Genomic DNA, 118,901 nt, shown 5'->3' on the forward strand with positions numbered 1-118,901 from the left:
GACATAACTTTAGTTTGGATACCAACCACTTTGAGCCTTTGACCTTCACATAGGAGTTTGACCTACTTTTGAAAAACTTTAACCTTGGCCATAACTTTTGAATGATTGGAGCTAGGGCTTTCATACTTCACATATGTAATCCTTGTGACAAGACCTTTTTTTGGATACCAACCACTTTGACCTTTTGACCTTGACCTAAGAGTTTGACCTACTTTTGAAAAACTTTAACCTTGGCCATAACTTTTGAATGGTTGATGCTAGGGATTTCATACTTCACGTATGTAATCCTTGTGACATAACCTTCCTTTGGATACCAACCACTTTGACCTTGACGTTTTACTTTTAACTTTAAAAACTTTAACCTTCGCCCTAACTTTTGAACAGCTGCAGCTAGGTCTTTCAAATTTCACAGGTATATTCCACGAGACAAGACCTTTCTTTGGGTACCAACATTTTTTTTTATCTTTTGGCCTGGATTTTGACTTGCATTTGAGAAACTTTAACCTTTGCCATAAGATGCCATACGGGGGCATCAGTGTTTCACAAACACATCTTGTTCTTACAAGGAAGAGTCTGTAAAATTAAAAAAAAAATTCGTTAAAGACCAAGCACTACCACTTTACACCCCCCCTTTTTTTTTTTAATAATTCTTGATCTAGTTTTACATAAAAGTTATATTCTGCTGGGTCACATTAAAGTATGCATAAACATATAAACATAAATCCCCCCCCCCCCAATAAAATAAAATAAAAAATAATTAAATATAATAAATTAAAAAAAATAACTAACGTTTATTTAATCTGGACACTAAATGTTTACGGGCACCTTTCCATTGTTTAAAATTATGATGCATTAATATGTACCCTATACTAAAAATATTTCATCTAGACTTATAGTACGGTGAGAGACATGTTAAATTATATGTCTCTGGGTATTTATAAAGATCTATAGCATGTACCATGTGTATAGGGTATACATTCAAGATTTATAGAAGGGGGCGTCTGTGTGTCTTAGAAAAGATGACAGACGGGGACGCGTTACTTGAAAATATTTTGAGGCATTTAAAACGGACTACCCAAAATGATAAGTGAAGACATTCGACACTTTTTATATCAGGTTTTAAAGGTAAAATATGTGTATGTAAATGGCATTATCTTATTCAAAGGGAAATACAGGAAACAAATATTTGACAAACCTCATTTGTATAAAACAACAATGCAGCATTAGATAGCGAGTCTTTTAACAGTTAAGCGCCGATCGGTTCCGAAGTGATCAATCGAGTGTCAGGTGTATGTGTCCTATATATAATCTAATGTGACACAGATCTAGCTGTACTGTAGCTTCGCGATCGCCATGATGCTGTTGCCAAAGCTAAGATGAAGCATCTTTGGATCTTCAGCATTCTTCTTAAGTTATGCATTATTCTGTGGAATTTACAGACACGTGCTTGTTACAGGTACAACTTCGAGCGATGTCGGAACTGCACAACTAGGGTAAGAAATCAGTTCACTGTCAACCATTGATAAACAAACACTTGTACACAGGGTGGTAATATCGGCACACGTGTTCTTCACTATGAAAAAAAAGTCTCTTTCATTCATTTTGTTAAGATGTTGGATAATAGATTTGTTTACCTTTTTTTTTTAAAAATCCTTCTGTGCGTAGGTCCCCTATTTCACTCATTTTTTTTTTTGGGGGGGGGGGGAGAGGGGGATGGGGTGGGGAGGGGGTGCTGGAATAAGATCCGGAAAAGGGGTTGGGGTGGGTGGAGGCCCTCTCGATTGAACTTTTAATGTTTTTTTTTTCTTTTTCATCATCATTATTTTTTTTTCACTAATTAGTATTATTATTTCAAATATGATTTTTCTTCTTTAGTAGTCATGGTTATGATATTATCAGAATTTCATAAAGGAGCAGTATACAGTTGAATACTTCGTGTAGCTCCTTCAGATCTGTCTCTCTAGTTATGATGAAAGAGAGATAGATCTAGCAATTACAGTGGGTCTACAGATTTCTTATATATAATTATTTTTACAGCAGCAGATTCAGTTTTTATAATGAAAGAAAATGGCAATGTCAAAAGTTATGTATGTAAAAAAGGAAAAGATTTTTTTTCATAATTACACATATGAAATCATTTAATGAACCCTATAATTATGATGAATATTGCAAACCTTATGATAAAAAATTATCTTTTTCTGAATTTCATATAAACAAAACAGTAAAAATTATAACTATCCATGTTAAAACTTTATGTAATTTTATATGGAAAATTCCAAAATAGGTTTTTGCTATATGATATAGTTTTGTTTTTATGTCGTTCATATAATGTACGGGAAAAAATTTCATAATGAAATCACACTTGGATCTCAACATAAAACAGTCATTCAAAATCAATAAGGAGATCTTTAACTTAAAGCTTGAAACACAAATGAAATAGATAAAGGCATTTTAAGATAAATCTTCATGAATTTGTAAATCGAGTAACTCTAAATATCTTTGAGGAATTTTTCCCAATTAATTGTCATATAATCGGCCATTTCACTTATATAAGGTAGAAAAATTAACCTGAACCTATCTTTTGACTTGAAGAATGTTGTGACAATATAGTTATGGCTGTATTGATTTTTCTTGTAGATGACAAGAAAGCCATTCTTGTTAGGAAAGGAATGATATTTAAGGCTTTCTTCAGGCACATATGATTATTAGAGAGAAATGTTAATTATACTATTTATTATGAAGCTCATCATCACTAAGCTAACCATCTTAAAAATGATTAATATTAACGTGTTTTCTATCTCTTAGTCCATGTGTATCTGCAATAATGTAGCCCTGTCCATTAGTTTAAAATTTTGTTGGGTATGTTTCTGTTTTTTTATTTGACCCCTCCCAATCCCCCAAAACAGATTAAAAAAAATGGAGAGGGCTATATTATTCCAGCCACTTAATGCTTTACATGCTGAGAAAGGTTTAGGAGTGACAGCTAGTCCTCCTCTTCACCCCCACCCTCCCCCAGTAAATTAAGGTCATTTACACAATAAGGGGAGATTACAAAGAGATGAAGTCTAAGTTGCAATAATTGGTGGTGTATTGATTGATTGAATGTTATTTTAATATATGTCCCTTGTGAGAATTTTTCACTCATATGACATGTATGAGATATCTCCATACTGTATACTGGTGAAGGGCTTCAAATTTAGATCTTTACTCATGATCAGCACTCGGGGCTATTGAGCAGTAAGGGTTCTTTATTGTGTCCCGTAAACTCCTACCATGACTTGGGACCTTGGTTTTTAAGGTTTCATCCAAAAGAGCTTTGACTTTCACTTTTTATGCCGGCACTTGGTGAAGAAACAGTCACTCTAAATGTTAAGCATCTTGGGTTTTACACGGTTTTAGGAAAGAGAATTGAAGCCAATACCTCCAGATCATGAAGCGAGCACCCTACCATTAGGCCACCTTGAGTGGTGGTGTTGGTGTGTAACAGGAGAGGAGAAAGATGTGACAGACCAGACCGGGGTTCCAACCCGGGACTCCTGAATCTCCAGTCAGGTGCTCTACCAACTGAGCTATCTGGCCACCGGCGAATGAACCCGTCTGACCTCCACATTCCTCCCTCCTTAAAGGTCTTTGGCCCCCGAAGACACCAACCCAGGCTCCTCCCTGGCAGGTATTTCACCTGTCACTTCCAGCTAGGGCATGGCACGGCACCAAATGTAACGGGAGAGGAGAAAAATGCAGCGGACCAGACCGGGATTCGAACCCAGGCCCCCTGAATCTCAAGTCAGGTGCTCTACCAACTCAGCTATCTGGCCACCGGCGATCAAACCCGTCTGACCACCACAGGTGAATGTGAATGATTCTCCAGAGGACCTAGGCACAGTAATTGTAGAAAAAGGAAAGAATCACTATACACAATCACCTCCATCAGAGATGATATGTATCATCATATTATTTTATTGCCAACATTATAAAATTATTGACTTTTGGTCTCACTGGTGACAATATAAACAGCCCTGGGTATTCAGCCTTTTGCCTATAGGTCAATCATCTGTATATATATATATATATATATATATATATATATATATATATATATATATATATATATATATATATATATAGTCATGACTCATAAGTAGACTGAAAACTGCTGAAAATTAACATGATTAATATTTATAATGACAATATTTTTACTGTTTTCACAGTATAGTTTTGTTTTCTTTCTTCAAAAAATTAAATTCAACAGCTAGAGCAATGATTTTTATTGTTAAACAATAAACAAATTACTCGATCTATGAAATGCGATAGGGATAATTGTCCTTCTATTAACCTATATTTCCTTAATTACATTGAAGTTTAAGGTGGCTTCTCTGATTTTTGGCAAAGCCTTTCAAAGACATTATATATTTGAAGTAGTTATGTTCCCCAAACGAAGTTGGGGAACATATTGTTTTTACTCTGTTTCTTATTATTATTATTATTTTTCTTCTTCTTCTTCTTCCTGGGTACTTTTTTGTCCGCGAGTGATCTCGTCAACTACTCATCCGATTGAGGTGAAACCTTTTTAGGGTTAATAGGCATGTTATGTAGATTTGCGAAATCAAGGTCATTTTGCGCGCACGTGCATGCACGTGCGTGCGCGTGCAATGCGTAAAATGACTAATATACTTGATATAGCTGTAACTTTTATATATTTAGATGAAATGCTTTGATACTCAAAATATAAGGATATATTAAAAGTGTAAACAAGATGACATGGTCAACATGCACATGCATGCACGTGTGCGCACGCGCAAAGCGTAAAATGACAAATATACTTGATATATTCGTAACTTTTATACTTTTTGATGAAATGCTTTGATACTCAAAATATTTATATATATTAAAAGTGTAGACAAGATGACATGGTCATCATGCACATGCATGCATGCATATGCATGCACGTGCGCGCGCGTGCAATGTGTTAAATGACCAATATACTTAATATAGCCGTAATTTTTATATTTTTTTATGAAAAGTTTTTATATTAAGAATATACAGATATATTAAAAGTGTAGACAAGATGATGTGGACATCATGCTCATGAATGCACATGCGCGCGCGTGCAATGTGTTAAATGACCAATATACTTAATATAGCCATAACTTTTATATTTTTTTATGAAAAGCTTTGATACTAAGAATAAACAGACAAATTATAAGTGTAGACAAAATGGCATGGTCATTAGGAACATGCATGCAGGTGCGCATGCATGCAATGCTAAGATGACCAATATACTTGATATAGCCGGAACTTATTTATTTTTTGACGAAATGTTTTGATACTGAGAATATAAAGATGCATTAATAGTATAGATGAGATGACATGGTCATCCTGCACATGCATGCACGTGCGCGCGCGTGAAATGCAAAAAACGATCAATATACTTCATTGCCTTATTTAATGAAGCTTACAGGAAATAAGACACCAAGAGGGTGTTGGGGAGCGTTTGGGGAACATCTGTAACGGTCCCCGTTACAATTAATACTAGTTATTTTTATATTGAGTGACTTTAAAACTGACATGCTGTTTTAATTACTTGAATGATCTAGTTACTTGTTTTGGCATTCTTTTTCATCATTTAGAGAATAAGTTTGCAAAAGTTGAAATTTTAGTTAAAATTGGGGTGAATGCTCTCTAAGGAATGTTGCCCCATTCACCGCTGGTCAATATAACTTTAAATGGGGGATGATTTTACTGTAGAGTACACCCTGGGAGAGATTGTCTCAACCAATCAGAGAGCATCAATGCTCATGATTATTTAAAAGTATTGCAACCACAACTTTTACAATGTATTTGTTATGGGCTGTTGACGTTTGATTTACTTAATGTCGTGACATAATATACCAAGGGGCTTAAATTGTAACAAGATCCAGAAAAACTTCCCTATGAGCAAGTTTTCCAGTAATTAATTGCATGCTGTTAGATCACCAATACTTAAATGTAATCAACAGGAATCAGGACCCCCCCCCCCTCCCCCCCAATCTCTGATGCAGATGCAATTGCCATAGGAATCACTGTGTTTGTCTGTCTTGTCATTTTAATATTGTGTATCTGCAACAATATGTTTATGGACACAATAACTTGACTACTTCTTCTCATACTTATAAATGCATATACTAGCTTTCAGGAAATGGCCAAAGGAAGACACCTACAGATTTTGGGCATACTTGGTCAAAGGTCAAGGTCAAAGCTGAAGATCATGTTTATTAACAAAATTATTTTATATATTAACTCAGGTACTATTTGAGGGAGGGGGATGGGGGTCATCATATACATCTCCTTAAAGTGAGACTTTGGATACCAGATAAGATTCTTTGCACATGCAGGTTCAGGTGGATAAAGACAATCCGTTTTTAAAAAAAGGTTACATTGGAGGCATTATAGCAGAAATAAAAAAAGGCCCTTCTTTCTATTGTCAATATATTTTTATATATATTGACAAAATATTTTTATTCTGATTTCAAGGGCATGCAGATCGAAATCTAATAGGTACCCACCAGAATATGAAGTAACCAGAAGTCTCTGACGAGACTGTAGCTCCACTGGTTGTACTTATAAAGGAAGATAAAAGTAGCACTTGGACTTGAAACTTTGCAACAGCAATAAATAGAATAAAGATCCTTGGTTTAGTCTCTTTTTGTGGCAAGATGTATTGCAATCAGACTAAAACTGTAGGAGGAGTAGCCTTTTAAAACAATTTTACAGAAAAGCATGGCAGCATCATTAAAAATCAAAGTACTGTGAGTACTGATAGACGGTGGCATGAATGATTTTGTTTGATTGTTTGTTTGTTTTAATTAAAACGTCCCTCTCGGGAATTTTTCACTCATAATGAGACGCCACCATTGCCATTGGTGGGCTGCAAATTTTATATCTACACTCAACACTCAGGGCCATTGTGCAGTGAGGGATCTTTTTTCTGGCCAGCACTTACTGCGACACGGGATCCCAGTTTAACGGTCTCATCTGAAGGACCGGTCTCCACGTCCCGCAGTGGGATTCAAACTCGCGACCTAAGGATCGACTCCTTACTCCTTTACTCTAGAGCAAACGCTCTAATTACTGGCCACTGGCATGAATGAATTAAATTAAATAAATTAATATGAGAATCTGTAAAATGATATGGAAATTATGAACGTTTGTTGCAATTTTTTACAATACATGTATTTGATGAGTTATTTTATATTTGCGTTAGTATGATGAGGACATGTATTAATTGAAGTTGTTAAACAGAAATTGTGATTTTATAATTTAAATTCTTATACTCAGTGGTTAATTATCAAATTTTGCTAATCTGGAGTTAAATTGAACTCACAATATTAAAAAAAAAAAACCTAATTTTTTGAAAAATATATGGTAAAAAGGGAAATGATGAATCACTTTTGGCGATGTACTGTAGATTGTGCGACATAAATCATATGCTGAAAGATAATGAAATAGACTTTATCTTTGGATCCCCTAAATTAAGTCAACTGAATTCGCAAGAAAATCCTAATATTTCATGTACATGCATTTGTGTAGTTTTTTTCTTACACTTTTTAAAGGGTAAATTTTATTCGAGTCACCATAGAATTTTCAAATACAAATGAAATATATGGGTAACTTTTGTTCGTCACAGTCTTATAATTATAGCTTTGATAAATTAGCATCCTTTCAGTAGTTTTTAGACAGAATCGAAATTAACTTTGCAAAATGGCATCGTATCTGCCTTCAAAACTCTCTTTTTATGTAAACTTTAAGAGGACATGATTTTTTTCCATTCCGAAAATATATCTTTTTCTAATATAGTATCGTCAACAGATACTAGAAATTCCATTCATCAAAAGACACCGTAAAATTTCAATAAACTGTATAAGTATTATTGTATAAAAATTTCACAAAACGTCTCAAATAAAACATGCAGTTCTGCAACAAGGAATACGCAGTCCTCGAATCATGTTAACTGAATTTTCGGAAATGGAGAAATTTGGGGATTGACGCTTTCCAAGAATGGAGTATCTCGTAATTAGGGAATACCAAATTGGGAACATCTCGTATAATAAGTGTTTGTCACACATCCAACAGCAAAGAAACCGCTGAGAGTGTGTTGATTTAACAATAATTATTTTATTTCCTAAGATGGTAAGGTGTAATGTGAAACCATTATCCATAAATATTTTTCCCCCAGTTTTTTTTTTTTTTACTTTTAATAAATTTTATTGAAATTTTACATTTACACAACGTAAAAAAGGACGTGTATACGAACTAACTTTTTGCATTTGTTTCATACTCAACAAACTTTATGTATGAATTGACTTATATACGAATCAGTTTTTGTACGAATTATTATTAAGTCGGTGTAGTTTAATGAATATTCATGAGGCGAGAAATATTAAAACGGGAAATATCAGGAATTAAACTTTGCGCCCATCAACGAAATGTCATTGAAATAACTTGAGAACCATGTACATTTTATTTTCGAACAACGAAACGACTCCACTTTCATTGTTTTGTCTCTGCAAAAATCGCCGCTAGGGTCCCTGTGTTTTTACACTGTTGTTTATTCATCGCCCAGACCAGCAGCAATAGCCTGTGGCTATAAATAGCCACCGTCTAAAAATCAAAAACAATAATGACAATTACGTATCTCAGTGTATTCTACTTGTAATTGCCAAGTTATACTGAAATCAGACAAAAGAGTAGGAGGAGGAGTAGCATTTTGAACAAATTTCACAGAAATTTCTATTTTTAGTAACCATGGCAACGCAGTTCATTGAAATCAAAAACCAATACACAGAATTATGTATCTTATTATTGTCTACTTTTGTGCCAAGTTATAATGATATCAGACCAAAACTGTAGGAGGAGTAGCATTTTGAAAGTATTTCCCAGAAATCTCTATTTTTAGTAACCATGGCAACACCGTTCATTGAAATCAAAATCTGGTATACAGAATTATATATCTTAGTGTAGTCTACTTTTGTGCCAAGTTATACTGAAATCAAATCAAAACTGTAGGAGGAGTAGCATTTTGAAAAATTGTTTACAGACGGACGGACAGACAGACAGACAGACGGACGGACGACGGACACCTTACCACCGCATAAGCTCTTCTGGTCTCTGACCAGTAGAGCTAAAAATGAAGAGATGAGACAAGGTTTTTAAAAATGTAACAACTGGGAGTTGTGTTTAAAAATGTTACAACTAGGATTATATCAGCTGATGTACTTAGTGATTTGTTCGTGGGACACAATGCATTAAATTACTTTCCTTGGGGAATATAAAACAATTTTATATATATATGCATGTTCTCATCTGGCAACAGAATCAAGATAGACTAGACATTCGATCCACATTTAAGTTGTTTATAAAAATACTTGCATCATTTTATACACTAGACAAAATTGCTAACACACTACTTATTATTCTTATTTGTGAATTGATCATTTTCCTGATTGGTAATAATATATAAAATATGCCATCTTTTCCATAACAGTTGGATTGACAAATGTCTTGGTGTCATGACAAGACCCTTAAAGGACCTTCTTGTCTGAAAACCAATTTCCCGATGTGCACTGTGCATCGTTTTTGCCAAGATATGAAGTCGGTGATTACTGATAGGAGTGAAACAGTTCACCGCGGTATTTTTTCTCTGTTTGATACACGGTGCAAAATCTCTAATTTTCGGTTCGGTTCATTTTTCAGTCGGGATTGTTATTCAGTCAGGTTTGGCATAAGGTAAAACACGTTACTCACTATAAATAAGTATAGAAAACATAAATTTTTGATGACTGATAGTTTGTAAAATAGTTTTTGACAGTCAAATAATTCTAATCAATTTCTTCTAGTCAGTTTGCAAAATAAAAATTCGTAAATTAAGTGACTAGATTTAGTAAAAGAAAGCATAAAACAAGGTTGAATTTGTTTCCTTCTATCAAAATGTATTGTATCGAAAATAACCGTACAGAGACAAAATTATACAATACTTATCGAACCATGAAGGAGGTGTATTGTTTCACTCTTAATTACAGAAGGTAGTCCATGAGGTTGCGACGGGAGCAGTCTCCCACTAAAAAATCAAACGATATACACTGATTGACTACCATATCACTTAGTAGTCATCCAGTTTCTTGGTGTCTCTACCAAATCCATCCAACTTCTGGTTGCCCCAATTTCGTGAAACAATCTTGAAGTTATTGTGTGGTGCTTACTTAATGCCATCACTATCTATTGTAAACAATTTTATGATTGTTTATTCATTTTCAACAATTTTTCATCAGAGAAATGCATAATCTTTTAATTGTTTTAATTTTTCACAAATTTCTTCAAAAGAACCCCCTGCAGACACCACACTGGCTGCCTTAGCACGCTCTTCTAGAGTCAAACGCCACATATGGTGTAACTTTTTTCTGAGTTTTTTAAAATTATAGCACAAACATAAAGAACACAACCACAAAGAAAAATATAGAAATTTATTCCACCAAAAATGTATGGACATGATTTTAATTTTTTCTATGAAGTGGTTAAGCTTCAGTAAACATTGTTGTTATTTATCAGTTAAAACATTTAAATGTCTCAATTTTTATTAAAGTGACATAATTATATATCAAAAACATCATAAACAAGTTTTGAAAAGAAAAATGTTAGTTTATTTAGGTGGAGCATTAGCAATTTTGTCTAGTGTATATATACAGTTAAACTTCGGTATCTCGAACACTGATATCTCAAATACCATGGATATGTCAAAGTGATTTGGAAGTCCCAACCCCTTTTTCTTTTAGTATTTTACCCCTCAAAGTTTTTTCTTGATCTCATTGAGTTTGAGATAATGAGGTTTGACTGTATACATGGTATATATATATATATATATATATATATATATATATATATATATATATATATATATATATATATATATATATATATGACAATTTGGAATCAGTTCTCTATACAAACATTAATATTGCAAATTGTCTCAAAATTTCTTATTTGTTGTCAAAGTTTGGAACTGATTTTTTTCTCCAGACATATATTGTAGAGGTTTGAGATAATTCAGCAAGGGAAGTGCCATAGTAGACATGGCAGAGCTTAGGCTTTTTCTGAAAGAAGAGTATTGATTTTTGCTAGAGGTCTCTGAAAGATGATCTACCTGGCTAGTATGGATGGCTTCTGTACTTAGCAGCAGTCCTTAAAAAAACAAAATTAACTACAGAGAAAACTTAAAAGGGTTGAGCAGAAAAAGGGGAGGCATGGAGAAATATGGGAAGGTAGAAGGAGAGAGAAAAAAGGAAGAAGGGGAAAAAGTAGGGGTGAGGGAAGGGATTGAGGGAGTACCCCACTGTCCACTTGCATGTTTTTATTCCCCAGTAGACTAAAACAGTGTAACTGATCATTAAGAGCATATGTTGAAAGCATGCATATATAGTATTATATTGGAACATTTTCATGAAAGGAATTAAGACAAGTTTCATTTTAGTATCATCATGATCATAGTTAAACTTGTATGTTTCTTTTTATTCACCACAAATAAAATGATCTTTGTGATATGCTTCAAGTACATGCTCCATGATTTAAAAATATGCTTCACTTAATACACCTAATGAGGAGAAATATTGAAAACATGTAATGCACTGTAGCATTCACTGCCTGGTTAACTCAGGCATGCTGAATCAGCTACCTCTCTGAGCAGAAGACCTCCCTGGTATAAATTCAGCTGATAAAACACCCACTTATATCAAAGTCAGATTAAAATAGGACATTTAAAAGGTTAAATTAAAATAGGTCTCTTCATTTTCTTCTTTCTTTACATTAAGATTAATTTTGTTATAATGAACCTAAAAATGCTTCCCATTGAACTAACAAACAAAAATTGCAAAAGGGAAGAATTTTGGTCTATGTCTTGAAAATTGCATGAGGTTAAGACATTTTTATGCCCCAGTAATCAAAGATTTGGTGGCATACAGTTTTTGGTCTGTTCATCTGTCTAGCTGTTTGTCTGTTTTTCCCCCATAATTGAAGAAAGGCATATAGATTTGGTATGTCTGTCTCTCTGTTGTCTGCAAAAACCTTAAATCTTTTCCATAACTTTTGAATGGTTCGTGCTGTGGCTTTTATATTTCACAGGTGTATTCCTTGTAACAAGACTGTTCCTTGAATATCAACTTATTTGACCCTTTTGCCCTTGACTTTGGAGTTTGACCTTCTGCAAAATGTAATGTAATGATTGGCCAGTTCTTTTGCCAAAGCATTCAGGGTAGCTAAGTTTGTACAGCGTCTATACATGTTGATTAAATTGTTCAACATGTCAAAGAGTAGAGGAATCCATCTGCAGTCACAAACATTTTGAATCAAATTTTGCATTAGTCATGATGGATTCCAATTTCTCATTGACTATATATTAATCCACATGAACATGATAAATAAGTAGAGTCAAGGTTCACTCGTTCAAATCTGGAGTCAGGTTTTTGCATGTTCTTTCTACTGGCTACAGGCATTTGATGCACCAGTTGCCAGCCCAATTAACCCAAAATAATCTTGCAAGGGGATAGTGATCAGTGTCTTGCTGGAGACTAGTTGGTTGATTGCAGTGAAGGTTAGGTTTGATAGCTATCATCAGAGATCCTGAAGCTCAAAAAAGGATATCTGCATGACACTGGAGCAGATCAGGTCCATGGTTCAAATCCTGGTCAGATTTCAACCATTCCCCCCTTTTTGAAACCTCAAACTTTTTATGTATATAGTAATTATATATTAATGTGGGGAGAGAAGTAAACAGTATAGCAGTTACAGTATTTCTTGGTGTCTGAAAGTAAAAGTTAGTATATAACCTTTGTGACTGTTCAGTCTTGAATGCATTTAATTAAGACCATTTATTAAATTCTCGTCTATATTAGATATCACTCATTTGAAAAAAAATTTTCATATACTGTTACCACACTCTGTATTCTATCCTTACCAAAATCTCATTGATGGAAAACATACAACTTATTGAATTAAAATCATATCCAATCACATTTACCATGGGGTCCCGGTTTCTAATTTATATTTGAACTTCAAACAAGGAAATTTTGATATCATAATTGTTAATCATATAAAGCCAATATGGGAAAAACTTTAAAGCTTAAACACCGAGGTTATTTTATTATTCACTTTTCAACAATTATTTCAACAATTATTCACTTGCAAGAAATATCTTAGATTCACCAGAATATATCTTGCCATGCACAATTAATTTATGCCAAATTTAATGTATACAGTAAAATTAACTTGGTTATAGCAAAGTCCTGGGGACCTGCGAATTTACTTTGCTATACCTGTAATTCATTATATCCATATAACGAATTCATATAAGTTTATATAGCGAATTCGCAATATACACGTTTTCCTTCAAGTATTACTACTGAATATGTTAGAGAAGCAATTATATAACAAAACATACCTTGGATAACTAAGGTTTTATTATGAATTGAATTGATATACAAATACTTAACTAAATTAAAGTCAGTTCAATATATCAGTTTTTAAGATCTTTGAAAATTTGTTATAAAAGATGCAAATAATATTATTTTTAACCTCTACAGGACTCAAAATCAGTTTGCTTGTAAATTTGTTATATCAGAGTTCATTATAACCGTAAAATTTTACAAAGAATTGTTAAGAATTTTGCTGGGGACTCCAAAAAACTTCACTTTTATATCCATGTTCGTACTAAATATACAGAGTTTTACTGTACTTAGTTTTGAAAGATTAGACAGTAGTCTTAGAGATGTATTTCAAAGTGACATATTGCAAATTTAAGTTGTCAACTTGTAAAGTTGTATATTGTGAACATGGTGAATAATGTTTTGATTATATAACAAATCAAAATTGTTCATGACCCTTGCACTTTGCTATAAATGTGTTTGACTAGTAGTAGTATTTCACAGAGGTATTCAATGCAGAGTAGTGTTCTCTTATACAATAAAATGCTTTCTTTGGTTGTTAGTATGGGAATTAATGTTGCAGCTGTTGCAGAAAAAAATTAATGCATAAGCGGGTTATGTAATTTTTTTCTCTCTCCGATAGCTGCAATGTTAATTTCCATACTAAGAAACAAAGAAGGACATTCTATTGATTATATTTATGTCTGTATAAATAATCATATAAAGAAGGATCAGGATTATGTACATTAACTGTTCTATTATAAATATATAAATATAGACTGTATAGTTTGTATGTTTCATTCATGGAAGAGCCATTTAATTGATTATATTAATTTATGTCTGTAAAAATAATCATACAAAGTAGGATTAGGATTAAGCTGTACATTAAATATTGTTTTATAGATATCAATCAATCAATATATTTATTAGAGTATTATACTCTAAAACACTAAAGTATTATAGATGTATATAATATGAACATTATTGTAGGTTTCATTGATGGAAGAGTCACTGCTCAAAAAATCTCTACAGGTGGCTTGCTTAGCAGCATTTAAGTATTAATAAATGACCATGGTTTTTCATAAGAAATAAAGGAGATAATATTCAGTGGATCTAAATATAGGATTTATTTAAGCAAGAAAGTTAATCCTTCCCATGTAAATCTTCTAAATTATCATCACACTTTTGCATAAATACTGGAAGTTTTTAAAGGATTTTATAAGAAAAAAAAAGATTAGTATAGCTGTTTCTTTCCTGTCAAGGGAATGTTTGAATGATTTCTTTTTTATATAAATTTGCCATTTCTTTGCAGAAGGATGTTATGTGTCACATACAGCAGATGCCACCGAACTGTTTCCCTGGTTACGACAAAGATATTTGTAAGTTAATAATTAACACTCAGATTAATTTAGGGGCTAAACTCAGCATGCAAGGACTTACAGGATCAAAATTGGTATGTTTTGGTGACAATATAATTATACTGATGTTTCTGCATTTAGAAAGCAGTTAGAGAGCTGACTGAGCTCCTATGAACACTTTTGAGTACATATATAGTTATAATTATTGGCTTGTCAGATCCATATGTTAATGTCCACCCACTTAATTCTGTTTTGTTAGTCTTTTTTTCTAAATAAAAGAAGTGTTTATTTCTATCAACCTTATCAATATTAGGGCCCTTCATCATTTAATGGTAAAAGGATAACACACCTTAACATTTTGAGTTCATTCATATATTTATGAAAAATGTAAAACCAAAAATGTTTTAAGTCCAGGTGCTACATTTCTTTTCTTTTATTATAAATATAACCAGTAGAGCTACAGTCTCCCCAGAGACTTCCAGTTTTTTTTTATCCCTCAAAAAATGGTAATAAATTGAACCATATACTACAGTACCTTGGTTTTGAGGGGTTTGATGACATCTCATGGGGTGCAAATCATCAGATCAACTTCAAGGATGGCATCTCATTTCATCTGAAAATTGATCTGTATGCATGTAATTGTCAACTGGATACCATTCAATACTTCAGATCAAATTACTGTAATTTGCTTCTTTTCTCATGCACTCTGAGTTTTATTGACCATACTTTATGATGAAACTTTCCTATAGATTTCGAAGTAGCACCTGAGAAGAATCACAGTTCCCTTAGAGCTATTATTTCTTTTATCTGTAATTTATTTTGGTACTAGACGTACATTATGTTGACCTGGATTTCTAAAAAAAGATAATTATAACTATATATGTACTCAAAAGTGTTTATAGGAGCTCAGTCAGCTCTCTAACTGCTTTCTAAATGCAGAAACATTAGTATAACTATATTGTCACCAAAACATCTTTGTAATGACAGATTAAAATTCTGATTCCAAGACAAATCTTTTCACTTCTGAATTCCCAGAGTTTACTTGTCTTTGAAGTTAGATTCCATCTGCAATTTTGAAATCCAGACTGATCAGAACAATTGGTCACAAACAATTTAAGAACCATTAAAAAATGATTTTTTTGAATTTCAATGAATTGTAGAAATTTAAAAGCAAAAAATTCTGAAGAATATTGTACAATTATCAAAATGGTTCTTTCAATCCATTTAAAAAATAAATGGAAACACTTTATCATGTTTACAAAATGGTATTTGGACTGATGTTTAGGGAAGGACGAACGAAAATGGCCAGGAGCAGCTCGGGACATGAGGGTTAGTGTGGACCGCCAGGAAAATGGAAACCTGATGGTGGCCAACTTCAAATGGAAGCCTCCATATGATTGTAAGTAAAAGTTATTAATACACATTAGGATGATTTTAATCAGGAGTAGGTTTATATATTTATCAGATGTAAATTGACAGTTGGAATCGGCTGGATGAGGGCTCCATGATTTTTTGGTCAGATGAATTGCTCAGATGACCTTTTGTTTGTGGATTTTAGTCATCAACTGAAGGTGAAAATTTACCCTTCAATATTTTCAGTTTCTCTGAAGAGCCAGTTTCAAACAGTTTTGGTACATTTTTAGGTGTAAAGGATTTGGACCACCCCACCCCTAAAAATATAAAGACAAATATATAAATATATATATATATATATATATCCAAACTTGAAACATTCACAGTGTCCGGTTTTTATATAGATAAAATTAAAAAAAGAAAGGCAACACAGGTTAAAACGTTAGCGCTTTCATTATTATCTTCAGACGTTTTACAAATACATAATAATGTTTTCCTGACTGTAATGTCTAACAAAACTATTAATACTTTAAAAATCATTATCTATAATTGAATCTGACAGCTAGCTATAAAATGCTTGCAGTAGGTTCACACTTCTGAAACCAAATCCAACATGTGTTTATATTACTAATTGAGAACATGGGAAGGTTATACTCTGTGTGAAAGTTTTGTCAGAAATCAAATTAAATCAAACTGTTAAGACTGGGTTTAAATTTTTGAATGAAATGTTTTTCTTTTTCTCTTCTTTCAATTACATTGTCTCTAAAAAGTTTATAAAATGGAAATACTTTAAATTGTCCGTGTCCGCATATATCTATATGTTCACTGAGTTTCATCTTGCGGTACTCGGGGACTTGAATGTGTTGTTTATGCACCCGGATTCTGGTTCTCAATGTGGTCCCCGTTTCACCGATGTAGAATTGGTTACATCCTCCGCAAGTAATAACATATATTAAATTTTTGGACTCACATGTCATGTCCGAATTATTAGAAAGAACTTGTCTAAAAGAGAGGAGAAAGCTTTAAGATCATTAGCAAGTGATGAAACTATCATCATTAAAGAAGCTGATAAAGGTGGAGCCGTGGTTATCATGGACGCTGACTTCTATGAAACAAAGATAATACAGATGCTTTCCAATACAGAATTCTACACAGAAGTTACTGAAACCCAGGATAAAAAAACCATGCAAAAAATTAAGAAATTGTTACATGAACACCCCTCAGCATTAACAGAGAATGAGGAAGATTTTGTAACTGACTTTGACTATAAGGAAAGTTGTTTCTATGGACTACCTAAAATTCACAAATCAAAATTAATCAAAGAAGCTATACAAAAACAAAATACGGAATACATTGTTTGTGAAAATCCACAGAATTTAACATTCCGACCAATTGTTGGAGGACCCGCAGCACCTACCCAACGTCTCAGCAATCTACTAGATATAGTGTTAAAACATCTCTGCCAACACGTTAAAAGTTTTGTCCGAGATGATTTAGATTTTTTACGACATCTACCTAACCAAGTCGATTATGACACAAAACTCGTTACTTTAGATGTAGTGAATTTATACACCAATATAACCAGTACCCTGGGAATCAAGGCTTTAAAATTCTGGATTGAAAATTACAGAAATGAAATTGACAACCGATTTACAAAGGAGTTTTTATTAGAAGCTACAGAATTAGTTTTAAAGAACAATGTGTTTACTTTCAATGAAAAATATTTTCATCAAGTGAAAGGCACAGCTATGGGTACCAAAATGGCCCCTACATACGCAACTCTCACCCTTGGATATCTAGAAGAAACACTTTATGAAAAAGCCAGTGAACAATTTGATGAAGAATTTGGCGAATATCTTAAGAAAAACTGGAAAAGATATCTAGATGATTGTTTTATTATATGGAAAAAAGGTGATTCAGATTTGAGCATTTTAAATGATATCTTGAATGAATTAGACCCAGATATTAAATTTACAATGGAAAAAAGTTCCACTCAACTGCCATTTTTAGATGTGTTAATCTGTAAGGAAAACAACAAAATTTCTACAGATATATTTTACAAAAATACTGACATTCATCAGTATTTGCATTTTGGTTCTTCCCACCCACGACACATTAAAAGAGCAATCCCATACAACCTAGCCCGAAGAATATGCACAATAGTCAGTGAGGAAGAAACCAGAAATCAACGTCTGGAGGAATTGAAAATATATCTCACATACCAACATTATCCTTTAAACTTAATTAACGACGGCATCAAGAAAGCAAAGGAACTAGATAGGCAAGAATTAATTAACCCAACTGCTAAGGATGTGGAGGAAATTAAAATATTACCACTAGTCACAACTTACAACCCTAACAACCAAAATATTACTCCTATCGTTCAAAATCTCCATGGTATCCTCAAAACAGATGAAGAAATGTCAAGTGTTTTATCAAAATTTAAATTTATAAACAGTAAAAGGCAGCCAAAAAACCTCAGAAGAATGCTCTGTCCTTCCAAAATAAGGAAATCTACAAAATCCGTGACGAAGTGTAAAAACCCGCGATGTGGCACATGTCCTTTTCTAAGACATGGAACGTCATTTAATTTCAGAGGAAATGATTTTTTTTATTAATTCGGACATGACATGTGAGTCCAAAAATTTAATATATGTTATTACTTGCGGAGGATGTAACCAATTCTACATCGGTGAAACGAGGACCACATTGAGAGCCAGAATCCGGGTGCATAAACAACACATTCAAATCCCCGAGTACCGCAAGATGAAACTCAGCGAACATATAGATATATGCGGACACGGACAATTTAAAGTATTTCCATTTTATAAACTTTTTAGAGACAATGTAATTGAAAGAAGAGGAAAAGAAAAACATTTCATTCAAAAATTTAAACCCAGTCTTAACAGTTTGATTTAATTTGATTTCTGACAAAACTTTCACACAGAGTATAACCTTCCCATGTTCTCAATTAGTAATATAAACACATGTTGGATTTGGTTTCAGAAGTGTGAACCTACTGCAAGCATTTTATAGCTAGCTGTCAGATTCAATTATAGATAATGATTTTTAAAGTATTAATAGTTTTGTTAGACATTACAGTCAAGAAAACGTTATTATGTATTTGTAAAACGTCTGAAGATAATAATGAAAGCGCTAATGTTTTAACCTGTGTTGCCTTTCTTTTTTTAATTTTCTCTCTCTCTCTCTCTCTCTCTCTATATATATATATATATATAGGATCTCCCATGATTTGTAGTTGGATATGATTTTTATCCAACGAGTTGTGTGTTTTTTATCCCCGAGCCTTGGCGAGGGGATAAAAACACACAACGAGTTGGATAAAAGTCATATCCAACTACAAATCATGGGAGATTCTTTTTATCCCATGTTTAATACTTCACAACCAATGTTTTACACTGTTTTATATAGGACTCCACTTTATTTTACTTCATCGCGCTAACGCAAAAACCATTGTGACGACACAACTGTGGATTATGAAAAAATTATCTATATATATATATATATATATAAGTTTAAGAGTTGTTGTAAAATGTGCTTTATAAATAAAAATTAATTTCATTACAACGTGTATTGGTAACAATCCTCTAATAAAACTAATGTCCAAATAACTGTATCTCACTTCCATTCTCAATGACCGTGTAGTGTAGGACAGCGCCGCGAGAATTCCATCGGCATCGAAAGCAAGTTTTTTGACTTGCCTAGATAGCCGAGCGGTCTAGCGCGCTGTTCCTGTACTGCTAGGAGACAGATTCCGAAGGTCGAGAGTTCAACCCCGGGCTGGGGCGGAAGTGGGTATACCTATAAAAGTGAATTTCTTTGTGCTTTCTATATATATATATATATATATATATATATATATATATATATATATATATATATATATATATGAGAGCTAAAGCAAAAAAATAAAAATTTACTGCAATCCTCAAAAGATACCAGCCATCATCTATATTTTATCTTAAACATCAGAATGAGTATTACACAAAATGTGTAAATGCATAGTGTCTGTGAGCTCTCTACCAAAATCACTAATTAACCCAGGGGTCCAGGGTAAGTCATTTCATTCAAACCACTAAGACACCGAAATCGGTGGACCACAATTTTTTGAATTTGCTTGTTGACCTTTCCTTTGACCTTGACTTCACTTTTCTTAAATTTAATTTGTGTTTAGCTAAGTTTCAAAGAAAGTATTCAAGTATTTTTTTTTATCAAACTTCATATGTTGATACATATTGGTGAAAGCTATTCAACTGCATCAACATTGTTTAACCTGTACCTTTCCTTTGACCTTGACCTCACTTTCTTAAATTTGTGATTATCTGAATTTCATAGAAACTTAGGATATTTTTTATCAAACCTCTATGCTTATATATATTGAGCTGTTCAAAAGCATCATCATTTTTTGATCTAGCCTTTCATTTGACCTAAACTCACTTTTCTTAAAATAATATAAAGCTCAGTTTCAAAGAAACTAATCAATATATTTTAATCAAACCTAATATGCTGATACATATTGGCGAGAGCTTTCAACTTCTTCAACATTTTTAACCTTGACCTTTCCTTTTAACCTTGACTTAAAGTATTTCTACCTAATTTTCAAAGAAAGTATTCACAAAATATTTTATCAAACTTTATATACCTAACATATTAATGAAAGAAATTCAATGAATGGCATCAACATTTTTTACCTCAACCTTTCCTTTGTCCTTGACTTCAAATTTGTGTTTAGCTAAATTTCAAAGAAAGTATTCAAGATATTTTTATCAAACACTATATGTTTATACATATTGATGAGAGCTATTCAATGGCACCAACATTTTTTACCTTGACCTTTCCTTTGACCCTGACTTCAAATTTGTGTGTAGCTTAACTTCAAAGAAAGTATCCAAGATATTTTTATGCCCCGCCATGAATATGGCCGGGGCATATAGTGTTTGTCATGTCTGTCTTCCGTCCTTCTGTCCTTCCGTCCTTACGTCTGTCCTTCCGTCACACTTTGCGTTTAGCTCTGTTCAAAGCTCAGTTTCAAAGAAACTATCCAAGATATTTTTATCAAACTTCATATGCTGATAGATATTGATGAGGGCTATGCAACTGCATCAACATTTTTTGACCTTGACCTTTCCTTTGACCTTGACCTCACTTTTCTTAAATTAGTGTTTAGCTCAGTTTTAAAGATACCATTCAAGATAGTGTAATGAAACTTCATATGTTGATACCTACTGACGTAAGCTATTCAACTGCATCAACATTTTTTGACCTTGACCTTTCTTTTGACCTTGACCTCACTTTTCTTAAATTGGTGTTTAGCTCAGTTTTAAAGATACCATTCAAGATAGTGTAATCAAACTTCATATGTAGATACATACTGATGTATGCTATTCAATTGCATCAACATTTTTTTAACCTTGACCTTTCTTTTGACCTTGACCTCACTTTTCTTAAATTAGTGTTAAGCTCAGTTTTAAAGAAACCATTCAAGATATTTTTAACAAACTTCATATCCTGATACATACTGATGTAACCTTTTCAACTGCATCAACATTTTTTGACCTTGACCTTTCCTCTGACCTTGACCTCACTTTTCTTAAATTAGTGTCAAACTCCATATGCTGATACGTACCGATGAGAGCTATTCAACTGCATCAATGTTTTTTGACCTTTACCTTTCCTTTGACCTTGACTTCACTTTTCTCAATTTGTGTTAAAATGTTGCATTACTAATATACCCTCGGCGGGGCATTCATGTCCTATGGACATATTTCTAGTTTATCAAACTTTACATGCTTATACATATTGATGAGAGCTGTTCAATGGCATCAACATTTTTTACCTTTGACCTCATCATTTACCTTTGACCTCAATTTTCTCAAAATTGTGTTTAGCTAAGTTCAAAGAAACTATTCCAGATATTTTTTATGAAGGTTTATGCACCGATACATTATTTAGTGAGAATTTATCAAATGTTCCAATTTACCTTGACCTTCTCAATAACCTTTGACTTTACTATTTATTGTGTATTAAACTAAGTCTTAAAAAACTTTTCAAGGTATTTTCATCTAACTTCATACACTTATAAAAATGTTCGTGTTGCATGAACCCTGGGCAGGACATTCATGTCCTATGGACATATTTCTAGTTATGCAAGACTATTTGCTCACTAAAATTTCATTCTAACATATATTTGTGTTATTAAGGTTTATATACAGTCCCTGAAACAGTCTACTTTTCCACTTGAATGGTAAGCGAATGGTGAAAGAATGATGAACTAACGGTGAACAAATGCAGAGTGAACGGAAAAACGGGAAAGTAGAACGTTTCAGGGACTGTAGTATATTACATCAATATCAAATTTTTTTTTTTGCATTTATAAATGCCAAATGTGAGCATCTTGCAAATTTAAGATGTCTTGGAAATTTTGGTGATCTACAGTTTTAACTAAGATCGGACTTGACTAGTAAATTCCTGAAGATATTATATTTTATTTTTTTAGAAGCACAACTCATGAAATAAAATTCTTCGCTTTTATTCTTTATATATTTAAAATGCATGATTTGTGTAAACTTTTTATCAAAAGCCAACTTATTCATGTTCTCACAATTTGATGCCTATGAGTCATTAATATTAAAAACTATTTTTTATCGTGGCAGATGTACATCTCTTATTAGATTGACAATTTTTGAGACCACCTGTAGTAGGTGATTTAAGTCCAGCTTTGATGTTGATGCATAAAAAGCAATGTGATTTTATATATGGAAATAGTAATTATTTTTGGTGATTGATTATATTTATAATAATGGATTTATTTATATATAATTATATACATTAACAGAAGGCAGATTGGAGTTTAATATGGAAATTGGAATCATTAAGTACATTCAATTAAATCCATGACAGTCCATTTCCAAAGTAACTGGATGTACAATTTCAGAGTGTTTATACTAGATATATAATTTCAGAGTGTTTATATTAGAAATATAATTTCAGAGTGTTTATAAATATAGGGAATCTGTAAAATACAGTATAAGCAAAAATTTTAGCGAGGGTTCAATTTTGGCATTTTTGCGAGGGTGTCGAAATCGCTAAAATTTAATATCACTAACAATTCATTCCGCATTAGAGGTTACTGGTATCATTCTATGCACCATAAAATCACTAAAATTACTTCTCGCTAAAATTAAACACTGATTTTTAAAGACAAATTGCTAAATTTGTGTCTCGCTAAAAATTCCACTCATAATTGGTAATATTTGACCCAAAATGTAATTATGCCAATTGGAAATTTGTATTGTACTTATTGTCTTCATTTCATCTGCAGTTTGTAATTTAGGTGATTTTAGAAATACCAGACATATAAGGCTTGAAAAGGATTTACTTTGGCTTGTAGTGTCTTTTTCATCCAGCTTGAAGTGAAAATGTCAAAAATCTGTTCTTATTTTAAGATGTATTGAAAAAACCCCAAAATTTAAATTACATTGAAAAATGTCTTGTATCATGTGTATGTTATTAACAAAAAACCCCATAAAGGATATCAATGCGCAAGCACTAATGAATGGGAAAAGGAAAAAAATCTTTTAAGCCTGCTTAAATGGTGGTCTGCAATCCATTTTAGGAACCCGTTTGATTATGGATAAGCCTTGTGCTTTGCAATGTTAATTGAGGCGGTGATGGATTTCAAGGAGTCTGAACAAATGCTGGGGAAAAACACTACAAAGAATCCCTCTATCAGGTCTATTGATCAGGGTGTCTAATGAGTACAAAAGGAAGTGTTAAATGACGGCTTTTAAAGAATTTTTGGAAATACAACCTTAACCGTCAGAATCCATCCTTCTAATCAATCAAGAGAGAATGGAGAATAAAAATGTTAGTTTTAGATTTTCCATTAATATGTCATGTAAAATGTACTTAATGAACTAAGAAAAGAACATGGTAGACTAATGAATCCTTGCCACCACCACCCTCCCCCCAAACCAAAAAAAACAAAAAAATTAATGAGAAAAGATATGTTAAGAGATAATTAAAACACAATTGTTCATTTTTTTTAAAATTTCCATTTTCTACTGATCAGAGTGGCTTACATCGGTGTATGCCATTGTATAAGTGTTGACCAGTATAGGTCAGTCTGTTTAACTGTCTGTCTGTTCTTCATTGATGTATGTATACCGTTCATGGTAGCTCAGTCCGTAGAGGGCTCGCTCCATGATCGGAAGGTCGTGAGTTCGAATCTTGGCCACGACTTACCTAGTCAATAAAAAATAGGTAGCAACTGTTCCTTTGCCATGTGCTTGGCACTTTGAAGTGAAAGTTGTGGGTCCTTTGGATGAGACCTTAAAAACCGAGGCCCCCATTGTCACGGCAGGCATTGGCACGATAAAGATCCCTCACTGCTCAATGGCCCTGAGTGCAGGGTAAAAGTCAAAATTTGAAGCCCTTCACAGGTATATGGTGATGTCTCTATATTAGTGAAAAATTCTTGAATGGGACGTAAAACAACATACAATCAATCAATCATTGATGTATTCCATTGTATCAGTGTTGACATTATAGGTCAGTCTGTTTGACTGTCTGTTTGTTCTTACGTTAACAGTTTTTTTTTAGAAAATTTTTTTTTACTCATCTTACACTTTCAATCTGCATGATTTCAAGTCTTAAGTTAAAACAAGTAAATTGCACCAAGATGCTATTATTTTGTCATTCAGTTCTTGGATTTAGATGTACAGTGTTTCCAGGGTTTCTACTGTCTAATAGAATACTATATACAGGGTTATTTTTCACCCAGTGTTATTTTTGCCCTTTCACACTTGCAAACAATTTTGCCCGTTTAAAATTCGCCCAGTCACAGATTTGTTTAAGAAATTAAACTGTACTCTTTGAATTTGCCCCATTTTAAATTGGCCCACCCATGTGTAAGGCGAAAGGGGTGAAAATAAAATAAGGGCAAAAATTTCCCTGTATACAGTAATCATGCAGTGGGCAGTTATATTTTTGATCTGATTTCATTTAAACTTGATTATCAACTATCAACTGCTTTATATGTACCCCATGTACCTATATTTTGGTTTGGATGAATAAACTGAATTTGAACCTGAATATATCAAGATACACATTGTCAATTCTTTCTTTTTACTTCCTCTCTTTCTTTTTGATTTCTGAGTGAACAGCATCAGGTTACTAAAAATACAGTTTTCTGTGAAATTCTTTCACTGACCTCCAACAGTTTGACTTTTTTACATATTTTTTTTCTCAAGATATAAAAATCAAGATATATAATTACTAAACAATTCTGTGAATATAAAACTCAAAAATAAAGAAGTGTTAAAAATCCTAGTTAATTTTTTTGTAAATGGTTATCAAGTTCAAAGAAGTAGCATCAGTCTTATCAAAGACCTTTTAAGTTTTGAATATATCCTTATAAAGTTTTATATATCCTGTAACAAACTTGAAGGAGGAAAGGGGGAGGGGTTAGTATTATTAGAAATATGACTATTTAGCTGTCCATATCCATGTCCATAGATGATGCCAAAAGCTTAATGTTAAAGTTGTTTTTTTAAAATTTATTTCTGTGGGTATCTAAAACCAACAATGGAGTTAAAGTGCATAGATGTATATGGATAGCTCCAGATGCTGGATCTGCAGACCCTCATATTATACTGTGACTCCAGTTAAGAGCCAGATTTATACACTTAGCAATCATAGGTCCATTTTGAGCTCTTCTTAGGGATATCCAGACTTGATATGGAGCATAAGCTCCCCTGCTACAGATGCTGCATCTGATTTAGATTTTTTGCACCTAGGATGAGACACCATCAAAATCTGAATAATTTACTGGATATTCGGTCTGGTAATATGAAAAATTTTACCAACCCAAAAGGAGTTTTACAATTAAGACCAATATATTTTTTTAAGTTAAAAGAATAACTCAAATAGAAAAAAAGACATGTACATATTTGTCTGATATCTGTTAACCTGTACGTATTATCATTTCTTTTTTATGTTAGGGGAATTCCCCTTTAAAACGAACCGCCATATATATTGAATGATTTGAATTAGAAATAATGGAGTCCACATATATAATCGTAAGAATTGCATATTAAAAATGCATGTCTAAGAGTTTATAATCTTTCCAAATTCTGAAATATGACCTAGTTGTTTAATGAATAAAGGAAACTAATTTCTGTTATATGTAAAAGACCGTATCACAATTAAACAAAAATATCGATCAATTCATCCATATCCAAACTGAACCAAATTTAACCGACAAAAGCCAATGGTATGATGGCTTGGCAATGTCTGTGCTAGCTGCAGTGACTGAATTTAAGTTAGTGCAAGCTAAATTCAATTTTTAGGTCACCTTTGAACTTAACTCAAAGGATAAAAACCAAACTTTAAGAAATCATGCATCCTTAAAGGGATGATAAATATGATATATAATTGCTTCAGCTGTTGTATTTGGTCACAAACGGACTCACATTTCACGCTCGAAGGAATTAGGTTTATCTTGTTGTGTATGGCCAAACATATAGGTTATACTTCTTCTAATCTTAAAGGATATATCCAAATACAATTTGCTGATATGGTGCATCTATAAATTATCAATGAAGTGCATGCTTCAGCTGCTGCATCTGTCCTACATTTTATGCTCTATTAACTCTGCATGGTTATATATCTATAAGTTCTGCATATTAGGTCTTTTCCCAGGTTATCACAATTGGTAGCAAAACTAAACTAGCACATATTGTATTATACATCATTAATTATAATATTGATTGTGTATTAATCTCTAAGAGAAATCCAAATCACAAATATATTTTATTGAAAGTATGAATATATTTTCATTACAAAAATGATATGTAGGCCTAATATATTTATTTTTGAAGTTTATTAATAGAAGTTTGACCTTTTTACACTAAGACTCAACTTTTTGAAAGAATGCCATCTCCAAGTATAAAGATCTGGGAAAAAAAATCATCTTTTTTGAAATAGTCAATTTTTAAATACTTTTTTTATTCATGTTCACAAAACCTGGCAAGCCTTTCCAAGATTTGAGCATAACAAGACAAAAAACCCTTTTACACACAAACTTATTTATCAGGTACATCTGTTTCTGTACAACTTGGCCATTTTCTTCACCCATTTTAAAAAAAGTCTTTACATAGAAATCATAAAAACAATTTGGAAAATATCAAATTTGTGGAAAAAGTGAACTGCACACTGACTATAGCAATTCAGGTTTATGCTACGACATCAAATGAGTACGATTCGTTGGCAGCCTATCATAATGACACTCATCAGTCAGCATCCTCTGTCAGTGCAATAATGTCAGTTGATTGTAACCAAGGATGACATCAATACGTATAGGTCAATTAACTCTTGTTTCCATTTCTTAGTTATTACACATTCTAATAATATTGACCAAAATAGCATAGAGGGAGTGATCTGTAGATGTACATTTTGTATATAATACCAATACCTGTGGATGTTTGATTAATCATATCTGGAAGGGGACAGTCAATTTGATTTTCCCATTCTAAAGATATCTGTTAATCCCATACTTATAAATATTAAAAAATTCATAATTATGAAAGAGAAAATAGGAGGAAATAAAATAAAAGAGAAATGAAGCAAAAATTCTGTGGGGACTACCTGTAAACTTTAGACACCCTTTTTATTGTACAAGGGCCATTCAGAACTGACTTGTTGCACAAAAAAAATTATTTGACGGATTTCTCAAACAAAAAGTCTTACATAATATAAAAGAATTTTTACTTATGGTCATCAAAATTTCATTCCAAAATGTCATAAACGGATATCAGTTTTAGATGATGTAATAACAGACATATCATGAAGCCAGTAAAATCTTCAGCGTCACATGGAATTATAAAAAATTGTGAGCTTTCATTTTCTCGACGTTTCCCTTATTTGATACTGCTGATAAATAGGGTAAAAAATCTCGCTAGAGAGTTGTATCCAAAATTATAAATTCAGTCCTCCGTAAAATTCCTGGAGGTAAATGAAGTTCAAAGGAGACTATCTATCACAATTAAGCTTCCTTATGTTTTCTTTAATTAGCTCGCTAGAAGGCACTTAGTCAAGAATGCTCAGAGTGTAAGAACATAAAAAATACCTAATATCCCAATATGTTATTGTCTGCAGCTATGATATATGCTAAAAAAAACCCAACAAAAAAGCCAATTATAGCAAATTTAATCACCCCATAAGAAACATATAATATACATACTTACGGTTTATTGCACTATATTCTAAGGTTGCTTTCAATTAAAGCATTAACTTTTTAGCGAGTTATTATAATGCATATTCTGCAGTTTAGTACCCCCCCCCCCCCCCACACACACACACCTTTTATGTAAGAACAGACCAACAAACACACATATTACTACACTGAGATGAAAACACAATCTGAATCATTAACTAATCATTAACTGTTAACATGGCTGAAAAAGTGACAAAGTTTTTGTCATTCTGAGATCAAGGACACAGCTGTCTTCAACATATCCCCAGATTAATAAATAGCAGAATATTGATTTCTTGACTGTCTCAGGATTTTGAAAAACATGAATTTGGGGCTGTCATTAAATGTAACATTTATGACCTAAGCAGCACTTTATTGGTCTATTATGAAACATCAATGATCTAGAAGGCAGATAGTGCAGCAAAGCATCATGCTTGTAATTGACTGCAAATTTCTTCCATGATATGGTATATGTTATTGAAACATTAAAAGGTCTGTTGTCATGATAAAATTTTTAATGAACATCTCAAGTCATATAACACAAGGTTGTTAACATTAGCATCAGTTCATCTACTCCATATTACTAAAAAACTGTTACAGTAGGAGATAACATATGTATTTATGGGTAATTTCTGAGTCTTTGAGATTTATAGCTCACCTGAGCCAATGTTGTCTATATAGAGCTTTTTTTTTTAAATCAAATTTTGTCTGGCAGTCTATTTGGTTGCGTTTCGTTTAGGGCAATCTGACAGTATAAACTTTGATGACTGTAAAGTGGATGAAATTCTTATCACACATCTCTGCATGTTTCTCAAGGTTAAATTGCCCCCCCCCCCCCCCATACACACATAAAATCTGAATTGGTATATGTGAAAAAAAGCATTACAGGGAAAACTTTTAAATTAATACTTGAAAATAAAATTAAAATTATTCATTTAGCAATTATAAATTTATTTTTGGTTTGCATTTTTTGTATTTAGTATTTGCTGCTTTTCAAAAATAAATATAAGATGTCGGTGTTTTGAGATACTGAAGTTAAACAGTGTATGCTAGCTATTTAATATAAAAAAAAAACTGATTATTGGTATCATATATTATTTTTAAGCCCAGATTCTCATTTCTTTGCTTATTAGTTTTTCTTGCTGAATTTAAATCAGTTAATTGGGAACAAGTTGGTGCCACTTGCTCACATGACTCGTATTAATTCTGAAAAATGTTTTTCTCTGATATAGTGTTTAGCTGTGATCATTCTAAAACAAGGGTCTGTGTCCTGGACAATTTTACACAGAAACAACAATATAAGAATATACAGGGATACAAAAGTCCACATAGAAATCAAGACCTTAGGAAGGGATTCTTTTCTCTCCTTATACAACATAGTTTTTCCTCATACACAGATAATTTTTTTTGCTGCTGAAAAAAGAGCTTTTTTCATTTCAGAAGCGAGTAAAGTTTGTACTATGCTCATTTAAAACACAGCCTCAGAAATCCGTATGTACATGTAGCATTGTCACAAGGTATACATGTATATATTGAAAAATTCTCTTGGATACATTCAGCAGGATTAAAATGATTTCAAAAGACTTACAGGAACCTCACCATAACAGATGCAGGTAAAAAAAAAAATGTAATGTTTATTAATTTATAAAGATTCAGCCTACTGTATATTGTGAAGACAATTTCTGGTGTGCTGTTGGATAAGTACCTAGCATTTTTTGTTTAAGAGATGCATTTCATTTAAAAAAAATTAAAAAAAAAATGATCAGTGATTGATATATGACATTTTGAGATGTGATTTTTTTTCACATCTTTTCACCCTCTTACTATAAATACTGTATACAGGAAAATTTTTGCCCCCATTTTATTTTCTGCCCCTTTCACCCTTGTTGCAAGTGGGCATTAATTTAAAAGGGGGCGAATTGAAGGAGAACAGCATTAATCTCTTTAATACAACTGTTTCTGCATGTTCTAGGCAAATTTTAAACAGGACAAAATTGTTTGCAAGCATGAAAGAGTGAAAAATAACATAGGTGAAAATAATCCTGTATACAGAACATAATTTGTCTTCATAGCAGATCTTGGAAAACTAGCAACATTCAAAATTAAGCTTTCAAGCTTTATATTATGAACTGGATTTAAGGGTATTATTACATATATTGAGAGTATTATATAAACAAGCCTAAAGTCTTCTATCAGTATGCTTAGTCTAGTGATCCCCTTAAAGAGCTGTCATTCCATAACAAAAAAAAAATCATTGGAATAATATGGAAAAAAATATACAACTTTATGTGTTAATCCATCAAGATCAAGACTCATGAACTGAAAATCAGCTAAATAATCTGCAAGTGTCCTGAAAAAAAAATCTGGAAAAGTGTATATATGCTAGATTTGTAAGTCCAGAGGCCATATAATTCTTTGAAGCAGATGGAAATTCCATCTTCATCTGTAACTCATCAAGAGAAAAATCAGCTTCAGTGTATTGCAAGTCTATAAAATGTCGAGAAAACCAAGTACTGGGCCACGCTGAGTTGAACAAACAGAGGGACAGACAAATGGATGGGAAACTTATCATTCCCTTTGGTTTCACTGATGGGTAATTAAAAAAAAGTGTATTTAATTACTCCACATAAATCAGCATTTTCACTATCAAAGCTATATAATTATATAATATGTTACAAAGTGCTACCCTATCTTTTTTTCATCAAGTATCTGTCTGACAATTCTAATAATAAGAGATTAAAAAAAAAAATTAGAAATACAAGGTCAGCGTTATAGCCTTACATAAAGGATTATACACTTAAACACCTTAATACACTAACTATATATGGTGAAGAACCATTTGTGCCTTATTGCTGCTGCTTTTTTCTCTTCTTATTTTGTTTACAGGGGTCATCGTAAAATAGGTGATTTTTTTTTTTATGTGGCTGTATGCCCTGAATCTTCAGAAAGCATTTGCTTTTATCAAAGGACTATATTAAAGGGATTTACAGATTCTTCTAGCAATATTGTCTCCCGGAAGTGATTTATACCTTGTGCACTTTAGAATATGTGTGATACCAATGTCATCAGAAGTAGTGTAAATTCCTCAGTCGATTTTCTCAGATGTTGGTAAAATCAGGCCACATAAAAAATGTCAACCATTCTGAGAGTATTGCATAATTCAGTATGTACTAATCCCCTCCTGATCCCCCTTAAAAATTAAGGTTCTTTGTCCAAAAACCATAATTACTTAATATTGAAGTGTAAGGAAATACGTAAATTGATCAATCCGTTACTCATCAAGGTTGACTCACATACCAAAATTCAGCTCAATCATCAGCATGTAGAAAAAAGTATGAAAACCAAGCAGGACAGATTGACTGCACAGACAAATTAACATACCTTTATAGTCCCCTATTGTTTCACCAGTGAGGGACTAATATAATTTTCACTGCTGGTCTCGAATCTTGCCACCAGAATCTGATTTTGATGGTCAAGTAATTGTTACTTAAAGAATTAGTACTACAAGTTATAATTACAACAACCATGAAAATTCGTGAAAACAAGTACTGTACCAAATTCATATCTCTTGAAAAAAAAGGCCATCACAAAAAATTGTTGATCTACAGTAGCAATTTTCAAACATCAGAATTTACTTTGCTGATAAAAGTCAACAGGGTGCTTTATAATCTCTCAATCGTGAAAAAAGTTAAAAATGAAATGTTTAAATGTTTGAAACATTTCTTGCACAAGCACTTGACTGATTTTTGAGTACATGCACAAGATCATTTCTCAGATTGACTTAAACAAACTTGAGCACCACATGAAGCAAAATCCGCATCTATAATAATGCTAGCATGATCGAGCCAGCATAAATCAGTATAGCAAATGAGTAGTCAGCATTGACCAAAAGCATGATTTGTTAACTGCATGAGGCATTACTATTTAGAAAAACATTCAAATCAGCATTATGAGTGTAACCCAGAAATTTGATCATTGAAGGCACTAAGCTGTTTTTAAGTTTGAGTTATTTTAGAACAAACTGAACATTTTGTGTCCTATTGTACTCTTAAACTATTTTCAAATGCACATCTGTACAATATCAATTTTAAACGCCAATTATAAAATTTAGTTTCTCAAATTGCTATGCTGATATTCAATATATCTGCTCCCTCCAGCATTAGTAGCAGTCACTGGTACTTTTGCTAGCATGTCACCTACTTAAATTGACTCGGCAGAATCAAATCATCTAGGATATGGTAAGCCTCAAGCAATTAATATGAAACATTTAATTCTTAATATAAATGACAATGTCAAGCTTTTCTAGTAGGTTTAGGGTTGAAATTTTATTTACATTAAGAAAGTTTTAGCTCTAGAAGATCATGTGTCTGTGTGGCTAACATACATGTACTGTACATGTAGTTTCTCAGCAAGGAACTTGGCAAATATTCAAATAATAGGCAAGCTTAGAATCTTTTTCTCTTATAAAATAACATTAATTCTTTAACAGAAATTCTTTTCACTGTATGAAAGGAATGTTTGACTTGATATTACTCACAATAATAACATTGTCTGTGAATCCTTTTTACCAACATTTCATTTATTATTCACAAAAAAAAAAAAAAAAAAAAAAAAAAAAAAAAAAAAAAAAAAAAAAAACTTTAAATCCTAAGAACATCAACTCCATATTAAAATAAAGAAGTATTAAATATATTGAGGTTAAAATACATAAGAAAAAGTGTTGGAACTTCCAACCACTTTGACACAACCATGGTGATCATGAAATTGATGTTCAAGATACCAAAGTTTAACTATATGTGCTTTTCATCGATCTGAAAACTTAGGGCTTACATACAACAATGAATACAAAAATTTATTGAAATTTTGGGAGAAAAATCATAGTTTTATTTCAGTCTAATTGCTAATTTTTTAATACACATTTGGAATTATAATATTAATATATATATCTACATTTAAGTTATCACAATATTGAATAGCTTCAAATGCTGTTTCCAAACATTTCACCATTAAAAGTCAGTGAGTGTAATGTTCTTAATGAATAAGTTGTCTTCTTAAATGGCTCAGAAACTTACTTCTTAGATAAACTGCTATATGGCCACCAGGGATTCTGACATGAAATGAAAATCTGCACACAAAGAGCAAGGTTCAATTAGGGCTTTTTTTTTTTGCATATCAGACCTCATTATCTCAAACTCTATGGGACCGAGATTAAACTTTGAGATATCCAGTGATCTGAGATAACCAGGGTAAAAAACATGAAGAATAAGTGATTGGGACTACCAACTCACTTTGACACATTCCTGGTACTCGAGCAACATATCCCTGTTATTCAAGATATTGGTGTTTAAGGTAATGAAGTTCAACTGTATCTTATGAAATCTTGTTTGTTTCAGCCTCTGTGGATGAGTTGACGGGTTTCAAGATTCAGGTCACTGTGCAAGAGGAAGCGTCCATGTCTCACCCTGTCTGCCTATTTGCCAACCTCAGTGGCACAGACTGGAGTCAAATAAGGAACATATTTGTAAGTTTAGCAATATCAGGATTTGTGTCTTAAATGGCTTATATTGTAAAATAGCATTAATATGGCCTATTCTGTTAAACTCTTAGACAGTTTAAGTCTCAGGGGTGCCATATCTGGTGGTGTTTGATTTCTCAGAAATCGATGACAGAATCTAGGAAATTAGCACCACAGAAGACATGAATAAACACAGACCTTAATCACTTTATAACCTCTAGTGTAAACCAGAGCTTTTTTCCCCATCAGACAAAGTGTCTTTAGCTAAATATTGTAGACAGGTTCCCTCCTTGAAGAACAGAATAACAAAGTGATCGATAAATTACAAAAGAAGATTTTCTGTTAATATAAATCTAAACTCTCTGAAGAAAGAAACTTGAGATTTTGCTAGCAGTAAGAAGTAATATCTTGTGACTATATATTTTTTTTAGGATATTGATTTCATCTTTAACTGTGTAGAAACAACAAAGTTGGCCAAGGTCATGGTATATGTCATCAGTGTCCCTATGCCAAGCAGAGAGCATAAGAGGATTGCGAAGAATATTGTCATGGTGCCAGGTATAGTACATGTATAGCACTAATAGCAGTAATCAGAAAGGAGCATGTGTCAACTTCAGCTGACTAAGATGGAATTGCTTGCTTAATTTATGATAAAATTTCTGTCGGGGGCTGGAGATAAACAAGATATGTGTGTGAAACACTGATGCTCCCATATTGCAGCTCATAAACAGGTTTATGTCTTTCCAAAGTACATAAAACTCTAAGATTAAGGTCATGAGGTCAAAAATGTTGGTACCGAAAGAAATATCTTGTCAGAAGGAATTCACAAGTCATGTGAAATATGCAGATGTTATGGCCAGGGGTAAAGTCTTTTAAAATTGGTCAAACTACAAGGTCAAGGTCAGGAGGTCAAAAATGTTGGTACCCAAAGAAAGGTTTTGTCACAAGGAATAAACATGTAAATTATAAAAGCTTAGCACCAACTGTTCAAAAGTTAAGGCCATGTTAAAGTTTGGTAACAGTTTCCAAAAAGTGTCAAATTCCAAGGTCAAGGTCAAAAGGTCAAAATGTTTGTTCCCAAAGAAAGGTCTTGACACTAGAAATACACCTGTGAATTATGAAACCATAGCATCAATCCTTCAGAAAATTATGTGCAAGGTGAAAATTTGTCAGAAGTTGGTCAAAATCTAAGGTCAAGGTCATGAGGTCAAAAATATTGGTACCCCCAAAAGTCTTGTGAAATATGAAAGCTTTATATTGCCAACCATTCAGATGTTAGGGCCAAGGTTAAAATTTTTCAGATATGGGTCAAGTTTCAAGGTAAAGGCCATTAGGTCAAAAATGTTGGTACTATGTGAAAGGTCTTGTAACAAGGAATACCTGTGATATATGAAAGCCTAGCACCATTCATTCAAAAGTTATGGCCAAGGTTAATGTTTGTTTAAGTTTTTAAAAGTAAATCAAACTCCAAGGTCATGCGGTCAAAAGTTCTGGTGCCCCCAAAAAAGGTCTTGTTTTAAAGAATACACATGAAATACAAAAACCTTAGCACTGTTCAAAAGTTATGACCAAGGTTAATGTTTTTGCAGACAAACAGACTGAGAGACATACCAAAAACTCTTTGATCACTAGGACAGAAAAAAATGAGTCAATTATTTTCAGTACACTCAAACCTTGTTGTCTTGCACTCATTTGAGTCAATAGAAAATGATAGATATCCAAGGAATGGAGATATTGAGGTTAAAATGCACAAAGAAAAATTTGACTACCAGCACACCTCAACACATCCATGGAATTAAATCTATATTTAAGATACTCCAAATACAACTGAGTGTATATCATACAGAGCAAAACTTAAAAATGAAAGAGATAATTGCTGAAGATGAAAAAATTAATAAACTTTCAGGAAGCAAAGTGATTTAAGAGTTATTTCCCTTAGACAAGGGATATTGATCCTTAAATGTTTTTGACTTGTATTTAATATTTATTGAGCAAACAATGATTAATAAGATGAACAAAGATAATGATTTGTCTGTTCGTGCTTCATAGGAGCAATATTCCTTTTTCATGGTATTGTGGGAGTGAATTTGGTTAAATTCCCATTAATATCAGAATATATTGCGAGTTTATGTCCTTCATTAAAAGTAATATGTGAATAAAAGGGCAGATTTGCTTTAAAAATGTGTGGGTGGTATAGATAAGATTTCTGTACATTGCCACATGTAAAATCTGTTTTTCATTATCTAAGCACTAGTTTGTTTGATATTTTTTGATATATCAGTTACATCATAATCCATTCCAGACTATAATGGTTTTTATAACAAAAGTAATTTGGAATCCATAAGCAAGGCCTTATTAATAAGTGAATTCGGAAAATAATGATTTTTTTTATGTATGGTAGAAATAAGGTTAGAAGTTGGTTTATGTTTTAAACATTATATTTTTTGTGATAAAAATATTGGTATAATTTTCAAGATGTAATTATTAATTCTTTTCTCATTGGTCGAAAGGATCATAAAAACATTTTATTTGCCAGCAGAATCATGCTGATAACTCAATTAGGTCCGGACCTTACTGATAAATATTAAACACTGTAAACCAACTTTTATTTGCAAGTGACAAAAATCCGTGAGTTTCGCAACCTTCTCTTACTCACAAATATTTCTCATTGTGAACCAATTATTCACTAATTTATTTATGAAGAATGTTGCCATAGTTGTGAAAATTAGAAGTTGTGGATGGATTCCAAACTGAAGAATCGCGAACAAAAATATTGTGAATAGTAATTGGTTTACAGTATGATTCATTGTTTGAGTTAACCAGTTTTCATTTATTAACTGTATCAGTGTAAAATGTTCATCAATTGTTCATTCAATCTTCATTAGGTTTTGCTTGGAAGCCAAAGATACATGTTTGGACCACACTCAACAACAATGTGTACCAGCTCCATCTGTGGTTCACTCCTTTGTTTCCTGGGGCAGTTTACCACAAAGTTCAGCTGCATAGCAACCAACTAGAGAACAGCACAAACCTTGAAGCAGTGAGTTCCACATAATAAATATCTCTGTTAAATCTGTCATAATCCCATGTACATGTAGCACCTGATCCCACCTCTGATGCTTTAAGAGGACCGTGTTTGCTCTGCTCCTGATCTGTATTGTTTCAAAGGACTTCTGAGCTTGACTACTGTTCATTATCTCCATATTACAAGTAGATCTTGTGATCTATTTTGTTTTAGTGGCAGACTGTAACAGTTACTATTTTATACATGTGTATATATAATCATGATAATAACTGTAAGTACCGATATATGGATATCTACACATGTTCCTTTAAATTAGGTGTGAATTAATAGCCAAAATTATGTGACACTGTGTTTGGGTCATATCTGCAATATACCAAAATGATATATGTTTTGTTTATACTGAATATAGATATGTACAAAAATAGTACAAAGATATTAGGTAAATTCCCATTTGGTATGGGAACACTTGTAAGTGGAGGGGGGATATAAATCCAAAAAGATTTCTCATCAAATATTTTAGCATAAAATAAAAAGATTTAGCAAATGAGTTAAGACTCACATTCTTTGTCAGGTGCTAGATCAATTTTGATGTGATAATCAATTCATGCTTACTTTTCCCCATATACTTTATGGTTGCAGTAGTTCTATATCATTTCAAATCATGTGTAAAATTAATTTGGGTACCCATATTTAATTTTTTTTTTTTACATAAAAGGAGGTGAAAACATTAAATGTAGGTTTCAACCTTTTAGAGTGAAAATGACAATTTAAACATTTTTACTGTTTTTTTAATTGGGTTTAGCAAACAAATTATAACCCTGTGCAACATGAATTGACTAGGCTATGGTTACACATGTGTACAGCATTATTAGTAAAAGTAATTAATTCTTCAAATATAAGAAACCTCTGAAGGCACCTTCATTTACTAGATCGATACCTTAACTCCATTCAAAAATAAGTTTTGAGCGCATGGTTTTTCTTCAGTAAATTAAAGGTCATGTAGATTTAGAAAATATGTAGGCAATAATGAAAAAGTAAATAAATCCCATTTTATTACTAGCAAAATGTGAAAAAAATATACTAGTCGATTATTATATTTTGCTATATTATATATATATATATTTATATATGTATTTTTTTATCACTTTTCTATTACTAAAAGCAACATTCATGAAAACATTAGATACCAGAATGTGTTTTTTGTTTGTTTGTTTTTTGTTTAACATCCCTCTTGAGAATTTTTCACTCATATGGAGACGCCACCACTTGCCGGTGGAGAGCTGCAAATTTTGACCTATACACTGCACTCAGGGCCATTGAGCAGTGAGGGATCTTTTTCGTGCCAGCACCTACTGCGACACGGGACCTCAGTTAATACGGTCTCATCTGAAGAACTGGTCATCACATCCCACAGTGGGATTTGAACCCGCGACGTAAGGATCAACTCCTTACTCCACGACTCTAGAGCGAACGCTCTAACCACTGCGCCATGCTGGCGACTACCAGAATGTGACTTCCACCTTAACTACTTATCTCCTGTTTAACTTTATATCCTAAACTTTCAAAAATGAGCCCTTCAAATGAGATGAATTCATGAATATTTCCTCCATTACAAAATTTTCTTTTGCTGAAATTATCATAAAGTTCAATTTTAAATCCCTTTTTGAACGTGTAACTTAATTATTTATGATGGAAATGAGAGTCAGCTGTTCTCATTTAGTTTAAATTCTAACTGCCCTAGAGGATAAACTGATTGAAAATAAATAAAAGGCCAAGGTAGTGACAAAAATGACTTTTTTTTTAATTCAGCATTTAATTAGAAAGATTTTTGCTGGATCTTTATTATGGTCATATGCGTACTATGAGGCCATTTACGTATTTCGAAACTAGGGTCCAATATCTTTCAAAAATGCTGTTATCCACAGAACCTTCGTCAAGAAGAACTTGCTTTTATTACTTTGTCATCAAGTGATATTAAGAAAATTAAAGATTATTTGAAAATAGTAAAGTAAGTGTAAAGTAAATCTGAATGAGCCAAAATGCTTCATTTCTGAACATTCATAAGACAATTTTGTGACTGCCAAGCAAATGACATTGAACTTTTTAAATGTTATTTCAGCCTTTGGGAAACTTCACCTTTGAAAATGTGCCTTGCAAAACAAATTATACAGTTCAGGTGAGAATAATTAATTTTTTATGAACTATTTGAGAGAGAGAGAGAGAGAGAGATTTTTTCAAGCTGTAACCAAACTTAGATTTTAATTTAAAAGTATGAAAATGGATATTGAACAAATTTATTATATGCTAATAAAACAATTATGATGTCAGTCAATGCAAAATAGCTTTATGTTCTTTCTTTATGATTTACAGATCAGACCATATGACAATCAAAGAGCTTTATTTGATCAGTATTATTCATCAAAAACAGTAGCAGTTGGTGGTGAGAAGATTTTTTTCCTGATAAACTTTAAAAAAGCTATGAATTGCTAATGGAAAGAGTTATTGATTGTTGAAAGGCAGAAAAAAAAGATGATAGCATATAGAAGAAACTGCAGCATCATTGAATCACCTGATGCATCTGATTGAGACTGGATTTGATGCTATTCATGTCTTGCTGTTGTCTATAATGGAAGAATACATGAAAAAGCTTATTTTGTATCCTAAGCTTTACTTAGATTAGTTTTCAGTGACGGGTCGACAGGGGATGCTTAGTCCTCCTAGATACCTGATCCCATCTCTTAGGTTTACAGGGGCCCTTTTCATGATTTGTTTACTGAATTTATGAGATTTATTACAATTCATTATTTTCACCTTTACCATGTTTAAGTCTAAACTTCATCATTCCTCTGATCACTCATATAAATTTTGCTTTAACGCTTAGGGTTTTCCAAAAGAAATCTAATTTACAATTAAGATGCAAACAATTGCAAAAAATTTGACGGAAAATGACATTTTAGAAAGGAATGATACTCATAGTCCAAGTAGAGTTATCTCTCTTATCATAGGGTCATTGAACCATAATATAGTCTTAAAATTTCGCTCATAATTCATACACTGTAGGAAATCAAGAATTGAAAAACACGGAGACATACTTGCATTGATATATCTTTTAGTAAGATGTAGATGATAATATATGAAGGTTGTTAATGTATTATTCCTTGCAGACTGTGTAGACCCTGCAGACCCCATAATCAGACCACCAGAGCCAGTGGCCTCTAAACTGGTCACACTCATCAGTATTCCAATACTATTGATCATTGTTGGAGCCATCACTGGAATCTTCTTCTTTAAACGAGGTATATATATATTTACTCTACAAAGTGTATTCAAAATGAAAGAGTCACCTGCATGGCGCAGTGGTTAGAGCCGCGGAGTAAGGAGTTGACCCTTATGTCGCGGTTTCAAATCCCACTGTCGGACGTGGAGACCGGTCCTTCGGATGAGACTGTGTAAACTGAGGTCCCATGTTGCAGTGGGTGCTGGCACAAAAAAGATCCCTCACTGCTCAATGGCCCTGAGTGCCAGGTATAGGTCAAAATTTGCAGCTCTCCACTGGCAAGTGGTTGCGTCTCCATATGAGTGAAAAATTTTCAAGAGGGACGTTAAACAATAAAATAAACAAACAAAATGAAAGAATGGTGTTCTTGTGTTAAATTTGTAGCAAAGACTTACTGGAATTGGAACACTATATCTGCAATCTGTAGTGTTGAAATTAATTTAAACCTGACAATCATAAACTAGGCAAAACTGTAGCTATGGATGTTATATTCTATATGCATATAAATTATGTAGTCATTATGCCAAGGAAACTGCTAATTACATCAGGTCAAGGATTGGCTTGTTAGATCACTGTCACCTTGTTATCCCCTCACAACAAAGTTTGAGGGGATATAGTAACATGCTCTTGTGTGTTTGAGTAAGTTATAATCTGTACCTGTATTTTTGTTCTCTTTTTGGAGGGAATGCTCTCAGTCTGCTATGCAGTGCCCTTGTTGAAGTTGTGGTTGTGATATTAATATGGTTGATTCATTTGCAGATTCCACTGGCTGTAAACTTAGACGACACTACAGACAGGCAGCAAATAGTGAAACAACTCCTAATAATGCAGGTAATTAGAGTCTCAGGAAAGTGATGCCCAAAATGAATGCAAAGTATTTCAAAGTGAAAGATTAATATTGAACTACTGCCCAAAACACTCAGAGTATTGCTAAAATGTAGTTTGTTACATAAGCACTAACAAAAATGGTACAATCTAAATAGCTCTATTCAACACAACAGATAGATATTTATCTTCTCAATATTATGCTGCAACACAACAGTTAACAATTAAGGCATAATTCTCCTGTAACCATGCAACATAACATTCAGGTAACAGTAAAGTTTAATTAGTAATGTTTCAATGAACATGTATTTCCAAAGTGTATTTTTGCATAGATTCAACGAAGATTTAAAATGCAAATGACATTGCACAATTGAAAATGGCATAATCATTGTTTTTCTGCAACATTACAGCTAGCAAAAAAGGTATAATTTTAATGTTATTCTGTAAAGTAACAACTAATAAAGATAATCATATTGTGTAGTATAAGATCTAACAATAATCATTATGATATAATCTCAATGTTACTCTTTATCATGACATCCAACAATAAAGATACAACCTCAGATCTCAGCTTTACTCTGTAGCACAATATCTAACAATAAAGATATAATCTCAACATTACTCTGTAACACAACATCTAAAAATAAAGATATAATCTCAACATTACTCTGTAACACAACATCTAACAATAAAGATATAATCTCAACATTACTCTGTAACACAACATCTAACAATAAAGATATAATCTCAGCTTTACTCTGTAACAGACAACAGCTTTACTCTGTAACAAACAACATCTAACAATAAAGACACAATCTCAGCTTTACTCTGTAACAAAACATCTAACAATAAAGATACAATCTCAGCTTTACTCTGTAACACAACATCTAATGATAAAGATACAATCTCAGCTTTACTCTGTAACACAACATCTAATGATAAAGATACAATCTCAGCATTACTCTGTAACACAACATCTAACAATAAAGATACAATCTCAGCTTTACTCTGTAACACAACATCTAATGATAAAGATACAATCTCAGCATTACTCTGTAACACAACATCTAACAATAAAGATACATTCTCAGCATTACTCTGTAACACAACATCTAACAATAAAGATATAATCTCAACATTACTCTGTAACACAACATCTAACAATAAAGATATAATCTCAGCTTTACTCTGTAACAGACAACAGCTTTACTCTGTAACAAACAACATCTAACAATAAAGATACAATCTCAACATTACTCTGTAACACAACATCTAACAATAAAGATATAATCTCAACATTACTCAGTAAAACAACATCTAACAATAAAGATACAATCTCAGATTTACTCCGTAACACATCATCTAATAATAACGATGCAATCTCAACATTACTGTGTAACACAACATCCAACAATAAAGATACAATCTCACCTTTATTCGGTAACACAACATTTAACAATAAAGATACAATCTCGGGTTTACTTTGTAACACAACATCTAACAATAAAGATATAATTTTAGTGTTATTCTATAACACAACATTTAACAATAAAGATATAATCTCAGCATTACTCAGTAACACAACATCTAACAATAAAGATACAATATCAGCTATATTGGTTAACACAACATCTTGCAATAAAGAAACAATCTCAATTTTATTCTGTAATACAACATCTAACAATAAAGATACAATATCAACTTTACTCTGTAACAGACAACAGCTTTACTCTGTAACAAACAACATCTAACAATAAAGATACAATCCCAGCTTTACTCTGTAACAGACAACATCTAACAATAAAGATACAATCTCAGCTTTACTCTGTAATTAACAGATAACAGCTTTACTCTGTAACAAACAACATCTAACAATAAAGATACAATATCAACTTTACTCTGTAACAGACAACAGCTTTACTCTGTAACAAACAACATCTAACAATAAAGATACAATCCCAGCTTTACTCTGTAACAGACAACATCTAACAATAAAGATACAATCTCAGCTTTACTCTGTAATTAACAGATAACAGCTTTACTCTGTAACAAACAACATCTAACAATAAAGATACAATCCCAGTGTTACATCAGTTGTTGCATATTGACATCAAATTGTAAAATATTAAATTTTGATATTATATTCATTTAGTATTTGGTTATTATGTCTGTTTAGAACAGTTTTTGATTTAAGATTTTGTAATTTCTGTCAACTGAAACCCTGAGTAATCATCCTTAAGACAAAGATAAAATCTTAACTCTGTGAATCAAACAGCTACTATGTATATAATACTTTTTCCCCTTTCAACACAGATTGCACTATCATTTTACCTGTGTACTGTGATGAGAGTCAACAACTAAGAGATGCTATTCACAGTTTGAAGTCACTTTTACATTCAGTGAAAGGTTGCAAGGTAACATTAAGAAAACCTTTTGAGAAGAAGGATTTTGAAAATTATATACTTTTTGTTAAAGAAATTGTAATTGTATGCATGAAAACTGACTTTGTATTTTTTTCTAGATTTTAAATAGTGGTACAGTAAATCAGTTAAATAGAAGGGTTGAACCTGTCATATGCTTTAAAGCAATTTATAATTAATGTTATGACCCTCCTCCAAACACACTTTAATCAAGTTAGTTATATGAATTGTGAGATTTTAAGCCCTTTATTTCCTGTATTCCAAATTTACTGCAATGCAGTAATGGTATCAAATGACTATAATTTTTATTGCACTAATTAATTAACCCTCTTCTTCAGGCCCAGTTTGCAGAGGAGAATTTAATGGAAGGTTTCACTAGTGATTATCTGAAATCCAGTAGCTTTTATCAGGTGGCTATTATATCAAGCAAGAGTTTGATTCAGATTTACAAAGCCCTTCAAAAGAATCGGTCTCATTTCTCCCTTACCCATTCGAATGGAAATATGTCTCATGAAAGCCAAGCTTTCTTAAACTGTGTAGCATCTTTAGACAATATTCACAATTTTGTTTCATCAAATGAACAGCAGATGAAGAAACCCATTCTTATTTCATTCTTTCCAAACATTCAGAACAAACTTCTGAGTCCTGATATACAGAAGGAATTTGTGTTGTCAGATGTGGTTGATGTTGATGGGAACGTTCAGTGTATCATCAGGGATGCAGAAATACGTAAACTTGTTAACTATTTGCTAGATGATGATGAGACACTGCTTCTTGAAGAATTTGGACCCTCGATGCCAGAGGTTATGGATGTGTGTGAAAAACTAACAGACTTGTACAAACTGGAAATGAGGAGTACTCCTAATAAAAGATTGGAAGAGTCTATCAAAATATATATTGGGGAAGGTGAAACTCATTCACATCATCACCAAGAGATGGTGGCAAACTATCATATTCCTTCACATTTTGACAGTAGGTGTCTAGACATGAATCCTGCAGCATGGCCTGTATTGCAGTGCAATCCAAAAGGAGCTGTATTTGATCCTTGTGATATTCATTTTACCCATCAACCTTGCATAGAAAGTGCGATTCCTCTCCCCAGAACATACCAAGACAGTGGTTATGTGTCTTTGGTGCATTCAGAGCAGGATAGAAGTTTTCTTGGGGTAGGCAATTTAACTGATTTTATCCCTCCCATGGATTCTGATACAGAAAGCATCGACAATCAGTCCCTTTGCCAGAAAATGTTAGAGTTCAATCAACGAAACTTGACCAAGTGGAATGCAGCAACGAGTTAATTTTAGGAGCATATTCACCTTAATGTTTCTCTGCATACCAGGTTTTACTTTATATGAAATCCGGGCATTATTCTTACAAATGATTTTTTTTAAGAAGTGAACATTTCAGATTATTTATTAAGGCATTTCATACATTGCAGTATTCATCATGTTCATAGCGAATCTTTAAATTAAATTTACATAGCATGTGTCTTTCAACTTATTTTACATTTTTATAATCAAAAGAATGAAAGAAAGATTATAACATTTTCAGGTGTGTAAAATTAAATATATGAATTTTCAACACCAAAAATTGATTAACAAATAATTTTTGTTCCTAAATATATATATATTATTTTATATGAGAAGAGGCTCACAGCCTCTCAATGCACAGATATTCAACTATGGAAACGTGTCGTAGACTTCATCATATTTCCTGGGTGTGAGTGTTTGGAACTATTGTTTATTTTAGAATTACTCATGAAGTTTATCCTCACAGTGCTTTTTAATTTGTTCCAGTTTTTGATGTTATTTTTATTTTTAAAAATGTGAAAGAAAGTAAAAACATGCATCATTTCATGATGCATTATATATATATATATATATATATATATATATATATATATATATATATATATATATATATATATATAAGAAATAAGGTATCATTTTAAAACGTCTATTGCAATATAAATACGGGTTGGTCATGAGATCAAATTCCATACAGAATGGTAAATTTGATCTCGTACCAACCCATATTTATAGCCCGATAGATGTTTTAAAATGATACCTTATTACTTATATTTACATTTGTGACTTATTCATATTTTATTTTTTGCCTGATTATAATCTTTAACGCATGAAATGTTTTATTTTTCAAACCCAACGGCACGTGTTTGATCCACTGATTGTGCATCGACCCTTTATGACGACACTGAGAAATTACGTCGAACGTTTATGACGCGAGGAACCTGTGTTTATACGGATATAGATATGCGTTGCTTTTAACAGTGTTATATAAAAAAATTTGCAAATGTAAATACATATATATATAATGCATATGAGTTACCTTCTTAGCTTAGCTTGTATAATCTAGATTATTTTATTTTCAAATCATGATTATTTACACATAGTTACTTTTTTCAACATACTGGGCATTAACATTTAATTTTTACATGATTTTAATTTTACATTCCTAAACAACTTTACTGACAAATGTTAGATAATTCATATGGTTTACTGTGTTGTAAATCATTTGTCATTGCCGGATCTATTAAGAGATCTAGACTATCTGATGCTTGATGTTCCATTTTGCTCACCTCAGCATGTTTTGCACCTTTTATAGTGATAAGATGAATATACAATTCGTCATTAATTTTGATGCTAATCTTAAATAATTAATTGAATTATTTTTGTTTGTTTGAATTTTGTCGATTTATGTTTGTCAGCACAATGGTAGCACTGAACATGATAATTGTGAATTTCTTGCATTTATTTGTTTGTTTACTTGTTACCATTAAGGTTGTTTAATTTGTTTTTTTGTTTGTTTTTTTTTTTTTTTACAATTTATGTTAAAAAATTTAATGAAATTTAAATGTAACATATGCTATTGTTATAAAGGGCATTAATTGATAGAATTACATGTTTTTATTTTTAAGGGCATTAGGTAGAATTTTCTGTTTATACATTTTGATGATAAAATTGAAAAAAAAATCATGTTTTGGTTAATTTTGAAACTTTTCTTTATTTTTGGTTTATTTTGGAACCTTTCTTCTTTATTTCACTTCAACAACGGAAGAAAAGAATTTGTTTAGTAATGAAAATATTTTGAATGTTATCAAGCAGTTACGACAAAAAAAAACATCGATTTTATGTACCAGATTTTATTGACACCATTGTTACCTCCATGGCAATTCATCTCGAGGAGACTTAATATTATAGCTTAACATTTTTATTCAGGTGTTAATTTTTTAAAATGTACTCTAAAATGTACTCAACAAGTTTTATGAAGTATATTTGTGTGGAAATGTTAGACATTTCTATGTTTTCCCCTATTTTTACTATGTTTTGTTTAACATAGACTTGATAAAATGATATAAATGTGTATACCAGTGTATACATTGAATGTTAGCACTTATATGTATGTGTGGATTATCTCAAAGGACTTCTACTATAATTTTCCTTTTTTTTAAATTTAATTTTTAAATTTATTTCGGCAAAGTTTGAAAACTACTTAGATTAAATAATCTAAGGTGGATGACAATTAGGTGTTTTTTTTTATGCTCTGGTAGTTTTCGCATTGCTCTATGTATATTTCAAAAGCGATAATGGCGGGCCATTATTTATGGCGTCTACTCATGTGCAACTCCTCTGATTAACTAAGCACATTGAGTGGTATGATGAAGGCTACGTGGTGTAGGTACTTAAATAACAGACTACTCCACACTTGAACTTGCTCAAATTTCAAACTTTTTGCAAAAAGATTATCTACTTATAAATTATTAAGAAATTTTAAATATTGAAATCTTTTTTTTTTCTCAGATAATTACTGCAATCAACTAGTTATAAGTTTAGTCACATTAGCACAATCTCCACCCGAATTTACTATTTTTGTCAACACAACGCTGTCCTTGAGTTTGGAATATGTAATTTGTTCAGCATTAAAAAACACTTCCAATAATTTTAAAGGAATAAAAGCATTATAATGCGAAATTTTCAAATATATTTATGGTCTCTTTCCTTATACGTAAGATTCATAGTCATTTTGTAATAGGAAATTAAAGTACATTTATCTTTGAATAATTGAAATCTTTAATGCCACTGGCAGAAATTCTATACGGATTTATGGTACATGAAAGAATTTCTGAATTAAAAATAGTGTATGTAATTTTATTTTGAATAAATAGGTTTTTCAAATTGTGAAACATGATCTCAAGTCAACATTTTGAATATTACTATAAATATTGCATCTCAATTATTGCATTATATATTATATTTCAAATATTACATTAAATATTACATTTCAAATATTATATTAAATATTACATTTCAAATATTAAAATATTACATTTTAAATATTATATTAAATGTTACATTTCAAATATTACATTTAGTATTACATTTCAAATACATGAATTACATTAAATATTACATTTCATATATTACATTAAATATTACATTTCATATATTACATTAAATATTACATTTCCAAGTCAAGACAGTCGCTTCTTGCCGCAATATTTGCAGGTATTTTAATGATTTCTGATGTTATTTCTAAATTTTGAACCCAAAATAATATGTATAATGTACATTAAGATAATAAATAATTATATTGGATGTGGCTTTGCATTCACGATTTTGGTTTGTCGATAGCGATGTTTTGAAACACAATAATGTTGACGCACCATGTCTTTGAACCTAATTTACTCAAAAGTCTTGATCACTGTCTTCAATTAAGCATTATAAAACAGTCTTTTACAATTAAAGTATTAAAAAACTTAAAGCAAATGATGAAAGAAGTAGTCTACATAGCAATAGTGAAAATTTATTTTAAAATAAGTAGTTCACACATCAATGTTTTGAAATTATGATAGAAGTCCTTACGTTTTTGTAATATTTAGGAAATTTAAATGCAGTGGACCAATTATTTTATTTTTGTGTAAAATTTTCAATTCCCTTCTGTGAAGGAGAATAATTTTATTTCTGTTTAATTGTTTTAGAAAGAAATCCAGTTTGTTTTATGAGATTTACACTTGTTATTATTAAAGATCTTTTTATTGTTGATTTTCACGAAAAGGAAATCCAAAATGGCATATGAGGTAAATGTTGTATATGTTTGTAGATGTGGGTATATGTAGACATTATTAATAATGCTGTTCTCCCTCTGTGCTCAATGAAATTTAAAGTATGATAAAGAGATTAATAAGCTTGTACAGGTAGAAAAAAATTAATCATTGGATTACATGCACACTTCAAGTGTAACCTCGTGGTATTTTGGCTTTTGACTTTCTTTAGCCAAAGCCTTGTTGATTCTGTTGGTTACAAAAGGTATTTAAAGCAAGTTTCATCTACATTCGTAGATAACGAGGTTTATTGACTAGAAAATGACCAGTGTATATTATATATTATAAACGATTTTTTTTGTCAGTATTTGGGCAATTTGTATTAAGTTCAAGTCGTTTAGTGCCTTAAGGTAGTTCTCATAGTTCAAGGTAGTTCTTTTGATTGATAGAAATAGCATTACAAGATTTTTCTTGTTTGCTCAAGAAACTACAGATTAAAATTTTTTGAACACGCTGGTAGTTTAAATACCATGCCTTGAAATAAATTTTAGCAGTATATTTTAGACAATATCTGAGAGGATGTATTTTTATTTCTTAAGAAATACTTTCTTTCTTTGGTTGTTAGTTATTGTCTTTTTTTTTTGTTTTTGATTTCCCCAAACATTGAAGCTTTTCACCTTGCCCCCCCCGCCCCCCGCCCCCGCCCCCCCCCCCCCCCCCAATATTGTTTGCATGTTGTAGTGATTCTCAGCTCATTCTTTACTACTGAGCATGTGTCTGTAGGTTACTGACTTTAATTTTTTTTTTTTAAACATTTTTGATTCTTGTTTTTGTGATTTTGCAGAAATCATTTTCTTATAACTATTTGAAGTTTAGGACTGACATTGTACGTGAACGAACAAACTCAAATGATATTTTAAATTCACCTGAGGTAAAGCCACAAGCTGGAGCTTTTCTGACTAAAGTATACAAAGTATAAAGTATAAAGTAAAGTATAAAGTAAAATTGTAGGATTTTTTTTTGAAGTATGAATGTCGCCTTAAAATGGTCAGTTATGCACCATCACTAATCTGGCATTTCCGGCATTGTCATATTTATTTCGAGATGTATGTATTAATGCGCTTAAGTTTTAGAATTGAGTTCGAGGTGTTCTCTGTGTCTTGGTATAGAAATTAGGGGTTAAACATAGTTTTTTTTATTCAGAATAAAGATCTATTTTGCAAAAACTGATATGCACCTATTCATACATAACGTTTTTGCTTAGACCCACAATAGGAAATTTATTAGTGTAAACTTGTTCATCATAGAAAAGCATGAATTAGGCGAGCCTTAAGTCTTGTATGTCAGTAACACTGAAAATACAATAAAATCTATGTATTTTGAACTTTTTAATATTTTTTTAATTCTTAAATATAGAATTTTATTTTAAATATTGAAATATTGTTTTAATACTATGGTTTCTGCACATTGACTCTCAGTCAAGTTACCCTTATCAGAAATTTATTCAAGGATAAATCCTTAAACAATTTTAGTATCTAAAGAATGGATGTTTTAAAGTAGGTAACATGTACACTCGGAGGATTAACGGGAAATATGGCATGCAGTAAAAGGAACAATGCACTGCTTTAAAATTATAAGCATGATATGATTTTTTTTGCTCAAGATCTATATATACATCTAAGGAGCAACTGTAGGAAAATCAAATAAATTAGAATTTGAAGCATTAAAAGGACTGTGTCCAGACAATTTATTTATGCTTCATCTTTACTGTGCATTTTCTTGTGTGGATTTTTGCAGTTTGTATTACATTTTATGTATAGAGACGGATTTTTAAGTGAAATTGAATAGCTATTAAGAAATGTTAAAGTAATGTATGTGTTTGGAAAGAAGGAACAGTAAATGCAAAATTAAAAGAGACTATTCGGGAAAAAAGTTATTCTTTGAACATTTTATTGATGTACGGTTTGTAACAATTCTGGATAAATGTATAATTTTAATACTAGTTGTAGGTTATTGAATATTTAGATCAGAATTAATGAAGCCAAGCAATTAGACTTTAGAGGTCACTAGATATTCATACCGGACTTGTTAATAAATAGTCATTATTATTGATTGTTCCCTTTTTAAGTTCTTAGCTCAAATAATTTGATTTTTTCAATTGTCTTGTTTTAGATAATAAATAATTTTTTTTAGTAGATAAGGTATTACTTTGCTGTCGTTTCTTAATAATTAAAATCAGTAATAAGAAAGTTATAACGATTTTATTATAGCATACACATCTTCAACAATTATTTCATGAGCTATTTCTAAACAAGCCAAGGTTGTAAGACCTCTTCTGTGTGTCAGTCTTGAATATTTTTAGATGTATTTTCCTCTCATTGGAATTGTTTAAGCTCTCTTGAGACAAGGCCTGAAGTGATCTTTTCTAGTATTTTTTTTTCAAATCCCGTTCAATATTTTCTACTGTTTTTCAAGAAAAATCATGCTAATTTTATCCATATTTGACGCCAAGCATTCATATACAAGGAATTAAGATTTTTTAAGATGAAGACCAAGGACTTTAAATCAAGGGAAATAATTTATATATTTGTTTAAAAGGCCATAATCATTTAATAAGTGTATTCTCAAGGATAAGTAAATCAAGAAAGAAGAATCACTTTATGAAAGCTTCTGTACATGGGATGAATTTTAGTTTGTTCACAGCATATGGTCGAAGGGCTAGAAATGAGTGATGCAGAGGATAATTTTTTTTGGTTAGGAATACAGAGGGAAAATTTTGAAAAGTCTATTGAGCAATTAGTCCACAATTATTTTAATTGCTTTGACCCGTGGGATTACACATTATGGAATAGTTTACATATGAATATGAAGACCTTTTCACTTTCAGATTTGTTTACAGAAGATTAATTAAAATTGTTGTAATTCATGCATTACGTTTTGGGCAAAGAAGGATTTTAGTCATCATTTGTTGTTAAGGAAATTGTGTTTCGGGTTAGAAATATGGCACATATGCCTCTTGGCTTGATTTACTGTGTATATTTTGAATTAAGACTCAACTTCATGAATGTGAAGGCATAAATGAATGTTTGAAATAAAATATTTTTATTAGGGCCCCACAAGGATTTGCGGGTGCCCTATAGTAATCACTCTGTCACAAATTTTCTGTTTTTTCTAATAACTTTTTTTGTAGTTGACCAGTTAAGTTCAAATTTGATATGTTGGTTGAAGAGGCAGTAAGACATATTTTGATGCTAAGTTTGATTCTCTATGTCATCCAGTTTGGAGCTGGGGTGGTGGGGTAGATTCCTTAACTTTACATTAGAATGAACGCCAGGGCAAAGAGAGATAACTGCTGAGAATGTTCCTATTGTAAACTATGAAAGCTGCAACTGTCCCATGGGATTAATTAACTTTCCTCTTGAAGAAAATCCAAAGCTTTATCTGTTTCTCTCAAATTGAGATTAATTTACGCCTCTGTCTGCAAATGAAGTTTGTTTTGAAGTTAAGGTCAATTCTGAATGATGTTTACATTGTCTGAAATGTGGATTTAAATAATGTTCATACTTTATTTTGGTAAAATACACAATGAGTTATGATTTTATTGAATTCTAAAAACAAGATATACATAAAGATATGTTTTTTTTTTTGTTTTTTTAAAATATTTTTTTGTTTTTGTTTTTTTTTTAATTTATTTTTTTGCTGCCTTTTGTAAATTCAAGATCTTATTGGAAGAAAAGAATGAGAGAGCAGTACAATTAATCCCCTGGGATTAATTATCTTGTCTGGGGCAGAGAATTTTCCAGGCTTATCTTTATTTGTCACTTTAAGATAAATTAATCTTTGTCTGCAACTGATGTTTGTTTTGAAGTTAAGGTCAAGCCTGGGTGATATTTGCATTCACCGAAGGCTGGTATTTTATAAAACACATGCTTTATTCTTGTTTAAATATACATTTAATTGAGTTATTATAAATATGATGTTTTTACTGCCTTATGTAAATACAGGGATACTCTTTACAGGATGTTGGATATTTAGGAATTATCTTGAAATTTTATAAATAGAGTTGTTATTGCGTATTCTTCTTCATATATTTTTTAATTTTTGTAATCAATTAAAATTCTCATTCTGTAAGCTTCACCCATATATTTCTACCCCTTGGCGGGACCCTTGCTGACTGGTCAGTTTTCTAGTTTGGATTAATTTGAGTGTAGAAAGCAATATGAAGGTTCTAGTATATAAAATAGATTTACTTGAAGGAATATTAATCAGATAAGAATTGTGTATTTTATGATCTAAAGAGCTATTTTTATACGAATGGTAAATGTTTAATAGAGTTATTTTCAACTTTGCATGTTGTCGACACTGGCAAAAGCAGGTTTTAAAATATACAGGAACGCAACTTTTTATAAGAAAGTGAAGTGTCATTTTTATATTATCAGTATTGCATTATATTGAAACTGTATACAATTCATTATATTAAGTAGTTGTAGGGGAATTTAAAAAGTGAAATTTGTACTGTTGTGAAATTAACTTTTGTTATAAAGAAGTAATAGGAAGAACTTAAAGACCATTGTACATCTACTGATTTTGTTACGAGATGAAAAATTACCACTAGTAAATTTTCAGTGATTTTTGTTTTTGTTTAGTTTTTGTTTTGTTGATTTTTGGTGTCTTGAATTAAGATACTTATCACTACAGTTTAATTTGAATACTTTTTTCCTAATGATTTTTTTAATCCTCAGTTTAATTTGATTTCAATACATTGTATATAAATGTTACAATTTTAGATAACCGTGAAAGAGAGGGAAATAATTAAACATATGTAAATCATTTGTTAGGAATTATTGACTTTTTGCCGGTGATAAGAATGTAGCAGTACGTTTCACGAATATTGATTTATCAGTTGAAGTGTGGTGAACAATTTATCAATGATGGATTTTATAAGTGGTTTCAGGAAGAGAGAACAATTTTATTATCAGATGATTAATCGTCTCTATCATGTTGTTATGAAACTGTTGTAATTGATAAAACATTGTGATGATTTTATTCCATAAAAATATAAGTCACAAACTGTGTTTCTGTTCTGTTTTATATTCATTTTTGACGTCCTTGCCCGCAAGATCTGGAATATTATTTCTCTAACGAATCTTTAAAAATCTGGGTAAAGTGCAATTAATCTTACCCCAATCTTAATAAAAAAGTGAGATTTTAAGTGAATGTTCTTTTTAACATATTAAAAAAAAATCAAGAAAAACATGAACTGCATGTCTAAATGATACACTTGTTGATTAAAGCTGACGACAATCATGTCTATTCAACTTTTTTCATTGCGTTTCTGTGATTGCAGAAATTATTTCTATTACCTGGTAGCTGTGACCTGGATTTTAATTTTGAAAAGATGTTTGTGACTTCAATGATAATTCGTAAATGCGCTAAATTGATTCATTGTGTTTTAATTTTATTTGATTTAACGACCCCTCACTGTTTATGAAAAAAAATCTATATTAACAAGTACAAATTTAAACTTATGATATTTATAATTATAAATTACATGTAGGCATAGCTGCAAAATAAAAAAATCAATTAATACACATTTGCAGTCATTAGAGAGTGTTCTTTGAAAAGTCAGATTGGCTGATTCATGAGAGAATACTGTGGTAAATATACGAGGGGTGATCAAAAAAAGTTCGCTAACTAATTGAATTTCTTCCATAAAAGAAGCAAAATTAGGTTTCAATGTTTATTATTTTTTAAAGTAGTCCCCTCCGATTTAACTGCACATCTGCCAGAGTTCTGCCCTTGCGCAAATCACGTGATCTAGGCAGTCAGGCGACGTGCTCCGTAACGTTCTGTTCACAGAAGCTTAAAGATTTTTCCTAGTCTTATATTTCTTACCATGCAGGTTATTTTTATAACAGGAAAAGTCCATTTGTGACAAATGGCCAAATCAGTGGATAAGGATAATTATCCTTTCCCAGAATGAGCATGGTGACCATCACAACTCGACTCCTCTGTCTTGTGTGGGTCATTTATCCAATGTGGATTTAGTATGGGCGCCTTCTCTATATCATATCTGATATGTTTAAAGTCTAAAGGAAAGGATATTTCAGGGATGTAATGATCATTTGATTGTCAAAATATTCAACTATTTTTCTAACAGTTACTGAAACTTGGCGATCTTTCATGACAAATTGTTCAACCAAAGACACATCTCTTTCCCAGCTTACTTTTACTGGGCACCAGAACGAACACTTTTAACTATCTTCCTTCCTTCACAAAAGCAATCAATTCAATTAATGATTGAAGTTTTAGCAAACACTTTGTCTTCATTAACTTTGTACAAATTATTATATGTTATTGTAAAGAAATTTTCAAGATATAGGTTAAACTTTACAGCCGTTCCTTGCTCGAGTACGACAGAGTCAACCATTTTTTGTCACAAGTCATCTACATGTTGACGTCATTTTCACATTGTGACTTCATAAACATGGAGCACTTAACATCTGCTATTTATAGACCATATTTATTACTATACGTGTACCAAATTTCATTCTCATCTGAATTCTCATCTCAGTTTTGTAAATATAGAGATAGTTAGCGAACTATTTGATCACCCCTCGTACCGTACGTGGGGTGATCAAAAAGTTCGCGAACTATCTCAATATTTACAAAACCACAATTCAGATCAGAATGAAATTTGGCACACATATAGTCATACACATGTTCTATAAATAACGGATGTTAAATAATGTTTTGCTCCGTGTTTGTGACGTCACAAAGTGAAAATGACGTCAATATATAGGTCACTTGTGACAAAAAATGGTTGACTCAGACGTACTCGAGAAACGAAGGGCTGTAAAGTTTAACGTTATATCTTGGAAATTCTTTGCAGTAGAATATGATAATTTGTAAAAGGTTTATGAAGACAATAGACTTTCCAGAAGTCCAATCATTAATTAGATTGATTATTTTAGTGAAGTCTGGGAGATGGTTAAAAATAATGTTTGTTCTGTTGCCCAGCGAAAGCAAGCCGGGGAAAAGAGGTGTCCGTAGTTGAGTAATTTGTTATGAAACATCGCCAAGTTACGGTTAGAAAAATACATGTAGTTGAGTATCTTAACAATAATATAATTATTAAATCCCTAAAATATCGTTTACTTTAGACTTTAAACATATGAGATATGATAAAGAGGAGGCGTCCATACTTTATCTACATTGGATAAACGACGCTCCCAAGACAGAGGACTCGGGTTGTGATGGTCACCATGTTAATTCTGGGAAGGGATATCCTTATCCACCTATCCTATTGCCGAGATTTGGCAATTTCTGACTGATGGACTGTTCTTGTTATAAAAAATAACTTGCATGGTAAGAAATATAAGACTCGGAAAAATTTTAAGCTTCTGTGAACAGACCACTACGGGGCATGTCACGTGACCACCTTGATCACGTGATTCGCGCATGGGCAGAACAATGGCAGATGTGCATTAAAATCGGAGAGGACCACTTTAAAAAATAATAAACACTGAAACCTCATTTCATTTCTTTTAAGGAAGTTATTCAATTAGTTCGCGAACTTTTTGATCACCCCTCGTATAAGCAGAGTTTTTAGCGAGGATCCAATTGTTGCATTAAAGAAAAAAACCCCGTAAACTTGTACGTTCAAAGTACGGGAACTGTCACATTTTGTTTAAAAAAATTATTTCCAGTTTCAGGGAGTTTATTTTTCTCAAGGCCTACATGTAATTTTTTTCTTGATTTTCCCCCAAAAAGAAATATCAAAATATCTGCATGTTTAATGTATGGCAATCAAAGCTTCAAAGTTACAGTTCGAAGATTAATCCATAGGACTTGTTAGACTTCCATGTTGGAGTATTTAGCATTTAGACCTAAATAACTGAATTTATTTGAAAAGAAAAATATTAAGATAATAAAAAATGCAGTATATGAATGTTATATTCTTATTCAAAATAAAGCAGAAAAATATACTTTTTACATTGATATAACTCTTTTAGTAATTGGACTAAAGTACAAGAAAAAAAAGAACTGATAATGGTAACATATTAATTTCAATTCGAAAATAGGCATTTTTTATTTTAATTTCCGCTGAACTCTGTAATATCTATAGTTATAATAAGGATCTCGTGATTTACATACATATGTCCCTGTGTGTGATAAGTGATCGTAAGGAAAAAAAATTGTTCAATAATTATAAACATGTATAATTATGTGATTGTCAACTTAAAAGGCTGGAAATTATCACGAAATCCGATAGTTCTTAATAGTGAAGTAACAAAAAAGACATTTCTATATGTTAATGAAAATATATGATCATAAAGAAAACATTAACGTTACACAGAAGTTTAAGCGTCCATATAGCCTCGGCGAATGGAAGAAACATCCTGTCCGATGTAGTTGACCCCCTTGGCTTAAAGTTCTTGATCACTAGAATTATGCAGGTTCATGCCACGTAACTTTGGGTGTTGCTAAAACGTGGAACGGAAAGCGGAACAGAACGGAACAGAAGCTCTATTGATATGTACTTATAACGAAGACAAATGTATCTTTGTACATTTGTTTATTTGCTGTTTATCGTCCTTTCAAGAATTGTTCAGTCATTTTCAGACGCAACCACTTGCTACTGAAGGGCTGGAAATTTAGGCTTATACTCGGCACTTACTGCCTTTGAGCAGTGAGGGATCTTTTGTATGCCAAAATAGGACCTCGATTTATATTGGTCTCCACGTGACACTGTGGCACGTGACACAGAACCCGCGACGTAAGGATTAATTGCAAACTCTAACTACTGCCACGCTGGCGACTGTATATTTATATGCTCTACTTGTATGCCTAGTCTTATTGAAAGCGGACCAAAACTTTATGAGAATTTCACAGATTATAATTTTATATTATATAAATATAGCCCTTTGATGAGGTCGATCAGATATATATATGATAATAAAGAGCGGTGTTGCCATGGTTTTAAGCCATAAACATAATAAAATCTACTTGAATATTGGCTTTTGATTTCGACAAACTATGATGCCATGGTTACTGAAATTGAAATTTCTTTGAAATTCTGTAAAAAACATTACTCATCCTAAAGTTTAAATTTTGGCCCGATTCCAATAGCTGTTTTACTTACGGTATGCTATGCTTTTGTTCAGGCGTCTTTAGAAGAGAATAAACATGAGCAAATCAGCTCGTATTAATAATCCTTGATTAAATATGAACAATATATATAAAGTCTGTAACACGGATATTTTTCAATCAGCATCCACTGCATCATTGAGTATTTCACACGTGGAATAAAAAGAACGCCCGTTAAACAAGTTGTCCACTTTATAGAGTTAGGATAAAAAAAAATTAAGAGACGTACATGTAGTTACATTCCTTCAAATGACACAACAGAGCAATGGAAAAGCAATTTTTTGAGGACAAAGGCTCACAAGGCAAAGTGAGTGTTAAATAAATTTTTCACATAATATTAGCACTTAATATTTAATCTTGGGGGCTTGATATTTTCTTACACCAAGTTTGTAGTTTTCACGTATCTACAAAAAGTTATCTTTTTTGTCAATTTATATGCATACTTTTTCTGCAACAAAAAAAGTATAATTATGAAAATTGATTTCAGTTAATGTTTCTATTTGTCTTACCATTTAAATTGGAAGTTATATATTTCAGACAGCGATTGACATTTGATGTAATTTTCTGAACAGTACAGAATTTGATATTCAAAATTATTGGCTGGTTTATCAACCAACGTATCTAAAATTTGCAAAAGTCAAACTCAGGACCAATGTATTTGCAGTGTTAGGAATATATATATATATATATATATATATATATATATATATATATATATATATATATATATATATATATATATATATATATATATATATATATATATATATATATATATATATATATGGTCCACAGCACTGCAACATGGTATGCGACACCGCTTTTCTGATAATAAAATACTTGCCACATCCCCCTTCCCATCTTAGCCAATGTAAAGTTAAGTATTAAAAACTCTTAACTGATGTCTTCCAATCTCATCGAAAAAAAGAGAAATGTAAATTAGCTGTAATGCATTTGTGATCCCAACTTATCTGGAATCAAAACATTTCTTACAGTCTGGATGGTTCGTATATGAATGGATTAAAAAGAGAATTCATGCGATATGAAAGATTTGAAGGCTAGCATGATTTACCTTCTTTGTCATATTAACGTTTTCTTGCTCATTCAAAAACTTACGATAAAAAATATTTATAAAATCTTTCTTTACCATCTACTCGTGTATAGCATGAAATTTTGATGCTTGGGGAAATAAACGAAAATTGTTCCCAAAGTTAATTTCAAAATAAATCTGCAATATTGTAAAATATCACAAAAACATACAATGACAAAAGTAAAGATAACGAACAATGATCGATCCCAAACCCCCACAATTAAGCAATACAAATCTGTGTACAGGACATAAAACACAAATTCCAGAGAGGGATTAGGTGCCTAGGAGGAGTAAGCATTCCCTGTCGACCGGTTACACAATTAGGGATATTTACATACATTTTTTAATTTTTATTTACAAGAGAGAATGATCGAAATCTGAAAAGCCAGAAAAATGGTTATGTGTATTTATTTGAATGCATATCTTCTTTATTAGACTTACTATAGTTGAGAATTGCTTGATTTGGTGAACATTCTTGAAAAAAAAAAACCTTCCGTGAATTAAAACAAAAGTAGTTTGTATACTAGCTGAAATCAGGCTTGAGTTTTACTAACATAGCAGATGGTAAAAAAATACGAAAACAGTCCTTTTATGCCTGACACATGTATTTTGTAAATAATAAAGCACAAAGTATTATATCAAAATCAAATTATTATATTCCGTATTTAATCTTAAAAGCTCATTTTTAAAGATGAATAATTTGTACTGTAAAAAAGTTTTCATTTACAAAATCAGGTGAAAAGAATTTTGTTCTTTTTTAAATATTCCCCATGGCGTCTCGTCCAATTTTCATTAATGAAAACTCCTTCACTGTTCTTGAAATGCATTCAAAATGTATTCAAACATTCAAACTTTGATAATAGCTTTGCCGAAATTGCTTCCCTCAAATAAACCCATGAAAGCTTCTGGCATTTTTTCAAAGCCTTCCGTGATGTGCTCCTTATATTTCATTTTCCCCTAAAAATGAAGAAAAATGATAGTAATAATGATAATAAAATAAAATTAAAAAATAAATAAATAAGAATAAAACCAATGTAAAAAAATTGTATCGTAAAATTACAACCTAATAAAATTAATTATTTCCTGACAAAAATTAAGCATAAATCTAGATCCAAAGTTTTAAGTATCGATTTTTGAGAGACTGCAATCCTATAATTATTTGGCGATTCCCCAGTATATGGCAAAAATACTCTAACCGTCCACTGTTATCAGCAGGTCAGTGTTAATGTACCTCTTTTATCCACTGCAACATTGCTTTTTCACCTTCCTGCCATCTTTGATACCAGCGTAGAACTATGAATCCTTCCACTTTCAACTGAGATTTTAAGATGGCAATGAACGGTAATGGGCCTGTGTGAAACAATACATAAAGATGCAAAATTATGACATTCCAGAAATACTGTATTTTAATAAAACTTGAAATTGAATTATCTATCTTCAAATGGAAGGAACATTTTTATTTTATTCTAAAAGAACATACCTGTTGGAACTTCAGTGTTGTTATAATTAGATATGGATCCACAGATTGAAACTCTCCCAAATGTCTTCATGTGATTTAGAACCTTAACAGTGAACATACCACCAACCTTTATAATAAAAAAAATTGTTAAAAATATCAATGTGATATCAGAGAAGAATATCGAACACACTTATAATTCTCAATTTTATTTGTACTCACGTTATCAAAGTAACAATCTACACTTCTTTCTGGAGCAGCTTCGTTGAGAGCTGTATCAATGTCAACTTTTTTATAGTTGTAAACATAATCAAAACCTAGGTCTTTCTTCAGCCATTCACATTTTTCGTCACTTCCTGCGAATCCAATTACTTTGCATCCCTTTAATAGTATGAGACACAAGGCTGAACAGAGGTTATAGGTTTAAAGATGACTACTTTTTTTCAATGAAAAAAAAATGGTAAGAAAATCCCTCCGTTGTTACAAAATAGAATACTTTCCCTTTGAGATTTTAACCATATTTATTTTAAGAATTTTTTTGTGTGTATGTGTATTAATAATGATCAGTAATGAGATAATATCATTGAAGCACGAGCCAATTTGCATCTGGGCGAAGCCTCTTATACAAGGATTGTCGCCTGACCCGCGTTGTTTTCATCCTCAAAATCAAAGAAAAAAATCATTCCTTTAAAATTAACCCACCGCATTCAGCACCCCTATTCTGAACTAGAGAGTTCTAGATATACTAAATACTGGTCCCATCAATTGCCATCACTCATCAAGAATATATAACCCTGAATTTTACTTTTAAATCCATTACTGACAAATTGTTCATAAATATTAAATGCATGTTTACACATATAACTATCATTATCTGGTTCATGTTTAAAGATTATATATGTGACACTGAAGTCAACTTTTGTTGATTCTACTAATCGTGTATAACCTTAATTTTAGCGATTTGTCCCACTAGGCTGCCGACTGCCCCTGCAGCGCCGCTGACCAAGACGGTTTCTCCTTCTTTTGGTTGACATATCTCCAAGAAGCCAAAATAAGCTGTCATCCTATAAAAGGTCAATAAAAGGTAAGCAGATCAACTCTTGCCATTCTTTTGTTTGATTGTTTGTTTAAATTCCCTTCGAGAATGTTCATTTATATTGAGACGACATCACTTGCCAATGCAAGGCTGCAAATTTAGACCTGTACTCCGCACTTACAGCCTTTGAGCAAGTCAGTGATCTTTTTTGTGCCAGCACCTATTGCGACACGTACCTCGGTTTATACGGTTACATCCGAATGTTCCATTTTTACAAGTGGATTCGAACACGCGACGTTTGCCATTCGTCCGCACATATTTGCCCTATTTTAAATACGCCAATAAATTCACTGATTGATTATTGTTGTTTTACACCGAGTCGGCAATATCTCAGCCATATTTCGCCAATAAATTAAATCAGACATAAGAATTTTCCTGAACACTCCTCTATCTGTCTGTTTTAAGAACATTATAGTAAGATATGAAATTGAATTCACGACAAGGAATTTTTTTTATATTTTCACGAATGTAAGGCGTGAGCAAAAATATTAAAAATCCTGTCTTACAAATGAAATAATTCTCATAATCCAACTGCAAAACAAAGAAGTTTCTTTCTGTTTACTTTTCTTTGTTTTTCTCCTTTTGCCTTTATTTGCTGTCTCTTTATACAACTTAAAATCATAATTGTACTGGGGATATAGGTCCATAAAAATCATGCAAAAGATAAAGGGCTCTATAATTTTAAAGAATTAGACAATTTTTGATTGAAACTAATAAGATAATTAAATTTTATTTTGTTAAAAAAACTCAACAGCGACAGAAATAGAAGAAAGTCGTTTCAGATCTTATTTTACATTGTGAGAGTAACATTTTTTCCATACTTTTACAGCTTGAAAATATGAAAACATGAGTTTTATTCAACGGATTAATTACAGTATTTGACTGTTGAAAATGTAATAAAACTTTAAATTCATATTTTAGTCTTCTTCTCAAGAACCATAGAACGTTTCAATTTTTTTTTTTTTGCATAAAGCATCTTCGACTTGGGGGTGGGTGGGTGGGTGGGGTGGATCAAATGTTACCAAAAGGGGATATGCATTAAAGTTCAGGGCAAAAATAGATGGCCAAATTTTACATAGGGTTATATACATTGAGGAAAACCTTGAAAATCCTAGGCCTCCCAAGAAAACGGCAATTCAATTAGTTAAAAACATATTTTAGTATATATGCAAGCATTCTAATGTTTAACAGATTCACCCCCCCCCCCCCCCCCCCCAAGATCCGACCTGAGTTAGGAGAGCTACAACAGAAGGTCAAGTTTTTAAAAAGGTTTTTTGGGGGAGGGGGACTCTTTAAAATATTGGTCATCATAACAATTATCTTCCACTTGAATCTCTATGCTGCGTATAGTTTGAACTTGATGAAGTCATGGTAATAAGAAGCATGTGGAAAAATTAAGGGAATGAATCAAGTGAGGATGCTGACCCTTAAGCCTCTTTTTTCCTTATTGTCTGAAGATTATTCATTGAACATTTTAATCATTTACATGTAATTGAAGTTTTATGAAAAACAAAAATAACAATATTTTAAATATCTTACCCCGGCATTCCCATGGCACCCAACATAAGAGATAAAGGGAGATCACTCATCTCGGCAGAACGTCGGATCTCTTTCTCAGTGTCCTTTACCAGAGTGTGTGAGCGCCACCCAGACATCAAACGAACAATTGTTCCAACAGGGTACTTTGGATTTTTGCTGACTGTAACTCTATGAAAAGTTTTATAGTAATAATATTCAATCGTTTTACAATGTATATGTATTCATCATTCCCCTTAATTAACTAATGCATTGCATATAAAACAAACAACATTTAAAGAAAAAAAAATTAAAGATTGACAAGTTACATGTATAAGTAATTGAAAAGATATACAAAAATATAATAAGTTGTGTCTGCTTTTAATGAAAACATATATATTTAAAGGCACATACTTTGCAATTTGTTCACCATACATCGTGTCCCCAAGGCTATTCACGGCTTCTGCTGTTCTAGATAATAATATAAAATAGAAATGCCAAATAACATATATTGGTTTTGTTTTAAATCGGCCATTATTTGATGATCAGTATGTATAATCAACTGTGCTTTTGTTTTAGGTATTACCTCATGTATGGATCCACTGTCAAATACACTGCCTCGCAGAGTACCTCTACAATAAATACAGCATCAGGAGGTAGATATTTACTCCAAGGACAAACAAACATCAGTAACACAATAGAGAACGAATATTTACATGTAAGTTGCCTCTGTTAAACATGCACATCTGTGAAAAAATATCATATGATTGTTGATTAACCGAAACAATAAAAATGTTGAACATAATTCTTCCTCAGAAATGAAATAAAGAAAAATTAAAGTTAAATAAGGCAATTTCAGGGAGTAAATTATCAGGAATCAGCTTTTTCTATTTCTATCAGATTGGTGACAACTAAACTATCTTATGTGTTATTGGACGATGACTGCAATTTTTTTCTACTCAAATCAAATAACTGATGCTTGTGGCGAAGTACTTGTGACATGGGTAATATTTTTATATATTCTAATTATCTTCAATTAGGTACATGTATGTAACATAATAGAAGCAATTACTCAGTATATGAAAGGCCCTTAGGGGGCAAAGAAACACTCTGCATTTTACATTGTCGAGAAAATCTTCATATAGGTAAAGATTTAGAACAAATTGTCCTATAGATAACAAGTGAAATAACTGTAAAAAAAAAATGTAACTCAGGTTTAAACAGATTAAGATACATATATTTTATAATACCTCCATCATTTATATTTTCTGAAATCTCCTCCTCCACAAGTTTAAAATTGGCAGGGGTAGGTTTTCCATGGAACTTTTGAGCCAATGTCCACTTTTTGCAAATGACCATGTTTACTTCACTGTGTTTGTACGTTCCTCAGGTAGACTATTTAATGCTCTGTGTTATCATTTCTTCTTTGTTTACATATCCCTGACCGTATTTAAGATATCATCGGAGCCTTTCTCGACTATTCCAATCTTTCATTGATTTACTCCCACTTTAACATGCAACATGAAATATCCTAATCCCGCCTTAAGCTAACGTTTTTATTTATCAGCAGGTTTTAACATGAGTAATTGTTAACAACTTACTTTAGAAATAATATGAAACAATGATTACGAAAAAAAAGATTAAGTTAAGAATTACATGTATGTTAGATTAGATATATAAATCAATGTCTTGTATAACATGTATAATGAAAAATATAAATCTAAAAAAAAATGTTGAGGGCTGTATATACATCTTAACAAAATGATAGAAATACGTATATTGAAAATTTACTAAGCTGTTTTCATTTATATATTACAATTAATTATTAAGTTTCATAAAATGTGTACATATTATGACATGATTTTGATAAAAGATTCGAAAATATTATAATCTTTAGTATAAAAAGAATGTTGTGCATTGCTGTGTTCTAAATTTTGTATTTTCTTCCACCCAGTTCATTCAAAATTTAGAACATGATAAAGGTTTATGTTAAAAGCGACAGTTATAGAAGCAGTGTAAAAGGTGAGGATAACGAATGGTGACCAGTCTCATAATTATTCCAGTAAATAAAACGAATCATGAACAGGGCAAAACACGGACCCTTGGAAACACAAGAAGTGGAATGGTATGAAACGTGTCAGAAAAAATAAGACCCAACGATAGGTTATATTTACAAACAAGGTCATTATTGACGACCATAGAATTTGCGAATACCAGTTAATTTAGTGACTGTATTTCATTATTAATCATTATTTGATTAAAATGTTCATATTGGGTTCATTCAACAATATTTACATTTCCAATAAATTTCCTCTATGATTCTTTACAAAATAGAATACAGTTCATTTTCTCATGAACTACCATGAATGGGCATGAATATCTCCATTGTTACGTCATGATACCTTACTTGACGTCAAAACTATAGTGCAAACTGTTTTGCTTTAAAAATGACAGTTGAATGGCGTTATAGGAGGCAAATCATCAGAAAAATAATGTAAATATAGGAAATGAATTTAATTCACGCCGGCATATTTATCATGAAGCGCTAACGCGCTTCATGAAATATGCCGGCGTGAAGCGTCGTAGTTCATGTCCTCATGAATCTTCAAAAATGAAATTCATTTCTTAAAAACACAGCTTCATTATGTACAATAGATGCATTAGAAGTTACGAGGGGTGATCAAAAAGTTCGCGAACTAATTGAATTACTTCCATAAAAGAACTGAAATTAGGTTTCAGTGTTCATTATTTTTAACGTTCTCCTCTCCGATTTAAATGCACACCTGCCACCGTTCTGCCCATGCGCGAATCACGTGGTATAGGCGGTCACGTGACATGCTCCGTAGCGTTCTGTTCACAGAAGCTAACAAAATTTTCCGAGTCTTATATTTCTTATCATATGCAAGTTATTTTTTATAACAAGAACAGTCTATTTGTCATGAATGGCCATCGCAGATAGGTTAGGCTTCCCGTTGAATAATTTATATTTGGTAGTATTATATTATTATAAGGTATTTTTGGTTACTTTTCTACAAAAATTTAATAACTCTGAAAATCCAGAGGGGGTGTGTGTTTCCGCATCCCCCTTCCCCCTCTAGATCCGCCTATGACAACATACCTTTTCACTTTTCAGCTTGCCACAGTGATTGCAACGTGAGAAAGAGGATAAAGTGAAGTTGAAGAAAAGATATTACCTACAGACATGTAGTATCGGAGGCACTGCCCTCCACTCATTTTTTCCCAATTATAACCTTTTACTGTTGAAAATCATTGAAAGCCCCCCCCCCCCCTTTTGGGTTGCAGTATACCCAAATCATCTTTTTCACAGTGTATTAATGAAATTTGTTTGTTAAAAAACGCCCCCACCCCTTTCTTCGAAATAGGATTTGTGACAATTAACCCCCCCTTTTTTTTTTTGCTTGTTAAAGATTTTTTCAAGTAAATTGTCATATAATTTTCTCTCCCCCATCCATTTTAAAAAACGAAACTACGTGTATGCATGTTCTAAAAGTTTATTGGATACACAACTTAGGGACATAATTATTCGTTTTTTAGTATCTGAAATATGTTTCTCTCTCGCACAATTTATCGGGAACAAATGGCGTCCAATTCATCGCTCGGGAAAAGCAGTCTTATGGTATTCGACCCACATTGTAATATTGACCATGTATACCATGATTTTAAGAACTTTTTAAAAAGGAAAAACAACGAACATTAGGTGGTCAATCTCATCCAAACCGTATCACAAGTTAATCCAAACCGTACATAGGTTTGTAAGCATTGTCATCCAAACATGTTACGTTGTTCTAGCATGTCACCAACTGGAACAGTTTCTTTACATTAAATTCTAGGATTTATGACGGAGTTACAGGATAAATAATTTCTTATAGATATAGACTGTCTTTTAATTGTAAAATTACACACCAAATGTCCATTATATAACACAAAAATCATTCGACGATTCGAAGCGGTTGAGTGACTCCGCCATTTTCACTTCATCCAAACAAGTCACTACCGGCGCGGATACACGACAGTGGTGCACTCTGTGCCTTCATTTCTCTCAACTACCAAAATATGACGTCATAATGGAAAATGACGTCAAGTCACTGAAACATGAGGTGTTATGACGGGGAGAGTGTCATGAACTTTACACTTCATTTCAAACTGCATGTAAAAATGCTACATAGCTCTTGCAAAATTCACGGGTCATTAAAGGTTTTTTTTCAGTCTTATATGTCCGAATACTTTAAAAATACACCGCTTACCTACCCTTGATTGAAATTCAGCATGTTCAAAATGCTTATGAAAAATATACTTTTGAAATGTACTCTGTTTTATACCCGTGGTTGGAGGTAGAATTTATTTTGTGTGTATAAAAGAGTCTGGCGTAGGTTATTAATGAGGATTAATCTGAGAATTTTTGTTTAAATCTGTAAGAAGAGGTTGTTCTCTAACTGAATCTTGCTTGGGAAAAATGTGTGTTGGCTTTATTTTAATACAGATTACGATATTGTGTGGAAAATACCCTCAAATTTGTAGGTAAGTTGAGTTTCTCATGAAATATTTTGTACCCAATAAATACTATGACTTTTCCCAAGCACATTTCGGGTACGCAAGGATACGATGAGTTTATTTATATAACAATATGTTAATAATTATTGTGTTAATCAGCTGCACCGGAGCGATTTATGTGAAACACGTCAAAAAATTATAAATGACCGTCACGTGATCAACAAAGTCATGTGATAACATAACAAATATGTTGATTTATAGCCGAGGAAACCCTCTATATAAATTGGAAGTACTAAAATTCAATACTTATAAATTAAAACCAGAACCGACCTCGCAACGACATATTATGTTTAGAGCGCATTTTAAAGCTTCGGGAAGCTTTAACATAGCTGCGAAATCTCGGCAATAGGATGGGTGGATAAGGATATCCTTTCCCAGAATGAGCATGGTGACCATTACAACCCGAGTCCTCTGTCTTGGAAGCGTCGTTTATCCATTATGGATAAAGTATGGGCGCCTTCTTTTTATCATATCTGATATGTTTTATGTCTAAATTCAACGAAATTTTAAGAATTTCATAATTATTTTATTGCTAAGATATCCACTACTTTTCTAACTGTAACTTGGCAATGTATTATAACAAATTGCTCAACTAAGGACACATCTCTTCCCCAGCTTGCTTTCATTGGGCAAAAGAACAAACATCATTTTTAACCATCTCCCTTTCTTCACTAAAACAATCAATCCAATTAATGATTGAACTTCTAGCAAGTGTTTTGTCTTCACGAACCTTCTACAAATTATTATTTGCTACTGCAAAGGAATTTCCAAGATACATGTTAAACTTTACAGCCGTTCGTTGCTCGAGTACGACTGAATCAATCATTTTTTGTAATGTTCAAGTCATCTACATATTGACGTCATTTTGACATTGTGACGTCACAAACATGGAGCAAAACATTTCATAACATCTGCTATTTATAGAACATGTGTATGACTATATGTATGCCAAATTTCATTCTGATATGAATTGTGGTTTTGTAAATACAGAGGAAGTTCACGAACTTTTTCATCACCCCTCGTAATTGTCATCTGGCCCAATTATCTTAAAAACATATTATGGTTTCACATTGTAACATCTTTATAGGGAAACATTATGATAGATAGTCAGGTCACAATCAGTGATAAAGATTTATTTATTTTAAACATGTGATTTTATGAAGGAAATTTATATGCAATGTAATGATAAACTTAATATATAGGGTCACCGTCATAAACATATAATTACAAGTCACGGAGTCAAGAATTTCACGAGAGTATTACAAAATTATTCCCATTGGTACTTTTATAATCTACATGTACGTGACTTGTATATTTGTATATTTTTAGAACCCCGATTTTTTTTTTATTATATGCCGCAGAGTTCTCCATGGGCCGTTTAACGCGGCGGCCCCACCACAGTTAAATTCTCTAGCGCCACAGTTAAAAAATCAGCGTCACAGTTAAAATATTAGCACCACATTAACATCGTCGTCGTCAGTAAGATAAATACATAATTAAAATTTATTAATCAAATAAACTTAATTAAAACTCTTAATTATGTACCGTAAAGGCGTGTTTCAGTTTCTAATGCTAAACTGTTAATGTGCTCTAATTAGAATCCGCTGTTTGGCTTTTGCAACTAATTATCTTCCAGACCTCGCTAGACACATGAATGAAAAGCGACAAGCCATTTATTTTTCACACTTCACGATAATTACAACTGAATTTTAAAATACCAATTAATTCATTGCTTTAATAGTTTTACAGATAATTACATGCAAGTTTCTAAAATTGCATTGGCACTACGAGTCAAAAATCGTACGTGTATCGATCGTAAATATTCATGTATTTTTGTAATGTTGAAAAATTAACAAATAATGAATACATACACCAAAATATACAAATTTAAGATACTTCAGACTAATAATTGCAAATATATAAACTAGATGTCTTTGACTGGTGACCTACCAGATTTTCTTCTGTCCTTTAATGAACACGGCTGGTAATAAGAATTAATTTTTAAATTAGGATTAAATGCTAGAAAATTGTAATTACTGGTACTACTACATGTATTTTCAGATTCTGTAAGCTAATATTTGTTTATTTATAAGTACGTATGCGTTTGGAGGGGGGGGGGGTCTTTTGTCACATTATACATATATTTCGGAAACATCCTAAATTTTGTTTTACACTATGTTTTATTGATTTATTGTTTTTATTACTGAATTTATCAATCATTTTTCCAATAACATGGAGTTAATCCCATTAATTAATTTGTGTATTAATCTATTTATTCATAGGGGCAGTGTGTTTTTCAATTTATTTCGTGGTTCCTTCGCAAATTCGGTCGCGAAATGACCGCGAATATAAACACATTGCGTAGGTCTTGCGCCACAGTTAAATCTGAAATGACGGAGAACCCTATGTTATGTTAATATTACATGAATAAATCAATGATAGGTACGTTAATAACTTTACTTTACATTACACGTTGTTTTCCCTTTAGAAGGTAAGATTAATTTGGCTTCTGGGTGAAAATATTTGAATTTTGCTGAAACAATTAACAGAGCCAATTTCTGGTTATAGTTTCTAAGGAATAAGCACTCAAATGAAATAATACTTGGAAACACGTCATGATCATGTCCATCTACCCTTCTTTTGTTTTCTTCGAATTTAAGTGAAAAGATCTCGTACAGGATTAAGAGATCATTATTACAATGTTTAAGAATGACAAAACATCAAAGAAAGAAAAATCAAAAAAGTTCACACTTTGTAATTATTGTAAGTTAGAAAAATGAAACTGTCACATCGATTCATAAACACTGAAAAATTCATGCTTAATTTATTTATCAACTCTTTTTACTAACACTAAGGGTGTTACTACAGAACACTATTGATGTCTCTAATTTTCTGGGCGTTCAATAAAAAAAATATCAAGAGATGTTATATTCTTTTCACATATTACTTTGCATTGCTACGAACCCCAAGATCGATATTTTTTGAACAAAGAAAATTACATAACTATTAATTATTATTTGCAATAAAATTATAACTTACATTATTTACTTGATGCAATGAAATATGGAGACAACGAACAGCAATCAAGCTCAAAAGTGGAGCAGAGCAAACACGGACCTCTGAAAACGTCAGAGGCAGGACAAGGTGCAAAAGAGAAGAAGGCATCTCCTGTCTACCGGTCACACCCGCCGTGTGCTCATTGTTCGACTTAACATATTTCAAAATAATTTTACTTTAATTTCTTCTTTTTATAGCAATATTATTTTGATTATCAGAGTCATGCCAGTTGCAAGCCTATAGCGACGAACTAGAGGGCAGACGTTCTATTTAGTGTCTGTGACAACGATAGAAATCTTGCATTTGATTGCCTCTGTGAACAGTAAATGATCGACCGCTTGCCGCAAGAGTAAAAAGTGTTTCGTTCTAGAGTTACAAAGAAAGGAGTTTTTTTTTATGTTTTCACGAGTATGAATGAAATTCCGAGTTTCAATAGCGTCGAAAATTTGAAATGCAAAGAATAGGAAACACAAATTATACTGCATTGAATGGGGAAGCATATTACATGTATAATATAAAATAAATACATGTAGGTTAGAATATAGATCACACGGCAAAAGGCTATTTTTGTGTTTTGTTTCCTTCACATAAGGACTACATTTTTATAAGCACGATCATGTAACTATGTACAAAATTGCTGCTTAAATACATCAATACCTACTGCTTTCAAAATTGCCATAACTACATGGACTTTTTAAAGGTGAAAGGAATTTCTGAAGCAGGCTAAAGAAAGAATACTTTAGTTATGATACAGCAGATTTAAACACCTGTCTACTTTTTATTGTAATAATTAATTTTAACAGACACTGACTTATCAAGCGAATATTGGGGTTAGAAATACAACGAATCTTCCTTTCACCTTACAGTTAAAAGGACTGTCTCCGAAGACTACTATCACTATAGATATTGTCAGAAGAACTCCAGTATCTTTTCGATATCAACTTCAGATTACTTGTGTAAAGAATCGGAATAATTTTTAACAAAGTCATTTTGTAGATGATCAATCAGAATATATCAAAGTTTCTGAGGTCCATTTTCATTGAAGAAAGAAAAAGCCAGGCTTAAAGTTATCTCGAGAAATGGTTGTCAAAATCATTATTGACTTCGGAAAAAAATGTGATTTTAAATCTTCTAAACATTGATGAATCCCCATTTTATTTAAACAACTTCTTGAATATGTTGTGCTCAGTTCAATCGTCTGAAGTTTTTCCTTCACAGCAATAATAATGCTGTTGAAGTCATAAGTCATACAAAGATTTTATTCTTTAGTTTACTTTTAAAATACTTTATCCATTCTGACAACTAGAGGAGATCTTCCCTTTCATATTTATCCCATCGTCCGGATAACCGCGATGGAATTTATGATAGACATGAAAGTCTGCCACTTTTTAAGACATTTGGGCCTCTTGAGTGTTTGAAATTTTAGAAAGTTTGCTTTCAGGTCATCCTTCAGCTTAATTTATATTACCATTAATGATATTTCCAGCTGGACTAGTTGGAAGTAGAGGAAGAAACTTAATCTTGTTTTAGAAGGTCAATATCTAGGCACTGTGGAGTTTGTTTATAAGGAAAAAAAACTCGAAGCAACAGTTTGGGAATATCTTAAGGAAATACAAGGAAGATTGATAATTTTTAAGATTATAATTAACAATGATAATCTTTATTGCATAATTACATTCACTGGCAAATTTAAGCCCAACAAAGCAACAGGCTGATTCTGAATCATTATGTTCCGTAACATATGTCAGTTAGGGTCAGTTAAAAGACTCTGTGATGGACAGCATCCATAATGACAACAAATACTAGTCGATCCTTATTCTGGCTAATGTATTGAGTTTAGCTTCTTCGAAAAAAAAACACACAATAATAGGACACAAAGGAACAGAGGAAAGATTTATTCGAATATGATTTACTTAATTGACGACAGTAAAAAGCAAATCAAATGAAACATTTTGTACATCTGGTTTATTTTATTTTCAACAGTGAAATACTGTAATTTATTTATTGAATAAAAGTGATATTCTGACACAGTGTTAAAGGGTATCAAAATGGTATTATCACAGTGTGAGAATATATAAGAAGTGCGACAAAACTTACAATTTCCATCCCTTCACGAAGTGTTTTTTTTTTTTTTTAAATCCCTGGCCTGTTATATGATAAGAGTTAATGAACCATCTCGACAGAGACATATAGTTATACTGCCAAAGTTTTTACAAAATATGTCGTTAAAAATCCATGTTTACAACGTTTTTTCAATCTCGCAATCGCTTAGCTATGCCGTCTCAACCGCTCAACTATGACGTCACATCCTATGACACTGTGTTACGAAAAGACAGAGTCAAGGGGGAATCTAAGAAAATGTAATAAACAGAAAATTCAATGTTTTGTAGATGAATATAGAATTTATTTCACTCGTGAGACAGGTTTTTTTGATATTTTCACTCGTGCTTCTCACTCGTGAAAATATCAAAAAAAATCCTGGCCCACTCGTGAAATAAATTCCATATTCATCTACAAAACATTGAATATCCTCTATTTATTGAATGATCGATGTCCATCAGAAACCTTTCGGTAGATCGTGAGACTAAATTTCATACACTAAATATACGTATATTTTTAAGGGGATATCAATCTAGATAGAATTTATATAAATACATGAAAATATTAGAAACCAGGATCATTTGCAATAGATGCAAATTAAGGAAGTAGACTCATTGAAAATTAAATTTTCCTGAATTATTTAAAATTTGCATAAAGGCACGAGTAAATAAAAATAGAATTATTTCATTTACAAATTCACAAATGCCAATTTCTGTCTGGTAGGTATTGAAATACTTCTCGAATCTTTTTTTTATATGAAGGCAAGCTAATATTTTTATAGACCTGAATAATTTCTCTGCAGAAACTGTAATTTATTTGTTTGTTTTTTGAATTCTAGTTCTAATGTGCCAAATTTAGTTGTATCAATTAAATATCAAATTAGATTTGTTTAAAACAAAAAATTCAATTTTAGATGAATTTATTCGGAGGGTTCAGGATTTTAATCTTGAAGATAATTCAATACAAATGAATATATACATATTTAAACACTGCTTCCCTTTCCATTTTTTAAAAAATAATTATTCGATATAGTGTTGGATTACATTTCATTCATATTTCAATTATTTTTTTATTCTAAAATGTAACCTGCAATGTCTAAAGATACTTGTCTAAAGGTATTCCAAATCCATTGACCTTATTGTTAGATATCAATACTAATGACACTGAGAATATTCAATAATTACTTTTAAAGAAAATACACGTGTGTTATAGAATTTTCTTTGTTTGATTGTTTTTTCATCGGGTGGATGTGTTTCGAATTTAGTTGTTTGTTGTTTTTTTCTTTACTTTTTCTTACTCTAAGATGCTTGGCTTTTGAGACATGTTTCAAATTGATCAATTTAAGTCATATATGGCGTATTTTTGATAAGTTTAGACTAACTAAAATTAAAGAAAAGATCTTTCTATTTGTTTTATTACTTTATATAAAGATAGGACTCTTCTGTAAATTACACAATTTAAATCAATTGCGTTTCATGGATATTAGAAATTTAAAACAATAACCAATTTATTTACCGACTCCGCATTTAAATATCAGACACAGTTTAAAGTCAATTTAACTATAGAAACGTGGGGATATTCAAGTTCAAAATCGGTGAAAATATAATTTGAACGTAAATAACAAATATCATATTCATGTACACTCAGTCTCGAATTTTATTTTTTAGCCCAGATACGCCATATATATGGCTTTAACAATAGTTGCTTCCTTTCATAAGTCGACTCGATATAGCCCAGTGAGCTTGAAGTAAAAGACACCACAGAGTCTGACACGTCTGTTTCATATTTGGATATTTTACTGGAAAGAGTCTTTAATGGTAACCTAACAAAAAAAATTATGATAAAAGTGATGACTTTAACTTTTCAGTCGTCAACTTCCCTTACTTATGTAGCAATATACCCTTATCAACTGCATATGGGGTTTTTGTCTCCAAGTTTATTCGATACGCAAGAGCACGCTCTACGTATGAACAATTTCTAAAACGAGGGCTATTGACAAACACGTTGATGAAACAAGGATATCAACAGTCTCGTTTGGCGACATCATTTCGCAAGTGTTATGGTCGATAATATGACCTTGTCAGCAAATACAACCTCTCATTAAGTCAAATGCTGACCGGCGTTTTTCATGCTAATTGTTAGGCCATTATGTACACACTGGATTGTACGCATTTTTTCCATTTTCCCCGATCATGACAAGGAGCACACGGCTAGTCTGACCGGTCGGCAGGGGATTCTCACTCCTTCATGGCACCTGATCCCGCCTCTGATGTTTTTGGAGGTCCGTGTTTGCTGTGCTCCCGATTTGTATTGTATAAATGGACTGTGAGCTTGAACACTGTTTGTTATCTCCATATTTCATATTGCAAAGTTGAAAATACATATAGTAGGTGAGTACAATTTCAATTTTCGAAAATGGTATTAGCAGTCAGACGTATGAAGGTCTGATGACATTCAATGAGTTACTCGAATATCTTTTTTAAGCATCTCTTCAAAATATACTGCATTTTTTTTTTCATTTTGTGATTTCTAAACTGTTTTTTTTGTATAAGATTTATAAATATACACAAAAAATTCCCCTATCAATGATTCAAGGGACTTTCAATAGGATTTTAACAGAAATACCCTCACTTAGAATATTGCACAAATTCCTAGCAATGTATCTCTATTTCTTTGAGAGGAATATTATTTAACTACAATACAGGCATTCTTCAATCATAAATTCTTTGGAGAAAATAAAATACAATGCGATACTCAGACATTTAACATACCTTAAATATACTGAAGTATGTCCCGTTGGGTATTGAAATAAAAACCCTAAAAAAAAAAAAAAAAAAAAAAAAACAGCGGAAAATTGACAGAGTGAATCAAATGATATATTTTGCTTAAGTAGCTCATAATCTAACTAAATTACAAATTTATTACAATTATTGTATAAAATCCAATTTTTACTCTACATTGAAAAGACACATTTCTTGAACATATACATATACTATACTGTAGTAGTTCATGCTTATAATCAGAGACACAAAAGTCCAATGTCTTGAAATTCGAATAAAAGTACCTTTACCAAATCAGGTTCGTGATAATTTGATAAGAAATATAAATACTCAATGATTAGTACCACCTTTCATAGAGAATCTTTATTTTTTACTGCAAAAAAAGAAAATGTTTTATTGAGGTTCATCGATACTATGATGAGAGATAACTCTCGCTACCTCGGATAAATGTCTATTATTCCATTATAAAATCACCACGCTAAAATATCACTTCTAACATGTAAATTTTGACCCACAAGGTACGTTAAATGTTGTGCATTTTAATAATAAATTAAATATCTTTTGGAAAATCATAAACGTTAAAGAAAAAAAGAATTAAAAGAGTGACCAGAAGGAAACACTAAACTTGGGAAATACTAGAGTGTTCCAAGGAACACCTGTGTCGCCTGCTATAGCAGCATTAAAGATGCAAATAATTCTCACGGCGGTCAGCTATTTATTTGTCATTAGCATTAGTTCATGCATTTACCTGCAAAAAGGGAAAGAAATCAATGGATGGTAAGCATCAGATATATGATCCCCCCCCCCCCCCCCCGGTCAAAGCTAAAATGAGTAATGGAACTGAAATCCTTTGGTGAAATAACTATTTATCATTTTATCATGTGTTTAATACAACAATCCTCCAATAGTTTTTACAACCATTGACAGTCTACAACCATCCATTTTGGTATAACGATCCCAATTTATTTTCATAATATTTAAATTTCAGTTTGTGTGGTTTACTGTATATCATCCAGTTTCAAAGTACAAAGTCATTAGCTCATAAACATACGACATAAATGTTAATTATAAAATCCCTGCCACTAAATATTCAAAACACATGAGTTTAATTAACCGTTCCAAGTTTGTCAAAGGTCAAGTGATCTGTAACACTATTTTTGTCCCCCGCTTTCACTGAAAGTGGGGGATATTAATTTGGGTCTGTCTGTCCGTCCGTCTGTATTTCTGTCTGTTTTAACACTTTCACACTTTCGTTTCCGCGCGATATCTGGAGAATTCTTTGAGCTTTTGCAATGAAATTTTACATAACAACTCCCTGTGGCCTAAGGAAGACCCCTATTGATCTTGAGGTCAAAAGGTCAAAGTTTAAGGTCGTAAATTTATACATTCCGTCTGTGTGTAACGCTTTCGTTTCCGGGCGATATCTAAAGAGGCTTTTGATCTTGTGCAATGAAATTTTATACCATAACTCCCAAGGGCCTCTCTCACCCCCCTAAAAGTGTACCGCCCCGTTTTTTTTTTATTATTATCTATTGTATTAAAAGTCGCTTGGCACTATTTTTAGCATAGGGGCATGTGGAGAGTTATTACGTCTAATACAGGTTGTCGGCGGACTTTATATTGTTATTACATCTAATAGAACTGTTTAGTAAACGCTAAATTAGACACCATGTATTGTGTAAAATTTTGACAATATCGAAAGTGAATATAAACATTATATGTGACCTAATGTTTGCATTTAATTTGCGATATCATCAAGTGCCTCCGTGGTCTAGGAGTTATGACTGTTGCTTACCATGTGAGAGGTCCCGGGTTCAAATCCCAGACGATCCTTTTTTTTGAATTTTTTTTTTTTTGATTTACTAAATGATAGTATTCAGCATGTGAAATGAAAAAAGTTATGACGTATGGCTTATACAAACTCATAAAATCATTATTACAGTGTGATAAATATTCTATATAAAAAGAATCATCTATACACATATTAAAGAATAAGCAATCAAATCTTTATATTCATATTGGCATTTTTTATTTGCTTCAATTTACATGTATACATTTAATAATTCTACAAATCCAGGGGGGGGGGGGAGGGGGAGTCCGACACCCCCGAACTGCGCATGCTCTTCTTTTTTCCCTAAGCGGGGGACACAAATTCTCTGAATTAGCTTGTTCATAATCCGGTGGAATCATTTTTATTCATTTGGGTCAATGTTTGTGGGCAAGCAAAATTCTACTTGATCGTTAGGACGTAATTTCATGGGTTATTCGTTTATACGGTAGATTTAATGAATCAATATGTTTACAAAATAAACGTTCATGGGGATGTAAATTCGTGGGTGACCCACGAGATCCATGAACATTGGTCTCCCTCTAGCAATGGTGATTCCACAATATTTTATGATAAACTGTGCACATGCTAAATATATAAACTTACCTCAAAAATGTCAAAAATGTGCTGTATATCGGCACTATGAACTATTTTAAAAAGTAGGTCAAAGGTCAAATTCAAGGATCACGAGGTCGGTTACCATGGTAATTTACAAAAGCCATATTGCCAAGCAATATATGTGCAAAATATCAAATCTATACCTCTTACAGTGCTCAAGGTATAAGGTGTGACAGAAGGACGACAGACAGACAGACGCCGGATAAAGTATTTCGTAAGTTTTGCTCTGCTCTGCAGGCGACATAAAAATTAGTGTGAGTGTTGTTGAGGAAAGCCGGTTATCTATTTGTTTAGTTTCAATTACTTTAGGGAAGTTGAGAAGGGTTTTAAATCCAACCTATTATACATGCTCGAAAGTGTCACATTCAGTTCTCTATCGAATCATGTGGACATTTGTATCGCACTCCAGCAGAAAGTTATTAATATAATAGAAATGTCTATGGCAGTCTTTGTTACTCCATTTATATAATACAAAAAAAACTTGCTTATATAAATACCTCAATGCTGCTGAGATGTGAATACATTATTCATGATATTTTTCAGTCATCAGTTTTCCTCGTTATCAATACGTCTCTTGTAAATCATGTTGACCATCAGTTTCGTTTAAAAGATGTTTGAACACTAAACCTTCATCATTATTCTTAGTTAATTTTCATTGACAAAAGTATGATCAGTATTCATAATCATGGCTAACTAACAGCAAAACTGACAACAAAATGACATGACAAACGGGGCGACTTCAGATTTTCCAGTCGCCCGCGTGGCGCAGTGATTAGAACGTCTGCTCTAGAGTCGCGGAGTAAGGAGTTGATCCTTACATCGCTGGTTCGAATCCCACTGCGGGACGTGGAGACCGGTCCTTTGGATGAGACTTTTAAAACCGAGGTCCCGTGCCGCAGTAGGTGCTGGCACAAAAAAAATCCTCACAACTCAATGGCCCTGAGTGCCAAGTATAGGTAAAATATTTTAGCCCTCCACCGGCAAGTGGTGGCGTCTCCATATGAGTGAAAAATCTCTCGAGGGACGTTAAATAACAACAATCAATCAGATTTCCCATCATCAGCTTCCCCTGTTTAAGTACTAACATTCCACTATGACTTGTATATGGTGTTTATGTCTCCCAGCTGATTCCATACTCTAAATAGGATCGATTTTTAAACCGAGGCAGGCTACTTACAAATAAGTTTAAGTTATATGGTTTTCAAACATATCGTTTAAAGTAAGAATTTCCCTAATGCTTTGCTCGTTTGCAAAAACAACCATCGTTGGGTCGTATTTTTCTGGCAAGCTTCATACCATACCATCATACCATTTGTTAGGCCATTCTTTTTATTCTTATTTTGACTACGGATTACTCCATTTACCTGATCAAGACCAAGACTAGTCGACAGGGGATGCATACTCCTTCTAGGCACCTGATCCTACCTCTGGTGTTTCCAGCTCACAATTTGTAGTGTGTTAAGGTTTTACATGTAGTTTTTAAATCACTATTTTGTTATCTTCATCTTTTTCATACTGAGTGCCAAATGATCGGATCTCAAAACCAAAGGGAATACTTTCATTTTTCTTTTTACATATTTATGAGCTTTACTTGCAAAGTCATTCCTAAAGTTTAAAAAGACTTTTGTTCTCAAAATCATGAGCGCTATGTACTGAAATGTTAGTTTTATGCTTTCATGTCTACACATTAACTGAAAAAGTTGTACCATCCCCTCCTCGACTCCCCCTCTAACTTTCTCTCTCAATATAATGAAAATGAAACATATCAGTCTGGAGTGTTGCAGTTAAAAAAAAAAAAAAACTAGTAATTATTGTGGCGACAAGCTGTCGCACTTGTGTAGTTAGTAAATGCTAAATTCTTTTCATTTTGAATGACGTCATGCTCCATGAATTGAACAAAAAACTTTAAAGAGAATTTGAATATCGATCATGCAGTTCCTCATCCATTGCGTAATATAACAAACTAAAACTTCCTTCCTGAGTATGTATTTCATTTCCCTTTTCCGGTTTGTTATCTTTTCAGTCCGTCGTTTTCTGGTTTTATTCAAAGCAACCATTTATTACGTTCATGATCAACACAAAAATATAAGTTACAAAAAGGTTTTTTTTTATTTTTCCATGAACTAATTACCTGTATACGTCAATTCCTGCTCAAAAATATTGAATCCAAAATGTTCACAAAATGTCCACAAAATATTGGATTCGATATGCAAAGTAAAGGCATTAAAGTATGATATAAAGTACACATCTTAACATCATTATGATCGATTATGTTTTAATTACAGTTAATCATTTTTAACAGGGAAATTTGTGAAGAATTAGTTTTACGTATTGATACTGAAACATTTATTTTATACGCATGCTGAAATGACCCCACGACATGAATAAATTATCAACATAAACATTTGCTTTCCTGTACAAAAGTGTATAATTTTTAAGTTGTTTATGAAAATAGGGCATTTCATTTCAGATTTGAAAAAAAGTTGAATACAGGTTTCGTGTGGTTTGGCACAAATCCAAATTAATTTTACTTGTTTTAAACAACGAACAATGATTTTATTGATGGTAGCGATAACTATGTCTGTCAAAGTGAGCAGAGCCCAAGCAGATGAAGTATTGACTCCGTAAGTAAAAAGGACACACCATGTTTCATTCCACATGAAATATGTCTTTTCATATGAAGGAATAAAACATGTTTAGCTAAATATATATTTTTGCTCTACAGGATAGATTGTTTGTCTACATTTTTGTCTGCATACCGAGAAACTAACCTATGGTGTGGCTACGAATCCAAGCTAGGTAACTAAGTACATTTATTTTACATTGCATTAATTATTTTGTTGCTTGAAGGGGAAATCTAAGTACTGGTTTCATTTGATAAATGAGAAAACTTTTGAATTGTATATGATACAAAAACTGCAATGTCTGATATTTTCCTGATACGCAAATGGATTGCAATATGAATACATACACATAATGTTTTGAAACATTTTTTCAAAGTCGATTGAAATATGTTAAATGAATAGCTATTACAAATACCCTATCTGTACTGAATTCCTAAAATTCATAAAAATCCTTACAAAGATGCATGTCGGGTTCTAGTAAATGTTCTGCTAATCTTTTTCGTTACTCCAAATGAAATGAAGGAGGAACTTCAGAAGACTGTACAATAATATATTCGAGAAGAGATGTTAACCAGATGCAGATACTTAAAGTCTCCAAGGAACGTTTAGAAAATTTGAAATCACAAAACTTTTATAAAAATCAAAAGCATCAGAACGTGACTTTTCACAGAGCAACAAAGACCAGACTTTTTGACATCATTTTGATAGACAATGTTTCTTCAATAAAAATGGAACTCGTAGATTTGCAAACGTTGTCATTTGTCATCGGCAAACTAATTTTGTTAAAACATTCTGAATCTTTATATAAGTATTCCGAGAAATATATTTAAAAGATGCTTGAGTTTCTAATTGACAATATCTAGTAGTTTTCGGAGACCAATTCTTTCCAGCTCGGAGACTCAATCTGTTTAATCTCCCATGGGTTCTTTTTCCGCCCCATTATTAACAGACCTGCTCGATCATGTTTTCTTATGAAACCAACATTTAGCAAATTCTATGGTCGATACAATGACCGTGTTTACAAATACAATCTGTCGTTAAGTCGAATGTTGACTGCATGACGTCTTTTCATACAAATTGTTCGGCCATTATCTTTTACACTAAAATGTCTACAGATTTTACCGTTTATCCCATCATGACAAAAAGCATACGGCGCGTGTGACTGGTGGATGCTTACTCCTCCATGGAACCCGATCCTCCATCTGTTTTCAGAGGCCCGTGTTGCCTCTGCTCAAAAATTATATTGTTTAAATGGACTTTTGAGAATGCTCACTGTGTGTTTTCTTCACAATTGATTAAAAAAACAAACAGAAACGAAAACAACAAACAAATAAAGAAACAAATACAAACTAGTATAACGAAGAATCAAAATGAAACGTACGCGTTTTAATCTAATTGAAATAATGCAATATTTAAGGGGAAAAAGGTACAAAAGAGAATTATGTGTTAACTCAAGTCATATTACAGGGGCCATTTTATATTACAAGCATAAGCTACCAAGCAATACTAGCAAGTATAAGTAGTATCAATAGCTCATTATATCAGCATATAGATCAGCATACCGAAATTCCGCTTATGCTTAAAAAGTATGAATTATGTCAGCAGAAAAGCTTGCAGGTTGTTTTTATTTTAACAGACACTCTATTATAAATACATTTTAGTATAAAACCAATCGTAATTATAATGCTTAATTGACAATACTGAAAATTATCACGTCTAGTAAGCATCACCAAGCATCCTTATCAGGATGCTAATGCATCCTTATCATGATGCTAATCATTTTACTTAAGAAAACAACTACAATAAAAGAAAATGCTCCTTTTGAATGTAGAATAACCTCTGGTGATAGCAGAAGGTTAATATTAATGGATGTTCCATACAAATACGACAGTTCACCTTTTTAAGTGTCGCACCTTCATTCTGTATGCTTAAAATCTTTGATTCATTGAGATACTGATTCGTTCGTTAATTTAAATTCATTAAAATACAATTCTACAATATGTATCTGTTATATATTTGCAATGAATTTTATTCAGATTCATGCTCTACACATGACGTTTTTTGCAATCGTTCAGCGACAAACTGCCAAAAATATGACGCTTTCCACAATGCAACAGTTGTAGGAGAAGTTCGTTTTCGTTCAGTGGTGTTGATGAAGACGATAAAAAATCACGGGTTTTTCTGTAGCTGTGAGCAATATACGTTTTCATGTGTAATAATGAAAGATGGTGAGAAAATTATTTACCTTTTTAAAAAACATTTTTGAAATTGATTTTTTTTATGAGCTCGAAAATGTTCTCGCATAATAATTAAATAAAACTTCTCCACTTACTCATCTAGAAAAGGAACAACTGATGTAGTACGCAGGATCTTTGAAAACTAAAGAAATTAACGAGGTCGAAGCTAGTTAAAAATGTGGAAAAGAAACCCGAGACATCTTATTTGTATCTAGTATAGTTATATGCATTAGTATTATATTATATTAGAAAAATCAATCAAGAAAATATTTTATACCTTGATTGTGGTGAAATATGCCATTTCAAGATATAGACTATTTTTGTGGATTTGCATAAAATCATATCGCAAGTAGTTTTTGGTCTGTCTGTCCGTCCGTCTGTTTGTCTGTGCGTCCGCAAAAACTATAACTTTGTCCATAACTTTTGAATGGTTGCTACTGGGGCTTTCATATCTCACATGTTTATTCCATATGACGAGACCTTTATTTGGGTACTAACGTATGTTGACCTTGGAGTTTAACCTACTTTTACACAATTTCACCAAACTTTAACCTTATGCTTATAACCAAAACTTTAGAACAATTAGAGATATGCTTTTATATTTTACACGTTTATTCCATGTCACCAGATATTTTCTTTGGGTGCCAACATTTTTGACCTTTTGACCTTGAGGTGTAACCTACTTTTGAAAAACTTTTTTATTCACTATATTTTCTGAAAGATTAGTATTAGGGCTTTCATATTTCACACGCGGTTCCTTGTGACAAGATCTTTCTTCGGGTAGCAACAATTTTGATTTCTTAATCTTGAAGTTTGACCTACATTTGTAAATTTTAATCTTGGCTTGAGCTGCCATGTGGGGTATCAGTGTTTCACAAACACATCTTTTTTTTTTTTTACTTTTCATTTATCACAGACATTAGTTATTCCTCATTTGAGAGAAATAAATAAAATTCGGTGATATTCTTAATCGTAGTGAAAAGAAGATATACAAGGCACAAAAATATGACTATTCAAGATTATTTACAACTAGGTTTTAGTTTTTAAAAAAAATATATATAAAATTATGGCAATCTTTATAATAATTGAAATAAATGCTTGAAACAACACATAAAAAGAATTCTATCCCACTTTTCTATTATTTTGACGCACAATATAATTATACGTGATAGTAGGAAAAAGTTTTCAAAAAAGCGATAAAGCGATATGTTCGTATTATTTGGGAATTTATACACATGTATATAATACTTCTCAGGGTGTTTAGAGGAATTTATAATAGATAATAATATTCTGATTGTAACGTGCCGTTTGATTGGATATTTTTTTGTTTACATTATATCGTATAAAGTCACAATGACGCGTCAAAGACGTATCGATCCGCCTGACGTTACATTTAAATTGTGTACTGTTTGAAGTCATTTTGTACGGACAATCATCTTAGTTTCGTACACTAAATGAATGAAAATTAAATAATAAGAAAGGAAATTAACGGCTTCCCAATTTATACGGTATAAACTGGGTTGGAACAGTTTACACTTTTTTTTATAAACCGCGAAGCGAAGTGTAAACTGCCCCAACCTAGTTTATACCGTATGAATTGGGTATTTAATAAATTCATTTCTTAAATAAATTTAAGCTACTGTGTGAAATAATCTTAAGTAAACTGGAAAGATAATCCTAACGGAAATACTATGAAAGTTTTTCCCACAAATTTAGTAGCTCGCGCCTCACTTAGTGTAACGTATAAAATAAAAATTATGCTCCTTAATATTTCTGCAAAATTCGAATCTTTTTAGTACAATTAGGTTAGAATATGAGTCGCATTTTTATCAGTGATCATACGCAATCAAAGAACTGAGAATACCTAGACAATTTACAGTCATACATGTAGTTCTCTAAATGATCATATATGTTTTGATTGAAATGAAATCATAAAGACCAAATAGATTGATACAGTTTCTTAGTAATATCTAAAATACCAGTCTTATACAAAATCAGAACAGGTATTAATTTACACTAATAAAGCTCTGCGAAAATGATCAATTTTGATCAATTTTAAAGATCTTGAAAAAGAAACCCTCTGCACATCAAAATATTGGAAACTACATTTAATAATTCTTATAGTTTGAATATTTGGTTAAAAGTTCATGGCTAGATCATATCAATCATATCTTATATTTTCTATATATTTTAGAGTTTGTTGGGTAATTTGTTGACCACCAAACCTTCTTACAAAGGGTCTCTGAAAGGAGATAACGAGATTATCCGAATTTCTCAATTTTTTGGTTACGTAGTAAATAAATACATGTACTATATTAAGTAAAGGATTTTTGCTTTGAAAAACTTGGATAGCAAGAGAATCTATTTTTTACTCAGAAAATGCAACTGATATTCCTTCATAGATAGATACAAACAAATTTGTCGAGAAGTCTAGAGGCTGCCTTGTATATTTTTGGAAGTTTTTGTGGTAATATTTCTGGAAAAATATTCGGTATACTTTTACTGTGCTACTATAGCTAGTACTCCTACCACCATCAAGCATATAAACACTGTTAAAGAAGTACAATTTCAAAACAGGCATAGTTAAATTTGTATTTGATAAGCAGCAAGTAAATCTTCTTTTTGGCAATTCTGAAAGAAGGACAAAAATGATTCTTAGTCCTTCTTGTTATATAAAATGATTTGTTTAATCTAGCTGTTAAATCCTTGTACAATCACAACTGGAAGAAGACATAAGAATGTTAATTAAGATAAAATGCATTTCATGCATGGATTTTATATTTATGGAAATGTGGGGGAGAATATGTTTGAATGTATTCCCGGCGTATTGTGGCGTAGTGAATAAAAACCTAATTTCTTTAACATAAAGAAAAGTCTGGAAAAAGATAAATGCATTTCTCATTGAACAAAAACTGTTTAAAATCTTTTTATTTACCATGGTAATCAGTTTAAAAGTATATTTTGAAGTATTTACATGTAAATGTTGCCACATCTTTCTAGAAGGGAGTTGTTATAGCTGGCTTACAACAGGAGGTGTTCTATTCGGATCAGTGATGGTCATATGTGTAGCGATAATACTTTACAGGAAGTTCTCAATTTTGTGCAAGAAAAATATGTAAGTTTTAATATGAAATTTAAAATATAGAATATAAAATAAGTTCTACGATACGATATTTACAAGAATTCTTGAAAATCCTCGCATGCAAGTGTGCTGCAAATTGATTTGCTGAAACCTTTAAATGGCTTTAACTTATTTAGTTTTCAATAAAACAGGACGAAATTTAGAAATAAATATAGTATATTGAGTCGACTAAGTCCTTTAGTTATGCTTCTATTATAATGAATGCAAGGATATACTGAATGCACGTGTGTTGAATTCCGATTAGCTAATACTGAAATATATATATATATATATATATATATATATATATATATATATATATATATATATATATATATATATATATATATATATATATATATATATATATATATATATATATATATATATATATATATATGAAATTGTTTGATATTTAATACATAGGTATGTGTGTGAGACACTATTTGAAAATATATCTGAAAAATCTAGAAAACATGTTCAAACACATGCACTTAAAATTCATTAGCAAATACCCGCACGGCTATATTGGAGTAGTTTTCCGATAAAAATAATTGAGAAAATAAAGTAAAGATCTACATTTTAATAGCATTACCTAATGGGACACCATAAGGGAATGTGGGAGGCCGTTTGGTCAACATCTGTAACGGTTAAAATTCCCGTTCCAGTTATCATTAGTTATCTTTTCCTTACCGTGTTTCAAAACTGAATTTGGCTTAATTAAGGAAAAACCAGCCCTCCTTATAGAAAAAAAATCCATGTTTCAGAATAAGTGAAATCAAGATGGACACATTTCATAGAGCCGACACAGACGGTACTGCAAAGGTAAGTTTACATTTTTATGAACAGTAGAACTTTTAAACCCATCCTTAGATAAAACATTTTTACGAAGGAGTAACATTACTTAAACCTCACAGTATCGTTAACTGTATAAAACATTGATGAAAATATTTAATTAGATTGACCTTGTCTTCTTTTGTAATAAAACCTACATAAAGTAAAATAAGGAAAAAAATCGCTTTATATATATACGACTGACCATGAACATCTTAACTTAGGTAATTTGAGAGACAATTAGTCTCTTATCTCTTTCTTATTCGCTGGTGCTTCAGCTCCAAGTTTTCAAACATTATCTCGATCATGTCAATAGCCATTCCCATCACTGAATGTTTCATAGCATCCGTCGATCAACGGTTTATTCTTCGTGTTCATTTTTTTGCAGCTTTAGAAATCGTACCATTTATTTTGTCACAAACCCATCACTTTCTACTTTTTAGTGATTTAAGGTTCATTAATACTCTGATAAGAGAGATAACTCTTAATGACATAAATGTCTATTATTCCTATATAACGTTTTCAAGTTGAAGTGTCTTTATTGTCCAAATTTTCCCTGCAATCCATGATACAATTGTTTGTATTTTTCTCATCAAATACATTTCTTTTGGAAAATCATAAGCGTTAAAGCAACAATTTATATGAGTGAGCAGAGGGTTTTTGAATCTTAATGATTTTCATCACATTAAAAAATATGATATAAAAGTTTTGTATCATCTTGTTGAGCACATTGATCAAGTTCTAACATTTAAAATTTATTATCTGAACATATTTAAGACTCATTCTTTTAATTCAGTACATAAGAGGTCACTTTGTATTTTTTTTTCAACAAAGAACAAGGTACGGTTTCAATACAAATCTTGCCCTGTATTTTTCTTAAATATGAAAATAATGCAAAAAAAAAAAAAAAAAAAAAAAAAAAAAAAAAAAAAAAAATTAAAACTCATGCTTTCTAAAGCATTGGAAATCCATGCAGAAAGATCACACAAATCATTTCCCTCACATGACCTTCTAAATGCTAATTGTGACGTCAAGAACTTAAGCATTTTCCCGTATTTTCTTAAAAAATTGCAGAAGACATCAATTGTCAAAGGAATTTTCTTTCAGAAAATATAGACCACATGCATCGCTCACAAATAATTTAAGATATTTGATTTTTCAAAGAATTTTACACAACATGTCCGAAAATGAAAGTGGGCCAATGCTGTGGACTCTATTTTCTTAAGGAAAATAACCCTTAAAATCGGTCATTTTTAGGCCTTTTCTGTTTAAAACAGAGAAATGCATCAAATTAATGACGTCATATGTCCATAATGGTCCTCCTTCATGTCATATTCCTCCTTCATGCGATATCCTTTCCTGTTTTATCACAGTCATATACTCAACTCATGGTTAAGCCAGTTTGAAAACTTTTTGAAAACATTACATTTTTCGGACACAATAAAGCCAAATCGTACCTAGGGAGCTCGATCCGTGATCGGAAGGTCGGGGGTTTAAACCCCGGCCGCGACTGACTTACGAGGGGTTATTAAAAAGTTCGTGAGCTAGAGCCATAAAACATCAATACATTTTTGCACTTTTTAGCATAATCTTTTCTGCCTGTTGAATAAACTATATATCATAAATTTAATTTTTTAGATAAATTGTTAATGTTTTTGTAAGCAATGGTATGACCTGCGACGCAACCTCAAGATACGACGTATTTCTATTCGAGTCTAACTGGGTAAAAACTCTTTTGAAATAAGTATTTGTCAAACCGTAATCACATTAATTCACTCATGTGGTATGACATAATTTTTCCGTAAAACTTGCAACTTTTACCTCATTCTGTAAGTTCTATAAAAAAAAAAATAGCGTAAATTTTATATGGAATGCTAAAACAATTAAGGGGATAAAATGATGTCGGAAGGGGAAGGGATGTTTTACCCATATTTTATAAAGTTTCATCACATGAAAAAAAAAAAAAAAAAAAAAAAAAAAAAAAAAAAAAAAAAAACTGGCAAAGACCCAGGAAATGCTTAAACAGGATGAAGAGATATAAAATGCATCAATAGTACCTGTTTCGAATGCCGAAAAAGATTTAAAGAGAGGAGTGAACTACACGTAATGTCGATTTATATCCGGGTGTCCAAAACCAATCATGTCGAAAAAGCGACATTGTTCAAGTGGGGTAGACATTGAATTCTCACAAACAAATTATATGTCTGCACAATTAAATGAGGATCTTGCCGTATGTATAAATCCATTTGCATGATTATGCTTTGAAATTAGTTGTTCGTGGCATTTTAAAGTCATATAAACAATTGCAAGACGGGTTTCACTCTTCACTCAATTCCAGGGAACCTCCTAATAAAAAATGTATCGAGACAGTAGGAGCGAACTTTAGAATCAATGACGTTATCGGACGTCATAAAACTCAACGCCGACAGCGCCGGGAGATCATATAATGCCGTTTGTGTATAATTATAATTTGGGAAACTATCAACATATCAAGCTAAAAATTTGTCAACACTTCATATACAAGTACTATTACAGTTTTATTTTCCTTATTAATTTTGTATGTATTAAGTACATATTTTTAATTTTGTCGCATCAGTCCACAAACTTTTTGATAACCCCTCGTATGTCGATATAAGTAAGTAGTAACTGTCCCTTCGCTAACGCTCGGAATTTTGCAGTTAAAGTTCCTGGTCTTTCGGATGAGACTTTAAACACCGAGACCCCGTGTCAAGGTGTTGGCATTTTAAAGACCCATTACTGCTGAATGGCCCTGGGTGCCGAGTTAAGGTCAACATTTGAAGCCCTTCACCGGTATATGGTGAAGTCTCTAAATTGGTGAAAGTTTCTCAACACGGGACTTAAAACACCATACTATCAATCAATTTATCCTTGATAGCGTTCGTTTTTCTTCAAAAACATTTACGTAGGACCAAATAAGATTCAAACAAGCAAAACTGTGAACGTTTTAGAAAATTTAAGAAAGTCAAAATACTGCACAAATTTATTAAATGTAAATCAACAAATATCATTAATTCACAAATTAAGATACACATTTCCTCTCTCACCTCCCAAACCCAATATGTGCCTTCGCTTTGTTTTATAACAATACAATACTAATTGTTCATCTAATATTTCCGAATTAACCTTCAAAAACTCCACGAAAGAGGAATTGACATCGATACTAAAAGAATACAGGTATATATTTAAACTTATTTGTCAGTACAATATAAAATTAAAACAATAAATTGGTTAACTTTTTTGCAGATCATATCAAAAACAGACAAAGTATCGATTCCAAACGGAGGAAAAGGTCCCGAGTCGAAAGATGTTGATGACTATGATTACATCTACGAAGAACAAGGAAAAGAAGAAGAAGAAGAAGAAACATCTTATATGTACAGTTGCTATGACAGAAATGTGCTTAAGATCCGGTCTAATCTATATAGCACGGAGTAAAATTTGTATATAATTTTGTGAGAATTGTACTTATTAGTGCATGTACTTTGTTAAAACATGATGACATTTATTATATCATTTTACATATTAATCCATATATATACAACAACAGTTGCATATATTTAATTCTACTTTTGTAGATACCAAATTTCAGTTATTGTTTTTAATGTTGATGACAAATAATGTTCATCGACATTGATGTTATTATCTTCATTCTAATTAAATAAATTAAAGATTTCTAATTCAGGTTTTCCTTAAATTCAAAATAAAACAAAAAAATTAAAAATCTTTGATAAACTCATGTAGTTATGAAAAAATTCCAAAATCTAATTTAAAACGCAAACCAATATGAAAATTCGATCTATAGGAACACCAATTTTGGTTTTAGCAATCAGTATTTCTCGAAAAAAAAATTTTAAGTCAGGTTATACATGCAAAGATAATCAAACATGTTTGAAATATTCCATAGATAAATATTTTTTCTTTGTAACACGTCCCACTGTGTTTTTTTTCTTAGAAGTCTATGGTACTGTTACAACGATTATAATACACGCATCAGTTGGCTTTAATTCCCCCTGTATAACTCGTAAACTACATGTACTCAGCTCGTACTAAATATTACTTCTTCCAGTTTCCAGCTGAGTGTTCTTCCATTTTGCGGAAATTTCAAAGAATGTAAACACATTTAACACAAATAAAATTGGGAAGTTCCAAATCAAAAACTATTAACATATGGAGGTAAACCGACATATTGATCAAAGTATTGAAGTAAAAACATAGATTTGTATTCTCATATCACAAAGATCTTGATCTTCAAATAAACACTTCCAAAAAAAGCATAATTTTTTTTTTTACATGTTAGCAATTACAATCTTTCGTTAAGCTATAATATTATCTATGGAAGCCCAATAGTGCAAACCAAAAAATAAGAAACAAAATTAAAAAAAAAAAAAAAAAAAAAAAAAAAAAAAAAAAAAAAAAAAAAAAAACGAAATTATTATATAAAGAAAACGAAATTATTAAATAAAAAACGGAATTATTAAATAAAGAAAACGAAATTACTAAATAAAGAAACAAACGAAATTATTAAATAAAGAAAACGAAATTACTAAATAAAGAAAACGAAATTAATAAATAAAAGACAAACGAAATTATTAAATAAAGAAAAACGAAATTATTAAGTAAAGAAAACGAAATTATTAAATAAAGAAAACGAAATTATTAAATAAAGAAAAGGAAATTATTAAATAAAAGACAAACGAAATTATTAAATAAAGAAAACGAAATTATTAAATAAAGAAAACGAAATTACTAAATAAAAAACTGAAACTGAAATACGGAATTTATAGATGTGCATGGTAAGGGCCTGAACCCATGAATCATTCCATAAAGCGCACGTGTTATAAAGCATCACTTAGTAATTCTATAGACCTGATTTTATTTCGACATTGAAACAAGTGTGGGGGAAATGAAAAAAAAAAAACTTAGATAAATGTCAAATTGACAAACGTAGAAAAACATTATGTGCTCACAGCCTATAATTCACATTTGTAAAGTAAATGATTAATAACTGTTCAATTTTGTTTACGGGAATTTGATGCTGTGTCGCATCCCCACAACGTCAAAGTTTGAGCCTGTAAGCCTGGACGTAGCGAGGATGGCTGTTTCTGCTTACATAAAATTAAAGATATTCCAAAAGAGCTCATGAATCGCTGAAAGGTCAAGGCCTTGCGTATCGTATCGCTGAATTCCCCCCCCGAACTGAACCTAGTGCCCTATCTGTGTACCCATAAATCTTAGGTTGTTGAAACAATAAAGAGAATGATTTGAATACTTGTTGGATTTGTTATGCAAGTGTGTGCATTGTTTGTTCACAACTATCACTGACTTATAAATACAGATTGAGAATTTGTCATTTAGAATATGTGAGAACAAATAGTTAGTGCATCACTTCTAATTATGCTTTGATAAATGACCAAGAAATCAAAGGCGCTCCCCCAGGTAATTCTGTAAATGACGAATGATAAGTATATATATATATATATATATATATATATATATATATATATATATATATATATATATATATATATATAGGTCTACCCCTCAATACTATAAAATCAACCTATACTTATCATTCGTCATTTACAGAATTACATGGGGAGCGCCTGTGAAAGAAATTAGAGGTGTTTCTTAATTTTTAATAAAGTAAGCGATCATTAAAATCTACTCATTGTAACAACTTTGTCTTGTTTAATTTTTGCACTTGCTCTCTTTAAACAATAATTTATAATGGCTTCCGATCGGTAACGTATCATTTTACAGCATTTTTTGTACTGTGCTATAATTGAAAAAAAAGATGTATAACCATGGGAATTTCCTAAATGTTATAAGGTTCAGCAGTTGTAAACAACGGAATCTTAACAGACATGTATATCTTAAATATTTGTGCAATTTATAAGCACAATCTCTCTGATGTTTCATGTCCAGATTCATTGTTTGCTAATAATTAGACCTTCTGAGTTGAGGGTTTAAGAAAGCTAATACTAACGTAAACTTGTCCTCACTGGCCAATTCATCAGACTGGTCAAATTAAGTTCACATTAATCATGTTAATGTAAGATAAAAACATTAGATCTAAGCATATTGGATAACCAAAGGTAAAATTCTCCCCTATTCATCTATTATGATTGTCTACTCCAACTGGTTATGTTATCGATACGGGAATAGCTGAGTGTAAATGCAAATATCACACTTGTTTTAATGTCGAAAATGAGGTCATAGAACACGTGCGCTTTATGGAATGATTCATGGGTTCAGGCCCTTACCATGCACATCTATAAATTCCGTATTTTAGTTTCAGTTTTTTATTTAATAATTTCGTTTTCTTTATTTAATAATTTCGTTTTCTTAATTTAATAATTTCGTTTTCTTTATTTAATAATTTCGTTTGCTTTTTATTTAATAATTTCGTTTTCTTTATTTAATAATTTCGTTTTTCTTTATTTAACAATTTCGTTTTTGTGTATTTATTTTTAGTTTGCATTATTGGGCTTCCGTAATTATCAGGCTTTTTCATGCAAATTGTTAGGCCACTGGATTTTTCCGTTTATCCGATCATGACAAGGAGCACACAGCGGATGTAACCGGTCGACAGGGGATGTTTACTCCTCCATGGTACGTGATCCAATCTCTGATATTTTTAGAGGGTCGTGTTTATACTCCGCTCCCAATTTGAATTGTTTCAATTTTTCTTTTTTTAGCTTGATTACCTTCGTTATCTTCATATTTCTTGTAAACATCAATACGTTCATCTTTACAAACAATATAAATCCCTTCAATTGTTGAAAAATAGATGAATATATTTTTGTATCCTGCTCAAATTTGTTAAAATATGTTGTTTTTTTTTTTTAAAAATGTCCAGCTAATTTTAAGGTCCAAGAGACGTATTCTCATATTTTATAGAATTGCTTGAAGTATTCTCTGCCAACGATTCAGAAATTGATCTAATGTTCTCTGGGTGGGAACTTAGGCCTTCATATGCGGGGGGTAGGGAGTGAACATCTTGCAGTGTCTCATAATGGTCAGTGGTTGACTGGTTTCTAGCAACAGTGTCAGTGGGTGGGGTGCTAATTAAAATAAAATCAAAAGAAAACGTGCGTATTCAATGAAGGTACATTTTTTCCACATTTAATTTTATAAATACTGAGCAACCTCTTACAATAACCAAAAAAAAAAAAAAAAAAAAAAAAACAAAACAAAAAAAAAAAAAAAAAAAAAAACAACAAAAAAACAAAAAAAACCCCCATCTTTATGTTAACTGGTGACTCTGCAGAGTTTATTCATCTTCATGTTTTAGTCTATCAAACAATAACGATTTATGAGCATTTATCATATTTCGACATCCAATTTGCATAAAATTTGTTCAAACTACATGTAATTGCTATTTAATACAAGCAGTTCTATTTTTTTCTTATCCTCATTGTACATTTTAGTCATTATGAACAGAATATGTAAATAGATATATAAGGTCTTTATACTTTTAAAGAAAATAAGGCATGAAATTTCTGTCGCAAATTATACATTTTGAATTATTATCTCTTGTGGGCTGAGGAATAGTAATTTACAGAGAAAAGGTGTTGTAAACAGAACGAAATATTTAAATATAAAAAATATGAACCGCTTTTGTGAATCACAGCATATTAGGTACTAAAGAAACACTAGGAACCACGAACAAGTCAGCTACCCGAAAAAAGGATGAGCACATTACCGCAAATTTTTTTCTTGAAGCAAGGCGTTCATTTTTTCTATTAGTAATTTGAGATATACAACTCATTACTGCGACATATGAAAATCTGCCGATTCGATTCTACTTCAATTAATAAATTTAATGCAAGTAGCTCTTTGGAAAAAATAAAAAAAAAATGGAAAAATAAAATGACGTAAAATATTGACATATTAAATAATTATTGTACCGGGGTTTGGCTGGTACCCGACGTTTTCGATACAAGAGGAAGCCAAATGCTGCTAGAAAGATGACACAAATGACACTCAGAATGATAACCAGAGGAAGGAGAATATCTAAAAATAAATAGAATATCGTAAAGAATACAAAACACAGAGATATGACTAAAACGAAAGTGAAGTATACATTATCCAATCGCCAGAAAGTAAAATTAATACAAAAAGAAATCAAAAATTGTTTTAATATTGGACCTTGTTCGTGGACTTTAATTGTAGATAAAATTTAATCCGAAAAAATATTACCATGCAACATGACATTTTCTCGAGTATCAGTCATTTCAAATTAATATGCTCATAAATTCTTTTTTGAAGTTTAATAAATAAGCTCTCAGATAGTCCTCAACCACATTAGAATTTGAATGTGTTAGATACCTTTTGGAGAGAGAGAGAGAGAGAGAGAGGTTAAACCTATACCATTCTTTCAACTGAATGGTTACTTATAGGTCTGGTAAGGTGGCTGAATGGTAGAGCTCTGCCATTCAGTGACTTTTCAGTCACCTTTTCGTAAACTGAACGGTTGAGTTTCATCTTTCTCTCTCTCTCTCTCTCCAGAGGACGAAACTAAATCGTCTAGAGAGAGTGAGAGAGTACACAACTTTCAGGGGGATTTAAGGTGGTTCATTTTCAGAAAAATTCTGGTCTTTGGAATAAAGGTTTTAAGCAGAGATAGAAGAATTATTTTTAGCACGCTCTGGTCTTTGGACAGCTCTGAACAAAAAAATAATAAATTACCTTGTAAGGTCTCCTGGTGCTTTGTTTCCCGATCATATTGAAAAGTAGAAAGTCTGAGCATTGTTGTTGGCTCTAGAGTAGATTCAGAACAGGGCATCTGTAAAAGGGACCACTTTTTTCTCTCATTAAATTGGTTTTCACTTGAGAAAATACTTTTGCAAAGTTTCAATTTGTTGACTATTCACTTTATATTTTATATTCTTTTCTAATCTAATATTTCTTCTACTTCCTTTTACGTTATAACCATTTTTTTCAAAACAAAAGGCCTAAACAAGAATCTAAATATAACATTTAGAAATTCTTTTCTGAGCCACATTTCGAGATCCCGTAAACATTATTTTGATACAACAAAAATAATTGCCTTTCTTTGTAACTTTTTTTCTTTTATTGCATTTATAAGTGAATGTGATATTAGATATTCTTGAGAATAATACTGCATTATCATTTATTGGCACAATCGATTATAAATTATTTTATTTACAAAACTTTGCATTTATATTCATTCTGTTGGGGACCCCAGCTTGTCTAATCGACTAATAAGAAATAACCTGTATTGCTTTCTAATCGCCATCTTCATTGAGAGCTTCAGTTTTTGCAACAACCGCCTCTACCCCTCCACCACCTAATTTATTTTAGTTTTTATACTTGTGTGAATTTTGTGCACCAAATTTTTACTTTGTTAATACTCTTTGTGCACCAATTTTTTGCTAGTTTTTATTTTATATTTATTGTTCTCATTTGTGACCACCTTTTTTGCCATATCTTTTTATAACTATAATTTGCAAGATTTATTTTTAGTTAATGTAGTTAGATTTCTTGAAATTGTATTGACTGGGATTTCTATTATATGACTAGTCATTATCTCTCTTATTTAATCTAGTCAGATTTAAACTTTGTTTGCTTGACTTTATATCCTAGTCAATTAAGTATTTGTATTGTGTTTTTTGTTGTCTTTTTACATCATTTATTGGATAAAATGATACTTTCCCTCATATAACTTTTTTTCCCAATTCATTTCTTTGTAAAATTTTAGACCCCTATGTGACTTTTCTTCGGGTCCATATATTATAACAATTTTCGAATCTATCTTACATTAGTATGCTTACCTATAAATGTGACAAATTGAAGACCCAGAGCTCTTGAGAGAAATATTTTGTACATAAATATTGTATATATATTTCAGTTTAGTGAATCATTTTTGAACATCTACTACAAGTAGAGTCTTTATACTTATAAATAAAACATTTAAACGCATACTACATCAATTTATTTGCATTATTAAAATTTGACAATTTGTATTTTGGAAGTTTATGATGAGTTTTAAGAGTTTTTTCATAAATTTCATTGAAAATGTTTATTGAACCCTTTTTGTATCCCTATGCCTGTTCCAAGAGCTATGGTTTAAACAACATAAAGCTGTTTGCATACATAGAAGACCATTTGTAGCCTAAGAGTTGTTGAAATGATTTTCAAAGATTTTTCTTAATTTATTTCTGTAAAACTTAAATCTCTTTATGGCTTCACCACTGCCCCAGTGATTATGGTTTGAACATCTTTATAACTTTATTAAGAAGCTTTGCTTTTTTGTTTAGTGGCTATTACACGCATATTGATTGTAAAGACATAAGTCAGAGTGGTGGTGAGAGGATGAAATATAGTGGTTACGTTTAATCATACATTGTACTTTATATTAAGTATGTGAAGTATACATAACCCATTGTAGATGTTTATCAAGTTAAAGCAAAGGTTAGGGGTATAGTAACTCTGAAGTGAAGATTTTTATAGATAAGTAATCCACTTTTATTTGGTTTGTAGGAGGTTCATATAATGAAATCAATTCCTTATACTAGTAAGCAGATCTTCAATGATACAATCTAAAAACAGTAAATTTTTTTAAAATGTATAGTAACCACATATAATGTACATTAAATGTTAATTTCCCACTTTTGAAACACGAAACAGAGGATAAAAGAAACTGGATAAAACAACCATGTGTTAATTACCGTCATGTTGCACTCGAATTTCCTTGCATTACAGCTGAAACATTCATCATTGTATATTACTAATGGCATAGATTCGCCATAGTTGATATCATCATATGAGAGACTTATATCAATTCCACTTCCATATACTGTTCCAACGAGTGATCTTTTTCTTCTCACGCTAGCTGGAAAGATTGCTTTTATGACGGTGGGTCCCAAATATACTGCTGTCGTAGTATGTGTAGATAACGAGACCAACTTACCGATATCAGTTATCTGTAAAAAAAAAAAAAAACAAAAACATTTACCAGCTAGAAATAAAGATTGATTACATACGAAGTATTTTCGTTGAACAATCATTCTCTGAGAGTATTGTATAAGCAATACAATTGTCTAACGTCTATAAGTAACCGGCGTCTGTAATCTTTCAAAAATTTTCGAAGCGAAAGGAAATGTATACTTGATCTGTCCCTCATCAAATACAGACTCAAGCATAATCTGCAAGCAATTAGAGACAAGTTTGGCAAATCAAATAAGAATAACTAACAGTCAGATGAACAAACGGACAAAGAGGAAATTCAGAGTCCCCTTCGATTGCGTTTTCAACGATGGGAAACTAATATTAGTAGCAATGTAAATTGTTACTTCATGAATAATATAGTGTCACGTGTTTTGTTTTCAGGACAATTTACTGACATTCAATGCACAACAAATTGCATTTGACTTCAACATTGTGTATTACACATATTGCATCTTGCGGGATATATATATCTGGAATTGTCTACACACGTATATTTTTATATTCAATGAAAATATTCTTTATTTCGTATGAAGAACATCTCTTCTTTTGCAGCAAAGACAACAATGCGTCTCTTAAATGGTAAGTTCCGGTATTTTTTAAGCCATTTTGCCCATTATCAATAAATAAATATTTTTTTGACTAGTTTTTAAAATCACAATTGCAACAGAAGTATTTTAGCAGTGCAATGACACAAATAGATCGACTTCAAATTAACACTTGAAAAGCTATTTACGTGTAAAATAAACAACTGGGTTTTGTCAATTTTTAGATCATTACTGGACGTCTTCCGACTTCAATATCAAAGCTTTAAAGGTATAGCGCTAGGTAGTTATATGGCCAATCTAATATGAAAGCCATGCAGGATATTAGCAGATCTAAAATGTACATGTGTAGTAATGTATGTGAGCAGTTTATCAAGGTAAATATAATGTACAGGTACCGTAAGATAGATTGCCAAGAAGTGAAAATATGGGGAAAAATATATCTTCAGGCAGAGCAGTGCAAATATGCAGATTGATCACTTTGAAACTTCAATGTCAAAAAATTGCTTCGGCAAGAAATAATTACACTGCAATAATTGAATTAACCATTACTCGAAAAATAGAAACGATAAAACTGAAGAACATCTAATATATTGTTATTTTTTTCCAGTTGCTATTGTGCCCGATCTTTGAAGAACATGTATCCCTTCGAACTTAAACTTTTCCTCTTACTCTATTTTAAGCCTTTTAAGTATAGAATTTTACGAGGGGTTATCATAAAGTTCGTGGACTGTTGTGATAAAATAATACTATGTAGTCGATTCTTAAAACATTTATAAAGGAACAATAAAATAAGAGGTAAAGAAGTGTTGACAATTTTAGCTTGATACGTTGATGAATTATTAAATTAAAATGACATTATATGATCATCCTGCGCTATAGGCGTTGAGTTTTATGAGGTTCGACAAAGTTATTGTTTCTCAATGTTGATCTGCCCCCTGGAGTTAAGTGAAGACTGAAACCCCTCTGTTTATATGACTTTACAATGTTATGAACAGCTTATTTCAATGCATAATATTGTAAATGGATCTATACATAGGGAAAGATCCACGCTTGATCATGTCATTATAATTTGATAGTTTAATTTCAATGTCTACCTCACATGAGCAACGTCATTTTTCGACATGACTGACTTTGGACATCCGGACTACAAATCGACATTAACTGGTCGCCTTTCCATTCTCTTAATCTTTTTTGGCACCAGAAACAGGTACTCTAGATGCATTTTATTTCTCTGTAGCCTGTAAAACATTTCCTAGATCTATCCCAGTTTTCCAGGAAGACACTTTATATAGGATGTGGGAAAAAGACATCCCTCCCCACTTCTTTTTAAATCCCGCCATTCTTTCGGTATTCCATTTGGAATTTGCTATAAGATTTCATTGATCCAACAGAATGAGGAAAAATTGTAATTTTAGGAACAATTCTGTTATACAATATGAGTGAATTATAGTGATTATAGGATGACAAATGCTCATATTAAAAGAGTTTTTCTGCGTTACACTCAGGTAGAAAACACATCAAGTTTTGAGGTTGCACCACCTGGACGTCCATCGCTTTCAAAACATTAACAATTTATTTAAAAAAATAAAACTTATGATTTATATATTATTGCATAGATATAAAAGATGATGCCAACTAAATGTGTAAAATTTCATTGATCTATCTCAAGCGATTTAATTATATGCCAAAAGTCCACAATTCTTTTGATAATCCCTCGTAATGGCAAATAATACATACCAAGAAAAACTTATATTTTACGTATACTGTTTCAGACATAAAATAGCCGTATATGTTCGTCTTAGCACATGGTCTTTTGCTTGTTTTACATAAGCCGTTTTCAGGTAAGGAAGTATTGATAGGAGGTAATGCCTTTCCATGTGAACAGTCAACGCCCACAAACAAATCATTGCATTTGCAGAAACCTAAGAGCAATAGAAATTACAGATAGAGAAAATTCGGCATGAAATAGTTTTTACATAAAGATAATCCTGCAAGGTTGTAATATATCTTATGTACATTTCCTTTACATAGAAAATAGAATAACCACCTGTTTGATTTTTATCTCAACTATAAGCTCTTAAAATAGTCATAATATGCATGTAAATCTTATCATTAGGGAATAGCAACATATTACAAATTAAGCAGAAGCATTTACCTTCATCGCAGACACCATTAGCCGAGCAGTGGCTAGAACAAGCAAGTTTACCGACAGTTTCCACCACTGATTGTTCTTGATAACTACTGTTCTGGTAAAAGACCTCGTATTTCTTGATTTCTTCGAAACACAATTTTCTGAGTGATTCTATAGTATGGTTTAGAAATTCTGTAGTCCCTGCATCCTAAATAATAAGAATATTTTTCATGAGGATATAATTTCATTATTTCGTTATTATGTCATATTACAGTGAAGAATGTCTTCTTTTAGAAGGCATGGTTCATACTTTATTTAAGAAGTCACAAAAATCAGAAGAAATAGATGAATGGTTAGAAAAAAAAATTGTCTACGAAAGAGCTTCTGATAAAGTCAGCTGCATTTGAATAGGAGAGCTAGTGCTTCTAGTAACATTGTGCAACATTTCTCCAAGAGAATGCTTCTGATAAAATCAACAGTATCGAGCGGCGTTTGTAAAAAGTGGTTTTGGTTAAGTCAGTGCCATTGAACCGCATTTGTTAAAGAATGCTGCTGGTAAGCAAAGGTCTAAATTTGAAGCCCTTCACCGGTATATTGTGACATCTCTAAATGAGTGAAAAATTCTCGAACGGGACGTGAAACAACATACAATCAATCAATCAATCAAAGTGTCGAGCACTTGGCGAAGGAACAGTTGCTACCTATTTTTTATCGACTTAGGTAAGTCGCGGCCGTGATTCGAACACACAATCTTCCGGTCACGGAGCGAGCGCTCTACCGACTGAGCTACCGTGACGGTATTACTCCACTGAAGTTAACTAAATGAAGAATACTTACTTCGTAGAAGCCAACCACATGAATTATGTCACTTATTCGGTAAGAGTTTAACAATTTGAAGAATGCGACTAATTCTGTATAAGTTAACAATGTCACTTCATACTTATTTCGTATATTTAGGATAACGTTTACTCAGGCTTTTAGATGAGAGAAACGAAATGCTATAAAGTACAAAATTTTTTTATTCATATGAAGCAGAATTTGTTCAAAATCTTTTACGTGAAAAGAAGAAAACACTTGCTGTGGCCTTCAACTCGACATTTAGATATATCGACGACGTATTGTCAATTAACAATGGTCATTTCCATTCTTATGTCGACACGATATATCCCGGTGAGCTTGAGAAAAAATATACCACAGAGTTCTGACACATCGGTTTCATATTTGGATATTTTATTAGAAAAAGACGTTAATGGTAATCTAACAACCAAGCATTATGATAAACGTGATGACTTTACCTTTACATCGTCAACTTTCCTTACTTATGCAGCAATGTACCCTTATCACCTGCATACGGGGTTTATATATCAGTTGATTCAATACGCCAGAGCATGCTCTATGAACAATTTCTAAAACGAGGTAAGTTATTGACAAACAAGTTGATGAAACAAGAATATCAGCAGTCTCGTTTAAAGACATCATTTCGTAAGTTTTATTGTCGATACAATGACCTTGTCAGCAAATACAATCTTTCATCTAGCCAAATGCTGACTGACCTTTTTCATACTAACTGTTAGGCCATTTTTTCATACTGAATCGTCGACGGATTTTCCCGTTATTTCCCGATCATGACAAAGAGTACACGGCGGGTGTGACCGGTCGGCAGGGGATGCTCACTCCTCCATGGCACCTGACCCCACCTCTGATTTCTGAGAGGTCCGTGTTTGCTCTGCTCCTGTTTTGTAATGTTTTATGGACTTTTGAGCTCGAATACTGTTCGTTATCTTCACATATTTCATGTTAAATCTTGTTTTCTAAGTGGACAAAATAACCATGTTATAACTTAAAATCAATTTCAAAAATTTAATATTTTATCATTTTTAAAAATATGCAACAACAAAAGTAAATATTTGGTAATGCAAAGGAAATTCGGACTAAATTTTAATTTATCTTTTCTTGTAATCTTATTCACAAAGTTAAGATTCTATGTGTTCTGAAACATTATTTTCCAAATATTATTTGTGTTCAAGCTCATGTATTATTTCAAATATTTGAAGGACATGCAATGAAGAACTTCAAAAATATGAACGAAAACCATTCCAGACAACATGTCTAGATAATTTGAACATTGACCTCATATAATTTTTATACCAGCAGATCAAGGGCAACAAACGTTAACTGAGGCTATAATTACTAAGAGTTCTTATTATTCAATTTTTTGTAATATTAGATTAAAAATGTGCTGAAATAGAACAATGACAGAGGAAATTTGGGATAGAAAGTCTCAGTATATGTATACATTACCCTTATATCTAAAACGCATTCTTCTATAGCAATACTGGATTTTTTGTCCATTGCAATGTGTTTTTGACATTCCTTTACAGCTGGATCCCTCAGGACAGCTTTCTGGCAGACCATACGAGCTGATGGCTCTGTCCATCCGTTTTGCCATTTTGGAGTCTGAACACATATAAGAAGAATTACAAAAAGGAAATTTCATTGCAATTAACAAAGTATCTTCTGACAATTTAAATTCATATACGTAAGATTGAAAATATAGAGTACAATTGTTCAGGTTTTTCAGGAAATGACTTCATGATTCCGAATATATTGTAGCAATATTCAACAAATTCATTTTCTGAAAGATTGTCGAATCCAGTCTGGTTTAAATTTCCTAAGAAATTCTGAATTTTCTTACTTAAGAAGCAGATAATGAAATGGGGACCAACATGTCACCAATGAAAGTGAAATATTCCTTAAATGTGATGGATTTTAGGCATTTTCTCGATTTCTGTTTTCATGAAAACTTAATTATATTTTATAACGGCATAGTCTCCACTATGTTTTGGTGAAAAAAAAAAAAAAAAACTTCTACTAATTTTCAAAGTCTAGGATGCTCGAAACTTGATACCCTTAAAAAGAATTTGAAACCTAACACATTTATGCATGAGAGTAAAATGATAGAACAATGGATAAATTGTTAACCCTATGATTAGGATGACGTTAATCTTTTCTTTTTTTTTTGTATGACGAACGAAGTCATTCTCACTTGTAGCGTGTAAATATGAGTGAGCGTTGAGATGAACAAATTTAATTCTAAAATAAGATGAAAATAATGATAACATTAAATAAATTAACAATTGATATCTCTAAAAGAATTTACAGAAGACTAGAAGAAGACTATAGAAGACTATCTGTATTCTTGTTTTTAGAAACAATATTTTCTTAAAGGGCAAGCAGGTTTAAAAACCTTAATTTGTTTGCATCAAAATTTGCAAAGATAATTTTAAATAAGGCAATTGTTTTTATAGAATAAATATGAAACCCTAAACAATAATTAGCATTTTAAGATACTCAATTGCAAATACTCAGAATGAAATATTAATGTGAAGATAACAAACAGTGATCATCCTCAAAATTCCGTTACCTGTGGAACGAAGTTTGGATCCAACTGTGGATCAAAAGTTAAGGGTGGAATTTCCTTGACGTCATCGGGATCTGTACTCCTGAGGTTTTGATACACTGAACTCATGCCATTGAGGGCAGGTTTGTATCGATTTTCATGGGTCTCACACGTAGATGAATAATTCATCGATGTTTTTGACGGGCAGAACACTGCTGGAGAGGAATTTATAGAACAATTTGCAGTGAAGTCACCGGTCAATGCGTCTTGATCAACTAAACTTGATCTTTCGCTGGCACAATCACAATACTTCTTAAGTTCGAAATCCTTTCTTTTTAAAACAAGGTTTGGACCAAAAAGGCTTTCTGCTGAGTTTTGTTGAATACTGTAATTAATGTGAATTCAAAATTCAGAAAATAAATTTCTCAATAATTCTTCCGCTAGAAAGTAAAAATATCATGAAGCAATTCCTGAAATATATGACGTGCTATAAGTATTTCGTCATCTTCTATTAGCAAAACGAATTCATCGACGTACATAATATGATCAGTATTTTTAAAATAACCTGTTCCTCAGCAGCAAGTTATAAAGCAGAGAGTCGACAATGTGTTATCAAAGAGGTGACTCTCTAAAACCCGGGTTTAGTGATGTCCAGCTTGGCAGTTGGCTTTTCGTTCTACACTTCATTTTATTGTTTTGAACAATCTTCTGAAGGAAAATAAAATAATATTTTCCGTGATTTATATTTTGTGGTTGTTGGTCAAGGAAAAGTTTGATTTTTCTGGTATACCAATCCTTGGTTCTTTTTGAGGCATCAGATGCTTATCATCAAGAAAACATCACTGTCTTATGGTAAAATGTTTGGCAACAGGTTTTCAACGAAAAATGCAATAAACTTCACTATGTCTAAATGTTTTGATGATGCTAGAACTCAAACTAACGTGGTTCAGTCCTTCCTCCCCCTTTCCTGGAACTTGATATTGCTTGTGATGAGGAAATCCAAGTTTTGACGTTTAATTTTCTAATTATCTAATTATCATAACCACGACACGATAATCCAGACATTATAGTAACACCAACACACGCGTGAATCCTACTTAGAGAAACATTAAAGATAACTGCCAAATTTAAATTATACATGTAAATGCCTCTATTCGTACATGGTGTCACTTACCCCCAGCTCATCTGAAATTTGGTATTGTTGCTCGTGGGTGTAGAGGATCCGAGAGGCATGAAATCATCAAACTGGTCACCATCAGGATTTCCACACAAGCCCTCCACTTTGTTCTTGTCAAATATGGACGGGGTTATGTGAATGTTGTGTAGCCAGTGTCTGCCTACTCTGTACTGAATGCTAGCTCCCGTGAATAAAATAATCTAATAAAAACAGCAAGGAATATGTGAAAATAATATTTCAAAATATTGAACTAAGCGTTAAAATACTTCGGTTTTCGATTTTTTAACTAAATATTGCATGGTTCTCCAAACACTTAAAGGCACGTGTCGGACAGAATCGTTTTTAGTTTTTTTTACGCTTTTATTGATAATCATGGTCAGTTCATATATGTAGGAACTTTTGCTTCTCATTCAATTGTGCTAAAATATACATGTAAAAGACTACCAACTGAGCAATCCGGTTACCAGAGATCGAACCTGTCTTACAATGTCTACAATATTTGCAAGTTAAATGTCACATTTTCATAATTCCCAACAAATATTTTTGTTGCTTAGCTTCAAACAATATCTAACCAAAGAACTTTTCATTATAGATGGAGTTTCTTTTTTAAATAACTTTTTAATTTCGAATCTAAGCCTCAATTTCTCTTTTTTTTTGTTCGCTTGTTTTTGTTTTTCAATTCAAAATAATAATAAGGGATCTGGCCTTTAAGAAACATTATAAGCATACGTTATGGAAATCACTTAGTAGAATTAAATAACACTAATAATGGTTCAATTTCATTTAGAAACTATGAATATTAACATCCTAAAACCTTTTGTGAGTGATGAGCTTGTTTTGAAAGAATGTTTCTTATGAAATTTTCCTCATTTGATTTATACATGTAACCCACACATCTTAACATTTTTTTTTTGTTTTAGAAAGATGGAATGTTTTTACCCTAGTCCAAGATTCTTTCATTTCGACCACCATGTGTTGTTGGTTACACACATGATAAATGGTGTCGTGGTGTTTTAACGGCTTGGAGTAATTATAGGAAATCTCATTACAAGTCCTGTATGCAAATAGGGAGTCTTCTACCTTGACGGCGATACCACATGTACAAGGTCCTCTTCGACTTTCCCATGAGCAAGAGGAAAACAAGGCATGGACCTATTATAAGATGTTTTAATAGAGATTTGTATTATAATGGTCATGTAAGGAGAAAATGGATATAATATTAAAAAAAAAAATTTTTCTCATGAAACAAATTCTGGTAGAGTTTTGAATCCTGTACAAAGAAAATGCATTTGGAATGCAGGTCAGCTGCTTTAAAATTACAAAATAAAATCAAACTTTACATACAGCAATGTCTCTGAAGGTGTCCCTGTACAAAACAAATTCTCCTGCTAACAATGCTGTCCAATTTTTCCCATCAAATGTTTGAATTCTACGATGAGTATTGGCGTGACAAGTTTTATTAGCCACAATATTATCCACATCATGAATACTGATCTGCAAAATAGATGTAATCACCTGATATACTGAATGAGTCTTTAGGGATATTGCTGATTGTTTATGTTTTGTAGAATTCTACTCCTATCTCACTACATTTTGGTTCATTAATTCTGAAGAACGATGAAAATTTTTGGTTAAAAAAATCATTGGAATTAATTGAAATTAAGAATAAAGCTGATAAAGATAAGGATAGTGTTCTGGGAAATTCTAGTTTTTTTTTTCACATTTATCATATTGCAGTCTTTGTGAAAGTAGAATTTTTGAAAGAATGGGGTATTTTTTCGTTCAAATTATTTCACTACTGTCTATAGTCATAAAAAATATTGTAAATTCGAAGAATTTTAAATATTTCGTATCGCTTTTTATGCAAGAATCACGCTGTATGAATATATGCAAATAAAAATTTGTTTGGGCCGGTATGGAACAGGTAACGTTATAAAGAATACTCTCAGAATGCTTATTACCTTTACGTCAGGCATTGTGAAATTGAGCCATACTCCTGACGTATCAGTAATGCCCTCTGGTTGGAGACCTACTCTTAAATTAACGCTTCTGTCCTTCAAATTAACTAGCCCGTCTGTTTTGCCAGTAACGTTTACAGTCTGCTTTTGCCACCAAGTAGAACTATTGATAATAATCTTGCATCTATTTTTCTCAAAGGAAACAGGTCCTTGCCCTGTGTTATTCTGGCATGGATACACAGTGGATTGATAAACTGGAGTTTGTATGTAAACACCAATACTACACTTTGTCTTCATATCAATGTGAGGACAGCCTACAGGAACTGTAACAGATAACTCGATGGAAATCGTGTCTCCTTCTTTGACTTCATACGCATCAGACGAAGGCTGTTTATAGTACAATAACATGTAGTCGATATACAAATTCTCGTATCGTGCAGACATATACAACATGCAAAATTAAATAGCTATTAAAAATCTTTGAAATGTGTGTGTGTGTGTGTGTGTGTTCATTTACGCTGCTTTGGCTACATCTGATACTGCAACTATTCAACTTTAATAAAAGGTTATTTCAAATTGTAAAGTCAAATTAATTTTTTTATGTTTCTCATTTTATACTTGTATAATATACCAATAATATATCGTCTTAGACCTTCAAATTTTCGTTAATTTTTTTAATGAATATAAGAGCAAAATGTTGCTCCTTAAGAGACTCTTTGGCTTTGAATATGATATATTTTAAGTGAACAAATGAAAATATGTCTGCATGTTGATAAATTAAGGCTAGAGATAATTGCGAACTTTCATTTGGGGAAGGCAAACATTTCTGTAAGTGACTGCGACTATCTTGTGAAAATCTGAAGAGAGAAAGAGGTATGATGGAAGAGTTTCAAATAACAGTGAAAAAAAAAAACAATTTGGTTCAACGATCATCTATGAAACAATTTAAGTGTGAGCCAAACTCTATATAGAAAAGATATATAAAGTTTCAAATAACAGTGAAACAAAACAATTTGGTTCAACGATCATCTATGAAACAATTTAAGTGTGAGCCAAACTCTATATAGAAAAGATATATAAAGTTTCAAATAACAGTGAAACAAAACAATTTGGTTCAACGATCATCTATGAAACAATTTAAGTGTGAGCCAAACTCTATATGGAAAAGATATATAGAGTTTCAAATAACAGTGAAACAAAACAATTTGGTTCAACGATCATCTATGAAACAATTTAAGTGTGAGCCAAAATCTATATAGAATGTTGAAATTTTGTATGATTCAGTTTGGCCAAATATCCTGGCGTAAACAAGATTTTTAAAATGTTAGGATTTTTAATGCATGTTTATCATAGCCTCACAAAGCCCAATCCTAATATTAATTTTGTCCCATCCTCCATGCTCCGTTCAGGATTCTAGCACGCACCATGACTACAATTTTGTGCCTTTCAGATACTACTTATCCACAGAACAAATGTTTTATACCAAATCTTTAAAATTTATTCAGTTAAAAATGTTCAAAACTTTACGAACAACACATGATGACTAACAGAAAGTGTTAAGCAGAATATCACCTGCCCTATCTAGATCTAGATGTCCCAAAAATCAAGTTACCTCCAATAAAATGGTGTTTGTTGAAAAATGGTCAAGATAGAATAAAAAAATCTTAAAGCTGAATATACCTATGGAGGGATTTTGTTTTAGCTGCATGAGAGTACCTAGCATGCATGTATATCGTGACCAAGTATTGGTTTCTGTTAGTCGATGATGACAAATATTACAGATTAAATGAAAGAATACATAAGGTTCCCTTATAGTGAATTAAGAAGAATATATATACTCACAAATATTCCTGCTAGGAATTCCGTACTGACATTGTGATGGCCAGGTACTCCTCTGTCAGATTCTCTTACCCTCAATGAACACTTTACCTTACAGTGTAAAATCATAAACATATTTTTGTTTCTAAAATAACAAAGTATTTATCAATACAATTTTATACGAATAACAATATATTTCGCTTATACAGTCAAGGTATAATCGGAAAACTAAAACAGATAGAAAGTGTCTCGCTAAAGGCTGTCAAAGAAAAGTGACAACTGTACTTAGTTCAGTAATGTCTAGAACAAAATATAGCACATAGGGAAGGTGAAATGGATCAATCACTCATATCTGTACACGTGAAAATTAATTATATTTATTTGTATTTAAAGATAAGACATTTATACAGGCAAAGTGACGGTAAACGAGATAGTTGAAAAACCTGTAATATCAACTTATCTATCAGTAGCCTGCCTCGGTTTAAAAATATAAAAATTAAAAATATTATAGTATATTCTCTTGCGTACCTTATTAGTTTGAAGACATCGCATACGGGTGAGAATTGAGTATTGGTACATAAATAGGTAAAGTTAACGATGAAAAAATTGAAATCATCACTCTTTGTCGCATAGATTAGTTATTAGACATCAACTTCTTTAGTCAGTAAAACATCTAAATATAAACAAATAAGGCAGACTCTGTGGTCTCTTTTGATTCGAGTTCAATGTGATATATCAAGGAGGCATATAAAAAAAATAACTATTGCTATTGATAACACGTCATCAGTACATGGAAGTGTTGAAATGAAAGACACAACAAGATTTTTTCTTCTTCTCATGTAGGAGTTTTTAGATAAATTCTGTTTCATCATTAAGATTATAAAAACAGATTTGCTAATAAGGGGCACCATGGGAATTTCAACAAATTGTTGCAAGTCCTGGCCTCGGAATACGACATACAATGTATATACGAGGGCTGTTTGGAAATTATTGAGACATTTACTTTTACTCCATAAAGGCCAGAGATACATTCATGAAACTTCGTCAACATTTTATAAATAATTAATAAAAGAAATGTGCAAAATTTCTAATTTATAGGACAATTAGACAAGTTCCGGTGAAATTATAAACATGCATATGTCTATCGACCTGGAGCAGCATCGCTACGTCATTTAAACGTCACGTCAGCCAGAGATGTTTTTGCAAGTGAAACGATCGGGAAGCGAAAATCAAAAATCAGACTGTCTCTTTTGTTAAAAAATTCTTTAAAAAAAAAATTAAAAATGTGTGCTGTTGTTACCTCAGTGTAAAAAATACACGAAGTGTCATATACAGGTTGAATTAGCATCACGCAGTACCGATTTTTGCACAGCGGGTTAACGTTATTTACTCCGTAATAATTGATGGTCGTCTGGAGCTCTTGTTTTTACTCTTGTTGAATATTTTGTAAGAATAAAATATACCAATGAAAAAATAAAACTTAAAATAATTTATGATCTCCGTATTTGTGATCGAAATTCTAACAAACTTGCACAAAATGAAGTGAAAATTAAATTGAAAAATTATATACATAAATTGAATTATTCTCGCTCTTACTATGAGTCCACCGGGAGTTTGAACGTTGGTGTAACATATTTTCAATATCTGATTTCGTGACTGCGCCGGGTACCCCTACCATTGGCACATAAATATACCACTGAGAAGAAGAAAAAAATATTTCTAAAATATCTTTTGCTTTTATTAATTTTTATTATTTGTCAAACGTATGTGCAAATTTTCACCGAAAGACGTTCATTAGAAAAAAGAATATACACATTGTCTCAATAATTTCCGAACAGCCCTTGTATATGTATTGTCAATGAGGAACTCAAACTTGTTTTAATATCAATATCAGTACTTTTTTCAATCAGAATGATTTTCACAATTGTTTTGTTGATGACCAAAAAAGGACAGAAATATTTTAGATAGCCATTCTTATTGAGGAAGTAGTTGTCTATAATGTCAAAAAACTAAAAAAAAATTATGATCTTAAATTTTCAAAAATGTCCTTGTAATTTTTGAGAATCCACATTTATCATCACTTTTGAATGTTGTAGTACAGTTGGTCTGAAGTTTTTGGTCATAAATTTTGCAATTTTCAAAATAACCAAATATTTTACATAGAAGAAAATAAAAACACTTGTCTGGCAAACATTTTCTTCAATCGAGATATTTGCGCAGTTACATGTACTTGCTATATCATTTTAACTTATATAATGACTAGTCAATGAACATCACACATACAACTTACCACCATGTTCATGTTGTACTTGTGTATCCAGTCGATAGGGTAGAGCCAGCTGTGATTGTCTTGATAGGGGCGAGAATCCACCACCTTAACTTCGTCATTATTGATGTACCAATGGGTGTCGTACCAGTAACTGCCCCCAGAAGGTTCTGCATACAGACACTTAAATACCGCAGCTATAGGTTTGTTCGATAAAGTAGGAGTAATGGGTTCTAACGATACGTTTACCATAGGGTTCGTGTTCACAGGAATATACGCTTAAATACGAAATTTGTCAGAGAATCATTGATCAAGCCTGATCATAGTAACTACATATGTCCATATTTTGATTTTTTTAATTTCAATAATTAGGTTAATATCCCTTACTAAAATACAACTTAATTTCTTCAATTTAATAAAGCATATGTACCTTGACAAGGTGTGAAGCCAGAAAAAGACGTTTGTCCTTTAGGACAAAGGTATTCCTCTCCTGAAAATATATTTCAATTCATTATATGCCTTGCTAAAGTTTTAAAAAATCAGCCTTATAACATGAAGAGATAAAGCAAAGGTAATGATTCGTTTGAACCTAATTTGAAAAGTGATTATATATCATTGACAACATTGATAAAAGATATGGTTACTGGGAAAAAAACCCAACAGTGGGCTAGGTAATATTTTGTTTTAAGACCGAACATAAGTTGTATTTATTTAGATTTCTCTTATTCGTTAGTGGTAATCTACCTATGCAGTATGCTGAGGCGATTAGGGGAGAAGGTACCAAGTAGTAAACTCTGTAATCTCTACAGTTCTTCACCCTTATTGTTAAAGATGTCCCACATGTACCCAGAAACCCCACAATACAAGCTGTTCTCGTTACCTCCCCGTCAACATCCGGTGGTAAACTACCTAATATAGTATATAATATAGTAAGAAATGCTGTAAATCGAATAAACAGATTAGTTTATAATTATTCAGGTTTTACTCTTTACACAGAGTAATCTCAAACGAAAGGAAAATATAGCCAAATACACGTACTCTTTGTTTTAATTTGTTATTTAAATGAATGAATTGTACAATCGGTTTTTTCTTTACCAGATTACAAAAAAAAAAAAAAAAAAAAAAAAAAAAAAAAAAAAAAAAAAAAATGAAAGCCATGCATTTAGTGGCTTATGAAAGTTGTCTGTTAAACAAAATAACATTTTCTTAGATGTTTAATTTGTATTTACCCTGCATCCATATAGGAAACATAGTTCCACATTGAGTTATACTGGGTGCAGATGTCACCATATCATTTCCTGCTCCACTTTCAAATCTATACCATCCGGCATTAAGGAAGTTGTCGCTGATCGAAGTATCTGTTGGCTGTAACGTATATCCACTAGATCTTCGGATGTCGTCACGTATCAGTGTATAGTGTAAACAAGGATCTAAAGGAATGGCATATATGTAGAGTAAGAAGTCCATTGCCTTTAAACCGTCCTTATGTTCTGTGTGAATACTGAGAATTAGTATTGGATAAGCTAACATTCAGAGTAAATAAAATATCTTCAAATCATATTAACAAATAAAAATACACTTTCATCATGGGCAATCCATCAGGCATGATTTTATCACGGTTTGAACCTAGAAAACATTATCAGAATTCTGAGACTAAGTTTAACAATTTATATCTTAGGGGTATTAAACTGATAATGGTGAGTATTAACACGAGAGTTGACTGTAGAAATGCATGAGCTTGTGCTATTATTTTAAATACAGGTTACAACTCTTGTATTGAAGTCGTTTATATTGAATCTTCTCTTGTATTGAATTCAAAATAAATCCCCGATATGATTCATAATATTATGTTGTTTCAAACTTTCGGTTTATTTTAATCATAGCTTGAATTGAAGCAATTTTATGGCTCGTTGAACTGAAAATGTGTTGTTTTAATAAGGTTGTATTGAAGTCCTGTTTCGACCACTAGTCATGGTCAGTTTGTCCAGCAATACAAGTAAGAAGCACAGGTTTACAGTATTTATATTACTCCACGACTCCATAGCAAACGCTCTAACCACTGTGTCACCATTCAAGTCATGTAGTAGAAGCCTACGTCTTTTTTTGCTTTCATTTTCGTTAAGAACAAGGATTTATTACTTTTTAAATGCCAAAGCCTAAGGACAAACCTTTTTATTAAAATGTTTTGAAACTGTATTGAATAACAAAATATGTTCCATAAAATAGTTGTTACAGTATTTACATTTTCAAATTTGTGTAACAAATTTTCTACGTAAACATCAATTTACTCATTTACAACGTACCACGTCAAATTGATATTTTCATACTAAAGCATTTAACACAAAATCATATGAATGTACTTTAAGACGCTGGATGGGTCGGGTCTAGTATAATATGCTTTTCTGTATAAAGAAAGTTAAATTCCTGCAAATATATAACTGTACATATATATAACTTTACAGGGTCGAAATCCAATGGTCGTTGCCTTTCTGAGGAAATAGAAGAGTAGTATCATAAATCTTTTGGAATATAAAATGTATTTTATTATAGTAACTGGTGCAAAATACCAAATAATTTTCAGATTTGGGCCAACCAATTTAAAATTATTAAAGTCCGAATTTCCTCTGTTATTTTCAAAATTCCACCAGTTTTTCATCAAGAATTTTAAAAAATCCCACTGATAGGAACAATAAATAAATCATACTTTTATAAGACTTAAATTCTCTTTATTTTATTGGTATAAAATGTATATGGGGTCAATGGTCAAATTTTTCAGAAATTTCCACTTGAAAATTTTTCATCAGTTTTTTTCACATTGCCAATCCACTATTTTTAATTGAAATAAAATATGAAAAATATTGATAATTTTTTAACCAAATAAGATTTTCAAATGCATCACTGTATTAGAAATATACAGCTTTGTAAATATATAACAAAAAATCTTGGTTTTTCAATAAATTGAAAAGTTTTAATCAGAATTTCCTCTGTCATAGCTTGATTAATAAGTGCAATATTTTGTACAACAACATTTTGATATACATTTTTTGATGACTTTAAAATGTAAGAAAATGTAATAAAATATTTATACATGTATTTCAGAGATATAGTACTACACCTGTTGCAATGTTATATTTCAAAAAAGTTATGCACATAAATATGAATTAAATTCAGTATCGATATGTTTTCTTTTTGTGACTTTTTTTAATTACATAAGAAAATGCCAGGAATAAAAAAATTCAACATGTTAATTACCTAATCACATCTTTCAAGATTGATATGGATTTAAAAAGTGTAAAATATCTTTAGAAATAGACTATAACTTATAAATTGAAGGCAAATTAACTTATATAATGGGCTTTGCACAATTATTTTATCAGTCCATTACCTCTTTGGGAGGTTATATCATACTACATAAGACTACATTAGGCAAGTCTCAATCACTAATTACATGTAGGTATAAAATATAATTGTGAGACGAATATTGGTAATCTATTATTTAACAGCACACATCAAAAACCTATACAGATCGACGATTTCAAAATGAAATCTTCATACATAATGGATTTGTCAAAAAAATTAATTTTATTTATAATTTCCCTTAGATTGATTCTCTATTTCAGGAATTATCATGGATATTCTAGCTGTCAATTTCTTACATAAACTGGTAAATAATAAACTTGCTAAATTTGTTTAAAAAAAACTGATGGAAATAAATTATTAATCAAATTGAATTGCTTTTCTTTAAGTTAAGACAATGCACATTATAATATATTTAACTTTCATTTAACGACAGGAAAAAAGAGCTCACAGCCTCAATAATTTTGTTGGACTTTGTCACCCTCACAGAACTGTTTCTACACACTTCAGTAAACAATGCATGGATACCATTCTGATCTCTAGAGTAAGCTAGTTTCAAACTATCAAAATCTAATCCACTTTCAGCTATTCTTTTAGCCATACACACACTCAACACCTTTTTCTGAACAAGAATATGTAAGGAAGGAAAATTTTTGTCAACTTCCTTTTGGTAAGATAGTACATTCATAGCATAATCAAATGAAAATGTTGCACACTTATGCTTATCATCTGATAAATTCACTAATTCTAACAACTTTTGCAACACTAAAATATCTTCAAGGGCATTATGTGCTTCATATGAACATGCAAGAAGACTTTCTGCAAGACTTTGCTGGCTATAAGAGCTCAGGTTTGGATGGGATAATCGAAATAAAAGCTTTGTATCCATAAATCCCTTCACTTTTCTTGAAAATCTTGGTAACATAGAACATGATTCAAGACCTCTAAAAAGCACTGGACAATCAAACACTTTAATGTTGTGACCAACTAAAATGATATTATTATACTTTTCGAGAAATTTCAAGAAATAATCCAATGCAGCCATCAGAGAAATGCCAGTCACTTCTGCGTTGTTATGGTAGAGTTTTCCATTCCTAACAGAGAGTCCTGCTATCTCAGAAGCTGTTGGCGTTATGGACTTCTTAGGAATAACGTATGTAGAAAATCTATCCTCATTCTGTACAGCTGCCAACTGAACAATATGAGAAGTGCGAGCTAAAAGAAAAATATCACTATTTAGAGTACTGGTTTATGTCTAATGAACAAATAAAAAACATTCTCACAAGGCCAACTGACATAAAAAATTGCTGATGGAGTATATGGATTTATACAGAAATAAATTCCACCATATGGCATGCCTATAAAGATTAAATAAAGACTTAAAAACATCATGAGTAGTTGCTGAGAAAACAGAGACAAAAATTTATTGAAAGGTGCACACACAGAAACTGACAGAAACTTTACAGGGGTAAAACTGTATACATCATTTTCTTCCAAGCAGTGATATAATTATGGTTCTTTTGAATAAACTGAATTTGAGAAAATTGCTATATAAACTTCTTGCACACAAAAAATTGAAACATTTAAATTGTATTAAATGCATTACCTAATCCTGTTGTTTCTAAATCAAATAAGATAAGTGTGTGATTTTCAACATCAACTGTTTCCATCTGTGGTCTTGGGCATGGGACTGGAATTTCTGTAATGATGTTAGCTTGTTGAGGAGCTAACCCTATTCCAGATTCATATGTGGATCCTTCATGAATTTCTTTACTAGTTGTACACAAGGATCTTTAAGAATGAGGAAAAAAATGCTTAGTCTATAAATATAAATTCATGTATTTCAAAAATCAAACTGATAACTAATATATGTTTGCATCATTCAAGTGAGCTTATTTTACATTACCTCCTAGCCTTCAGCTCACGTCTTCTTCTCTTCGCCTCCTTAAATTTGGCGATTGCCTTTCTCTTCCTGGACTAGGATTCCCTGAGATAGCACAACTTCCTAGTAAACCTTCCAGGAGATAACCCGATCTTTTTGTTTACCTATTAGGACAAAAATAACATTAAACATTAGGAGGGAGGTAGTGCTACAGCTTAGTGCAAAAGCTATATGGTTTGCTTGTAATGTTAATTTAATTACAAATATTGCTCTTACACATATTTATTATATAGTCTAGATTTATAGTCCCTATATAATCTATACAAACGCAAACAGTTCATAACACTACATATTCACTGGTTTTGAAGCTGTATTCGCCGGAGGGTCGGTGCGCGTTCAGCGGCATTGCGACATCACAATCAACACCTCAAACAATGTTCTAAACAATTGGTTGCAACGGCCAGAGCCAGCTATGTATCTGAGCAGGAAAAACATTAGCCAAGCCTATTGCAGGGTTATTTTCTAAACATTTCGATGTCTTACAAACAGCAAAAAGCTATAACTTGTGATCTGGACATTTTTATTTTAATTTTTCCACGACAAAAGTTCGTAAATGAAAGTTGTATCATCATGCATGCAGCCTTCAATGTCTTATTAATTCAAATCCGGACTATATAATAAAACAATTATGGACTCTTTCGGTGGTGAATATGGTTTGTTATTCACCAGAATAATATCAATATTGACCGAGGCAAAGCCGAGGTCAATATTGATATTTTTCTGGTGAATAACAAACCATATTCACCACCGAAAGAGTCCATAATTGTATAATATCTTATGATCAATATTTTTCTATTTTTTAAGTATCTTTGTCAAAGTTTTACAGCTTGAGATTATTTTCCATTTAATATTTATATAACATTTTGGTACATAAATTTTCATAAAATAATATTTTTTCATAAATTTATATATACTCACAGCAACAAGATAAGATGCTCCAGAGTTTTTTTCTGCTACAGATGCTGCTACTCTGTAGTTTAAGCTAGCTGAGCCGCTAAAGTAGTGGTTTTTCGGAGCTTTCAGTGACACAGTCCTATTGAAGGACTCATTTGGTTGGGTGCTTCCCAGACTGGAGATCTTACAGCTGTTCTGCTTCCATTGGTTGCATATTGAATGTAGTGAATCTTGAAGGTCCGAGTCTTTTAAGGGCTTTCCATAAGGCAAGGAAGAGTACCTTCAATTTATTTTGAACATATACTGAATCAATTAAATCAGGGTTAGGAAATGGACGAGATAAAGCTTGCACATAATAAATGTATATGTAGATACATTATTTCGAAATTGATACTGAATTACATACTAGTTATGTCCATACATAGTCATATGTATAATAGTACCTTTGCTTCGGATTGTTAACATGCTGACACCAGGAATTGCTGCATGACTCATGGTTTCCAAAAGGGTGATTACAGAGGGCATCAAGTGCCTTTTCTATTCCTCTTGGGTTTCCCTGATTTTGTGCTAGTAGATAATTGAAGCACTTTTGAAGGTAGTGGATTACCTTTGTAGTTAAGGACTTGTGTTTTTTCTGCAAAGCATATAGACTTGAGGAAAAAATTTTTCTAATGTGGTTCTTGTCGCATTTTTTTTTAATGTTTGGGTTTACACTTTGTTTCAAGCGAGAAATGGTGGTGGTGTCATCATCAGCTATAACAGTGGACACCTTTATTCCTTTGTCCTGTTTTTTCTCTACCATGCTGATAACCATACTTGGCTCCATAGATTTAGAACTTCCTAAAAAAAAAAAAATCAAAAAACAAATTTAAAAACTAAGTTAATGTAATTTTTAGTAAGATTAATATTACATTTGAAAATTAAATTCAAAGATATGTACAGGTGCATTTCTCAGTTTCAAAAATTGCTATTTTAGCAGGTTAGTTCATTCAGTTTATTTTAAAAAAAAATAAACAATCACATACATATAAAACCAAAAGGTAACAATTAAATCCTATTCTTAATCTCAAATATAAACACTCATTTCAATTGAAGTATCTAATACCTTGCCAATTTTGTCTACAGTCATGTTCCTTTGCTTCTTTCCCATTCCTCTTAGCACTCCCGTATGAAATTTAGAGGCGTATTACACCTGGACTTTTTGCAAATCCTGGCGTACAAGAGACGTATTCTTAAAAATACGGTTCATTTTCAGGCGTACACGTATTTTTGCCAGAAATACGTCTCCTTTTCTCCTGGCGTAAATTCTTAATCCAGGCGTATTTTTTTCTTAGTCTCTTTCGCATAGGGAAATAAAAACTTAGAAAATTTCAAAAGGCGTATTTTTGGAAATCCTGGTGGATTTTCTGATTTAGTCCTTATTATTAAGAGAGCTAGATAAAAATTTTACTTAGACAACTTCAATCTCCTTTATGTAACTATTGAGTTGCTTTTGTGATACATGTATTAAAATTAACCCCCCAAAAAGTATTTACTCCACATGTAAACATTGATTACATTACAATATTGCCTTTGTTGTATTCATTGTATTTATTAAAGCAATTAATTTTAGTAAATTATACTATTCAATCTTAGATTACTGTGCCATTGATTCCCAAATAAAAAAAAATGTTTAATATTATTTCTCTTAACTAAGATGATTTTATTTCTAACAAACTTAGTTTATTCTTTCATTAATGTTTTAGTGGCTTAATATAAAATAGCATTTAATTAAATGAATATTTAAGTC

General features: G+C 31.9%; 4 protein-coding genes and 1 non-coding gene across 5 annotated transcripts; 2 read left to right on the plus strand and 3 right to left on the minus strand.

Moving 5' to 3' along the window:
- The first annotated feature begins 1,340 nt into the window (after positions 1-1,340).
- LOC133194759 (uncharacterized) lies at positions 1,341-44,849 on the plus strand. The gene is made up of 12 exons (XM_061330665.1): positions 1,341-1,493; positions 14,758-14,824; positions 16,089-16,202; positions 33,824-33,951; positions 34,377-34,503; positions 36,831-36,985; positions 39,090-39,146; positions 39,341-39,410; positions 40,135-40,266; positions 41,007-41,078; positions 43,386-43,486; positions 43,831-44,849. Exons 1-12 carry the CDS (start codon positions 1,377-1,379, stop codon positions 44,788-44,790), a joined length of 2,100 nt encoding a protein of 699 aa, XP_061186649.1. The 5' UTR covers positions 1,341-1,376; the 3' UTR covers positions 44,791-44,849.
- On the minus strand, positions 3,743-3,815 carry Trnas-uga (transfer RNA serine (anticodon UGA)). The gene has a single exon. It is a non-coding gene; the product is annotated as a tRNA-Ser (tRNA).
- A 14,277-nt stretch (positions 44,850-59,126) lies between the features above and the next one.
- LOC133194760 (prostaglandin reductase 1-like) lies at positions 59,127-64,291 on the minus strand. Its single transcript, XM_061330666.1, has 9 exons — positions 64,109-64,291; positions 63,445-63,490; positions 63,273-63,329; positions 62,883-63,050; positions 61,194-61,311; positions 60,470-60,628; positions 60,272-60,377; positions 60,023-60,141; positions 59,127-59,748 (listed from the first exon to the last, which is right to left on the minus strand). The coding sequence occupies exons 1-9, from the start codon at positions 64,215-64,217 to the stop codon at positions 59,638-59,640; spliced, it is 993 nt and encodes a 330-aa protein (XP_061186650.1). The 5' UTR covers positions 64,218-64,291; the 3' UTR covers positions 59,127-59,637.
- A 21,422-nt stretch (positions 64,292-85,713) lies between these two features.
- Positions 85,714-90,101, plus strand: LOC133194761 (uncharacterized). The gene is made up of 3 exons (XM_061330667.1): positions 85,714-85,789; positions 86,563-86,620; positions 89,894-90,101. Exons 1-3 carry the CDS (start codon positions 85,728-85,730, stop codon positions 90,083-90,085), a joined length of 312 nt encoding a protein of 103 aa, XP_061186651.1. The 5' UTR covers positions 85,714-85,727; the 3' UTR covers positions 90,086-90,101.
- A 24,531-nt stretch (positions 90,102-114,632) lies between these two features.
- Positions 114,633-118,267, minus strand: LOC133194762 (uncharacterized). Its single transcript, XM_061330668.1, has 6 exons — positions 118,218-118,267; positions 117,556-117,952; positions 117,137-117,392; positions 116,183-116,322; positions 115,883-116,067; positions 114,633-115,491 (listed from the first exon to the last, which is right to left on the minus strand). The coding sequence occupies exons 2-4, from the start codon at positions 117,936-117,938 to the stop codon at positions 116,254-116,256; spliced, it is 708 nt and encodes a 235-aa protein (XP_061186652.1). The 5' UTR covers positions 117,939-117,952; positions 118,218-118,267; the 3' UTR covers positions 114,633-115,491; positions 115,883-116,067; positions 116,183-116,253.
- Positions 118,268-118,901: the final 634 nt, after the last annotated feature.

Source organism: Saccostrea echinata, unplaced genomic scaffold (genome assembly GCF_033153115.1).
Source record: "Saccostrea echinata isolate AGI-Se365-2 ecotype Australia unplaced genomic scaffold, CSIRO_AGI_Sech_v1 ptg000029l, whole genome shotgun sequence".
In the NCBI taxonomy this organism is placed as follows: Eukaryota; Metazoa; Mollusca; class Bivalvia; order Ostreida; family Ostreidae; genus Saccostrea; species Saccostrea echinata.

Bases quoted from the DNA above. Each gene is read 5' to 3' on its own strand.
- LOC133194759 (XM_061330665.1), top strand. From the start codon at position 1,377: ATGAAGCATCTTTGGATCTTCAGCATTCTTCTTAAGTTATGCATTATT. The intron at 40,267-41,006 runs GTATATATATAT...ATTCATTTGCAG, and splicing joins AATCTTCTTCTTTAAACGAG to ATTCCACTGGCTGTAAACTT. The intron at 41,079-43,385 runs GTAATTAGAGTC...CTTTCAACACAG, and splicing joins AACAACTCCTAATAATGCAG to ATTGCACTATCATTTTACCT.
- LOC133194760 (XM_061330666.1), bottom strand. From the start codon at position 64,217: ATGGTCATTTGCAAAAAGTGGACATTGGCTCAAAAGTTCCATGGAAAA. The intron at 63,330-63,444 runs GTAATACCTAAA...ATTATTATCTAG, and splicing joins ACAGTGGATCCATACATGAG to AACAGCAGAAGCCGTGAATA. The intron at 60,378-60,469 runs GTGAGTACAAAT...TTTATTATAAAG, and splicing joins TAGATTGTTACTTTGATAAC to GTTGGTGGTATGTTCACTGT.
- LOC133194761 (XM_061330667.1), top strand. From the start codon at position 85,728: ATGGTCATATGTGTAGCGATAATACTTTACAGGAAGTTCTCAATTTTG. The intron at 85,790-86,562 runs GTAAGTTTTAAT...TCCATGTTTCAG, and splicing joins ATTTTGTGCAAGAAAAATAT to AATAAGTGAAATCAAGATGG. The intron at 86,621-89,893 runs GTAAGTTTACAT...ACTTTTTTGCAG, and splicing joins ACACAGACGGTACTGCAAAG to ATCATATCAAAAACAGACAA.
- LOC133194762 (XM_061330668.1), bottom strand. From the start codon at position 117,938: ATGGAGCCAAGTATGGTTATCAGCATGGTAGAGAAAAAACAGGACAAA. The intron at 117,393-117,555 runs GTACTATTATAC...AATAAATTGAAG, and splicing joins GTTAACAATCCGAAGCAAAG to GTACTCTTCCTTGCCTTATG. The intron at 116,323-117,136 runs GTGAGTATATAT...TTGTCCTAATAG, and splicing joins GAGCATCTTATCTTGTTGCT to GTAAACAAAAAGATCGGGTT.